General features: G+C 46.0%; 1 protein-coding gene and 1 long non-coding RNA gene across 2 annotated transcripts; both read right to left on the bottom strand.

Annotated features, from left to right (window-relative positions):
• Positions 1-8,206: 8,206 nt before the first annotated feature.
• Positions 8,207-11,792, bottom strand: LOC135907466 (uncharacterized). The gene is made up of 3 exons (XR_010566007.1): positions 11,343-11,792; positions 10,683-10,791; positions 8,207-10,565 (listed from the first exon to the last, which is right to left on the bottom strand). It is a non-coding gene; the product is annotated as an uncharacterized lncRNA (long non-coding RNA).
• Positions 11,793-27,370: 15,578 nt separating this feature from the next.
• Positions 27,371-125,546, bottom strand: Flo1 (flotillin-1). Its single transcript, XM_065439113.2, has 11 exons — positions 125,287-125,546; positions 120,334-120,409; positions 119,419-119,509; positions 115,613-115,756; positions 107,031-107,150; positions 103,671-103,766; positions 95,710-95,829; positions 83,199-83,459; positions 75,140-75,277; positions 55,732-55,938; positions 27,371-33,582 (listed from the first exon to the last, which is right to left on the bottom strand). The coding sequence occupies exons 1-11, from the start codon at positions 125,333-125,335 to the stop codon at positions 33,553-33,555; spliced, it is 1,332 nt and encodes a 443-aa protein (XP_065295185.1). The 5' UTR covers positions 125,336-125,546; the 3' UTR covers positions 27,371-33,552.
• Between the last annotated feature and the right edge of the window lie 18,633 nt (positions 125,547-144,179).

Raw genomic sequence — 144,179 nt, 5'->3', positions numbered from 1 at the left:
CTGAGAATTCGATCTCACCATGCAAATATCTCCTTGGCATTGGCTTTGAAGCTGAGGTCACGGGAAAGCTGACCCAGCCCTTCAACCGGCCAACAGAGTGATTGCGAGAGCAACTTTGTGGACGGTGTCGGCAGCAGAGATCTAGGTCATTCCGATTAATGCTTCACGTCCGACCGACCTCTGGGAGGTGCAGGCCAGTGGCGATGAACCACAGCGCGCAATATTCCTTCCTCTGCGTGGAATGGCCACTCGTACGCTTGCACCTGAGTCCCCTACATTTGATAGCGTAGCCTGCAAAAGGTTTACTTAGAAAGCCAGCAAGGGTGGTGCAACTCATTATCCGCGTCACTTCTTCGAACGCGTATCGCGCTTCCAGCCATGGTCGACACCGAAAGAGGAACGCCTAGCAGACGACGAAGGCAAGTAATAGCCTCCGAAGCAACCAACGCACGCGCGCGCGACGCCCGCGTGTCTCCGGGGTCGCGCGACCGGCGCGCGCGGCCAGGGTCACAAGCTAAAGCCAAGCCACAGCAACGGAACCCAAAGCGGACTACCCCTTCGCCGGTTCCTACGACCGGTTCGCTTTGAAGATGATTGACAGATGCGTGACGTATTCGAAAATTGCGATACCGCCCCGCTGCCTCTGACGACCTGTGACGTAATAAAAATTTTGGCCAATCAGGTGAGGCCAAAGGAACGGTTCCCCCAACCGAACCGTTATAAGATTCGGCCCCAGAATAGCGCCCTCGATTGTAGATTTTATGACTCCTAGGCCTAACACGGCTAAGCTTGGCTGGTGAAGGCACGTAAAGTTGGTTTGCTCAAAACTAAGCGCAACTAATTGTTTGCTGCTTACAGAATAACATCTAAATTGTAATTAAACGCGAATACACGCAAGTCAAAATTACTATTCCATCATAAAATGGTATATTTTATTTCATTATTTCTAATAGCTTTTCTTTGACGCCGTAGTGGCGGTGTCAGCGCAAGACGCTATCCGCAAACGCAGAGCCCTATTCTAAAACTCTTCACTCGTGCGTGCCCCAACGCCAACACCCGCAAAGCTCTTTTGGGCCCCAAACTATTGGGGCTACATAATTTTCTTTCCTAGCGTCATGCTGTAGATAGGCGGCGTCTGTGGAAAAAATGACGTGTTACTTTTAGAAAACAGTGTTAAAAATAGCAGTTCACCTGGCTAAAACTACAGTTGGTACCTGCCGACAATAGTTGCGGGCGCACTAAAGCAAGTAAAACCATTAAAAAATTTGAAGGACGCTTAAGCTTTGTCTTTAAAAGTGGAACGTGATAGCATTCAAAGACAGGTCTTTGAATGCTTTGAAAAAACAGTAAGGGGCCCCTTACTGTTTGTCATGCTTCCCGGCAAATCCGCAACTTATGTAACCGACACGTTCACCGGGAAACGCTTACGGTGAACGCCATGCACGAAGGCAAGCTTTCTGGTTGAAATGCGGCCCCTTGCGTGGGTTGATCTCCCGTTATTGTTTCGCACTTTTAATATTTTAGTCTGAGAAGAGCTAACATAAAAGATATGCGCTGTCAGTATTTTTTTCCGATCGCAATTTTTTGTGGGCTGCGCCCTTCTAAAAATTCCAGGTAATAACTTTGTAAAGGATGAAAGACGAAGTGTGAGCAACTTTGGTGGTAGAAGAATGGTTGGATGTGCGTGGTTCGGAATTTGGTTCATAATTGTTTTTGTCAAAGCGACGCCCGACGCTGAGTGCCGGATTTTCTGCGACACGGGGCCCTTCAAGCTTTCGCGTTAACATTTTACTGCACAGACTTTCTGTTAGAAAAACTGGGTGTCGGCTAGCGTTCGCGCAACGAACGCGCGCTCGCTGGCAGTCGACGCACTTGACAACCACAGTAAAATTGAAAACGTCATGTTGTTTAACCTATGCGTCAAATAAGTATACGTAGCAAAAAAGGTGTAAATATAAATTTGCAGTTGAAATAAAATACCATTATAAGAGCGTACGCGTGCAATCGGTCTCAGCACCCTCAGCAAAATTGCGTTGAATATGCCGCGAAGCGCGTCTCCATCCCTATCCAGTTCGCTCGCAGCGCCTTCGCAAAATTTTTCCACACGCGGTGCCTCAGCGCGAGAGGGCTGTTCGTGCCACTGGGTTCTTATGCAGTTGACGACTGTCTGTAACCGTGGTCTACCACAGGGGTTCTATTCTGGGGCTCTATTCTGGACACGCATGGCGGCTGCACGGCCGCCATTATCCGCCATGTTTACTCTCTGATTGGCTGTCGAGAGGTCACGTGTTTTGAAATTTGTGCCGGGAAGCGGAAGTTTTGCGAAATGTCATTTTGCGTTTTCATCAAGATGACGAAACGTGACGTGGAGCTGCAAATTTTATGGACTAATACATTTTTTTGGTCCTTGGCAGATATATTGTGATGTTAGTGCTTCAAAAAGAATGTGAGCGGTAGCGTGCAGAAGCCAATGCAATGCATCTGCAATTGCGCGAATATGTGGTGGCGATTCAAGATATGCGCCATGCCAGCTTGCTGATTGGCTGAAGGAATATCTCGTGAGGAGCGTCACAGGAAGGGCTGTTTCGTAATCGTCATTTTGACGATGCGTGACGTTGTACTGGGCCGCCATTGCTGAGATTTTCCGCCATAATTTTTGCTGCGACGAGCCGCGCGAATTATGCTAATGAGCAGCCATATGCAATGGCAGCCGAGAGGAATGCGTATCGCCACATTTTCCCCGTCGTTTGGCGCCACGAAAATCTTTTGTTCATAACGCGTGCTCATAGTATTTGCATCGCTCTCTGGTGGTGTTGGCATTTGTGTCTGGGGCCATCGTTTTTTAAAAGAACGCGTTTATACGAAATAATATTGGTTGAATATAGCCAACTTTCAGCAATGTTGTCCACTTTTCACTGCTGCATTTGTATTGTAATCGAGATTAACGCCTTTTTGCACAATCAGACGTTATGACAACGGCCTCTTTCTAATTTATAAAAAGAAATGTACGCAAGGCGGCGCCTTGAAGTTTCCTCCCGCGGTGCGAGTAACCAGCGAAATGAACAAGAGATGGCAGCGCCGGCGCTTGCGTCGCGCTAGTGGTTATCTCTGGCGCCCGCAACGCTATCGGTGATATTCGGCCGTTTCTCAGCTAGCCGAGTCGGGCTGAGTCACTTGCGTTTCACGAAATAGCGATAACGTGGCCTAGAACGTGCGCGCATCACCACTGGTAGGTCGCGTATGTTGTCTCAAGCAAGAAAACAAGCGCGTTGGCGCCAACATGCGATGACTCATTGCATTTTCCGGGGACACGCATCCTAGCTATTGAAGCAGACGACGGCTTGTACGCAGCAGACGACGGAAGCGCGAAGCGTTTTCGACGGAACAATCATACGCTTTGAGATAGCTGCTTTATTTTTACTGCGGAGGAAAACTGTTTTGCTTTACCGATAACGCTGCATTCAGTGCCTTCATTTCAGTTTCTTAGGCGAAACGTCAAGTTGGCGTCACGTTACGTAAGCACAACTGGGCCACCAGCGCCATTTTGTTTGCGTCGCGCCTACGTCATGCACCGAAGAAAATGGCGGAATGTCCAGAATAGCGCCCCAGAACACCTATGGTCTACGCTCTACGCAAATCATCAAAATAAAAACTTACAAGATCACAAATCGTAATAATATTCGCTGTTGCGTCTGTCGCAATAAGGTCACATTGATAACGTTTTCTGTACCGTAACATTTAATTGAAGTAGTTCTTGCAGAATAATGACGTGTGGGTACGTTTTATAGGGTAGGGGCCTCTAGAGTTAAAATGCAGATCTTAAATGTTATGCTTTTGCTGGTTGAACGCGCCCGATGTAATTTTGGGAGCAGGAAAAATGTTATAGTCGTTGGACGCCATCTGTATCGCTAGTATTATTCTGCCACGTGACAAAAACGCAACTGGCAACGCTGCCGCTGCAGGCGCTGCCACAGAACATACAAACTTAGAAAAAGGAAACTGTACCTTCTACAGTGCAACGAAAATAAGCATAGAGTTTTATATCAGTCTAATAATATTGATTTCAAAATTCTATAATAATAAGCGTAGCGGTGGCGTCGTAAACTAAATTATGCGATCGAGAGATGGCGCTGGCAAAATCAAAACTAATATCATCATCATTACGTAGTGAGCAATATGGCCTCTACAGTAGTGGCTGGTGAGCATGCTGGTCGGGTTTGTTGCGCTGCTCGCGCTGCTCACTCGCTGGTTTGGGGCGTTTTGCTACCGCTTTCCGAGCGGTGTTCGTGTGTACAATACCATAAGATGACTACCGATACCTTTAATTTATCGCCAGGTGACCGAGAGGCCTTAAAGGGCCCCTGAAACGGTTCGGACAAATTTTGTAGACGCGTAGGGTACAGCTTAAGTAGAACATTCGCACCACAATTTAAGTGAAGCGTTACGTATTAATGGAGCTACAAGCGATTAGAAGTTACCCTCCTCCCCAGCCATGCTTTTCCTCCTCAACTCGTTCGCCGAGCGAGCGGGGCTAAGCTCCGCCTTCACTGGTCCTGCGTCATGATGCGACGTCACATCGTCCACTTCCGGTTGTTTTGAAGCCCGCCCCCGCCCGCGCGAAACCTTTCCGCTAGCCGCTTGGCTGTCGACCCCAAGCGAGAGCTATCGAAGCAGCATGCGTTGCGAGCATTCTGTCGTAGCGCCGAACGTGTCTGGTATTCCGTTAGCCACAGGCAAGCTGGTCATATCGGCAAATGACTGGAGGCATAAACTCAAGCTGATGAAGGAACTTTGGCGCAGACGTACGTGAGCGGCCTGATCGGTCTGCACGGTCCAGACACTTGTTGGCGCAGCGCTTAACCAGCCAAACAAAGCGCTAATATTGCTCTAACCAAGTGTAAAACATTTTAAACATTTATAAAAACAATGTGTTGATGATTACACTCCTGCGAAAAATACGCACCAGCAGCAAAAAAGAATACGCTTCGTTGCTGCTACTGTGTATGGTTGAGCTCTATGCCACCAGGTGGCTGCACCGTGCAGACCATTCACCTTTGCCCTTCTGCTCATCTCGGCTCATCCCGTTACGGCACAGTCAAGCGGCCAGACCCTGTCCCCTTGCGCTTACGTTTGCCCTAATACGGGGCTCGCGAAACGCTAGTGCGTTTGTAATCTTCCGGTGTAAAGTGACGGCCACAAACGTGCAAATCCTGGCGCCGATCGGACAGCGGCAGTCCGATGCGCAGCAGCCAGTTCGCTCGTACGCTGCCCTGCAGAGGGACACGATGTCGCAGCTTGACATATTGCCAGTCGCTACGTTTGCAGTCCACAAGGCAACAAAGTCGAATCATAGTACTCGCGAAAAGACTGAGACCAACTCTGACCGCGGAGCTCTCGTCAAAATGGAGTACGTTGTAACACAAGCAGATGACACTTGCTGTGTGCCGGAAGTGCTTAAGTGTACTGAAAAATTGTTCTTGTGCATTCTCTCTCTGCTACTTTCTCTTTACAAAACAAATTAACTAACATTCTAACTATTACGAAGATCATTTGTTTACCATAAAGTTGGAAAAATTATCGATCATGCGCCCTGGTCAGCCAATCGGATAGCTCGTCCCACTGACGTCATATGGGTGATTTGGGTCATATGGGTAGGGGCGGCTTAAAATTCCGCCGAGCAGTGCGCTGCGATCGGCAGCGATGTGCATTTTTAAAACCTTATAATAAATTACGCACTTTACGCAGAGCACTTAGATGTGTCAATTAATGAACAGAAGGACCTACTCTAACGACTCAGTATGTTTGTAGAAAATCGTCAAAAGCGTTTCAGGGTCACTTTAACTGGCAAAAAAAGAAAAAAAACTGGCTGTGGCTTAGCTAAGGTTAAGCCCAGGATGCGAAGCATACTAGCCTTTATTTTAACGCGACAGCGTTAAGGAGCTCCTGTCGCAGAAAAGCCGGTGTCGTCGGCGTCGGCTCAGGCGTGCGGCGCTTGCTCAGGCGCACATTTCGTTGTCGCGCCGAACGCTGCGTTGCTCGACGCTCACCGCGTCCGATGCGGGGCGCGTAGTCGCTGCGCCGTAGCAAAGCCACCTAGAAACAGTCTCTGTAGCCCGCCGCAACCTTCGCTTCTCATTCCAACGAGCAGCTCTGTCTCCAGGAGGTATCTCACCTCGTGAGTGTCTAGCAGAGGCAAGCGCAGCTGCTTATATACCGCCGCGACGCCTCGAGCGACGGCGCGAGTTGGAGCCCCGTTTCTCCTCTGTCGTGACGTCATGGTGTCACGTGGTCAGCCTTGAAGGCGACGGCGCGAGTTGGAGCCCCGTTTCTCCTCTGTCGTGACGTCACGGTGTCACGTGGTATTGAAGGCGACACCGTCGCGCCTGAGGAGCTGGGTTGAGCTCTAGAAATATGCTTCGCATAAAAACAAGTCATACAAGTAAGCTTGCATTGTTTATTGTCAATCGTGAATGAAGCAGTACATGCCCACAACTTTCGCACAGGTCAGGTGGAGCTAAGGCTGTCAATCACTGAGTTTGCAACATACAGAAACACAAATAGTAATCTATTTAACGGAATTAAAAACTGAAATCGAGCGAAGTTTTCTCATCGTGTTAGGCGTGCCGCTAAAGCAAGGACAACGATATTGTGCTGGGCTGCACTCGTACTTGTGTTACATAAGGGCCGTTTACAGTCCGACGTAACGCCCGCGCGCGCACGCTACGTCACGTCAGCGAAAACGACACCTCTATTGGCGGCGAGGAGTTACGGAGTCGCCCTCTATCGGAAGCGCCTCTATGCCGTAGTATGAGGGATCACGTGACGCGCTCCTCATAGGTTTTGCTGTCAGCGCCCACTGAAAACACCACGCGCGAGCTCACCCGGACATTTCTGTAAGTACTTTCGAAACGAGAGAGGTTTCTTACTGTCTAAATAATAATCTTGGGCAAGCTGAAAGCACACAATCGTTTACAGCCGCTATCTCTTTACCAAATACGTACAGTGAACGCCACTGCGCGCGGTCGCCGCGATGGAGTCTCCCGAACCGGCTTCTTGCGTGAAAGGTAGATAAACGCCGAGAGCAAACTATGTGAAATAGGTTCTTATAGTGTTTGTATAACTAAATGGAGCGTAATAGAATGAAGCCTCAATGCAGCGATCGCGCAGATTCGCAGCGACCGACTGCGCGTCTGCATGCTTGTCCGCGCACTGTTTCGTTTTCTCCGCGCGCGCGTTTTCGCACCGTGCCATGAGCTTTAGGCCGCAGAGTATGAGCATTTGACAGTATACAGGCAACCATTGTTGCGTGGGCGCTATCAGAGCTGTTCAAAAATAATTTCATTGTAGAGACTTCGACGCCTACGGGGACTGTGATGTGCCGTCGCGACGATGCAATCTTTTTTTTTCTTCTAAATTCTTTGACCTTTCAATACTATTTCTCGAGTTGCGTCGCACTGTATGTTTATCGGCGTTCTCAGCGTGCAGTTTCCCGCTGCCCCTTTTTTGTAATCCAGTGCATTAATTCATAACACAAACATGACCATATGCCATGCTTTCTTTAAATGTGCTTCTCACCGCTGCCTTTCCACTCCACTGAACTTGGCAGTATCTATAGTATCGACAAGTTCATAGACCAAACCGTCATGACATTAGTCGGGCAGCGGACTAAGGCGAGCGTCTCAGTGCGCGTTTTGAGAACATCGCAGACCAGGCGCCGTAGCAGAAATCTTCCTCGCGTCTGTGCTTGCTGCATACCCGAGTTGTAGCCGATGACTGCCGGTTTTATGTTTCGCGAGCCAAGCTTCACACAGCTTCTTGTCCTGCGGCTACGTGTGAATAAGGCCGACACCGGCCTCCGTCACGTGCGTCCGGCCCTGCGGCACCGAGCAGAAGCCTACCATGTTGCGCGCCTTCAAAGGCAGCCACTACCTATTGTAGTGCTTTCAAGCGTTGTAAAGGAGACACTCGAAGCGGGAAAATTTCCCCACTAAATGAAAACCGCAGCGTACGAGGGAATTTAAACTCGTTTTCAGCTCGCTTCGGCGCGCCCGAAGCAGCCGACGCGGCCGCTATGTCCACGTGATCCCTCCTAGCACGTCACGCCGACGGTGGCGCCAGCTTTTCCAGTGGTGGAGCTCGAGGCCAATAGTCGGGCGCCCCAGCGCAGCTAACGTAACCGGCGGCTTCCAACGCGCCCGGCGCCGATATGGCTCCGGAGCCATTCGCGCGTCGAAGTCGGCGGAACTCTCGCACCACAATGCATTGCGCGCGAAGAAAAAGGCGCCAACCGCGCCAACACAACTCCGCAGACGGCTTTTGCGGACGGCGCGCGACTTGGCGAACCTTCTGCGCATGCTCCGAAGATAGCAGCCTACGGCGAGAGGGGATGGCATCTCGGCTGGCGCAGCGTGACTGACCGCGAACAACGCTCGCCCGCGCGCCGATAACGTCGGACTATAAACGGGCCTATACAGTGCTGTTTGACGTGTTTCATACTATACGTATGTTGTCTGCCTTCTACGACTTCAGCTAGATTAAAAAAAGAAACGTAAGAAGTGCTCGGCAAAGATGTATTGCCAGTAAGGTAAGCTCGAGCTGTAATGTCGCATTGTTTTCATAACACATTGGAGATAGGCACGAAGTGTAGAGGGGGAAAAAACGTTATGCTAAATTTTAAATCACATATTGTGTGTTCTTGATATTTCTGCTGGACATTTAGTGCTCTGTTGCAGCCGTAAAGGCTTTGACACAAGTGGAGTACTCGTAGGAAGGCGAGGAACGTTATGGAGACAATGCCTACAAGGACCTCTGCAAATATTGTGTATAAAACAAGGACACTAAATAAACGTATAAGTATGCCCAACTAATGCTCACGGATTCTTGTAAAATGTAATTTACAGTTTCATGTTGAAAAAACATCTCGGGTGGCATGTTCAAACAATGCAAAAAGGTTACGAGGAGATGAACACTTCAGTTGAGTAACAGAGGTGAGCAAGGGAAGCCTGCAGCCTGTAGCCAATGTTTCAACAATCAATCATATTTGTGAGAACCGTGACGAAGATAAGTTCCCATGCTCGTCCATTGTTGATTGGCTGAATTTTAAGCCCAACTTCGAGTGTATTTCAAAAGCTTTTTGTGAACGCACTGTCCTCACGTATGTCATCTGCTGTTTGAAGAGAAAGAAAAATTGATTTTTTTGGTTTGTCATGTTTGAGAAGTGTGGAGTAGGCCAGTTGTGTGAAGTTGCCTGTTCTAGCCATCTCTTACGGTGCAGGGCTAGCCTAGTTACTGATTTCATGCGAAGTGTACATGAGCCTTTTGTAGTTAGCAAATGAAAAGTGCAATTTTGCACTGATTTTGTCATGTCCTATAAATATATTGGTGTACACACTACAAATAATTTAAATTGGACCAATATGGAGTATGTCATTAACAATGCTATTCACCTGCTCGGGTACTTACAGTGCAACTTTTCCAAAGCACAGTCTACTTTAAAACTACACCTTTACGAGACGCTAATATGCTCAAAACTTGAATATGCATCTACAATATGGGATCCCAGTTGTGTTAGTCTTACTACTTCACTTGAACTAGTACAACGTAACTCTGCTCTTTCCATTCTTTCTAATTATAACCGTACAGTGAGTATAACCTTAATGAAACTAAGCAGCACTTATTCCCCTAGATAATCGCCGCAGTCACCATGTTTCGCTATTTTATAAGATTTTCCGTCATACAACACTTCACCGCGACTTCATACCGCGACCTCAAGTACATCTCAAACTGCATCGATCATCGCAGTAACGCAGGGATTGATTCTTGCTACACGAAGACTTTCTTTCAATCTTTCATTCCCCGCACATCTCGGGAATGGAACCACCTTCCCTCAAGTATCGTAGCCATCACCGATAACAACCTTTTTTTTGCAAAACATTAGCTAACATTGTATTACCAGAACTCACTGTTCTTGTTCGTTTGTTTTACTCTACTGCGTTGTACCCACTCCGCTCTTTAATGGCGTATGGCCCTGAGCATACTTTAAATAAAAATAGAATAATAAAGTGAAGTGACCGCCAGAGTTTCAGTCAACATGAAGCATCATTTCCTCAAAATTGCACTGAGCGGTATTGAAGGCTTTAAAATTATTTGCAGTTTCATGTAACAAATTAACGCTATGAGGGAGCATGTGATACTTGGTGGTAATGCCCGTCAATCTGATTTGCAAATAGCAGATGACAGAGTTTGTGCATTACCAAGTAGGAGCTAGCTACATGACGAGAAAAAAAACACGGGACTGGGACTCAACTCGTTACTTCTCAGATTGTCATGAAACGCCGTTAAAATCAAGTAAGCTTGTATGTCAAATTTTAGCATTCCTGCTTGGTCCAATATAAAACTGTAGACTGCTGTTTTCCCGATAGCGCTCACAGCCCTCTATCTGGTAAACTTGCAAACATTTCATGGTGAGGCACGTAGTTCAAGAGGACCTGTTGTCATTATGGTGACCGTTCAGCTTCTTGTGGCTTGGCGTGGGCAGCTTGCAAACCAATAATCTCTCTTTTGTCCTTCTTCCTGAAAAGAGAAATCATGAAGCCATGACAAACATGCAAGCAAAAAATGGTAAAACCAAAGCTTGTCCAATTAATGAACAAATCACAGTTCTAGTTGAAGTGTTCAAAAACATACCTTGCGAGGATTCTGGCTCTGTGGCGACACATTCACTGTTGACTTGTACATGCAGAGACAATAGAGTCCAAAGGCGATGATCAAATATGAGCAGCATCTTGGAGGCTGGAGGCAAAAGAAGAAAGCCTCAATTCCTATGGTGGAAGCGTGGGTGAGTTTGTGATTCATGTATGGCTAAGAACAGTGCACAAAACGCTCCATGACAGAAAAGCACACACACACACACAACACTCTCTTGAGGGTGCATTTCCTTCAATGGTGTCATTGTGCGGGCTGTGCTTAGTGAAGCCTCGATTAATTTTTTTGCCAGCTACTAGGTAATAAACACAGTAATTTTAATATGTATCAAATGATATTAATCAAACTGTATCACCGGAAGTACACTTGTACTAATGTGCTGTGAATTTATCACAGTGTATCAATCATGCAGACTAGCCAAAACGATTTATTTTTTACACTGTACTCCGTGTTAGGAATTTTAGCAACGTGGCAAATTAAATAACAAGAGCATTGTTTGAATTGCCTTTGAAGAGCAATAACTTTATTATGATTTTCTACTTTGAAAAAAAGAATTGGCTACAGGAATCTGTTTTATCCGCCTCAAACCCGAAGAAATTTAATGTTGAAAATGCGAAGCAGTATTTTTTTTAACTCACCGGTGCACACACCCAGAGGCTGTACGGTTAATCCGCTTTCTTGAATAGTTTCCAGACAGACTGTGCTCGGTTCCAGCGATGAGTTTTCACGCTAGCTAGTAAACTTTCTTCAAGCAACCCGTCATTACGCGGCCAGAGGCGGCAGATCACTGACAACGGAAGCCGTGCATGTAGCCATTACGCCAGTGAAACGCTGCAGCTGATAAAATTCACCGTCTTTAAATACGTTCGCCTGGTAGCGGCTATCGAATGTCGGACGCACAAACTGGCCGAGATATTACTGCTGTCAAATTAAAACGAACATGCGTGAAGCTGCACAAAGGAAACGACCACTCCGTTTGCAAATATAGCCGCCGTACAATTTGAATCGATAAACGGCATCTTAAATCTATGCCATGAACCAGAAACTCTATGCTATGTCTATGCCAGCCCATAGAGTTTCTCACTACATTACCTAGAGGGAAATCTGGCGCTGCTGCGCTGTGGTATGCATGGGAATGCCAGTATAGTGTGACTTCGGATTGGCATTGTTCTCGGAGAGACAGGACACCTTGAAGACGCGCTTGGCAAGCACCGTTCCGTCTGTCGCAATGATTCATTTTCTACTAAAACAGCACGTCAAACGCTGTTTTGGTTTTATTATTACGCAAAAACATGTTTTCTTTAAAAACTTGTTATGCGTGTACGATTATATGTTACGTAAAAAAATATCAGCGGGCCGCGAAAGTTGGAGGACAGACGACAAGGTTCGCGCTCACATTGAAACAGTTTGTCGTCTGTTCTTGCTTTTCCTCGCTTAGTCATGCATTGTAGGTGAGTAAAGATGTAATGTGCGTGAATGAAAACATGTTATGAAGATTTTACTTTGAGGACGCGTTATTTGTGTAGCCATATCCACGTTTTAGACGAAGCCTCGTGCAACACCAGCCAACACGAGCCTCGCAGACACATATACCGTCATTCCCATGACGGCACGGTGCCCCCTTAAGAAACTCCCATAGATGGTGGCGCCAGATTTCCCTCTAGGTGTTATAGTGAGAAACTCTATGTGCCAGGCTATGCCATGAATTGATGGATGGATGGATGGCGGCTACACCCTTTGTAACGGGCGGCGGCTGGCGCCACCTAGCCTTTTGCTCCCCCTCCTATTTTTTTCCTTTCTTTATATCCTCTTCTCCTGAAACTAGTTTTCACTCCCCTCCTCCCCCCAAAATAACTATCTATAAGAAAGCATATAAAACATTATCTCCCCGATTTATGGTATTATCTCTCCCTTGACTTCCTCCACCAATCCTCTAGCCTCCCCTTCGTTACTGCCACTCTTTTCTCGTCTATTTACCGTCGTTCCCCGGAAAAACCTAATGCCCCTTCCATATCTGCCACTGTTCCCTCTGCCAGAGTCGGGTGAAGGTCTGTGCATCTCAGCACTATATGCTCTGTGGTCTCCTTTTTGGCTCCGCAAGCTGTGCACAAAAGGTCCACATCTTCAAATTTAGCCCTGTATGTTTTCGTTCTCAAAACCCCTGTCCAAGCTTCGAATAATAGCGAGCTGCCCCGCGAGTTATCAAATAAGAGCTCTCTCTTAATCTCCTGTTTTTGTGACCTATACATAGATAGCGCTGGCTTTCCGAGCATTCTTTCTTCCCACATTTTTCTTTCCGTCTCCTTCACCTCCTTTCCCACACTAGAACCACGTTGGACCCCCTCCCTCAGCTGTAGGTATCTATTCCTCAGCTTCCTCGTTCTGAGTGTCCACTTTGTGTTCAAACTTTTCATGTATAGATATTTGTACACTTTTCCTGCCCACCTTTTTTCCTCCAGTGCTGGGAGTCTCTGATCATATTTTAGCTTACTTATTGCCTCTCTACCTTCGAATGACGTCCATCCCATGTCCCCCTGCACTCCCTCATTAGGGGTGTTCCCGTGCGCTCCTAAGGCCAACCTGCCTACACTTCTCTGTCTTGTTTCCATGCATGCCTGAACTTCCGATTTCATGCACAGTACTGAATTTCCGAATGTGAGGCCAGGTACCATAACCCCTTTCCATACGCCCCTAACCACCTCGTACCTATTATAGTTCCATAGTGCCTTGTGTTTCAATACAGCTGAGTTTCTTTTCACTTTTTCAATCATAATTTTTTCCTGTTCTTCCAAGTACTTTTTGCCCTCGTTTAGCCATAAGCCCAAATACTGGTCTTTTTCAACATGATCAATCTTAGTGCTTTGTATTTCCAATGGTTCCCCCCTTTCTTCATTGTATACTATTATCCCAGACTTCTCTATACTGAATTGCAGTCCCAATTTTTCTCCCTCCTCTCCACATATGCTCATTAGTTCCTGTAGCCTTACTCGGGTGTCAGCAAGCAGTACAATATCATCTGCATACATCAGTCCGGCTAGTACTTGAGCTGCCTTCTGCCCTTCCAGCATATAGCTTATGTCGGTTCCTATTGTGCTCTGTTCTAGTCTCTTTTCCATTTGGCTCACGTAAATCATAAAAGCAGGGGCGACAATGGACAGCCCTGCCTGAGACCTCTTCCTATTTTAGCTGGCTTTGTAGTTTCCAGACTGGGATACATAGCGCAAAAAAAGCGCTCGTCCTGTGTTCTGCTTGTCCCTGTGTAATTTTTTTTGCGCTATGTATCCCAGTCTGAATGCATACCACCAACACGCCCAAACGTCTTCCCTGCTAAATTGTAGTTTCCCCCTCCCATGTTATCTCTACCTCATTATCTGTATAAACTTGTTGTAGGAACCCAATCACCTTTCTATCTAGACTATATTCCCTCAACTGGCTCCATAACTTTTCTCGGTTTACATTATCATAGGCTCCTCTAATGTCTAAAAAAGCTATCCATAGCGGTTTCTGCCTGGCTGCCGCAATCTCTATGCACTGTGTTATAACAAATAAATTATATCATCTAGCCTTCTGTTCCTTCTAAATCAATTCTGCAGTTCTCCCAAGATCTCTTCACGTTCTGCCCATTCCTCCATTCTCTTTTTCACCATCTGCATCGCTACTCTGTATATGACTGATGTGACAGTTATTGGCCTGTAGGATTTAATGTTGTACTTGCTTCCCATACCTTTGTAAACTAATATAATTCTGCTTGATTTCCAGTCCTGTGGAACATCTCCCCCTACTACTATTTGTTCAATAAGTTGTCGTAATTTTAATTTACTTTTCTGGCCTAATATGCTTATCAATTTCATAGGTATGCCATCAGGTCCTGTCGCTGTTCCCACGGGGACCTTGTGTTCAATTCTGTCCCATTCCTTACTTGTCATCCCTCTGTTCTCCTCCTCTAATTGTGTCCTGCTGTTGTCATTGTTCTCCATTCGCTACCCACTGGCTCTGCAAATGCTGCCTCTATTGTTAACCTAATATATTCCTGAGCTTCCTGTCCCTCTACATTTGTTCCTTCTGGTGTGGTCAGTGAGTGCTGAACCACCTCTGTCTTCTTACTCTGTTGTTAGAGGCATTTCTGTCTTTTTTTCGTATCTCTAAGAACCACTGTACCCCAACTTTTGCTATCTTGGCTTGAATTAATGCCAATGCTTCTCTTTTCATTGCAAGGTAATCCTCCCATTTTGTCTCCACCTCTTCTGGTGTGGCTCCCCTTTTCTTTGCTGCTCTGTGTTTTCTGCACGCATCTTTGCGTTGCTCTATGGCCTCGTTAACTTCTCGGTCCCACCAGCTTTTCGGTTTATGTTTTCCCTGCTTACTTTCTAGTTTCCTAATCTGTCCCTTCTCTAGCTCTCGTTTAAAAATACCTATTAACTCGTCGTATGTCCATGCCCTTTGCGGTTGCTTGGATACCATGCTTTCAATATTTTTCGCCACTTCTTGTAGCCGCCTGTCGTTCAATTTGCTCATACCTTTCCTTTCTTTAGTATCTACCATTGGTACTGTCCTTCCAAAACTGATTTTGATTCGTTTGTGATCACTCCCCAGGCTTTTTGTACCTTCCTCATCAATTTCCATACATCCCAACCGTTCATACAGCTTGTGGGACATTAGGCAGTAGTCGATTGTCGAGTGCGTGTTATTTCTTTCCCATGTTATCTTCCCGTCGCATTTAATTTCAGTATTAACTATCACAAAATCATGAGACTCACAAAAATCTACTATCATCTGCCCTGTTGCATCTGTCGCCCCGTCAAAGTATTCCAAATGTGCATTCATGTCCCCTAGGATGATTATCTCCCGTTTCATAGCTAACTCCCTGATGTCCTTGGCCATACATTTGAAATGTTTTGCATTCTCCTCTTTCGACTCATTTCCCGTTTTCAGATACACAACTCCCAGGATTGTCTCAACATTCCCTACGGTGCCCTTGAGCCACATGTGCTCACTGCAGCTCTCCCTTACCCTTTCCCAGTCCTGTCCCTTCACTAGTGCCCCAAGGCCTCCTCCTCTGCGTTCTTTCCTTTTTCTGTTGCACCCTACCCAGGTGTATCCTGCAATGCATGGTGGCTCTTCCTCATCTCTTAAATGGGTTTCGGCAACTCCATATACCTGAAAATTTTCCGTTTGTAATTGTTCTTCTATTTCGTCCCACTCAATGCGATTTCTTCCCCCCTGCATGTTGACGAACCCCACATTTACTGCCTTCTTCCCCTTCCTCCTCCGTGCTCCTGACCTGCCCCCCCCCCCTCCCCTGTCCTTTATCTTTTACGTTTTGGCATGCAGGGTCGCCATGCGTGCCAGCAAAAAAGCCTGAGCCCTACGACCCACCCTTGTTCCTACCTGCCATCCCGCTGGTGTAGTGTAGTGAATGCCATCCGGGCCGAAAGGGTTTCCCCCCCCCCCCCCCCGATCATTCTGTTCACCTCCACCACATCACACCTGAGGGCTCGCCCCAACTCCCTAATCATTACATTGGCCGCCACTACCTGTTCTTCAATGAAAGGGCCCTGTCCCCTGACCTCTGGGCCAGTACACAGGGCAATGTGCACCGCCACTACCTCTTGAATCTGTCTGCCCAGATTCGCCCCCTATTCTGCAGGACGTCATTTACCCCAGCGTGCAAAATTACCAGGTTTTTTACCTCTCTGTTTTCATTCAGTTTGTTTTTGGCTCTCTCCGCCATAGAGTTTCCTACAAAAATAATTTTGTAGGAAACTCTATGCTCTCCGCCACAGTAGCCACAGCTTCGAAGGAACGGCACGGACTGCAATCGATACCAGTGGGCTGCTGCTTATCACACGTCAGTGAGGTCTCAAAACCTTTATTCAAGTAATAAAGCACAGGTTTTAATGACATTGGTTTAATAAAAACAATTATTTGCTTATTTTGCAAAAATATGGTATGTTAACTATGTTTGACGGTATATGTACATTTATAGATCCAATATTCCACCGCGTTGAGCGCCTCTAGCAGAAAAAATACAAAGCAATGTATGCGACAATATTACAGTAGCTCCACTTGAGCGCATATGTTGGAACGCGCCGCGGTTTATTTTTCGCCCTCTGTGGCGATCATTCGAACTTGAGAGTGTGCGGGGCCTGCGCTACTTCGCACGTTTTTGGTTTAGGCGCGAATGCTTGTTCGAGCTCTCGCAGGGTCGGCTCGAGGCGTTTCGCATTCGAACGTTCGGCCGCTGCAAGCTTTCGAATATAATGCGCTTGACAGACTGGGGAATTGCGCCTTCTAGTACCTGCGATGTTCGGATCGAAGGTTATTGTGAAATAAGTGGCAAGTTCGTGGCTACAGCAGATATTCTTAATCGCCTGAGTAGAAGACGTATCGAGTGTGTTGATGGCAAGACGTACGAGCTTGTGGGACCGTTCGACCGAGTTTCGGGTATGGAAGGAAACATTCCATCCAGAATACTCGACGCATTTGTGCATGGCGTGCCAGAGAACTGGAGACAAGTCATACGAGGTTGGTCGGAGAAGGAATACATCACAAAGTGCCGGGGTTGCCGTGAAGCCGAATTGACGCCGAAGGACCGAGCCCACCCTCGCCAGCGTTGTCCTTCTGATGAAAGTTTCCAGAAGATGCAGCGTCAAGGTGTGTCCAACTGGCAACAGCACAGACATCAACGAGAGAGCCCTGCTACATTCTCCTCGGTATCTTCGTCAACCAAGCAACAATCGACTCCCAAAAGCAGCGTGGGCATTGCCGGTAGCAACACTTCTCCTGTGCTCCTGAAGAAAGTCAAGATCGTCGTTGAAAGACTACCTGCGGCGGTATTGTTGGAAATAGTGAACGGAGCCAGTGCGGTGGGACCGAGCAGCAGCACGTCTAGTAGTGCGTCGAGATCTGGGACGGAAACAAGAAGCCAATCAAGTTTCAATCAAGTATCACTTTCTGGCAAAGCAAGGAGCAAGGTACAGAAAGAACTTGAACCAACTATGGGCCCACTTTTGAGAAGTCTTTCATGCCCTGCCACGCAGGCCCGTGGTGTACCAGGGGGACGTACTGATGAAGAGTGTACACGGGCACGACCGGCTAGTGCACAGCGAAACTTGCGGAGCACAAAGCAAGATAAGCAGGCTACTCGTGATGCGAATGAACAGATCAAAACAGCATCAACTTGTAAAATGCTAGTGAAGGAGCAGAGCATTTCTGGCAACACAGATAAAACTGCATTCCTAAAACCTGCCAGTGTTACTGCATTGCCTGTAGCCAAACGAGCTTTACCAGTACTAGCAACATGGATGCACAGAAAGGAATATAGTCAAGAACAGAAGAAAGGCACAAAGCAGAAAGAGGAACTGAAATTAGGTGGTGGCCAAAGGTCTTCCAGATGTGAACAAAGGCACTGTGGTTATGATCCAGAGAAGGTAGACGAATGCAAGAGCAGTAGAAGTGTGCAGACCAGGATCGGCTGTAATCCTGCTAGAAAGAGTGAACTCGAGGTTAAAGCAAAGTCACCATGCGTTTTGCCAGCTACGTGCACGTCTAGCATGGACAGTTCTCGCCAGAGTGCTTGTGGCATGGAGCAAACAGGTATGCAGCTCAGAAGTTCTAAACGTGACATGTTATCTGCAAGGCAGCAGAAAGCAACTAAAGGTCTGAGAGAGTGCACTTCCGCTATTATTGGGAAGCAGTATTCATTGCGCACCAATAAGTCAAGCATTACTGAGTTGAGTTCAGCCAGGCAAAAAGTGGACAACAAAAGTTCACTGTCAGAGCACCGGAATGAGGTTGCAGAAGATAGCATTCTCCGTACAGAACATGAATGCAAACACAGTGCAAGTAAATGTGTGCAGACTAGAAGTGGGCACTATTCTCCAAGCAAGAACACTGAATCTAAAGGCAAGCTTGGAGCCAAGTCACTACATGTGTTGCCAGCTAAGCATAAGCTCAACTTGGACATTGTTCAGAGTGCAGCAAGTGGGAAAAAGCAAACAGATGTTCCACACAGAAGCCGTATATCCCATGACAACATGTTTGCAAAGCAGCAGAAAGCAACTGATAGTCTGGGAGAGTGCAGTTCCACCATTAACCAGCAGCGTCCATCACACACTAGGAGTAAAACGGACAGTGCAGAGTCTATACCAGTAAAACAGAAATTGGATGGAAAGAAGTCATCAGGGACCCAAAACAAGCCCGCAAGAAAGAGCAACCGTCACCCTGAAGTGCAGGAAAAACGTCGGTATAGCACAAGGAGTTGTGCACTCGCCACTCCACTCGCTGGCAAATCGCGCATTGATTTGTCAGCTAAGCACAAATTGAACCTGGGAACTTTTCACTGCACTGCAGATGGCAAGCAACGAACAGCTGCTCTACGCAGAAGTAGCACATCGGGCAAAAACACAGTTACAAAGCAGGAGAAAGCAACTGAGAAAGAAGCACCGCGCAGTTCTCCCATAGTCAGAACACGGCGTGCCTCAAGCGCCAAGTTTAACACTGGCAGTGCAGGGTCAGTGTTGGGCAAAGGTGAACAAAAATTGAGTGACAGTTTATCAGGACATCAGAATGAGGTGACAGGACAAAGGGGTGTTTCCTTGAACCGAAGAATAGCATCAACAAGGAAGCGTGCTAGCACATGTTCACCTGGTATGTCTAAGACCAGCTGCAAAACTGATAATTCTAAGTCAGCCTCACGCAAACAGAAATTCAGTACAGGTTCATCGGGACATCAGGATGGCACTGTTAGTCAAAGAAGAGCACCAAAAAGAAAACATTCTCTGGCGTCTTCACCTGAATTGTTGCCCACCAAGAAAACATCCAGAGGTATTTCTCAAACCAATGTTGCAGCAAAGGTTGCATCACGCACTAGGTCTAGTAGGGCTGATACTGGTTCTACAGTAGGCAAGCAGAAGCCAAGTGAGACTTCCACAGGACTTCAAGATGATGTAAGTCAAGAGGATGTTCACTCCAAGAACCAAAGAGAACCACTAATGAAATCTGTAGCCACATCTTCACCTCTAACATTGCCTGAGAAGACAACCACTGGTGATATTTCTGAAGCTAAAGCTGCAAAAAATGATCGTGTCAAAAAGCACAGTAATGACACTGGCAGAAAAAGGAGGAGTTCACGAAAGCAACAAATGTCAGTAAAAGTTCAGGGTACAGGCAGTCATGCAGACTCTCCCAGACAGCACAGTGGTGAAGGTACTAACACTTTCAAAAGTGAAGTACAAGTAGAGCAGACAGCATCTGAAAGTCAGAGGACATCTGAGTTGGGTGTCCCAAGTACATCGAAAATGGGTCGCAGCGAACAAGTTGAGCCTTTAGCAAAACCACAACCATGCAAGCGAGGTCACAGCACAAATGCTCCAAGTCAGGACCTAAAGTCCAAAGCAAGCGAATCCACAGAAGCACTGCTGGCAATAACAGCTAGGAAGGGCACTCTCAAACGCAAGGCGCAAATCAAGAAGCTGACAGATGCACTGGCAGCAAAGGAAGCTTGCGATGACATTTACCAGGCTCAGGCCTCAGCTGCCAACATCCCAGATTACTTTGTCATGTCGGAACAATGGGATGATCTGTCCGATTTCCGGGCATCTAGAATGACAACACCCGTGCCAAATTCCCCTCATCTCAGCCCTGGGAAGAGCCAGTTTTCATTTTCTAGTGTGGGCAGTGCATCGACACCAGAATCGCTCACGCCAGCAGCTGCGATCATGCAGGCACTCCGTAAGCAAGGACATGCTGCCAATATGAAATCCTCAACGCCAAAGTCTAGGTATATGAAAAAAAGTCAGAATGTAAAGGTGGTGGCAAAAGGACTGCGGAATCTGGAGGCCAGGTTAGAGAAAGAAAGGCTGAAAGAAAACTGTGAGGACTCTGATGAAGAAGTGGAGGACACAGACTTCGAAAGTAGTCAAGAGGATGAACAATTTCTTTTTAACTGATATATCTAAATTTTAGATCTTTTGACCATTGCACAGAGGGAGCACTTTTGTGTGAAGTAATTTTGTCATGCTGCTGAGTCATTAATCTTTGCAGCGTCATTTATCTTGTAAATTACCAGCATCAGTGAATAAACCTGGATGAATGGAACTTAAGTGTTGGGCTCACGGAATTTTCATTTGCATATGAAGACTGGTGCAGCAAATGGGGGCGTTTGTTGAGCTTATTGCCTGTTGGGTTCACAGAAACAACAAAAGTGAGCTGAAGAAATGCATTGTTGTGACTGTAACCACAGCAATATTAGTGTGGACTCGCAGTACTAGTGTGAAGGGCAGCAGCTGACTCCAAATTGTCCTTTCTTTAGTGTTAAAATAGGTTTGAGAGTGGATTCTGTTACCTAAGTTACAGCAAATGATTTAATTATGCACTAATTGCTGCCTGAATGTTGATTAGTCACCTCCTTTAGTATCAAACCAACATGTGCAAATGTTAGCAATTCACTTTTATACATTCTGTAAAATAGTTGCAATTATGAAATAGTGTTTCTCACAAAGTAACAGAAGTCTCAAGTTGATGTGCAGTGGACTGCTTACCTTCATAAACTTTTTGAACATGCGAATGGAATGATCTACCATGACCTTGAATTGTTAAGCCTGGAGCTTATTCCATGGTTTTAAGACCTAGCAACATAATGCTCTTCCATACTTCACATGGACTGCATAAATACCGTGAGTGCCTACTTAACATTGTATGTGGTAGGCCTTGGGTGGTCATCAGTGCAAGCACTTCTGCTTTACCAGTGGCTACAACTTATAGTGATTTTTTTATACTTGCTAAAGCTTGCATGTAATCTTGGTGTACCGTACAAACATCATGGCTGCATTGACCGGAATTGACGAGCATTTGTGGGTGGAGTTATGGTATGCATGTGAGTGTCCATGTCGTGGATATGTGTAGCTCATGAATAAAGGTTGGAGAGTGCTTCCTGTCAATGTGCATTGCACTACATTTAATTTTAAGAATGAGATAGGGGTATGAAAATGGCAGCAAAATCATTTGTGCTAGTCTTGTATGGTTGCATCTTGAGCCATATGTTTAGCTGTGATTTGAAAAAAAGGGAATACTAGTGCCATTTGGAGTACTCAAGAACTTATAAATATTTCCGTCACATGTCCAAGCTCAACGGTCACTGAACGATATACCAGTGTTAATGCTTGTGAAGAGCAACTGTTGCTGTGTAACTTACTTGCTGTGATGCGAGTGCTTATGATAGCTCGTGTATAAGTAGAAGCTAAACATTTCAAGAAGCCCACATATGGGCTCACTTTGGCATACTGCTAGGCTACACTTGCAGCAAAACGCTTGTGCTTACCAACTGCCACCACTAGAATTGGTACTAGTCACCATAAGGCAGGATTATGGTTCAGAAGTAGCTGGGGATCAACATCCTGAATTTTGGCCTTTCTGTTATCAATGGCCTGTTGTCAGATGACCATTGTTAATGCAGCTTCCATAAGGCACGGTCAACTCTTATGGGTTATAACTCAAAATTTAAAGTCGCTGTGGTGAAATGCATTTTTCTGTTCTAGACATAGACATTCGGCTAAGCTATAGTACATATGTGTGCACACTGAACAAAAGCTATGTGACTCTTCAGGCATAAAATATACAGAAGAGGTGCAATGATGGGAGCTGTGAGGGTGCTAAGCCGTGTTGCATTGCTTACCCAAGATGAAGCTAAACCAACTCGCCCAAATATCACTTTTGCTAAATCTGGTTGCATGCACAAAGAGAACGCGAAATCTGACTGTGCAATGAAATTACAAAATCTGGTCACAAGAGAGAGCCCGAAGCATGGTTGCCTGATAAGAATGCAAAATATTTGACTGTATAATGGAATTGCATAGTCCCGTTGCACAGTGAGAGGGCTTGAAATCTGATTGTATGTTACAGAGGCAGTGAAGCACCTTTAAACATGGTAAAAAAAATGTTCCCAATCTGTGCACAATGCAAACCAGATATTATTCAGCTGCATGCATCAACGAATCTATAATCTTGCATAATAGATGCTTTCTCTCTCCTACGACTTTTGAGGCCACCACTTTTTTACACCCTAGGTGACATAAACGATGACATTAAAGCAGGCATGACGGCCCATGGATGCTAGCCATTGGGTGATCATTTATGAACATAAATTGCGAGCAGAAGCTCGCACGCATGCACACCCCTCCAGATCTAGGGAATGGTAAAGCAAGATTGCACACTTAAGAGAAACACTGAATCAGCTCAGACTGATAAGTTATTCACTGAAAGCTTCATTTTCATTAATTTTATGGTAAGAGGTTGATTACTAAAAGAGAAAATGAAGGCTGAACGTCCATTTTTAAAAATTTCGCAGCGAAACCCCAGCGGTCATATACCATGATCGGTGCGCAGTCATGGATTTCAAAGCATTTTCTTGTATTAGCACCATGGGGGAGCAGAAGAAAAGCTCATTCTTTCACTCCTTTAGAGTACAGTGCAGTGCATCTTTAATAATAAAAAATTAACTATGCCTGAGCAGATACTGTCAAAATTCATGACATCATGGCAAGCTGGTGCGGGAACTTCAAGGTGGCATCGCCACCTGTCTTTCGTCTTTGTGTCTTTTCTAGCCTTATCAAGCTTCCCCTCATGGTAAGTGGCTTTTAAAGCAAATAGCTTTCTTTGGCTCTTTCAGCCATTTTTGTGGTTGGTCAGTGGTCAAGGGTCAGTGGATGGTTGGTGGTCTCTCTCTTGTTTGCTCACTTGCTCATTTGTTTGGGCTGTTCGCTTACATTGGCAATCATTGTCGATGGTTTCTGCACAATGTTTTTGGATTGTACAAGAGCAATCTACTAATATACAGCTCAACTTATTTCTCCCTTTAGTGTCTTTGGAATGCATCCCAGCCATCCTGTAACCTCTTCTTTGTAGCTTTTCAGCACCTTCGTTAGATGCCAACCTGGAAGTGCTACCATTAGTTCAATACAAAAAGAAGAAAAAAGCGATAGGGAAGGTACTGCTATTGGGCACCACCCTGGCTGACAGGAACTGGTGAGCTGAGGAAAAATGAAGACATTGCACTCTTTATATCTCCATTTATATTGCTTCCTTTTCAAACTTGTCTTCACGGAAATTTTCCTTGAAAAGCATTGCGCTCACTCCAGCGTGTTGCCCAAGTTTCGTGAAAAGCTGTTTCAGGGCTCCTTTAAGAGATCAAATGTGACAAATGTGGAGCTTCAGCTACGCTGTTTAAATGAGCCTGGGACTACTTGAGGGTTTCCGATGCTCAACGTTCACGCTGTGCTTCCCCATGCCAATGCTGTTTGTCATTCAGCTGCAATAGCTTCCAATTTTACCAGTCAAACCTTCCCTCTTACAATCCATACTGGAATATGAGCTTTGCTATGTGCAATTCCATCACCTCAATGAAACCGCTGCAGTACACTGGTTAGAACAGCTGGCTCACAAATTAAAATATGTCTTCAGCACACATATTTGGTGAATTCAAATGTGAATTGGTTTAACAAATGAGTGACTACATACTAGTAAATACAGCATCATGCAATTTTGTAATGTTTTTTTTAACCAGGACAGTTTTTCAAAAGTGTAGACAGACAGACAGACAAAGAACTTTAATATTCAAAAGTGTAGGAAATGTTTAATGTGTTTTTACATTTATGCAATGTTTTCTGAGCATATAATGGTATTGAAACATAGTCTTTTTTTGTAATGCATTTTTTTTTTCGTTACGTAGAGACAAGCAGCTCTATATGCCCATGAAATGTGTTGTATAATGGCTTTGCTAATAAAATTTCTCAAGTCATGCTATGCTACCAGTTAAGGTGCACTGGCATGAGCTCATCTGAAACGACATTCATGGGTGGTCCAGACAAGACAGAAGGTCACAGGAAGATGGAAGCTAGAAGTGATGAGCACAAGTCAAACAAGGAATGTCACTGGAGCCAACATATCAACAAGGGGACTTGTCTTCACCAAGGCAACAACTGCTTTTCTTAGCAGCATCTATGCACATATAGCTTGCTCTCCCCGGCCCTCAATGGGGGAGCAGAATAAGCTGGTGCATAGAGTAAGGTGAGAGAGGCCAAAATGTAAAAAAAAAAAGGAGGGGTGGGGGGAGAAAAAATAAAGGAATGGTGTTTTCTGCTTCTCACCACCCTCTTTCTTTTTCAAGCTTTTGAAACACAGCGTGTTTATTTTATTCTGTCACACTAGCCTTCTCGCAGTGGTTCAGGCAATGACAAAAGCCAACAATAATATGGCTGGAAGAGGATCGTTGAACTGTCTTGGCCCTGGTAGGCCTGGTTGGGGCAATGTTAGCACTATGCTTGCATACAAATGTGCCACGCAACCATACCTACCAACCCATTAATGTTACAATTCATAAAATCCTGCCAACAAGACACTAAGGGGAGAAGGGAGGAGGAATAGAATTAATCTTTAATTAAAGATTGCCCTAAGCAGATCTCTCTTGTGGGATACATGCACACGATATTAATGATGATTTACCTTTAGATGCAGCACAGAAACTGAAGAAAACTATGGACAGCAGAGACTGACACTTAACACGTTGTTTCTAGATCACAATGACTTTTTCATCAACATTGATGTTGCCAATTTCGCCTGTTTCAGGAACTCGCCTGTATACACTTGGTTAAAGCAAGTACCCATCTGGCATCCTTACAGCATTAGAAGACTTCCAATGGAAAGTTGAAGACTGTAGAGTGAAAAAGATTTTTCGTAATTATTGACACAACATCCATAAAATCGTATAACAATCCCTAATTTGTAAACTTTATGAAAAATTCGGAAGATTTGGCAAGTATGCAGAGCAATATATTTCACAGATCACAATGCCAGAGTCATGCACCATTTCTGTTCCATTTGTGGGCCTCCCACCCTATGTGCAGTTCTGATTATCTTGTTTGATATTTTTTAAGTAGTTTTCATCTAATCTGTCTGCTGCATCATGTTTTCGCTAAATTAATATTGCACATAACAGCACAAGCAAAATAGTGTTCCCATTGTAACAAATCACAATGCCAGAGTCGTGCACCATTCCTGTTCCATTTGTGGGCCTCCCATCCCAAGTGCAGTTCTGATTATCTTATTTGATATTTTTTAAGTAGTTTTCATCTAATCTGTCTGCTGCATCATGTTTTCGCTAAATTAATATTGCACATAACAGCACAAGCAAAATAGTGCTCCTATTGTAACAAAATATTTTAAATTTTGCTAAGGGGAATTCACACGGCTGCATCAAAACAATGTTTTTTCTTCTGGTAAACAAATAAGTTTGCTGTACTGCACGAACAGAACATGACGATTGCAGTTACAAAACTGGTAGCACAATAGGGCAAAAGATAAATTGTTATTCAACAAAGTTTTTCAAGTCTACATAATTCCAGGCTTTCACTTTTTTCTCGTTTCCTGGCAAACACTATATGTGGCAAACACTATATGTCACATTACTGTTCTACATTTACTTTAATAAAAAATTCTGGGACAACTGAAGCAGCTACATTACAGACAGTGATCAGCTGTCTCACAGTAGTGACGACACGTGGTGGTTGAACTTTGCACATATGCAGCAATTCATTTATGCATACAAAGTTTGGCACTCTTTGGCCAGAACTGGCCCTTGCACCATTAAAACCCATTACCCAATCACTCCATGCATATACAGTGCCAACATATTCTGTGAGCATCTGTAAAACTTCACTCTATGAACGCGGTGCTTTATGGTGAAGGAAAGCTCTTGTGCTATGGCGTGTGATGGCGAGATTTGCATCAAACTTTTGATTGAATAATGTCATGCAATCTGGCAGGAACTATGAGCCATCGCTGCTTTTAGCCTTCACTTGAACGATGTCATGGCGTAACTATGGCTGTCTTGGCTGCCAGCTGCCAAGTACGCACTCGGTGCATATTTCACTCTCCTTGCAATGAATACACTTGAAAGAAAGAAAAAGTATTAATGTGTCACACTAAGCCAGACAGCCAATTTTAACAGTGGATGGCCCCTGGCCTGATAGGTTGTGGTGCCTTCTTTGAATGCTACCGTCTTGACAACACCTATGTTACCTGCTGTGGACAGGACATGGTGGGATAGTTTTTGGTATGGACTATGGCATTAAAGGGATACTAAAGAGAAAGATGTTCAGTTTTATAACACTTCTAAACTAAAAAAAAATATCCTCTTACTGTGAAAGGAGGTTCAATAAGCCAGAAAGGATAAAAAAATAATAAAGATGGACTGGTAACGCTACCTTGAAGTTTCCACACCAGCTCGCTTTGAGGTCATGAATTTTGATGGTGTTTGGTCGGGCCTATTTAATTTTTTATTGGTAGAGATGCACTATATTGAATTCCAAAACAGCCAAACACTAAACTTAAGAAGTTTACAGAACTTTTACTGTACCATAACAATCAAAATACCAGAAAATAAATTTAAATAAATGAGATCACATTGATGAATTGTTACAATAAAAAGGGGGAAAAGAAAGACACTGGTATTCTGTTACAGTAACAAACCTCTTACTACAAAAACTTAAGAAAACGAGTTTTGGAATACATCAGTCTAAACTGATTTAGCTTCTCTTCAGTGTCCTTTAACAGATGTTTTCTGCCACTAATTGGACTGTGACATATAGCAGAACAGCACATGCTTTTGACAGTCTTTGTAAATATTTTTATTCCTCACAAGACATACAGCACCAGCTGACAAAATAAAACCAAGATGCCAATCCACAGCACACTAGACTAAAGGCTATTGCTACAATGCACATAAAATAACTACCATATGCATAAGCTAACATCTGGACGTTACCAGTGTTTGCACCGTAATAGACTGGCTGCAAACATGCAACAACCAACCCATACAAAGAAAAGGGCACATCTGACAAAACTGGAACAGCATAAAAATACTTCCCCCCCTCCCCCATTTTATCAATAAAGGGGACAGGAGACAAGATAGTCAACAAGTTTACCAATGGTAGTGAGACTATCTTCTACCATTTTTTTTTCCAGAAGGATGGACTTTTTTCTGCTTCAAAAGCAGAGCACACTCACGGCAGACATAAGTGCTGCCGGACAGCTACAAGTGAAAAATGCAGGCTGAATGCACATGAACACACTGCATAATACTTCTAGCAATAAACACTTTTTCCTTCACAGTAGTTCCGAGCATTCAAAACCTCATCACTGGCAGCTGAAACGGATTTGGCATGCTTCCGTGTTGCCACAGGGCTGCCAACTACTTTGACATGTTACGAGGTTGCTGCTCAATGTAAAAACCTCTGTGCAAGTTAGAAAAGCCGTGCAGGAGGACATGTGCCTTTTTTTTTCAATCAGATTAACCCCTTCAGGCACCAATGAATTGTCCACTGAAAATTTAGTTCCATCACAGTTCTTGTACCTTCAGAATCGTGAAAACTATACAGCTGCAGAACAAATGTGGAATTTTTAATTATTCGGAGCGTTTTCTTAAGTTCACAGAATGTGAGAAGTCTATAGGAACATCAAATATTAGAATCTCGGCTATTTCAAGTCTAGTATACTTGGGCAGCACCTGTCCCGACGCTTGAAAATATGCCCGATGCAAAACACTGAAAACAAAGAAGCAAACCCACTACATGAAGACAAACTGGCATGCAAGGAAAAACATCCAGCAGTCTACCTTCCAACTCATTTTACTAAAGCGCTTTTCACTTATTTTTAAAACTTGCAGCACAAGCCCAATCAGAAGTGCTTCAAGGTGTTTGTAATATATATTAAATATAATTTGAATCAGCCCTTCTAATTTTGAGTGACCACTTATGCATGCACAATTGTGCATGTAGAACCTGAAGGGGTTAAAGAGCACCTTTGTAGGCATAAACTGAACACTAGTCCATCTTGGATGAAGTTAGGCAAAGTGAGCAATCAGTGCTAGATCTAAGTACACCAGTGTGCAAAACAGGGGCAGTATTTTTGGTCGTTCACTTTTGGGGATACTTTCACAAGATTTCTCATGACTAGCACCGGATGCATTGGCATCTATGACTACAGCATTCCTGACGCAGTGCCACACATAGTGCCTCAGCATAGTGTCAGGAATGCTGTCATCCACAGACACCGATGCGTTCAGTACTAGCCAAATCCCCCAAAATTATCCCTGAAGATGAACAACCAATATGAGTGCACCAGGCTTGCACATTATGCTTACTGCTACTCCTTTACTACAAAGCCTTACCGAAATTTTGAGCTGTTAAGCCCATCCACCGGATCCCCTGGCATTAGTTCATAGCATCAGTCTGCATTAATCACATACATAGTGTACATTTTGTGATGTACTAGTCTGTACAGCTTAAGTAGCAATGGCAGTGGTAAACAATCTTGTACCACTCAAAGATCCCCTTAGGTGTGCTTCATAGAGCAAATCACGCCCCGTTAATTGGGTTCTAGCAATAACACAGCATTCTTCCCCACAAATGTTTTCAAGTGCTGAACAAGTGTTCTCAGCCTAATTCTCCATGAAACTAGTTTTAAGCATGCACAACAGGCATGCCGCTTGCACAAGTTTCAGAGCGTAACCTCACTGGTTATTTTTAACCAATTTGCACAGGAATCTTTATTATTATCCCAGCATACCCATGGAATGCTGTTTTAGAAATTGCAAAAGGAATTTGATGCACCTACTCTTACAGCTGGGTAGCCGACAGTTGACTGGACTTAGACATATTTTTGTTGTAGCTTTGAACAAACAAGCAAGTCCATACTACACTGAATGCTCGAATTTCCACTACTATAGGGTACATCAGCACATGTTTTTGGGTACCTGTATTCACTGTTCTAAACACCCAGACAAGTTCAGACATTTTAATTTTTCATTGTTTTTGTGTATGCTTTTTATAGCATTACACTTGGCTTTTTCCAGTTTGGCTCCAGATGCTAAAATAGCTTTTTTTATACACGAAGCATACTCCATGAAACATTGTGAAGTACCAGCACACCATGAAAGTATCATGGCCTGCAAGCGTCATGCTGCAGGCCATGAAAATTCCAGCACTGACGGAGCTGCTCAGTTCATGCACAACAAATGTTTGCCCATTTTTGCATTACTCAAATTTGGGTGTACACACCTAGCGATTTGCTTACTCTAAAAAACTGGCTATCAAGTTATTTCTTGCATTAATCACGAAGACCTGATGAATACTGGGAGTAAACTGGATGAATGCGGTACTGATAGCTTTACAGGCATCATATCAGGAAAATGTTTCCCATTCTGTGGCACGGAGTGCAGATTGTTTAGCTACTACTGGTTACCTCCAGTGATGCTAAATCCTACCACCCAGCTGCTAACAGAAGCACACACAAAGGTGAAACTGCAGTTGTTGCCACTGACTTTGCTATACCCACTCACCCCAGATTAGCACGTGACAACATTTCCAGCTAGACAATTCAGAACTCTTACAAGCGCAGCCCACATCTTTTAGACTATCACTGTCATATCGGCATCTGCCATACAGATGCAGGGTCTCAATTTTTAAAAGCTTTCAAAGCAACGAAAGACTTCATAGTAGAAGTGTGAACATTTATATGCACATGTAATAACTCTTCAGGTCTGCGCAGACGTCAGTCAAAACCAAGTTTGAACATAATTGTTAAGCATAACATAATGCAGCATAGCACAGGCATGTAGTAGTCAAATTTCGGATAACATGAATGGAACCTTTATTTAAACATTGCATACAGTGGCTGCACAAAGGTTTCATGGCAAGGATGATTATTTGTAGAGTGGTAAGTGTGCTATGAAACAAGTACTAGTGTTGGCTACATTTATGCACAGCTAAGAAAATTCAACTGAAAGGCTAGAAAAATAGCGCGGAACTGCAAGTTACAAATCTGCTAGGTTTAGTCCTTGTGAGGACATTTCCCAGTGAACGCACTGGACTAAAAGGCCTTTTCCTTTAATGATGCAGAATGTACAACACAAGATGTGCACAGTTCACTGACTGAAGAATGTGGCATCTCAGAAGTGTCACTGTAGCGATACAGGGTGCCAAGAAAAATTTGTGGCAAGCCAAGTTGCAATGTCAGATCAGTTTTACATAGCACTTGGACTTGACTGAAAACATGTTAGCTTATAAATTTTGTAGATGCTGTAAAGAGTTGGCTTCACTAGGCTGTCTTCAAGGAGCTGTGAATTGTATACGTACAGCAAACTGCTGTCACTACTCTTGAAAAGTGGGTGGCAGAAGATTTTTGCATTAAATACACCATCTTAGAACACTGGATGGCACCCATAAAATTGAGCAGGCAAAATGTGTCTGAAGCTGTACATGTGCTGCTAACGCTAAGCTGTTGCAGCAGTTTGGTATACCAAGGATGAAAGAGTCACAATCTTTCTCTTTCACTGCAGCTTTAATTAATTTCAAGCCTGCAGCAAGACCAGTGCAACATGCTACAAGGCATGCAATATTTGTAATGTCTGTTCCAACCTCAATCCTAAATGTGCACTCAAAAAGATTCAGATTGCAATGCTTCTGAAACTTGGCACATTCTAAAACCGAAAACCAAATCTACCATCTTAGATACCAGCAGATTGATTTTGGCAGTAGCTAGCCACTGGAACTATTGCAGGGCATAATAGTTTCAGTGCTACACAGAAGAATGTGTAAAGAAGATTGCTTATTTGCTGTTACACTGAAGCTGCCATATACTAAAATATGTGTCAACTTTCCCCACAATGCATCACTGGGGACACGCAAGCATGTGAACAGTTTTTTTTTTAAAGTACTGGCATTCAGCACTAGAATGTGCCAGGTGAAAGAACAACATTGCAGAGCTAGTTCTTAACACAGGCTGAAATGATTCTAGAAACTTGTTACCAGTGTGTTTGCATGTCATTGGAACACAATCCACTGGCAGGAGATGAAGAGGACGCTTACCATCCTATACATGTGGCAGAGCAAACACTTCACATCAACCACAGTGCAAATGCATATGGCGCAATTAGCATGCATGAAAATGCAACACACACACACCTTTCATACAGAATGAAAGGTCACCTTTTAATGACATTAAAACTTGACATAACATTCTTAGAGTAAGAACAGAAACTGAACACAACATAAAACCTTTATCACAAAAGAAAGAAAAAAAAGGGGGACATGAAGGAAAGTTTTATACACTGAAATACTCTTAAAGGCATTGTTCTAAACGTAACACAAACCACAGATAAGTTGGACAGTCAATTATGGCCTTTTTCTTGCAATGAAGATTTAATCGGCAAATTTTTCACACATCCTCGAAATGTGTGCACTTTCCAACGGCACATAGCAAGTGGCCAGCAGAAATGCTCTCAATGGAGATGCTATAAAATCGCTACACCCCGAGATACATAACGATGAGTGGAGTGGTTGTTAAAGGAATTTCAGTGAGCAGACTTCGTGACGTTGCCTCTCAGGTGTGGGAGCTTCCAATCGGCATGTAATAAAATGGAATTAAAAACAATTTATACCTCGAAGAATGAACAAGCAGGAAAAGCTTTACTTGGTCACATCAGGAACTTGGAAGTATACCGACTGGTGAGCTATCTCATTTTTAATAGCTTTTAGGAAACAATACCTCTGCTTTTAATCTTATTTTAATGGTTTTCTTAGTAAAATGTGACTAAAATATTGACCCTTTGGTGATACATCAGCTACTTCATTAAATTTGCCTGAATCACCTTGAACACATCTCTACAATACACATGAAGAATGAACTGCACAAGCTTCTGCTACATGCTACAAAACGGACGAAAGCTTGGTGGATGACTTAACCAAAATAAAGGGAGAAATATAGAATCTTTTTTTTTTTTTGAGAGAGCAGCGGTGTACAGTATTAATATTACACAAACTGCATGCTTGCAGGACCACGAGTAACATGTACCTGGTGACATGCTATATTATATACAATTCAAGCTGTAGCATGCGGACAACAAGCTACAACTTGCATATGCTTATGGCTAAACCACTTTACTACAAAAAGAACAAAAGATGACACCGTTAAATAAAAAATTTCAAAGCACATATGACTAGGCAGGATAAGCCACAGGTTTTTTGTTTTTAGCAATGAAGGAATAAGACCATGACACATGCCAATGCAGGTTGCCTTTCAGCTCATGACACTGAACATGACCTTAATTTTCAAGCATGCATTTAGATTATGCGTGCTACCATTACTGGCAGCTACATTTAGCTGTGAACAGCTAAGTTTTAATATACAGGGCTTCAAAAAGTTCCACTGCAATAATGCAAGGATTTGCAAGCAAAACTTTTGAAACTCACTTATAGCTATAAAAATAGAACAAAACAATAAACAGATGAAACTGTTTGTTGTAAATAATATAGTTAGCAAAGCTGTAAAACTTTTCTTTTTTCCTAAAAGACACTGTCACTGGACACTTAAAACATTAACATGCAGCCATTCGTTTAAGTTAAGCTGAAGCAATCCAGTTAGCTAAGCCTTTAAACGTAAGTCAACACAAAATTCACAATTACTATTTGCAGACTACCACAAAAAATTCTGCCTTGTAAGATCTTGCCTAAGTGTCTCACAGATGAAAGATATCGCCACACAAATTACTTATTAGGTTTTTCAATGCCAGAACACAAGCTTCCAGGAATGAGAAGGAAAAATAGTTATAAAATAAAACAGTTAAGAAAAGGTGACCTATCTCTCAAAGCATGTGCACAAGAAAACGAGCAGAAACAGGCAAAGTGTGCAACCTCAAGGTACGGCTTAACAGGCTAACATCACAAACTGCACGAGTTGGATTGGCCAGCGCAAAACGGTATTCAATAGCTTTCAGCTGAAGCTGGTGGCATCTCTTCACATGGCAGCTTGGGCAGTCTTGGTGTTCTGAAGCAAACAAAACAGATGCAAGCACCATTAGGAACAGAAGCCAAGGCTCACGTGACTAGTACAATTAGATGAAAAATGGAGGTGTACTTTATCTGATTTTATTTATTATGCAGAGTAATGAGCACATCTGCGTAGTGCCCACAATTTTATGACTAACTATTGTGAAAACTACATCTGAGCAGGTGGGTTGACATAGCATTTGCCAATTGACAGTTTAATCATAGTGAAGACACCTGCAAAAGCTTTGCACAGTACCAAATAAGCACCAACTTAATGACCGCAGTTAGTTACAATAACTGGCATGACCATCACAATGCTCATCCAGGCTATGGCCACTGGTAGGCAAACTAAACAAGTCACTCAGACTTGCTCGCAAAGAAAAAAAAAATGTTTGCCTCGGGCTAGCTCAAACTGAGAATGGGCTCGGAGTGAGCTCCACTAAATAAGTGATCCCGAAGATCAGGCACAGCATGGCTCATTTGGAATCGTAGTCTTGCATGAAATTATGGGCTGGTTTTGGTCTGTGCTCTCCATAGACATCGCCTTGATCGAAAATTTTCTATTGCCATATCTGGTCAATCTGAATGAGAAGCAAGCATGCACAGAGATAACTATGCTGTAGTCGAGCACGGGCTATTTCAAATTTTTTTCGTTGTTTACCAATATAGGAAATGAGACAGGTTGTAAAATAACATTGGCTCTTGTTCTTGCACACCTCAACATTTATTATTACTTGTATAAACCCTCCAGACTAGTTTTAGTTGTGAGATGCTTGGATTTTCTCTATATCGCTAATTTGCAACACCAGGAGTTCGTGCCTTGTTTTGTACTCCCATGGTCAGGCGACAATGGACTGTCTAATAAGTGAACAAATACCACAGATGCATGATATAGCAGCTTTAGCAGATTTAGATTTCGACCATTGACACCTTTTGTCACGATGCTGGCAGCATTATGGATTCTGCTGCAATGCAGCACTTGGTGTGTGGCTGTGTGTTACACTCACGTGCATTGTTTATTTTTGTTTGTGGGTGCGTAGCTTGGAGAAGGGTTTGAACTAATCTCAAGGTGATGTGCTCGTTTCATAAAACGAATCCACAAAATTACACTCTTTTTTCGATGGATCAAGTTGGCTGAGGACATGAATTCCGCAGGAAGGCAATACTGATGACAGGAGTCTCAGCAACAACAGGCACAAGAACTGTGCGTGCAGACTTCAAAACACATCATCTCCAATAATCCACACCACTAGCGAGAACGAGGAAGACAAAAAGTGCAGTCGCTCCGAATGCATGCTTCTTAGCAGTACAAATGATGGACTGGGTGAAGACACCCTGCATTGAGATGTAACGTGCTGCAATGCCAAGGAAGTGCCCGAAGGTGAGAGAGTGAAGGCTCCGGTTGAGCACTTCAGAATTTTCCTATGAAGGAGCATGCTGTATAACAGCTAAGAGACACTGCTCCAAAGCAGAGCACCAGGCTGTTTTCGTCCATGAAAACATTCTTAGTGGCAAAGAGGAAGAGCCTCGCGAAGCCAGTTTCAACTGTGGGTGTCAGAACGAGAGTGCGCACCACTGGCCACTTGTAAATGACATGCTGCAGAAGTCCAAACAACCTAACTGTAAAGAACAGACTGTTTTTAATTGCTCCAAGTCAATGTTAATCTCTGCCTTAAAAAACACAAGTACACATTCTTAAATTTCCACTAGCATTTGAGTCAGCAAGAGTGAAATTATAAATTTTCTCAAGATAAAGCTCAATTTCTTTATGTGCCCCCTGCATAAACTGTCAGCATTTGTCGAAAATGGGCTGGGATTTTGAGAAATACAGCAGTGCTATCAATTTTGCCAGTGTAGTTTTTTATTATAGGGGCAAAAGCCAAATAAACAACGAAGTCTGAAATTTCTTGCTCCCATTTAATAATCTGGCATCAAGGGGCTAAATTTGCAAAATGTTCAGCAAAGTGTGCAATTCACCTCTGTTAATGACTCCCTCATTATTCAAACATCACTTCTGGCGTAGCCCAGGGCAGAGGGGTTGGGCCATTACTACTTCTACTCTATATTAACAACCTTCCACCTTCGCTGTCATCTAGAAGTGGACTATTTATTGATTATTGCACTATATATTGTATGGTATCCCGAGATACTGGCCAGCAATTATAACAATCATACCTTGATGAGATAAGTGCATGACACTCACCCTGGCGAATACCACTTAACCATACTAAAAAAAAAAGATTGTCATTTACTAACCGTGTTTGCCATGGACCACTGCCTTACAAGTACCTAGTACTTCATTTACGATCAGACTTACCATGGCAGTACCACATTAACACAAGCCTAGCTTCCGCTAATCGTTCTTTCAGCCATCTTAAAGGCAACATTAGAGAGCCACCTAGTCACCTATGTAAACTTGCTTACACCACATTAATCTGACCAAAAATTAAATATGCATCTGCCATTTCAGATCCGTATAAACTCGGCATTTTTATCGACATCGAAGCCCTTCAAAATCTTGTCGTTTGCTTCATATATTCAGAACATTCACACTTCAGTAGTGTAACAGCTTTAAAACATTGCACATCATTGTGTCTTTCGCACTGCCACAAACTGCTCGCTCATCACTTTCCCATGATATCATCTGGCAACCAGCAGCCACCTTTCCGCGTTGGGATCATCCTAACAAAGTAAAACGTAATATGCCGCTCTAGACATTACGCAGAATCTTTCATACCATGCATAATAAAGGATTGCAACCAGTTGCCACCACACTGCCACCAAAACTAACAACAGCAAATTCCAAGACCTCATTCATGATGTCCAGGCAACCACCCCTGTTAATTGCTCTACTGATTTGTTTCCACAGTGTGCTTTATTACATAACTATTTTGCTTATCGTTATGTTTACATGAATTTCTTTTTGTATGTATTCACTTCACTGTACTTTATATTTTTGTACTGTACCTTTTCCTTACTTTGTACTTGTATTGTCTATGTTGAACGATTCTCACGTTATACGTTTGATATTGTCCTTGGCTAATATGTTTGTGTGTTTGCATGTTCGATGGTTACATTGCTTTGCCTCTACTACGTTTTTCTTTCCTTTCATGAATTCTATGTATGTCTGCACTGTCAACTTGTAAACTGTTTTAATTGGAATTATACAGTACTGTTAATTTTCTTTACTTGTTCTCCTTTATTGTCCTCCTTTACATGCCGAAACCACAATTTGATTATGAGGCATGCTGTAGCGTGTAGCATGCTGTAACTCCAGGTTAAGTTTGACCACCTGGGGTTCTTTAATGTGCACCCAATGCATGGTACACGGGCGTTTCACCCCCATTGAAATGCGGCCGCCGTGGTCGGGATTTGAGCCTGCACCCTTGGGCTTAACAGTACAATGCCATAGCCACTACACCGTGGCAGGTAAATGAAACATACTGCCAATAAATAGCATGTGAATTTAAAGAACACCTAGCACCACATGGTTAACTGGTGTGGTGAACTGCCTTTATGCAGCAAAGCGTCTGCACAGTTCACTGTATAACTTGGTGCCTTATGTCAATGAAGTCTAGCTTGACTGACAATCCCTTTATTCAGCTCCTCCCTGACATTAGAACTAGGCTTGCCAGTTCGAACGAACCCCATTTGTGGATACACGGACTTGAGACCATGTGGACTCTGCGTCGAATGTAGTCTCATGGAATCAAATTGGAATTGTATGCAAGCAGACTTACTGTTCAGCTTTACTATTCAGTTTTTTTCATATGGTTGTAACTAACAAAACTTTATGCCTCGTATCCCCTTATTCTTTTTACTCATGCTCACGCAAGCTCTGATTCACTGGGACTCACTAAAACTCCTATGTGCCTCTGAGTATGAGCAAGTTTGCTAACATGTGGCTCTGATGCTAATGGCTATGGCTACAAAAGGAACAAATTCCTGTCACTGCATCCTTAGGCTACAATAAATGTATGGTGGCCCTCCATTTGTACCCAAGGCTATGCTATACAGCAGTTGTGCTCTTTACCATGGACATAATACACCAACACAAGAGTTCTTTTAAGACAAGGCTGCATTGCCAACAGCTTCAATAGCCAAGAACAATCTGCATGCAGGTGAAAGAGTTGAGGCGCTAAGTTGAAATGCGATCCAAATGTTCCAATTGAGTAAAAAGCATGGCCGCTTGATGAAAATACACATGCTGCAGCTCAGAGGCTCGCTACCTCACATGGGAAACAGACATAAGAGTTACAGCTGGAGTTTTTATTGGAGGCACACTAGTGGTCAGGAACAGCAGAAGAGAGCATGCACTGTAGGGGTTGGAGGACGGTCTTCGGGATGGAAAACAAAACTGGGCAGGATTTATTCTACATTATGTACAAGGAGGTGAGACGTCAAGTAACAGTCGTACAGTCATTACGGGCCGGCAGCAACTCGGACGCTGCGGCCCGCGGCAAGAAGTTCGAGAGAGGTGACTCAGGGAATCAGGGCCTGTTCCAGAATCTCAGGTCTCTCTGGAAGGCTTCTTATAAACCCTTCGAGCACTGTAAGTCACGTCATGTTTGACCAATGGGAGAGTCCGCTCCGATGACGCCACTTTCAGCCAATGGTAGGCGCCCGTGTCGCGGTGTCACACCTGGCGGCTTTCTGCGGTCTTGCCTCGCAGACTGGCAATGCACTTCTAACGAGGAGAAGGGGAGGGCTGCTCATGCTCCATTGTCGGATGCCCACCTGCTAATCCCGGCGGCGCACGAACTTGTTGGCACGTGAACTTGTTGCCTTAAACTTGTTTGCTCGGCCGCTTCTCTGGAATGCACTTTCCTGCTTCTGCATTCCTCAATTAGCTGTGCTGCCATCCGATGTGGTCTGGGGAACTCGAAGTAATCGCAGGAAACAGCTCCATATCTAACAGCTCGTCCTCGCCCCGGTTGTTCTGAATGGCCGGTGAACTCAATTCGCTGGCCATGAGGAACGCTGAAAGAAGCTGCAGGGTACTGGGGTCGAGCCACGTTTGACAACCCTCGGGATCCTGGGCCCTGGAGAACATACGTCAAACAAACCAAACAACACAGCGCTGCACCACGCGTAAGCGCAGGCTCTTCACCCCTGACTCGCCAGGCTATTACTGAGTCAAAATCAACCCTGATCTTTTAGTTCCCCAATTTTGACAAAACAGTTCCAACCACCCTTCCAAACAGCTATCCATTTCTCCCCGATTGCCCACAAGACCAGACTACTATTGTTGTTGCAAAACAAAAGGGTCGTTGACGATGCAAACAACAAATGAAAACAGCCGAACATAACTTAAGTGGCCTAACTACACGAACAGCATGTTTCCAATCTATCGCAGTGGCGTACTTATCGCACGTATTGGTGCCACTGAAAAATCTGGTCAACCTCACAAGTACGTAATCACAAGCGCACTAGCCTTGTGGTCACTAAACAGAACGCGTACTTGCGTTGTAGGCAAACTTTTCATTTACGCTTACTCACGTTTCTTCCCTGAAAGTCCTACAGGACACGTGACGTAAATGAACAATTAAACTCGCGGGACTTACACACTCCGCAGAACCCTTAAAATGATGCGTCTCTTAATAACTTGTTCCACGCATACTTATCAGAGAAGTCAGAATACGGCTGCCCTCAATACACACTAGCAACCCAGTCATAAATCTGCTTCCTTCCGTCCACACAGGACATGCGCTAATGGAACTAAGAACGTTTCTCAGTGCAAATCATGCACTCACTGAAAATCTATGCACTTAACCTTAGAAAATTCAAAAACACTTAAAAAGAAAGAAGGTTAAATAACACACGCGCTTTACCATAGGCCTTTCGACGATAACCTTGACCTTCAGGTTACTCACACACACACAAAAAAAGCCTATCTACTTATTAATGAGCATCTCGCGAGACTACATGATTACATAAACCTCATCTTTCAAATCTCGGAGCTTTCTCAAACCAAAACATAAACAAAGCTCATACCTTTACATATTGAAAGAAATCTCAGTCTCAAATCGCGAAACCTTTCCGATGCTCAAAATAAAAAACAACACACTTCATTTCTACGGAAGGGCTCTTCGCCTCCCTTTCCAAACGCTTATGTCTGACTCATACTCTGAGCCGTCCTCGCGGTGGTCGCGGCTTGAAAGCTACTCTGGCTGCCGAGAGACAACAAAAGGGCTGACTAACTATCAGCTCCCCCAAGACGTTACGTTCTCCTGCCAATTTGCGTCCTCGCGCCCCGCTTTCAACACAAACTCGATTGACCGCGTCGCTACTCCCCACCTGGTGTCGTCCTGCCACCCTGCGTTTCTTCGAACTGCACGCTGAGCTGTGAAAAGAACTACGGAACGACGAGGAGCTTAACTGCCTCGTGCCCTTTGTCCGCGTCCGTGCAGAACATTCTTCGCGGTCCCCCTTTGACCTGTGGCTCGAACGTTCTGGATGCGTCAACATTGTCCTAGACGACCGCATTTTTTTCCTCGCGCCCTGCCCTTTTGGGTTTCTCGCCATCTTTGGCGGCGCTACATTATTTACCGACTTTCGGTCTTTACCGCGCTTCTTTTTACGGCGCTTTCTCTTTGCACTCGCCTTCATGTCGCCTTCTCGTGCCTCGTGCTGGCCGGTACACATTTCGTCGGCCCGGATCGGTCTCTTACCCGCACAGTCTGAGTGATTCTCACTTATATCAACACTCGCTCTGCCTCGACTGGCGGACAGCTCAACCAACTCTGGCACAATGCAGCAGGCTTTACTCGAGTTAGACAACTCGCACTCTTGCGAACTGCCCTCTGCTACATTGCCCAGCTCACGCTGTGCATCGGCACACAGCCCGTCGGTATCGATCGCTGTCTCACGCGCACAGTCCGAATGATTATTAACTGAATCATCCTTATCTAGGCTATCTAGACTGGCGGAGAGCCGCACCGATCCCTGAACAATGCAGTTGTTCTCTCGTGAGCTACGGAGCTCGCCACCCCGAGAACTATTCTCAACTGCATCATCCAGCTCGCACTTCATTTCTGCACGCACATCTGGCTCTACATGGGTGCTCGCTTCTGTCGCGTCAACAGTACCCTTTTCTTTGCTAGCAACCTCGCTAACATTACCAGCGACGCACACGCTCGGTAACTGTGCCAATTTGTTCGCAGCTGGCCTAGCTGTCTCCACAGTCATCTGTTGGCACAGCACCTCGTCGCTCTCACTGCGGCCTTTAACGGCCTCTGTTGCCACTAAGGCATCGTTAGCAGCTAGCCTTTTCCCTTCACTTATGAATCTGCAGCCAATCTCACAGGCACTACTCTTTTCGTCGGCTTCTGGCGAAAATCCGCTAGACGCTTGCTCATTCTTTCGCTCTGTACTTCCTACAGAATTCTCAGACAGCCGTTGTCTCTGTGCCAATAACTGATCACAATACTGTATCTCTTTGATCAGTGCTGCCTTCTCTCTCTCATACTTTTCCTCTCGCTCAAGCTTACGTTGATTCTCACGTTCGTGTGCCTTCTCACGTTCGTGACGCTGACACCTAAGAGTAAGTTCTTGAAGCTCATGCTTCCGTTCATTCTCGCGTTCTTCACGCTGACGCTCACTCCTAAGCTCACGACGCTCTCGCAAACGTACACGACGCACACGCTCCCGTGGCTCCTGTATCACTTCCCAAGCAAGCTCAATGCTTTTGTCATCGTTGCCACTATCTTCAATCGCCTTTATGATAGCTGGCGTTTTCATCCGTTCGTCCGCCTCAACTCCCAAATCGTCGCACACCAACAACAAGTCCAACCTCGTCAACCTTCTAAGATCCATGGCAGCTGCCCCGACAGGTGGTCAAAACTGTTTTCCTTATTAATTTGTGCAAACACACAATGCAACAAACCCCCGATTCCCAGAACTATCAAAATTGAACACACAACCTTTGAGTCTGGCGAATCATAAGGAAAAAAACCACGCGCTCACTTACGGTTACAGCACCCTGCCATCCGGTTCATTCGTCCGCTGTTGCCGGTTCCTCCGGACTCCCTGGGTCGAAGGCTCGCTCCTTCTTCGCTACTCCCAGTTTCTTCGGACCTCTTTCGACGAAGGCTCTCTCTTCTTCGTTCTGCCCGGTTCCTTATGATCTTTCTCGACGAAGGTTGATCCGTAGCGCTGCCACCAGCTGATGCATTCGGAGGCGATCCTACCGCTGCCAACCAGATGTAGGGGTTGTGGGACGGACTTCGGGGATGAAAACCCACAAACTTGGGAGGGATTTATTCTACATTATGTACAAGGAGGTGAGACGTCAAGTAACAGTCGTACAGTCATTACGGGCCGGCAGCAACTCGGACGCTGCGGCCCGCGGCAAGAAGTTCGAGAGAGGTGACTCAGGGAATCAGGGCCTGTTCCAGAATCTCAGGTCTCTCTGGAAGGCTTCTTATAAACCCTTCGAGCACTGTAAGTCACGTCATGTTTGACCAATGGGAGAGTCCGCTCCGATGACGCCACTTTCAGCCAATGGTAGGCGCCCGTGTCGCGGTGTCACACCTGGCGGCTTTCTGCGGTCTTGCCTCGCAGACTGGCAATGCACTTCTAACGAGGAGAAGGGGAGGGCTGCTCATGCTCCATTGTCGGATGCCCACCTGCTAATCCCGGCGGCGCACGAACTTGTTGGCACGTGAACTTGTTGCCTTAAACTTGTTTGCTCGGCCGCTTCTCTGGAATGCACTTTCCTGCTTCTGCATTCCTCAATTAGCTGTGCTGCCATCCGATGTGGTCTGGGGAACTCGAAGTAATCGCAGGAAACAGCTCCATATCTAACAGCACGGCTCACAGTGCACATGCAGCAAGTCCTAGTTCTAACAATGAACAGTTCTAGTTCTGACAATATGTTCCGACTATGAACCTCTGTATAAGAAGTTTCACAGTGCAGAACTGTGCATCTAGTTGATTTTGATGAGTAGCATGCAGCAAAAAGCATAGAAGTGGATTAACTGGCTAGCTACGCTGGATGAAATTGAATACCTGTTTGCATTCAATTATATATTTAAATAGCAGCAGGAAAAAAAAAAACTGTCGCATTATATACAGCTAAAATCTTGCATCACAGGTAGTGCAATTGAGAAAAAAAATTTTTTTCCCTTTTTAATTTCGAAACCATATATATTGTAGCAAATTTTGGGAGCAAATGTAGAAATGGTGTTGCTCACCGTGTGCTTGAGCATGCAGTTGGTGTACCATTCCGTTAAACTCAACAGAAGAATGCAAAGAAGACTATTTTTGTACATTCAATATTTTCCAAGCATAAAAACATGTTACATCAAAAAGACGTAAGGATGGATAGCTGGACGTGTTGGTTAAGCATGGTATGATGTGAAAGGCACGAAGATCAAAAAGATTGCAAATGACACTAGAGGCTTTGCCTGCTACTTCATCTCGAAACATACCTTATATTTTGCTTATGCTGAATGTCCCCCTCATGCTTTTTAATGCAATTAGCATTTTTTGTTTACTTCAGCTGTTTTGAGCCTGCCTGCCTGCCTGCCTGCCCATCGTTCCGCTGATGGCATTCTCTCTTACACCGTCGTCACTCGATAGTGATTATGCCCCTGTTGTAATACCATCATTGTTATCACATTGTCATGCTGTCCTGGTTGCGCCATCGTCCTCACGCTGGCTTCCTCATCCAACTGTTGTCATGCCTTCACCGAAAAGCCATTGCTGCCGTTGTGTCGTCATACTGTCGTCACCATGCACTCATCATACTATCACCCTGATGCCATTGCAGTCATACTATCTTTGACATCACACTATCGTCATGCCATCATCATCACGCCATCGTCGTCATTATAACTTCGACACCTGACTATTTTTACGCCTCATCATTCTAACTTTGACATACCATCGTTGCCATTCTAACTTCAATATCTGACTTATGATGCCACCTACCTCACACTGTCATTTTACCACCTTCATAATTTCAGTAACACCACCCCACTGCCATCATGCAGTCATTGTTGCACTGCCTTCGTCAATGCATTGACGTCATTGTTTCAGATTTATGTCATTGTATCATAATTATGTTGCTGTTATGCCGTCGTCACTGTGTAGTCAAACAGCTGTTATCATGCATACCTTATCATACCATCGTCGTGTCATCGTCATCCTTCCATCTTTGTCATCCTATTGTCCTGATGTCGTCGTTCTACTATTGCCTCATTTAGGAATTGTCATCTCATTGTCATCGTACTGCATTTGTCATTCCATCTACGTTATTCCATCATCGTCAGTGTGTCAGCGTTTAAAGTGGTAGTCATGCCTTCAAGCTTATGAGTGACCTTTGCAAGCAAATGTTACGGCAAAGTGGGCCAATAATGGAGTAAGTCACATATACTTGAAGATACAAAACTCTCCGAATGACCACTATGAATAATAAATATGATTTCAACAATACTGTGGGCCTTTACAGTGCTCCAATGCTAATTGCACTGTCACAAGCAATCCTTGTGAGACAAGTTTTGCCATTTTTTTTTTCCCTTTTCTGTGCACTCGCTAATAGAAAGCTACACATCCTATTTCCACTTTAGTTGTATATTTCTGTCAGTGCTGCCATATCGCGTTACAAAAGCTATATAAATTTGCAGGAAGTAAAAAAATCTTATTAGCCCTGCTTCTTCCAAAGAAAGGACTGAACAGGGATCTGCGGGACCCACACAGTTGGCACCTGACATGCACGTGGAATTAGCGTGCCTTGTTTGCCAATAATAGAATGGTTTCCTGCACCAAAAGCATCTCAAAACAATGACACCATACAGGATAGGCAGCAGCTGCAATTACAAGGCTTTATAAAAATAGGATCACCTTGAAATGAAAGCTGCTGCAATGTATATGAATAGTACCATTCAACAAAGTGTATTCCATGGTATTAAATTGATAGAACAATATTTCTTGTCTTTTTGCCATCTGGACTGTGTAAGCCTAAAAAGGCATGTTGAAAATGTGGTTAGGGCTTCATATATGCCTCAGTCAGTTACCAGATACCTGAGCTGTTAGAGTATTTACTCCATGTAATGATCGCACTCTCCACTTTTTCAATCAGTGTTTTTTCTTTTCCTCACATAATGATCGCACCCCGAACTTCCTATCATGAAGTATGATACAATTCAGCGTCGACAAAAGTAGGGGACACATGGCACGATTTGGCGTACAATATGGCATCCGATGTGCTTGAACAGCAGCCAGATTTGAGTTTTGCCGTGCTGTAGCGTCATCGGACGTCTGGCGTGCGACAAAAGTAGAAGATACGATTTGGAATTCGATATGGCATCCGACGTGCTGTAGCACCAGGTCGGATACCTGGCGTGCAAAAAGACTAGGAGTCACACGGCACAATTTGATGTCTGACACACCGGAATGAAAGCCTGATCCTAGGTGGCCTGATCAACATCAATTTGATTGTTTGCCACTTGATTGTATTCCTTGTAGACATTGCTAGTATTTGTTGTATCCTACTCACACTTGTGTGTTATGCTAGCTGTATGCACACACGCACACACACAGTCAATGCTGAATAAGTCGAATTCGGATATATTCAGGGCAACGACATAATTTTCGAACATGCCCGATAATTCGGACACCTTCGCAGCACTGCGGCACGTACCCCATACAGTCAATGTATAAGAACGTCTGAAATTTCGGATGCAAAAACCCTTCGCCATCCGATTTTTTTGACTGTTTGCCATGACTGCAGGTCCGAAACAAAGTTGCAGAAGCCACCAGCACCGCCATTTTGATTATCTCGCCACCTCGAACAAGCGCTCTCGCACGCAGATCCGCTGGCAGCTGTAGCCACTTACTGCCGTAGCCACGACGTTCACTGCCAAGATTCTTGCTGCTCGGTGCCGTGTTTTTCATAGAAAAAATTTGCTGCTGTCAGCAATGGCACTGACTGTTTTTGTAATCCTCACCAAGTGCTTCGAACTCGGAAAGTACAATGTGTTGCATAATGCTGGTTCCAGAAAATAATAATAATAATATAATATATGGGGTTTTACGTGCCAAAACCACTTCCTGATTATGAGGCACGCCGTAGTGGGGGACTCCGGAAATTTTGACCACCTGGGGTTCTTTAACGTGCACCTAAATCTAAGTACACGGGTGTTTTCGCATTTCGTCCCCATCGAAATGCGGCCGCCGTGGCCGGGATTCGATCCCGCGACCTCGTGCTCAGCAGCCTAACACCAGGTTCCAGAAAATCAGCTTCGCCTCAACATAGTAGTGTTGCGCCGTGAAGCATACGTGAAGTAGTGTGAAGAAGCATACCAAGAATGGGACGGGGGCAATTGTCACGGGACACAGTATGTATTCCTTAATTATAAACATGTGCACCCGCCATCTCCTGTCCCAATACGAGCACCAATACGTCTGATAAGTGTACTGGCAGGCCTTCAGAGCTATTTCTGTAGTGCCTGTGGCGATTTGAGCCTTTGGGGGCAGTAAAATGCATGCATTCATTTTTTCAGACTGCCCGATTTTTCGGACATTTTTTTCCGCCCCTAGAGAGTCCGAAAAATCGGAAGTTGACTATTGTTTATATCGAACTATTGTAAAATCCACTTGAAAGTCCCATGCAAAAGCACAGCGATTTACTAAGCGTACATGGAACTCGGAGACGCGATCACTTCCCATGTCATCGGAAATATTTAAAGGGACCCTGAAACGCTTTTGACGATTTTCTATAAACATACTGAGTCGTTAGAGTAGGTCCTTCTGATCATTAATTGACACATCTAAGTGCTTCACATAAAGCATGTAATTTATTATAAGGTTCTAAAAATGCACATCGCTGCCGATCGCAGCACACTGCTCGGCGGAATTTTAAGCCGCCCCTACCCATATGAAGGAAATCGCCCATATGACGTCAGTGGGGCGAGCTATCCGATTGGCTACCAGGGCGCGTGATAGATAATTTTTCCAACTTTATGGTAAGCAAATGATGTTCGTAATAGTTGTAATGTTAGCTAATTTGTTTTTATAGAGAGAAAGTAACAAAGAGAATGCACAAGAACAATTTTTCAGTACACTTGAGCACTTCCGGCACAAAGCAAGTGTCGTCTGCTTGTGTTACAACGTGCTCCGTCTTTGACGAGAGCTCCGCCATCAGTGTCGGTCTGTCTTTCCGTGAGCACTATGATTCGACTTTGTTGCGTTGTGGACTGCAAACGTAGCGACTGGCAATACGTCAAGCTGCGACGTGTCCCTCTGCAAGCCAGTAGACAAATGGACTGGCTGCAGCGCATCGGGCTGCCCCTATTTGATCGGCGTCAGGATTTGCGTGATTGCGGCCGTCACTTCAGACCGGAAAATTACTAACGCAATAGCGTTTCACCAGTCCGCTATTAAGGTAAACGCAAGCGTAAGAGGACAGGGTCTGGCCGCTTGACTGCGCCGTAAGGGGATGAGCCGTGAGATGAGCAGAAGGGCAGATGTGAATGGTCTGCACGGTGCAGCCACCTGGTGGCACAGAGCTCAACCATACACAGTAGCAGCAGCAGCGAAGTGTATTCTCAGCTGGCGTGTATTTTTTGCAGGAGTGTAATCATTAACACGTTTTTTATAAATGTTCAAAATGTTTTACACTTGGTTAGAGCAATATTAGCGCTTTGTTAGGCTGGTTAAACACTGCGCCAACAGGTGTCTGGACCGTGCAGACCGATCAGGCCACTCACGTTCGTCTACACTAAAGTTCCTTTATCAGCTTGAGTTTATGCCTCCAGTCATTTGCCGAAATGACCAGCTTGCCTGTGGTAACCGGAATACCAGACACATTCGGCGTTACGACAGAATGTTCGCAACGCATGCTGCTTCGATAGCTCTCGCTTGGGGTCTACGGCCAAGTGGCTAGTGGAGAGGTCTCGCGTGGGCAGGGGCAAGCTCCAAAACAATCGCAAGTGGACGATGTGACGTCGCATCGTGACGCAAGACCAGTGAAGGCGGAGCTTAGCCCCGCTCGCTTGGTGAATGAGTTGAGGAGGAAAAGCATGGCTAGGGAGGAGGGTAACTTCTAATCGCTTGTAGCTCCATTAATACGCAACGCTTCACTTAAATTGTGGTGCGAATGTTCTACTTAAGCTGTCCCTACGCATCTACAAAATTTGCCCGAACCATTTCAGGGGCCCTTTAATGCCGACAAATTTGAAACTGCACCGTTTTGGTAGATGCTGTCAAACAAGAGATTGAATGTGATGGGCAGTATGTGCCATTGAGCCATGGAGGAAAAACAAGCAGTGTGCTCTCAGATTTGCTTGCTGCGCATATGGATGACTTGTGCAAACTACAGCCATTCATTATCGGCAAGAGCAGATCGCCACTGCTTCAACAATGCAAAAGGCCTTCCGGTCCGATACGCATTCCACAAGAAAGCCCGGATGACAACCGATACTTAGTCTGAGTGGCTCCAGGCAGAAGATGCTGAACTGGGGAAACTGCGCCGCTGGGTTGGTCTTGTTGTAGACTAAGGCTTTCCGCAAACATTTTATTATTCACGAGCTGCCAAAACAAAACTGACCCCAACCTCCACTTGGATAGATCTTCACAGTGCAGTTTGAATTTAACAAAACCATCACATGCCACATCCGCTCTTAGAAGAAAAAAAGATGGACGCTTAAGCTTCGCCTTTAAGAGTGGAACGTGATAGCATTGAAAGATCCCCGACTGCTTGTCACGCCTCCCGGCAAACTGGAGCTTATGTAACCGTAATGTTTACTGGGAAACGCTCGCTGCAAACACTATGCACAAAGGCGGGCTTTCTGGTAGAAATGCGGCAGAGGTGAGCGCCATCTGGAGGTATTGCAAGGAACCAACACGCCACTTCGTGGCCGCCGTGGCTGGTCTATGAATGGTGAAACGCTGGAAAAGGGGTTTCTTTGAGTTTTTGCGTAACAGAATTATGTTTTCTCGATAGTCAAATTACAATCTGATGCTACCATGTCTGTGGGTTGTGTGCAGGTCATACTTTGATTTTTATACGTATTTTAGCTTGAGAAATTCAATTAGTTCAGTAGCTTCTTTGCACCACATGGAGGGCTGGGTATAGGTAGTTTGAAAATATTTGTGCCGAAACGACGTCCGACGCTGAACGCCGGCTTTTTTGCAACACGCCCCCCTTAACGCTGTGGAATTAAAACCCCTCCTAAGGTGGCAGTGGTACACAAGAGTCAGCGCCGAGCACAGTTACAGGTGAGTGGGAATAACCTGGGACGTTCTGCAAGCTTAAAGCCATACTTTCGAAATAAATAGTTGTGTGTGTACGCGGTTGGCAGTCACCGACATTGGGGCCAGAGGGGAAGGGCCGACAACGAAAGGACGCAGCGGCTGCAATGCATCGGAGCGCCGAGTGGCATGCAAGGCATGCGCAGACTTTCATAGGCTGGTTGAGAAGCGAGGACAACTGCTTCCAACAGAAAGATGGTTCTGAAACCCAGCAGTCCGACTTGCTTGTTTTTCATAAATGATGACCAGCCATTTAAACGGCATATTGAAACTGACATGCAGCCGGACATGTTCACGCACAATTTGCAGTGCAAGTTCGCTGATAGCAGCACAGGCACTATCCATAGAGGCTAGTTTGACCATCCATTTTGACCTTATCTTGAATAAAACGCACAACAAGCACTTCGATGCGTGCACAGTGCACTGCGGGTCATGTCCAGACGACATAGACATTTAGGGTTAGTGTTGCAAAGCCCATTCAGCAGTGCGAGCGATTTGCAACATTTGCGAGAAAAAAATTTGTTGATGTTTGTGCCAACTTTTGTGCCAAATAAGTTAACATTCAACACGGCCTTGGAAAAGCAAATTTTAAGTTCCTGCTTTTTGCAGTCTCGGGACACTGCCCGAAACATGCGGAAATTCCAGATAAGCTAGGCATATATTAGAGTTCAAATTATCGATACATCAAACTATTTTGCTATCTCCTTCAAGTTCCATATATCTGAGGTAGACTGCATATATTACATTGGAATGTGTTTATTTTGTCCTCTTTCTGTTCTTTCACTCTAGCATAGAAATATATGCCTATATAGTAATGAACCAGACACTCGGCTGTCCGCCGACTGTCTCCAACCACTTCCTTCTCCCATTTTACATTTTCCGGCTTCAGTTTTCCCCAATTTATATATAACTTCTAATGTTTTAGTTTCAAATGTAAACTGTCGGTAGTGCTGTGTGTTACGCTGCCAGGGCCAGAGTGGTGCCATACATATGCCTTTTGCTCATATTTCCTTGCAGAAAATTATCTAGTTGTGTCAACCACATGAAACTAACATAATGAAGCTGAGGAAAGCGTGACTGCAGCGGCTAAAACGGCTGTGCCACATCTGCTGTCATGACTGGGGCTGGCTAATTGGCACCAGGTCTTGTACACATACATAACGTATTTACTCGTGTAATGAACGTGCCCCCAACTTTGCTACTGCGCAGTCCCACAATCGAACGGCCATGCTGTAGTTTTTCAGAGACACTACGATCTGACTCTCACACATGTGTTTAAAAGCAAGCACACTTAATGCCTAACGCGTCCTTTCTGCCAGTGCTGGACCAAAGGCAACTCACAGATTCGAGATAGAAAAAAAAACAACTGGCTCTCTGCAACATACGCAGTTTACACACTTTAAACTGACATAATAGGAGAGCGTGCGGTGGCCGGGCGCGGCGCATGGGAGCAAATGAAGGGGTGGCCGGCACTTGATCAGCACAGTGGTCATAGTCGGGCATAGTGTCAATTTGCGTGTCAGTGGCTTGAATTTCTGCCTGCCTTGTGTGACAAGCATGTCACGCCCCCTCGGGCATAATCTTCGTTGGCACAACAGGCTCGGTGGGCAACATTGGTCACCACACCAAATAAACATCGACGTGCACAGCTGCTTGTGGTCAGTCATCATTCACCACCACCACGCTGTGGAGCGTCACTCTAATGGAGGGTTAGTCGTCGCAAAGGTACACGGCAGGAACATGCCGCAGCAGGCTCGAGTTCCTCTGCAGCCAGGTTCCACGTCGTGGCCGAGGACACGCCAATTTTCGACATGTGGCCACATAGGCCTTGTTCCGTCGTCTGTGCCGGCATACATGCTGATTGTCAAAGTCTCCGGGAACTGCACTTCTATGGAAGCTAAACACAAGGGCCAGCGTGTTGGTCATGGCCGGGAAACTGTTCAAGCGTACTTTACCCGGCGTGTCCATCGAGGCTTCGGGTGTCATGCTGAGCAGCTACTCCGCACAGCTCTTCCAGGTCCAGGGTCAGGCTCAGGTCAGCGTTCACTTTGGCGACAGGGAGGCAATCCTTCCCCTTTACTTAACCAAGGGGTCGTCGCCGACGCTGCTAGGCCAAAACTGGATTCAAGCACTGGGCGTTCATCTGCTGGAGTACCAGGAAGCAGTCTTGCATGTGGTGAAAGAAGTCCTAAGCCTTCTGACTGATTTCAAGCCCCCGTTCAAGCTGGGGGTGGGCATGTTCGCTGGCATGACGGCTGGCATCTATGTACCTGAGGGAGCCCGGCCTTTTTTCAAGCCTCGCCCACTGCCATTCGTCCTGAAGGACGGGGTCACCCAGGAGCTGCAATGGTTACAGCGAGAGGGCATCTGGGTGCCCGTCAAGACATTTGAATGGGCCGCTCCCATTGTACCAGCCCTCAAGCGAGACGGCAGTGTCAAGATCTGCAGGGATTTCAAGGTTACCATCAACCCTGTCGCTACCGTCGAGCCTGCCACCTCAGATTAAAGGTGGCAGGCTCGACCTGCCACCTCAGATTGAAGATCTCTGGTCAGTGTTGTCCAGGGGACAAAATTTCATGAAGCTCGACCTCAGAGACGCTTATCAGCAGCTGGTGCTTCAGGATGCCTCCCGGAAGTATGTCGCAATATCGACAACTTTGGGGCTCTTCCAGTACATGCGCTTACCATTTGGCGTGGTCAGCTCCAGCCATTCTTCAGAGGGAGATGGACAACCTCTTCAGGTGCATGAGGCATGTGGTGGTGTACTTGGATGACATCATGGTTACCAGCACCGATGACGGGGACCACCTGCAGAAACTGCACAACGTCCTGGCACGACTGAAAGATGCCGGTCTCAAGCTCAAGCTGGAAAAGTGCGTTTTCCTGGCCCCCCAGTGTTCAGTACCTAGGACATGTCATTTCCCAGGCAGGCCTGGCCCCAGCCTCCCACAATGTCGATGCGGGAGGACCTAAGCAACCTAAGCCCCACAACAAGAAGGAGCTTCAGAGCTATCTTGGCCTCATCAACTTGTACAGGAGTTCCCTGCTAAACCTGTCAGCACATCTACAGCCACTCTATCTTCTGCTTCGAGGTGGTGAGCAGTGGGTCTGGAAGAAGGAGCAGGACGTGGCCTTCCAGTGCAGCAAGAAGCTAATCACCAAGGCTCCAGTGCTGGTACACTTCAATCCGGCCAAGCCTGTCCTGACTGTAGATGCGTCTCTGTGCGGTGCGGGAGCTTTTCTTGTGCACCGGGACAAGGATGGCCAGGAATGCGTGTCGTTTGCTTCTAGCCAGCTTGATGCTGCAGAACTACGTTACAGTCAGCTGGACAAGGAATGCCTGGCCCTCATGCTTGGGGTCGAGCGCTTTCACCAGTACTTGTGGGGCCAGAAATTGAAGGCGTTCATGGACCACAAGCCATTGATGAGGCTGCTGGGGCCTGACAAGGGGGTTCCTGTGCAGGCGTCACCTAGAGTGGTTCGCTGGGCCTACAGCCACAAGGCCGCTGCGTTTAGCTTGCAGCAGGGCTGCCTACTGTGGGATTCCAGGGTGGTGATCCCACAAAGTCTCTGGTCCAGGGTCCTGCAGTTGCTACATGCCGGTCAGCTTGGTGTGAAAAAGACCAAAATGGTGGCCCGGTCCCAAATTTGGTGGCCTGGCCTGGACCAGGACATCGCTCACATGGAGCAGAGCTGCCAAGTCTGCCAGAAGCATCAGAGGCCTCACGTCATGTGGAGATCACCCCCTGGCTGTTCCCAGAGACCCTGGTCCCGCCTGCATGTGCATTTTGGGGGACCCTTGAAGGGCCATCAATTCCTGGTGGTGGTGGATGCCTTTTCGAAGTGGGTGGAAGTTCTACCTGTCACCACTCCATCAGCAAGTGCGACTATTGCGGCGCTGCGACAGGTCTTTGCTGCCCAGGGGTTGCCGGACATCATCGTGTCCGACAATGGTCCCTCTTTCGCCAGCACAGACTACCTGGCCTGGCTGATGAAGATTGGAATCCGCCACATGATTGTTCCGCTGTACCACCCTGCTTCATACGGTGCAGCTGAGCAGGTGGTGCAGACCATCAAGGACAAGCTCAAGAGCCAGGATGGGGATTTCCGGATGCAGGTTGCCCGGGTATTGTTCCAGTACCGGATCCCGTCTCACGATGTCACTGGCCATGCCGCCCTGTGAGCTCCTGCTGGGCCGCATGGTCAAGACACCCTTGGATGTCTAGCATCCGGACCACGATCCACAGCGCTCCTGAAGCAGCTGGAGCAGAAGCTAGCTGCTGACTGAGGGTGCCATCCCAGGCCTTTGCCGGAGTCTGGAGCTGCGGTCTTCGCCAGGAACTTCTGTACTGGCCCAGCCTGGTCCGCTGGACAGGTGGTATCTCCTACCAGCACATCATTGCTGCTCGTCCGCATGTCGGACAGGACCACATGGCACCGGCACGCCAACCATGTTAGGCCTCGCCTCGGGACCTGGCTTGCACCCTCGACTGCCACTTCAGAAGTCCAGCCCGCAGAGGGACAAACGGCAACACTAATCGCTGCCAGTGAAGCACCGCCCGGCTCGGAGGTGGCAAGCGTTGCCAGTTGTGAGGCGCCTGTTGGGCCGGCGTCAAGTACACCACCACTCTCAACGCCAGCCACTGCAGACCCTCCGGACGGAGCGAGGCTGGCTCAGGCAGCACCCGGCTTTGCCACACCCGGCCCTGCCCGGCCCGTCAATACTGGTGCCCATGGAGGCGAAGTACTCGACCGCGGCGGCCACTGGAATGTTACTCGCCTGGATAAAAGGCGGTGTCGACTTGGCGCCTCAACCGAGCCTCGACCAGGCGTGAGCTCATTTTACACTGAGTCTGGACATATTTTGTTTGTACTGAACAAACAAACTGGTGGTAAGCAGTGTGACAAGCATTCAATGCCCCCTCGGGCATAATCTTCGTTGGCCTGACAGGCTCGATGGGCGACATTGGTCACCGCACCAAATAAACACAGACGAGCACATCTGCTCGTGGTCAGTCATTGTTCACCACCACAACGCTGTGGAAAGTCACTCTAATAGAGGGTAGGGTGCCTTGAGACCCCAACCTCGTTCCCGAGCCCGGGCAGATCGTGACGCCCGGGTTTCGATGTGTGTTATATATGCCTGCTGTGGAACATAGTTTATCTGCTCCCAAAACGGTAACGCTGATAAAACACTGATAAACTTTGACATGCCAATGAGCAGGATGGTCGAGGAAAGACACACAAGCAGCGTCCTTCAACACTTCAGCGCACTTCAACGTGATGCTTGCGATAACGGCAGACGGCTGGAAGCGGTTGTGAGGACGAGCTCGGGCACGATCAGAGATCGCTGGTAAGTGTGAGCGTTCGGTTTCCCCGCGTGCGAGTGGCCTAAGCCGCACCGACTTCGCATGGCTGACGCGTTGGTTCTTTCTTCTATGGTGGAACCACAATGTAGATGAAGCGGTCAGCGACCTGAACGGCAGGTCTGGTGGTTCCGACGCAGGTGAAGTTACGGTTTGCAAATGGTATTCATGTATTTTTACTGCAAAGTTATTCTATGCATGTTCCAAATCATTACAGTCTTACTTTTCAATTTTTACCGTTTCGAAAATGTCTCCATGAAATCCACCCGGCATAATGAACATACCCTGAACTTTGCTTCAGTACATAGGGAAAAAAGTGCGTTCATTATGCGAGTATACGTGGTAAATACCCAAAAATGTGGATAAGGGAAACTGTTGCTGTAGCTCAATTGGTAGAGCATCGTGGCACACATAATGTGGAAGATGTGGGTTCTATTCCCAACAGATGGAAAGTTTTTTTGTCCCCTTTCATTTCCCTTCACTTGATTTCTGCACTTCAATTACAAGAAATAATTTCCCCTTGCTTCCCTTGGCTTCATATGAAGGTTGTGATTAAGAAAAATCAAGCCCCTTCAGTTCCCCTTCTCACTAGTTGTTTATTGTATATTGTTGTCTATGCATGTTATATATTTCGGAAGATTAATCACACATAAATATTAGCTTGCAGCTTATTTTGTCTCTGGCCGAAAAAAATCTAAGGGGGAGGGAGTATCTTTTATTGCCTGCTCCTAACCTAAATTTATAAGTTGAATTCCTCACTTACACGTGCACAATGTTCACTGTGAATCTTAACATTGAACCATGCAAGGAGCCTTTCAGAGAGCAATAATTGGCATTCGAAATGTCAGAAGGCCTAGTTCTTTGTTCAGCGCCAAATGAGGAACACAGGACTTGAAAGAAACAAGCATATGCACCAACTTCCGACAGTTATTTGAAAAATAATGTGAACTTAAATAGAACTGTGTGGCTTTACACAACCCTGTGTGACATGATTGGCAAAAAGCAACCAAAAAACACCAAACCTGAAAAACAAACATGCATGTGCACATGGTTGGCATACTGCAGTCAACAAAACATCAGTAATGTTTTTTTTTTCTTGCGGGAGATATAAGGCAACAACGGCCAAAGATGCTTCAAACAATATGGCTTTGTGCTGCATCCATGATTTCTCTGGATGTATGATAACTAGCTAGGATGCTACGCTGTTAAAAAATGGGGTGATGATTACAGTTTCCTGTAGTGTATATATATATATCTTGTGTGCCTCTTCAATCCCTTGGTTTAGTGCTAAACAAAGAAATGCATCACAATCAACGCACCTAAACATTCATATTACTAAATAGGCAGGACAAATGGAGGGAACAGAAAGTGCTGTTCCTTCAATTTGTCCTTTCCCACAAGCTGTTACTCTAGCTGTAATATGTACCAAACAGCCTAAGTTAGCAAGGGCCTCTTTAACGCAAACAAATTTGCCAGAATAATAGGTAAATATAAGCATGAATCACGAACGGAGATGTGAGACTCACCCATGCAGCTGCAGACGAAATATTTCGGTCCTTGCCACAGACCGAGCCCACATTGACCCCTGTCAATTGGTGAACCATGCTGGTTGTCTTGGCTATGATGTCAATCACCTCGCCCGTCAGCTTGCCAGCTCCAACCTCGCCTTTACCCGAGGACACCATAACTATGCGTTTGCACTGGGAGATGGGCGCTGCAACCTCTGCTGCCACCTGCCACACAAGCATTGGAGAGATTAAGAAGCTATCGGGCACAGTTGTGCTTCAGTTGAAAAACAATGATACAGGTGCTCATAGAACTCTCCTTAACGTAAAAGCGACACTACACACACATGGGAATTTTTTTGATAGAGCAGCTGCAATTTTTGTTCATGTGTGTGCTGCAGCTTTGGTGAAAAAAAAAATTATTGGGTTTTGCATGCCAAAACCACTTTCTGATTATGAGGCACGCCATAGTGGAGGACTCCGGAAATTGCGACCACCTGGGGTTCTTTAACGTGCACCTAAATATAAGTACACGGGTGTTTTCGCATTTTGCCCCCATCGAAACGCGGCTGCCACGGCTGGGATTCGATCCCGCGACCTTGTGCTCAGCAGCCCAACACCATAGCCACAGAGCAATCACGGTGGGTAGCTTTGATGAAAGCTGGTTACTCCTCCAACATACGCAACTTAATACAGCATTTCCTTATTCTGCTTTCACATGTGTGGTGGTTCCAACTCTTGAAATGCACAAACAAGCTCACTAGTTTGCTATCACACCACAGTTTCATACCAATAATACTAGAGGCACATCTCGCACTGGTGTTTGTATGGGCCACAATATGGCTGCTAAGCCAGCATAGAAGTGTTGGCCAACATATCGACCTGTTATCTGTCCAGCCATTGCCTGTCTGGCTTCGAATAATACTGTGATTTCTTTGAAGTTAATCCATCATTATAAATTACTTTATGACAATAATTAGTGTTCATCATAATTTCTACCATGAGACTAGTTAGAAGAGACAAAGAATTGTTTACAACATTAAAACTGATTACCTATGACGAATGCTAGTGGCCAAATACCTACTTAGCAACCCAGATGCTGAAGTGTAGAGATAATTGCCAAGCAGGCAATTGGGTAACGCTGAGTTCTGAACATGACAACTAACTGCTATCAAGAAATGTAAGGCTAGCATACAATCCAACTACTAATAATAAAGAGCTGCGCTGTGCTTTCTAAATGAAGCTGTGCCAAACTGCAGCAATAATGAAGCTTAAGATTTCCCTTTAATGATTTTATTGTGAAAGTATGGGTACCACAGTTACTACATGAGTAGCAAGGTTGCTTTCAAGAGCCATACCATGAAAAAGCACAACAGAAGACACCCTGCAATGAGAACTGAAAAGGATGCCACAACCAGCAGACCGATTTCCAACACTAGTGCCTTTGCCAGCACATTCAAAAACAATTGGGAGGTTTAACATTTAGTTCAGCTATCAAGTATCTATGCTCTCATTTGCAGTGAAACCTTGTCTACTTGTGCCTGAAAGGAGCACTGAAAAGCTCTGTACAAAGCGCTGCCACAGTTCAACAGAAAATGAGGAAGCAATCAGAATGCACAATTAAGAAAACCACAGAAACCAGGCCCACAGATACACCCATCATGCATGGAGTTTAGCCTTCTTAAAAGCAATAGCTCATCAAATACAAGCACAATTTCCTCTAGCATTAAGCATGCACAAGTACTAAATACACTTGCCAGCTGATTTTAAAGGGGCCCTGAAGAACCCATCGGGCTAGTTAATTTCAACTAGCTAGCCTCGATCACAAAATTTAAGGACAAACCACACGCACGCTTGCCAGTGTGCGCTCACTCCTGGCCGCTCCTGGTCAGATGCCTTGGCAGACTTCGTAATGAGCCTCAAAATGTGCAAACTGGAAGTGGCTACTATGTGTCTGTCAAGATGGTGCAGGACAAAGCCATTCTGCACCACGTAGCACATCCAGAAAGCAGCATATGAGTGAGCATATGAGCTCACTGAGCGCACTGCGGCTCACTGAGGACAGCCACATTTGGTGTGTTGTAAGCACTCGTAAGCACCAAAATCTGAAATACAGTGGCATTTACGTTGTGGGCTCACAGTACGTCTCCGCGCACGGCGTCGCCAAGTGGCCCCCGAGAAGTGGAGCCTCATGACGCGGCACGACGGCGCACGGCGATAGACCCACCGCAGGTTCGAGCACCGAGCCGAAAGACCTGGACGGCTCTGGCCGTACGCATGGGTGCTCTCCCAGGAACACACGGCGTCCAGGACAGTTAAGGCGTTTATTGATCACCAATGGCCAACATGTACCAGACTGCACCCAAACACACGGAGTACACTCGGCGCCCGCGGTTCCCGATGGCGAGGAAGGCGGGTTACACGCCGCGTCGAACAATGGTTTACGCGCGCGGGCCGAAATGCGTTCGCAAACGCTACCTAGCGCTTCCCGTCACCGACAATGGTCTGCGACGGTTCGGACACGGAAAATGTGATGCACTGAGCGCCTGCGACTACCGCAAGGGCGGAACGCAAAGCCACTCAGCAAGTCACACTTACGCAAGCTGACAAAGCACGTGAACGTCCCCAGGCCGGGGCGTTGGGGACACAAATAGCTGGTCGCTCACGTACCTTGCAGCTTGCCTCTCGTGACCGGCGCTCGTCCCTCTCGCAGCACGACTCCTCCGCGCACGGCGATCGTCCCCAGTCGGGGCTTCTTCCCTACATCACGCCCCACGACCCAATCGCAGGGCCGCGTAGCATGACGTCGCGGGACGCGGCCGCGGCGCCCGGGGAAAACGGCGCGCGGGTCGAGGGGCAGGCATTTGGGAGAGGTTTTCCTCGCAATGGCGAATAAGTTCGGAGCCTTAGGCACAGCAACGACTGCGCCCCGGTAGACCGAAGGAACTCCCACATCCCTCTCCCCTTAAATGTCCCTACCAGCTGAGAAATAAGCCGGCGGCATGTAACACAAAGGAAAAGTCCCCTGTATCAGCCAGCACTAGATATTGCAAGGACGGCCTCCGTTCCAGCCCTTAAACACATATTAAAGAAAACGAGAACGATACAACCAGGGCAAATACACTAATAGCACAATTATTTAACACGTACAACAAACCCAGTGAAAATCGTGTACAACCATATAACTCAAAGGGAAAACTGTACAACACACTGCTCCAGAATACCCCCAGAATACCACCCCCCAGAATAAACGTACTGTCTGCTACACGAACACAGAAACATACACACACACGCACAGAGACACACGCTCACAAACAAACATTTAAAAAAGTTAAAGAACCCAAAGTACAAAATAAAACGGCAAGACGTCCCCGGAGCCTCAGCGCTCAGTCCCGAACGTCTTATACCAAAGCCGTCGCGGGCACTTGGTCGGCGGCCACCACGTTCGGATTCGTTTGTTTCGGCGCATTAATCCGTCGCTCTCTGTGGGCCACCTCTTCATCGCCTGGAGCTCCCTGCCGAACGAGCGCTGCGAATCCGGGGTCCTCCCGCATCTTCTGCCGGCACAATTGGGCCAGCTCGCCGTCTGTCAGCGCCGTCGCCGCGCCAAAAGGCACCGGGGGATCTCCCGCCGCACTCTTCTTCCTCTCCTCCGGGTGCATCCGGCCGGTGTAGTGGCTATGGTGAATAACAAGGGTCCCGCACTTCCCGCAGGTAGCAGCACCAGCAGGGAGGGGCAGGTGGGCGCCGTCCGCGGCTGCCTCCGTTAGAGTGAGCGTGTGCCCCTTAAAAGGATAGGGCACGGGGTGCTGGCACCTCTCCACTCTGCGCTGCGCGGGCCATGCCTTCACCGACACGTACCAGAGGGGTGCCGATACACCCTCCTGGCACGTCCAGGTGGCCACACTCCGTGTTTTCGGACTGGTCTCCGTAGCTGTGGCAGGCGGGACAGTCGTTGGAGCAGGGAGTATCCTTGCGGCTGGAGCGCCTGGCTGTGCAACCAAGCGCCGGCGTCGGCTGCGGCGGCGGCTCGAAGGGGCGACAAGGGCAGACGGCTTGCCCATCTTGAGCGCGAGTGCGCTGCAACTCCAAGCTACCGACGAAGGCAACTGTCGAGAGAGAATGACAGCGGGAAGACAGTTCCGGGCACCGGCAGCAGCAGTGCCAGCAGGAGTAGTAAATGCTGACGCCAGTCGTTTTCAAGAAGGAGCGAGCAGAGATGGGGGGGCACAGGATGGAGGGTCGCGAAGCCAGCTGGACGTGGTTTTCGTCCCCTTTTGCACGCGCACACACGAGGCACCTGCGACACGTGCCCTTAGGGCTTGCAACGGATTCGGGCGCAGGCAACACCAATGTCTGAGGCGTCCAATGTCTCAAACCTCACCCTCATCTGACGCTCCCATGGTCGCACGCCCCCCGCTTTCCGGGCACTTACGCGGCGAGTCTCAAAGACGAGACAACAAAAGAATGAGGGCACCAAGCGCCCCTCTACAGCTACGTACAATGGCGATGCGGGGTAAGAAGCGGGGCACTTTGAAAACAAGGCTATGCACACGGGGAAGGCTAAACCTATTATTCAAGCAAGAAGAAATACAAGCACTGAACAAACGGGCAAACTTTTTGACATCTAGTTAGGGCGGGCTGGAACCGTGGCGCGCTGGCCTCTATGCGGGAAATCTCGAGAGAAAAGAAACACTCGCTCGCAGAGGCAGAAAGCAAGAGTAACGCGTTTCTTTTACCAGAAAGGTCTGGCAACGCGAGGGCGAATTCACAATGGTGGTCGTCGCCTGAGGGGGTATCGATGCGACGGCCGAAAGCGGTCGGCAACACCGGACGTGCTCTGTTCCCCGGAACACCCGAGATCGCTGGGCTCCGGCGCCGGCTCGACTGGCCTGCAATGGTAGGCTTTCAAGTCGGCAATGTGAACGCGGCCCCTGGTTCTCCCCGTCTGAGGATCCGTCAGCTCATACACAAGTGGTGAAAGTCGTTTCTCCACTCGGTAAGGCCCCAGCCATTTAGGAGCCAACGCTGCGGAAAACCCTTTGCTGGCGTCACTAAGAGCGTGGTTGCGTTTAAGCACCAAGTCACCGACCTGAAAGCAGACGTAGCGATGACTCTTGTCATACTGAGCTTTCTGCTGGGCTCGGGCGGCTCCCAAGCTGTCCCTTGCTCTAGAGAAAGCGCGGGCAAGCCGGGAGCGAAGCTGCGCTGCGTACGAGGAAAGGTCCCCTGGCGCATTCTCAACCCCTGCTCGGCGCTGCGTAACAATGGTTAGCGGATTCGCCAGTTCACGACCAAAAATGAGGAAAGCGGGGGAGAAACTTGTTGAGCGGTTTTGCACCGTCCGGATGGCGAACGCGAGTTCGTTCACGTGGTCTGCCCAATCCTTCTGGCTCCTGGCAAAGGCCGTGAGCATCGACTTCACAGTACGATTAAAGCGTTCCGTGAGGTTGGCCTGGGGGTGGTAGGGCGATGTGAGGCGATGCTCGATCTGAAGGGATGTACACGTCTCACGAAACACCCGAGAAGTGAAGTAAGACGCATTGTCAGTAATCAAACGCTCCGGAAATCCAAAGCGTGTGAAAACTTCCATTAGCTTATCCAACACTGCCCGAGCCGTCACCTTGCGGAGCGGAAATAGCTCCACCCACTTTGTAAAGTGATCGACCACTACCAAAAGGTGCTGAAAGCCCTGTTTACTCTTTGGAAAAGGCCCAATTAAGTCGCAGGCAGCAAACTGCCAAGGCCGCTGACTGTCAATCGGCTTCATTAAACCCGGCGGACGGCCACCGCGAGATTTCACCGTCTGACAGACGTGACAAGTCCGGCAATAACGGAAAACGTCGCGCTTCATACCGGGCCAGGTGACAGTGTGGCTGAGTCTTGCAAAGACCTTAGAGCCACTGAGGTGTCCAGCCAGCGGTTCATCATGAGCGTAGTGCAAAAGTGCGCGCCTCAGACTTTTAGGTATCACCACCTTAAACGGGTTAATTGATTCATCCTCGGTAGCGATATATCTAAGCACGAGCCCATCGTGGTCCAGCAGGTAGGAATCTTCGGAAGTACCAGCAATAAAAGCTGGCCCGGGTACTTCTGCGCTCGTTGCAACACCAGCAACGTTACGGCGCTCCGTTTCCGCTACTCTACCAGCAATTTCCTTGCAAAATGAATCCTCCTGCTGGGCCTTTAGGAGCTCTTCTCGGCTGAAAATAATCGCGGTCCCTCCAGAGTGAGAGCCGGTTCCATTACTTCCTTTTGGAGATACCGCAAAGGCCTCGTTCTCCGGTGTCGTGGTACGCGGCTGTCTTTCTGCGGCTAACTCCTTCTGCACCCGTGCGAGAACATCATGCGCGGTGACATCGTGTTCATTAAAGGCACAGTCATGAACGGTTAAGTTACCACCATTGCCGGTCGATCTATTCACAACGCTCCCCTTTGGCTCGTTTACAACTATTTCCCCCACTGATGGAGAACTCTCGTCACCGCCCGGCTGTACAACGCCGAAAACCTCTTTTACCGCAGTCTCCTCTATAGGTGGGGACCCGAAGACGGTCTCCCTCTCTTCCTCGGCCACTTCACCGCTCGCACAGGCGGGCGTGTCGGCGGCTTCCGTCTTTCGCCGCTCGCCTCCGGCATCAGCCGGGTGGGGAAGCGGCGCACGCGAAAGCGCGTCTGCGACGACGTTCGTGCTCCCCTTTCGGTACTGCACCGAAATGTCGTAGTGCTGTATTAGAAGTGCCCAACGTGCCAGCCGACCCGCAGGTTCTCGAAGCCTCATGAGCCAGCTGAGCGCGCTGTGATCCGTCTGCACGACGAATTTCGTGCCGTCTAAATAGACGTCAAATCTCCTCAGTGCAAACACAATCGCTAAGCACTCTTTTTCCGTCACGGAGTAGTAGTTCTCCGCAGGGAGCAGCGCCCGACTAGCAAAAGCCAGAGGGTGCAGGACACCATCGAATTCCTGAAGGAGGACCGCCCCCAATCCCAAATCGCTCGCGTCCGTCTGAACGACGAATTTCTTGGTCAGGTCAGGCAATCTGAGGCGAGCTGTCTCGGCGATGGCTCGGGACAAGCCGCGGAATGCCTGCTCCTGCTCCGGTTCCCAATGCCACTCCACAGACTTCCCCAACAACTTTGTCAGCGGTGCCTGGAGTTTCGCACAAGATGGAATAAATGACCGGTAGAAATTGGCCATTCCGAGGAAGCGGCGGAGGCCGCGTACATCTTTGGGGGCGGGAAAATCCAGGAGAGCCCGGAGCTTCTCCGAATTCGGCTCAATGGAGCCTCCTCCTAGGGTGAACCCCAGCAAGTGGACTCGAGTTTGCGCCACTTGTGCCTTTGCCGGATTTAGTGTCATGCCCGCTGACCTGATCCTCCCAAGTATGTCCCCAACGTGACGTATGTGCTCCTCAAACGTTTCGGAATAGATCACGATGTCGTCGAGGTAGCACATGGCATGGGACCATTTGGCATTGCCCAGAACCCGATCCATTAGCCTCTGAAATGTGGCTGGGGCGTTGCACAGACCAAACGGCATTCGCTCAAATTGAAACAGCCCACGATGGCACGTGAAGGCGGTCTTTGCTCTGTCCTCGGGTTCCACCTCTACTTGCAAGTAGCCCTTAGCAGCGTCCAGAGTTGTGAAATACTTCGCTGAACCTAGGCTGCCCACAATTGACTCGATGGTTGGCAACGGATAGGCATCTTTACGGGTAAGTGCGTTCAGTCGACGGTAATCAACGCAAAGGCGGAAACTACCATCCTTTTTTGGAACCAGGACGACAGGAGATGCCCAGGGGCTATCGGAACGCTTGATGACACCGGTCGCCAGCATTTCGTTAAGCACACCATCGATAGCCTGTCTCTTGGACAGGCTAACCGGCCTGGGGTTGCACTTCAAAGGACGCGTATCCCCAGTCTCGATCCTGTGGCGTACAAGGTCAGTGCAACCTGGGTCTTCTGTGAACAGGTCGTCATAGCTGAACAGAACTTCGGACATGTCAGATTTTTGTTTGAGCTCCAGCCCTACCGCACGGGCGATCAAAGGGTGGAACAAGCCACCTCGCGCAGGCACGTCTATCTGAGCGGTAGTGCGCGCAGAATACTGCGCCAGAAAGGGCTCAACCCTCTTATCTAGCGCGTCGTGCGGGCCCGCCACTCGCTCCGCGGCGACACATGCCGGAGGGTCAGCGAAAAGCCTCAAAGGGGACAACGGTCCCACCCTATAGCCTCCATTCGCAATGTCTACCACTATACGGGTCTTACGAAGAAAGTCACGACCCAGAATCACGGGAACACTCAAGCCAGGCAAATGAATGAAGCGATGGCGCCTCGTTCGACCATCCCAACGAACAGACAGCCTCGTTGCCCCGCCTGCAGGAACGGAGCCGCTGGCTAGGTTAAAAATTGCTCGGCATTCGCGCAAGCGAACAAAGCGCTGCTGCAAGAGGGTCAAAACGTCGTCGCCAAACAAAGAGGCACTGGCCCCTGTGTCGAGGAGCGCGGAAAATTCGCGACCAGCAATAGTGACAGTGACGAATGGCGCGAATGCATCCGCGGGAAAGCCCGCACGACACACGGAGGGAGCGACAATCACTTCGGTCGGACGTGCGTTCACGCCCGACCCCCATCCCCGTTTCCCTGCCGGAGGGTGCGTCTGGGGCAGTAACGAGCAATGTGGCCCAGCTCACTGCACTCAAAACAGCGGGCTCCGCCGCGCGCATTCTGCGGTTGAAAGCACTCTGCCCCGGTCGTCGTCCTCCGCCCGCTGCGCTGCCCTCAGGCCGTTCGGGACATGCGTCTTCCGCTGGGCGCGCGCTGCTGCGGATTGCTTGGCGTATTTGAGGGGGCGGATTGGGCCTTTGCTCCGCACTGGCCGCGCTCCGCGCGTATGCATTAGGATCCAAGGCGCGTTCGCTGATTCCCCAAGCTTGCCGGTTTTCAAAGCCCACCGCAAAGGTGGAATGCGCGGGTGATTGCTGTTGGCGTGAACGGAAAAGAGTTCCCGTCCATGCACAGCGCGGCTCTAGCGCCTCGCTTGCGGGCGGTGGAGGGCGGTAGGCACGCATGGCCAGCAGGTCGCCTTGTATACGCTTGGCCTCGGCGGCCATGTCCTCCAGATCACGGAACCGACTTCCGCGCAGGTAGGCCGCAAAGGTTGGGTGAGCCTGCCTTATCACCCTTTCGACTCTCTCGTCGCTGGAGGCCGTCGGCTCCGCCATCTGGAACAGCTCCTCCATCGCTCGCACATACTCGAGGAGTGATTCGTCCGGGGCTTGTGTCCGCAACTCGAGCTCGCGCCGCATTCTACGATAGTAGTCGACAGGCAAAAATTCGTGGCGGAGAGCCGCCTTGAAATCTTCGAGCGTCGTTGCGCGGTGGCCGGAAAGCCTGTACCACTGTGCTGCTCGCTCTGTAAGAGCAACGGGCACAACACGAGCCAGCATTTCGCGGTCATCAAGCCCCACAGCTGCCTGATAGTGCGCCAAACTGTCAAGGAAGTCTGTGACACTAACCGCATCCGCGTACCCGCGATATGTGGCCCCAGCCTGTCCAAATCCCGCCTGCAGACGCTCCTGATGAGACGAGCGCGCCGGACGCGAGGGCGTTGCTTGGCGAAGCCACGCGACTAATTGAGTCCCTTTCGAGTGCCCTCCGGACTTCCTTGGAGTCGCCAAGGCACTTGCGGCCGGTGGTTAAGCTGGCAGTGCCCACAGCTGCAAGGTACGTGAGCGACCAGCTATTTGTGTCCCCAACGCCCCGGCCTGGGGACGTTCACGTGCTTTGTCAGCTTGCGTAAGTGTGACTTGCTGAGTGGCTTTGCGTTCCGCCCTTGCGGTAGTCGCAGGCGCTCAGTGCATCACATTTTCCGTGTCCGAACCGTCGCAGACCCTTGTCGGTGACGGGAAGCGCTAGGTCCAGGTCTTTCGGCTCGGTGCTCGAACCTGCGGTGGGTCTATCGCCGTGCGCCGTCGTGCCGCGTCGTGAGGCTCCACTTCTCGGGGGCCACTTGGCGACGCCGTGCGCGGAGACGTACTGTGAGCCCACATTTTGGCGCCCAACGTGGGGCGGTAACTGCCTTTGCATTGCTGCGGTGCGTAACGAGCCGAAAGACCTGGACGGCTCTGGCCGTACGCATGGGCGTTCTCCCAGGAACACACGGCGTCCAGGACAGTTAAGGCGTTTATTGATCACCAATGGCCAACATGTGCCAGACTGCACCCAAACACACGGAGTACACTCGGCGCCCGTGGTTCCCGATGGCGAGGAAGGCGGGTTACACGCCGCGTCGAACAATGGTTTACGCGCGCGGGCCGAAATGCGTTCGCAAACGCTACCTAGCGCTTCCCGTCACCGACAATGGTCTGCGACGGTTCGGACACGGAAAATGTGATGCACTGAGCGCCTGCGACTACCGCAAGGGCGGAACGCAAAGCCACTCAGCAAGTCACACTTACGCAAGCTGACAAAGCACGTGAACGTCCCCAGGCCGGGGCGTTGGGGACACAAATAGCTGGTCGCTCACGTACCTTGCAGCTTGCCTCTCGTGACCGGCGCTCGTCCCTCTCGCAGCACGACTCCCCCGCGCACGGCGATCGTCCCCAGTCGGGGCTTCTTCCCTACGTCACGCCCCACGACCCAATCGCAGGGCCGCGTAGCATGACGTCGCGGGACGCGGCCGCGGCGCCCGGGGAAAACGGCGCGCGGGTCGAGGGGCAGGCATTTGGGAGAGGTTTTCCTCGCAATGGCGAATAAGTTCGGAGCCTTAGGCACAGCAACGACTGCGCCCCGGTAGACCGAAGGAACTCCCACAACGTGAACATCAAAAATTAAATTTAACATGCATGCCATGGTGACGTTCAGTAGGTGGAGCATTGTGGGCACACCCCACTCTGCTATAGCCTTTGCAGTGCAAATCATTGAAGGAGTGGAAGCACTGTGAACGGTGTCTTTGATTGCCAATAACTCCACTTGTGCTGAATGCATTGAACTTCTTGCGACAAAGTATTTCTGAAATGCTCTAATTTAATTTCAAATGCATTCATCAACCTCGATAAAAATTGGTTCAGGGCCCCTCCCCTTTAAGACCTACTTGATTAATGTGACATCCCTGCGGCACCGGCATCTATGCAATAGAGCCAATACATGGCAGCAACAGAAATTTTGAGTGCCACAGATGTGTCCCTCAATTTTTCAGATTGATCCGCAAGCAGAATGCCACAAACATGACGGCCGCAAACAAAGTTGCTATTTGGGCTATCGCTTGTAAAAAGTCTCAGTTTTCTTGTCGAGGCGATTCCTTGGCTTCGGGAGTGTTGTATAACCACTGCATTCCATAAACTCGACGCGAAACTGCAACATGCTGTAACTTTGATCACTAATTTCAGATGAGGTGGCACTGTTTAGGCCTAGCAGGTAGGGTTGGCGAGTGGCAATACATTGCAGGAAGCTTGCCCTCTATATGTTTGTACCCATAGACTACTTCGGAGGCCAGGCATGAGATCACACGCACGGGCTGGACCGGCAACTGTGCGATGATGATGAATAGTGTTTTGTGATGCAAGGGCCAAGTATAACCAAAGAGCGCCAGGCTAATGGCAATGGGTTCAAAGTGAAGCTATAAATTATTAGCAATGGATATGACAGGGCTGTAAAGGGGCCTAAAAGACTGTCGCTGTAAAGTGCGTAAGAGATACATGTAATAAAACTATGACAATGACTATGAAACGTGCCAAGGATGCGAAAAATAGATTGTTAAAGAATTACAATGTGCTAAAATTGGTCACAGGCTAAAAATTCCAAAAAGCACTACTGCCGTACACAGCCTTTGAAGCGCAAGGACCTGAAGGCGTATGCAAGGACTACTGTCACAGCTGCATCCTCTGGATAGAGGATGTGCTACGAAACTATTGGGCTATTAACATGCAAGACCACATCATTCAAGAAATGTAGGACAGCTTTGGTAGTAAAAAGGGGTTCTTTACCAAGAAACATATCGGGATGGAAAGGGAGACAATAACAGTATGCTGGAGGAAAATGTTTTCTTCTTTCTCTTTCGGCTTCCCGACGCTCCATGAGGCCGTGGAGGACGGTCAGCCTCTCAAATCTACCACAGGTTGGAGGTTCATTGCCAGTCAACAGAAAATTGTGAGTACCATATGTGTATCCTATTCTGAGTCAATAGAATAGGACATCAGTTCTTCGTGTTTTTGTAATGGAGGGCCAGGAACCCAACTTTGGCTTAATCAAGTGGAGCTTATTTGTTTCAATGTTCCACAAGCGTTGCCAGTGGCTGCATAGCTTCGTTGGCAAAAAAGGCTCAAAAGGCAGCTTTAGCTCAGGTGCTAATATCTAAATACATGTAAAAGGAGAATTTGTTCTTCTCGGCAACCACTGCACCAAATTTAACGAGCTTTGTTGCATTTAAAACAAAAACTTCAAATCTAGTGACTGTTGGTTTCCAATTTTAATTTCATATTGTCAATTTTTTATAAAACATTGACGAAAACCGAAAATTCAGGAAACGAAACTATGACATTTACAACTCTAGCTCAGCAAGCAAATATGATATCACAATTCTGTGAATTGGAACTGATAGTACATTTAAAGCGGACAAAATTGGTATGTTACACATGAGTCTAAAAAATATTGAGTAATGTAGAAATACAGCTTTTGCAGAACCCTTGTACATAACGTAACAAATTCATGCAAGATATAAATTGACATATCGAATTTGTCCGCTTTGAATGATCTAATAATTTATAAACTTCGTGCAACTATTTCTTTCAGACTATCGACTTTTTGAAAATCTTTTTCGTAAAATTTATAGCCTAAATCGAAATTCCGCTTCCAACAGTCACTAGAATTTAAGTTTCTCTCTAAAATACAACAAACTTCAATGAAATCAGTCCAGGGGTTATCTCAGGAAAGCGTTTTTGCATTTTACATCATTTGAATAGGCCGTGTCGGAGTTGGGTCCGAGCTAAAGCTTCTCTTAAGATCTGTGGTAGGAATGCATGCGGTAGGATTAATAGCTTGCAATGCAATTAATGTGGCCATCTGGTCTGTTACATTATTACCCTTCATGCATCTATGGCCAAGAACCCAGCATATTGTCACATGTCTACGAGATGAATAAATATTGCACAAGTAAGAGTAAAGCTCAATGAAAGCAGGATTTCTCTGTTTTCTTAAGGATATTAGTGCTTTTACCACACTTAACGAGCCCATGAAGATTATTGCTTTCTCTAGTCTTAATTTCTTAATGCGTTTAACCGCAGACAGTACCGCATAGGCTTCTGCAGTAAAGATACTTGTATGGGGGTTCAATACACCTGATTCAGGGAAAGATGGACGAGCAGCTGCGTAAGACACTCCAGCATGCGACTGATGAATGGGTGTAGAATTCAGAACAAGAGTACTTCGATTAACGTTCTAAGAAATTCATAGCGATTTCAAGCTCAGGGGCTTTGTGACCTCAACAAAGGATACGTCACATTCTATCACCTGCCAGTCCCAGGGTGGCAATAGCTTAGGTGGAGGCAATAGGAGACGTTCGAGAATTGGGACATCCATTTCTTCGCTAAGTTCTCTCACATGCAGTGAGAAAGGTAGTGCCATAGAGGGTCTATTACGAAAAATTGTAGCACGCATCAAGTCATTAACGGTTGTAAAACATGGATGCTCCTTATTAAAGTGTACTTTGAGAAAATATGTGAAGCTGATGTATATTCTCTGAAAATGGAGTGACCACTCATTCGACTATGTATAGACTTTTGACGAGGCTTGTTCTAAATGCGCCAGTGGCCAGGCGGATACCCAGATGGTGGACAGAGTCTTGATTGATGATGTTTATTCGTGGCGGGGGGTGGATAGAGTCTAACATCTTTAGCGTGCTCGGTGCAGCAGAGTGATATACCACGGCACCATAGTCCAATCGTGATCAAATTAGGCTCCTGTAAAGATTCAATAAACATTTCCTGTCACTACCCCATGTTATGTGGGATAAGATTTTAAGTAAGTTTATTGTTTTTAGACATTTTGCTTTAAGACATTTTATGTGTGGAATGAAAGTAAGCCTGGAGTCAAGTATAACACCTAGAAATTTGTGCTCTTTGTTGACAGGTATTTGTTGTCCACACAGCTCTACAAAAGGATCTGGAACCAGGCCTCTCTTTCTTGTAACGAGAACACAAGAACTTTTTGTGGGGGTGGACCTTAAATTCATTTTTGTCTGCCCATTTGGACACCTTGTTTAGGCCCTGCTGTACCTGTCTCTCACACACAGTAAGGTTGCAGGATTTGAAACCTATTTCTAAGTCATCTATGTAGACGGTATAAAAAATAGCTGGTGGTAATGATGTACAAGGTGTGTTCATCTTAACGACAAAGAGCGTGGAACTGTGTACGTCAACCTGGGGTACCCCAGTTTCCTGTATGAATGTACACGACAGTGCATTACCAATTTTCACCCGAAATGTATGGTTGTGTAAGTAGCTTTCTGCAAGGTTTAACATAATGCTGCGGATGCCCAGTGCCGACAAATCGCGCAAGATTCCGTACCGCCAGGTTGTATCGTACGCCTTTTCCATGTCAAGAAACACTGACAAAAAGGATTGTTTATATGAAAGCATCGCGAATGTTTGCTTCGATGTGTATGAGATGGTCTGTTGCAGGTCGCCCTTCCCTAAAGCCACATTGAAATGGGTCAAGCATTTAGCTGGACTCTAGGAAATGTACGAGACAGCGATTGGATCAGTTTCTCAAAAAGCTTACGAAGGCAGCTTTATGACATGGATTATAATACGTCAGTTCTTTCTTATTTAAAGGGAAGCTGAAAGGTTTTCCAGAAAAAATGAGTGAACATCTGTACATAATGGTTTTCAACCCTCAGAATTCGAATATCGTATCGAAATTGAGCGAAAGAAAGCCCAAATATATTTTATTTCGACGAAAAGTGCAGCAGCGGACACGCCCAGCTCGCGCGACTCGTTTCCGCCAGTCATTGGTCGGTGCGCCTCATGACGTCAACTCTGCCGCTGCCGACCGCTGCCGCTACACATGAAGCGCGGTGCCAGGTAGTTTTGGTGCTGTTTTTCTGAGACAGTAATGGAAAATTTAGAGAGACTGCGTTTTTCCGAGGAGTTCGGCGTTACTCCCTACATGTACGAGCCGAATGTGAAGAGCCGGCCTCTCGAAGAAGCAAACGATGCTGGTGCGAGCAGTGCTTTCGACGCGAACGAAAGCAAAGTCTTGGGATCTCCTCGTGTTGGAAATGCTCTTTGGTGAGTACGTTTTTTGCAAAGCGATCTAGTGATCTCGCTGATCTTTCGCCGATCTAGTGAGCTAGTTTCCGGTCGAACAACTGTAGTGTTGTGTTCCTGCATGCCTCCTCGTGGAACGTAAGCGGGGATGCGATCATCGGCATTTGTGCGCTGTCCAAAGCTGTCGGCAATCTACAAAGACGGTTTAAACGCGTGAAAAGCTTCTCGGTTCATGCAGTACGTGTAGTGACCTTCATCTGTTGACTACTACTCACGTTGACTACCGCGCACGTTGACTACCGCGCACGTTGACTACCGCGCACGTTGACTACCGCGCACGTTGACTACCGCGCACGTTGACTACCGCGCACGTTGACTACCGCGCACGTTGACTACCGCGCACGTTGACTACCACGCACGTTGACTACCATGCACGTTGACTACCACTCTACATACACGCAGACGCACCAACAAAGGAATGCAGGGTCGATCGAAGCAGATTACGATGGCACGCACGCAGAAACAAGCGCGGTCAGGCACGGTCGCAGACGCTGCGAAGGAACGAAGCAGAGTTGACGTCACAACACCGCGGTTTCCGGTCTCCGCTCCGCTCGCTCACTCAAAGGGGGGCGGAGCTACAGCGCAATTTCAACCGACGATTACGTCGCTCCTAATTGAAAACAAAACCCCAAATTTTACCTACATGGTTTAAAAGGTTCCCGCATCCGTATATGAGCGTCCTATTGAATTCGACAGACTCTTCAGCTTCCCTTTGAGAGGCCCGCACCAGAGGTTAAAAGAAAATTTTCAGTAAGTCGACCTTTGGCGTCGCATCGCGAGTCTTCCCATATCACGTCATGAGCATTAACATCTCCTACAAGAATGTAAGGTTTGGGAAGCTGATAAATGAGGTTATAGAAGTCCGTTTTTTCGAGATGACGGTTCGGGAGTATACAGAGGGAACATACAGTGACCAATCTATTAAAAAGAAGAGCCTGAACTGATACTGCCTCAAGGGGCATCTGAAGGGTGACATGCTGGCAAGCCACAAACTTATCTGCTACTATGGCTACACCCCTGGAAGCATTAGCCTCATCACGTCTTTTTGGAAGATGCTGTGATTATGAAAAAAAATTTGTGTTGATAGGTTTCAGTAGTGTCTCTTGAATACACAGCAACTTTGGATTGTGTATGTAGTAATTCTATAATGTCGTCGAGGTTATGAATGAGCCCTCTACCACTCCATTGTAGTATTTGTCTCCATTATGATATACGTGTTTTGTGTGTTAAAAGCTGCGTGTTTAAGAGACCAAGATTAGCTCATGGGCCTTTTCCAGGCGGCATGACGCAAGCTTTGTCTTTCTTGGAGTGATCGCGAGAATCTCGCCGCTCCTTAGGCGCTGGTGGTGCCGTGTGGCTGGTGGTTGTGTCATCGCCTCTTGAGAGGCGCTAGACACATGCTCTTGCAAGCGCTGTGTTTGACACGAAGGCCTCATCTTGGTAGACAAGACCCTCGAGGCCACTGGCCTGGAGGTTGATGATCCCTTCTACTGAGGCAGTGGAGCAGTGCTAGCTGCAGCCGCCAGGGGGGGAGGGGGGATGGCATCACTGCCGCCTCACTGCGTGTGGGTTGGACAGCCGCCAGGGGCTGTTATGGCGCTGCCCCCTGACGCGCCACGGCAAAGCTTTTCTTGGGCAGGTATGAAACCTGCCTGCGTGCCTCCTTGAATGATATAGTACAGTCGAACCTCGATATATCGAACAGCGCGGTGATCGCAAAATAGTTCGATATAGCAAGAATTCGATATATAAAATCACGTAGAAAACACGTCAAAAACTAGCACAAATCAATCAATGAACCAATCGTGGCGCAATAGATACTCGCATGAAGCTTCAAACAAAGTATTTATTTCGTTCGCTGAAAGTACTGAAGCAGCGTAGCCTGCTTCATATTGGCAACCGCGTGCTTGACCACGGCGTCCTCAACATAGTCCAAACGGTCCACAAGAGACGGTCCAGTGCCTTCTATTGCGCCGCAGTAGCGGCGTACAACGGCCAAAGCAGCCACAGCCTCAGTTGCAGTCGGGAGCGGGGCAACATCAGCGCTTGCTGGATCAGCCTAGGCAGCGTCTTCATTTGGCCACTCAGCAGTCACTTCTGCCGCGATCTCCACGTCTGTTGACTCCGCCACTGTTCCGGTGCTGTCGTCACCGCCAACGAAGTCCTCAATGCACATGCTGTGTGGCTCAGCACCGACAAAGCACTGCAACTGGCTCCACGGCCGGTCTCTAGGGGAGCGCGCGCTCCCCTCGAGACCGGCCGTGGCTGGCTCCAAGCCGCCGCGTGTGTACGCCGCTACGTTCAAATGGCGCCCTCGGCGCAACCGATGTGAGAGCTGTCGTACGCAGCAGTCTGGAACACCCATCGCGCCGCCGCTATCTTCAAGAGTGTTGCGGGAAAGCTCGCCTCCTGTCAACAGAGCGCACTTGGTCTGGGGCGGCGGAGTTCGATATATCCATTTTACATCCAGCCCCATTCGAAATAAATTAAAAATGCATGCGATTTTCCACGTGATATAGAAAGTGTTCGATATACGCAATAATTCGATATATCCGTGTTCGATATATCGAGGTTTGACTGTATTCTCTTTTACTTTCAGCGTTACTATTTCTTTTTCTTTCTTCCACAATGGACAGGACTGCAAGTATGCGGTGTGCTCCCCATCAGAGTTCACACAGTGTAGTGAGTTTTGACATGATTCAGGGAGGCGTTCGTGAGCACTGCATTTTGCACAAGTCTGACTGGCTCGGCAGTTCTGTGAACTGCGGCCGAATCACTGGCACTTAAAGCATCGTAGAGGATTTGGGATGTACTGTATGACTGATTTTCACATACCCTGTCCCGATAGTGTCGGGCAGGTTGCTTGAGCCAAATGTAAGTATTAGGTGCTTGGTATCAATTTCTTTTCTGTCACGCCTCATTTTATTTCTTTTGACAGTGATCACGTTCCGATCATCCGAACCCTCTAGAAGTTCAGCTTCAGACAATTCTAACATGTCAGCATCGGAGACAATGCCGCGGGAAGTATTCATGGTATGCTGTGAAATGGCTGTTACTGGAACACCCAAAAGATACAAGTTTCCGCAGTTTTTCACATTGTTTCTGATCGCGGAGCTCTAGAAGAACATCACCACTTGCCATTTTCGATGCTTTGTAACTGGGACTGAAAACTGTCAGATTTCAAGACGACGAAGGGCGAGATCATTCTCTCCGTCTTTTCAGGTTTGTCAGAGTGGATTAGGTGAAAGCGGGGAAAGCTCTGTGTACGATTACAAAAACAAAGATATTTTCGATGCGCCCTCGTTTCTGAGGGCGATTAGAAAGCAGAGGAAAAGAAGTTTCCATGAAAACAAACATTCGGCAACAGTGCCAATCGCCCACCACAGAGCCCAACGAGGGGACGCAGCAAAGCTTGCATACAAATCTGCACAACGCCAGTCGTACGCCATCACTATAACCAAATATGTGGACCCAAAGTTGTTGGATAGCCACACAGGGTTAACCCTTGCCACCAAGGAGAAAGGAAGTAAATCGAAGAGAGAAGATGACAGGAAAGGCCGAAAAGTGAGAGAGAAAGACAAAGATTTGAGGAGAAAGATAGGAAAAGGCGACTGCCAGTTTCCTCCAGGTGGGTCAGTCTGGAAGTGCCGTCTATGTGAAGCAGAGGTCAAAGAGGCGCGTTGCCTTAAAGGCCTTAAAGGGACAACTGTGTGCATCAAGTGGTGTTCGAATCTGGGGGTGATCAGCTGGCAACAACAGTGAACTACTAAGTTACGTCTACTTACAAGACGGAACAGCATAGCTCATGTGCAGACAAAGCTCCAAATTAAATTTACGCAACACAGCCTATATTGACAGCTTTGCTGAACTGAGCCGTGCTTGCAAGCTTAATCTACGCTTTGCAACAACACATGACGCACAATTGGCTGTGCGACAAGTGAATTCAAAATATACCCATGGCCTTGACCACCACAAAATTTTAGCCAGATATTTTGTAAGAGACAACACAGGGAAAAAAAGAAACATTTTCTGCAGTACTGGCATCGTATAGAAATTTTACCACTGAAATTCATTTCTAAAATTCATGGCATGACTGTTGCACTGACCTTTGGCAGTGTGTCCAGCATCATGTCGAGGATTGCAGCCTCCTTGTACTCTCGGAATGCATCCGCCTTCTTGATGAGCTGCTCTGCTTCAGCCCGTGCCTTGCTCTCAATGGCAAATGCCTCAGCCTCGCCCTTCAGCTGCAGCAGCAAAATAAAAACAAGAAAGCTGTCGCATGAGCAAGGAAGGTTATATAAATGCATCAGAATGCATCCTATACATCCAGCTGTTGGCATAATAACTCCATTGCTTTCTGCTATAAAAGCATTCAGGTTCACTCGGAAAGCAAGCAATGGCAGGTAGGCAGGAAGCAATGCCCTTTTGTATGCTCAGAAATTTAAAGGGGTAAAAAAAGAAACAGGTAAGCCGGACTGAGCACACATTTTAAGTCTAAATTTGAATTTGAAATAGCCACCTTGAAGCCCCCCCACCCAAGGCGACCATCAAAAATATTTTGGTATGGCTTTTGGAGTGGATGGCACATCCATACCCACAAGTCCAAAACCACAATGGATGCCTTGCTCAGCAATGCAATTCTTTCACTTGCGTGATAAAATCAGAACAAACCAAACACCTGCAGAAATGCGCAGGTAAAAATGAAATGACGCCTGGCAACCGTGACATTTCCAGCTCCTGCCGAGTGCTTCCAGTGCTTGGAATACAGTCATGGCCTTTGAGATTGGCTCCTGTTACACTGAGGGAGAGCCACTGCTGAGGTTGTCATTTCATTTCATCACCAGTAAGCATTGCCAGACTGCTTTACAGTTCAACTGGGACAAAAAATATTCAAATAAAATTTTTATACCACACAGAATCTGTTTAAAATGTTTCCAGTTTGCTGTGGGAGGTACACAGTTCAGCATTAACTGCATAATTCAAACTAAAAAATTTGGTGTCATGGCCCCTTTAACTGCTTCAAAGGGTCAGAGTAACAGTGGTGGGCACAGGGTACTGCAGCTCTGTACTATAGTCAAACCTCGATGTAATGAACACAGATATAAAGAATGACTGGTTATAATGAAGTTAATAAGATGTTTTTTGCAGATTTCCATGTGCAATAAATATGCTTATAACGAATTTTAGATATAATGAAGGCATTTTCATTTGTGATGTGACTGTTACAATGGCATTTGGCTGTAAGCAGAGTCGCTGGCCACACAATTTTTAAGCATGCTATTTTGTAACACAAGATGCTGCAATAACTTCAGATGGCAATGGTGTGTTGTGCAAACCACACCCACATTTGTGATGCATACAGCACTTTACCTGTGCCCTTCTGTAGAAAGGCACCAGTGACCTTTAGCTTGTGTTGTATCACAGTGCTCTGTCTAGAATACAACAAATTGTTATGGACTAATGGGACCAAGATGCCTTGCCGCGCCTTTTGTGTGTGTGTGTGTCCCGTGAAGGCTTCCCGGCAGTGAACAGCACGCCGCACTCTCATGCATGGATGTTATCAGCATGATCGTGTTCCCCACAAGTTGTAGACGTTCATTCACACACACTGCAGTGAATTTTCGGTTCATCTTTCTCTGGTGGTGTTCATCTGCACGTATCTCTCATATACATGAGGCAATATCTACTTCTACAGTAAGCGAAGGTGCTGCAGCTATCCCATGTTCGCTCCGTCTCTCCGTCATATGCTTGGGTGGCAGCTCGAAACATATGTGTTCCAACTGCATGTCGCTGATGTTAAGAATGCGCTGGTTGAGTAATAGGCACACATTAGGTTATTGCTCTCAGGATCGTAATCAACATTCATTTTCGCGTGACACATTTTGCTGGTCTAAGGCGGCGTGTATTTTTATATGCCAGCCACATCCCCAGCTTCTTGGAGATCAAAAGAGACGCACCATCAGCCGAAACAAACTTTCTGAAATCAAAGCCCAAACAGGTCAGCATGAAATTTTATGCACAGAAGACGTACCCGATATCCTGCTTTTTCATGTCTTGTCAAGTAATGACAACTCCAACTCACCAATGTCGCCGGTGGGCAATGTGATCGCTGTGAACCGGGATCCTCGAGCTATCGTTTTCGAGGATGCAATCACGTGCGATTTTGAGTCTTGGCATCGGACCCGTTAGAGGCCATCTGTTGCGCTGTGCAAAGTGCAGTTGGCCTGCTGTGCGTCCTGTGCCGAGTCGAGTGAAATCTTGCAAAAGTGATCGTATTCCCATATGCAACTATATATATTTTCAAGCTGGCAACACATAAATGGGCCGACTACGCCGAGTGCGCGCCGGCCTCGCCGGCCGTTGACATGCTGGTAGCATGTTTACATTTTAATTCCACGGCCAGCTGCCTCGGCGTTTGATTTTGCAAACTTCGGGCAGCTTCTGGTTGCCTTTGAATTCCAGCTTACATGACTTCCTATCGGGACTGGAACTAGCTGGCTGCTGTCTGGCTGCCAGCAGGCTGCCAGAACTCCAAAAATCGAAGAGGCCCACTTTTATACTTCATTTCTTTTCATCTAAAGATTTGAATTTGGCTCCTTACACCAAGCCTGATGGGCTGTACGCTTATTTAATTGCGAGTTTTTCAAAAAACATGAATTCGAAAAAAAAGAATTGCATTTGTTCTTCACACACTCCTAATAACACAAGCAGAATAGCCAATCATAAGGGAAGTGCTGGTGATACTTATTACAGTAGGTTAAAGGGAAAACGAAGTGAAGCAAGCATACTTGCCTTGCTCAGATAGCTTTGTTACATTGGAGGCTTAATTGCACTTCCTGGACGAGAACCCGTCCAAAGTAATGACAGAAAGTATGTCATCTTTTGCGCTGAACATGTCTATGCACCTAGGACACAGTGCTATAATGTGAGGCTTGCCACATTGACATGATGGTGCCTGGCTCCTGTTTCTGCAACAGCGAGCCCATGGACTACAATGACTGCACTATCGTGGAAGCTAAGTGAATGAAGAGGAAACACGCAGAAGAACTAAAGACCAAAGTGAGCAGGACCCCGCTGGACCGCCTACAACAATTTGCATGATTGCCAATGTGCCTCTTGACATCTCAAAGAATTTAAATTCTGTATACAGACAGAATCTCAACACCCATCGGCACGGCGCGTGCATACACGAGCTCTCCGACTGAAGACAACGACCAGATCTGTCTGGAATAGATCCTGTTTTTACTTGTAGTGCTGGCGTGAGTCAGGGTCTGGGCAACACTTCAATGGCAACGAGGATGGGATTCTACTCCGGCATAACCTTCTGCTGAAGACAGACAACACCCAGGCATGGCATCTCGCCCACCAGTTTTCGATGGAACTGTGGGAAGCTGGGGTACCCTACCACATATGCCTGGAAGCATATTTTGAAGGACATGAAGTAACAGATCCCGCGAGGCGCTGCACCTTGCTGATATCTTAGCTGAGCGACAGCTTCATGTGTGTTCTGCAAGGACATCATCCTATTACCTCGGTCAACAGCTTAAACTATGACGATGCGACTTCTTTGGAAGATCACTACAACCACAGGCTAATGAAATTGCGACCAGTTACGCATTTTTTATGTGGAAGCAAAATGAAGGAGAGAGTGTCCGAGACGGAATCGCTGAACTCAGGAGGCTTGCCGAAAGCTGCAACTTCGGTAGCATGATAAATCATATGTTACGAGACCACATTGTTTACAGTATCCGGGACGACAACGCACGGTTTTCTTTGTTGACGTGTCACAAGCTGCCTTTGGAAAAGGCTGAAGAGTTTGCCAGGGCTTCCAAGAAGGTGTGAGAAGACGTCCGAGACAGGCAGGAGAATAGCATGGGGAACGGAAGCAACATCGTTAATGTCCTGCATCCACAGCAGTGCTGGAAGCCAGGAACACCAATCAGCAAAGTGGAAAGCAGTCACCCTCTGTGCAAACAATGCCACGGGCTGCACAATCCCAACCGGTGTCAACATCGAAGCACCAAATGCCGACAGTGCGGCCGGAAAGGACACCTGGCTAGGGTGTGTCACAGGGTCCGTTTCCGGATGTCAGGTACATACGCTGTGGATGAAGGTGGCAGCCAGAGTGAAGGAGAATTTATGGTTGCCCTGGTAGCGCACCGCACGGCTGACAGAGCCATGTCGTGGCCTCTCAAACAAGGTTTGACGTGGGGAAAGTGGAGGCTGAGCATCATCATCAACACTGGCTCGCCAGTGAGTGTGGTACTCGGGAGTCAGGGGCGTAGCCCTGGAGGGGGGGGGGGGGGGGGGGCCTTATGGGAATGTGAAAAAAAAAATTTTCCCCCACACCAAAGCATCCATGTTTCTAAGTGCTTACTTCCCAGATCCAGTCAGGAGTCGGGTCTCAGCACCACCTACCCTGTTTCCTCCCAGAACACACATTTGGTCCTGACAGTATAACTGCACTGGACAGAGATGGCTGCCTGGTACAGTGACTACCATTGTTGGTGGACGCACGATCACGGTCGACACAGAAGGCGGAGAACAGTGGCGACAATTAGATCAAGGTGAGCCTTCGAAAAGTTCAGCAGGAGACCGCCATAACACAACAAAGGGAGAGTGAAATGGAGAACAGTGACGGAGGTTCACAACCTGATCAACTATAGACAGATGAAGTCTGCGAGCAAAGTTACATATGGTCGAGTACAGGCCAAGCTGCAAGTACTGAGGAAGACCCGAGCCTACCCAGACGATCAACTCGGAAAAGAAAACCCCCGGACAGATTTTAGGAGAAGGAAGTGCCGTATCGCACCCACTGCGGAACTGTGCATATGCGCATCGGCATGGTGCGTGCATCCATGAGCTCTCTGATGAAGACGACGAGCTATGTCTGGAATAAACTGTCCTGGCATGAGTCGGGGTTCAACACCAGGAACAACAGAGAAAGTAGCGATACAGGCCACCATAGAAAAAAATGAAAGCCATGTGCATACTAGGACACATAAAAGTGCAATTGTTCATTGAGCAGGGTGGTCACAATAGGGCAGGTGTCATTTCCAATGTTGTGATAACATCCAAGATGAGTTTTAAAGAATTCTGTCTTCAACAGTGAAGATCATCAATTTTCATAGCTTAGACCACTCTACATGCATCAAGCTTCTCCACGGAGACACTACCTGATCATGTCAAAGTGGGCTATGCGAGACACTCGGCACGTCCTTATGTGCCTCAGCCACTGCAATGTTGCATGTCTTAACCTTTTTTACTTCCGCCTGTTTGGCACTCCACAGTGCCTGGTGTTCGACACATTTTCGTATTTTGTTGAGTGTGCTCTGCATTGCAAGAATATTGCTCTATAATCTGCTGCATCACTTTTACAAAATGTTTCGATTTACCTTGTTTACGAAACACTTCGGCATCAGATTCAGCAAAAGAAACTGGAAAGTGAGCATAAAAAAGTTTAAAATATGCAGGAATGTGGGGTGCAGGTTTGCATTTTTTTCACTCAGAACGCCTCCTGCCCTTCTGAATTTGGCTCTCGAAAACTAAGCCCACCATGGAATGGTTCCACTTCAGTTTTCGGGGACATGTGCTGAAAAAGATGAGCCTACTCAGAAGCCTGCATGCTTTTTTTCGATCCCGGTACTCTGGTTGCAACAGCTACAACAACTAGAGCAGAGTCTGGCGAGCAGGAAGCTTTCCATTGTTATATAAACAACCCCTGCTGAAAGTGTAGAAAAATATGTACATCTAATTTGCGAAACCCAAAACAACTAGAAAATAGCCTCCAATGTGCTGTTAGCTATGAAAAATGGCCAGAAACAGCCACTCTTTGAGAGGCCGGCGAATAGCCGGTCATTCCAACTTTGGTCTTTGGCCTACAGCACTGCATGCCTTCAAGCAATGCAGAACCAACTTAAAAGATAGGGAAGAGGGGGCAGGACGACGACATTTACAGCCCTTACTTGCCCTTACTCTCAGGGGTTAGAACGTGATGCTGCAGTTAATTAAAGGGACACCAAAGAAAAATAATTTGAGCTGTATACAGTTGACATTCATCAATTTGACAATGACGAAACTGACGAAAGTGATCGAATTGGGCGCCGAATTGAACAAAACACAGAAAAAAGCTAAAAACACCACAGGTTTACTTGACAGTTTAGCAAAGCAGCACAGCAGAATTTAGCAGAGTAGGTTAACACTGTCTCCCCTTATTTTTTCCAATAATTTTAACCTAGCACCACATATCCTAAAAGTTATTTGGCAGTGTTTGTCTGATACTAACACGTCCCAAATCAAATGCGCCCACTTTACATGTTTACAAAGCAGAAAACTAGCATAGAAACGATATTAAAGTCTTTTTTTTCAAGAAAATGGGCAAGGGTCTAATGTATGTTGGATAGCAGCAGCTGGTTTTTCTAAATTCAGCTTCACCTCACGTTTTAAAGTGAGCTTTGCTGCAATACATTAGTGTTAAGCCCCTGCCACACTAGAGGAAGAACGCATGTGGCAGAACCTTTTTCAAACCACGGGAGTGATTGGTCCTGGATCAATTTTTCAAGGCTTGCCACGTGCCATAGATGAAGACCAATGAGAACACCCCCTTCAGTGACAAGTATGTGGGAAACATATCTCATGCAGACTTGCCCGACAACTCGATTCACGCTATCGTCTGCTTGCATCAGCTCTTGTTCCCACTTGTTTTCAATAGCTTGGTCTGGTCTGATCTGTGCCTTTTTTTGTTGTCATGCTCTGCGATTGTTTTTACAACAATGAGTCTAAACAGAGATGTCCCGATGGATAAGTTTTTGGAGACAGTGCGCCATATCTGATTCTGTACAAGGACCCCTAATACAAGGACGTGAAGGCGACACCCAGTACCTCATTCTTGTTTTTCAATGCGGCGACGTCACAGCAGAGGGAAGCACACCGACGTAATTATGATCACAGAGGCAACGGCACGTTATCATCTAGCCTAACTCGCGTTAAGGGCCAAAGAATGTAAACACAGTGCTGATCTGTCAGCAGACAAAGAAAGAGCACATAGCATCTTGCACATACATGCAGAGTAAAAGAGGAGGTGAAATTTTCATGTTGGCACACGACTGCCATAGCGGCACACACTGCCACTTGGTGTGGCAGCACTGCCGCAGCAGCGTTTTACCATTGGTGGCATGCCGCACACATTCTTCCTCCGATGTGGCTGGGGCTTTATGTGGTAAAGCATACAAATGTCGCGAAGGCAGCTTTGCTTTTGTATCCGATTGGATTGTGCAGGCAATTTTCAGCCCAATTTTCTTGAAAAGAAAAGGCAAATATTAGAATTGAGTAAATACTGTAATCAGACATTGTGAGCTATGGTTATTGCTTGAAGCTCTTTCTAGGGAAGGCCGAAAATAGGTGTTTTTGACAGAAGATTTTGACACTTGTTCAACGCATTCACTCTCCCCCAAGCTTCAACAAGACGGACACTGCCAATAAAGGGGTTACTAGGGGGGTCACCGCAGGGGTCAGGCACATGTGTGCTGACTGGTCAAGTACAAATTATCCAGTGAAGGCAAACTTTAGGAGCAGAAGAACAAAAGTTCAGGCCTTTAGAAATGTATGTATGCCAGTCGGGACTTTCAGTTGGAATCCAATTAACCAAAAACCAAACTAACCGGTGTCAAATAAACTGAAGTTTACTGTAATAGTAAATCAATCTTTTACAATACCAAAAGAGCCATTGCAAGGGGAGGCTTGGTATGCCAGAAGAGATGCAAGAACGAAAGTGGTGATGCGGCCTTCATGACAATGCACCAGCTAAGGCTTAGTTAATTTTCATCGAATAAAGATGGACCACATTGTATTGTATTAAGAGCTAAAGACTCAGTTTAGCAAGTTTGAACACCTGTGCTGAGTTAAAACAGCCCAATTATGAAAAAAAGAAAAGTACACTTTGAACTTTGCAACATGACAGTGATGTACTGATGTTCCAATTTGAGTACAATATTAAAAAATGAAAGTGACCATTTTTCTTATCTAATAATCATTCTATTACTGTGAAATTCACAAATATAGAGCTTTTAAAGAATATGTCACTCTAAACCAATTCAGTATTTTTATTTAGTGGCCCTTTAAAAATACTTGCATTGGTAAAAACATGGTGGTCAAAACGACACTCACTCGGATAGCCTCTGCTTCAGCTTCAGCCTCCATAATGACGCGGTTACGGTTGGCCTCCGCCATCTTCTCGAGTCTGTATTTCTCAGCCTCAGCAGGTCGGCGCACAGTGGCCTCGAGCTCTTTCTCACGTCTCATGATCTCCTGCTCTTGCACCTGGATTTCTTGGGAACGCTCAATCACCTGCACCTGCATTTGCTCCTCCTTGATGCGCTGCCGTGTCTTGGCCGCTTGCAAGCTGTATGCCAGGTCACTGTCTGCCTTCTGCATGTCGGAAAAAAACAAAACAATCAAGTTCTTTTGTCACATTCTCTTCACCTATCATTACCACAAATAGACAGTCAATTTTATGCTTAGTGTATTCACTCAACTTCTCTTGCAAAATAGGATTTAGTGACTATTGTATTCAAGTGCACTTGTAGGAGGAAAGTGCACACAAAGAAACGGTAAGTTTGCTACTGTGCCGACACAAACCTTATACTTATCAGTATAGCACTTCTGAACCTACACAGCAAGTCGCAACTAAGGATTGCGTAACAAGTGGCCCTCAAAAGTAACTTACTCATTCACAAGCCACTGGCATGCATTGACAGTCTATTGCTACAAAATGGTTAGCTCCCCAAGCATACTGTGATGCTTTATGCTAAACGAATGGAATTTGCATCAAGAAATTGCACTATCTTGACACTCAACTTACTGATGGAACTTTCAATGTAGTTAGAGACCTTGTTTTACTTTTGTGCCTCTCACTTCAAGCGGTATTTTGTCTGGGGCTCAACAAGTGAATTCAGTACAAAAATATGTATAATTAGTAGCAATTTAATAAGATGCTAATGGTCACAGCAAAGATTTAGTAATATAATATGAACACAGAGTTTAAGAAATATTTTTAACAGTGTAATTCAAGTTTTTTCATTAAAAAGTGTACAAACTTATTTTTAATTCAGCAAATTCTTGCACATTATATCAGAATTCGAAAAAAATTTTGCCTGTGCAGTTTACCATTTTTTATGTTCAACCTAAGCATAAAAACAGATCAAATCAAAGTGCTCCTTCAGCACACTCGTATGGTTTGAGCACAATTATCCGAACAGATGATAGCTAAAGGAATTAAAAGCATTGAAGAATATGTTCAAGTACGAAAATTCAAATGCACAGAGAGAACATAGCTCAACAGCACAGCCCGTCTTAAGCCTGTTTCACATGCAAGCAATTTCACCTCAGAAACGGCATGGTGGCCGTGGTGGGAACTGACCTCTTCACCCATAACCAGTTTTTCAAGCGGCGTACGCCGCTGTGATAGAAACTGAAATGTTTAGAAGAAATTCTAGAGCGACGACCAATGTCTAGAAAAAATTCCGGAGCGAAGACCAATGACTGAGCATCCGCAAGCAGTGATGCAAGGAGCACATGACAGCAGCAGTGTCAGCATGTAGAGGATCTCGCGCGCTTGAGCTGGCAATGCTTTTTTAGCAGACAACCAGTGACGAACAAACTCATTGAAGCTTGTATTTGCGTGCTAAATAAACTGTGCGTGGTTGTGCTTTCATTATCTGCTTTTTTTTTGTGTGTGGTGGGACCCCTATGGACACGGATACAGGGGAAAAACTGGCAGTCCATGTTTCTTGTTCGTGGCACACACAGCTGTTTTTCTTCTTTCACTGTATAGGTGTAGGGGCTTAAAGTTTGGTTTTGTGCTTTTTCGGTTAAAGCCAACTTCAGATATACTAGAACCAAGAGGCTGCGGCCCTTCTGCTCAAATGCCTTGAGAAGAAAAGGGGACAAGCGTTCGGTTAAAAGCTGATAATGCATAGTCGCAAGGCTGTTTGCATGTCTGTCGCCTGGAAAGCACCCGGAATGCTTGGCGGCACTGGTGAACAAAAGCCGCTAGCAAACCCGTTTTGTACTCTTTTTACGCCATATTTTGATGTCATCCCCTTGCGACTGTTCAAGATGAAGGTGATTTGGGAGAGGCTTTAGAACAAGAACTGAAACTGAAGTTAATGGTAATTACGACAGTTTGTTTTTGCACAAACAAGTGAAGAACTGAGATCAGTCTTGGAGAACAAAGAAATATGCATCTTACATGTGCTGAAACATGGATAAGTGAAGCTTCAGCACCGCTTCTGGGGACCATGGAAACCTACTGCTAATGGGTGCTTTCGGCAAGTGGCATTCACCGCTAGCAGCGGGCGTTGCATGAAGAGGGAGCATGTGAAACGAAGCTACGTCTGCTCACTGCAGTGCCGCTCAGGGGCAGCAACTGCCACCGTGAAGTAGCTTGCATGTGAAACAGGCTTCAGGCAGTATTGGTACAAACAGCTATGTAGGTAAATAGCACCTGTTTGATTCAGAGCCCTACCTACATGTAATGGCATCACACATGGCAGGTTGTGTTTTGCACCATAGGTGCAAGATATTTGTGTGTGACAGGGCTCTTAAGTACTGTGAAAGTCATGTCAATACTGTTGATGGAGTGCAGACACATACTTTTGAAGCATTAAAAACTGTACCACACATTTCTTGCATGTAAAAAAGGATGACACTAGGTAAGTACGAAGAATGAGAAATATGATATACAGTCGACTCCCGATAATTCGAAGCCGCTTAATTGGAATTTTCGGTTAATTAGAAGTGAAGTGCTGGTCCCGTCAGTTTTGCATGTAATCCTATAGAAGAAATCGCTCGATAATTCGAAGTCCTCATCCAGTAATATTGTTTAATTGGAAGTTAATTTTCAGCCGGGATCCTCGAGGTGACCGTCATTCTTTGGTAGAATGTGCAATTTTTCAAGTGTTGCAACAGTTCCGTGCTCCACGTTGGTGTCATCGCCACCGCAGCCGCCCGCAACGCCATCCTTCTTGGAGCGGCGCGATTATTCATTGCTACGGCTGCCGTGGCCTCCACGATCAACTCCGGCGGGAGGCGAAGCGGCTCCCGCGCGTGGCCGGAGCTGATCGCGGAGGCCACGCGGGTGCCATAGGTGCACGCAGCGCTGCATACTGGCAGTGGCGAGATTGTGCGAGATTAGTCTTGCAGCGTGAGCAGCGTATGTCGAGGCGTGTGTTGGTCGAGCGCCTTTGTGCGGGAAGCTCGTAGGCTAGGTTGTTCCACGGGCGATTCGGAATTGACTGTACCTAGTCGTGCAGTTTATAGCCATGGCAAACCGTGGCTCTTATCGCACGCTCGACCTGGCAACGAAAGTTGAGGTTTTGAAGGAAGTTGAGAAGGGAGGTGCCGCCAAACAAGACATAGCGCGGAAGTACGGGATCAAGCCGAACACGCTCTCAAACTACATCAAGAACAAGCGCACAATAATGCATGCATTTGTGAACGACAAGTTCAAGACTTCTCGGAAGCGAATGCGCACCGGCGCTTACCCAGAGTTGGAGAGGGCTCTGCTGGTTTGGATTAAGGAGGCCAGGAGCAACAAACTTCCTCTCAGCGGAGACATCGTTGCGATAAAAGCCCGAACGCTTGCAGCAATGTTGGGGATCGACGACTTCGTTTCGTCAGATGGATCGCTGACGCGCTTTAAGGATCACCATGACCTGGTTTTCAAGAGCGTGTGTGGTGAAAAGGCGTCCGTTAACCAGGAAACATGCGCCACATGGAAGGACGGAAAGCTGCGTGAATATCTCGCCGAATACAGACCGGAAAACATCTTCAATGCAGATGAACTGCACTCTTCTATCGGCTTCTACCAGAGAAGACCCTGACATTCAAGGACGACGACTGTGCTGGGGGCAAACGCAGCAAGGAGAGAGTGTCGGTGCTGATCGCGGCAAACATGACTGGCACGGAACGATGTCGGTTACTTGTGATCAGGAAAGCCGCGAAGCCGAGATGTTTTAAAGGCGTGAAGACACTGCCTGTGGACTATAAGGCGAACAAAAGAGCGTGGATGACTGCCGAAATCTTCAAGAGCTGGATAAGCAAATTGGACCGCAAGTTTGCTGCTTCGAACCGCAAGGTGTTCCTTGTCGATCACTACAGTGCTCCTGTGAATGTGCCAGCCTTGAGTGCAATACGCCTCGCATTTTTGCCTGCAAACACAATGGCTGTTTTGCAGCCAATGGACCAAGGCATCATCAAGAATGTTAAAGTCCTGTACAGGCGGCACCTCCTCGAGCGCATGATTTTGTGTATGGATAGCTCCACAAAGTACGAGGTGAGCCTGCTTAGTGCCATCCAGATGTTGGCGCGAGCATGGGATCGTGTGAAGCAAGAAACAATCGCAAACTGCTTCAGGGCTTGCGGTTTTGTGGCAGCTTCTTCGGAGGATGCCTCTGAAATTTCAGCGGAGGAAGCGTCAACAAGCGAGCTTGACGGCACTGATTTTGGTGATGCTCTCGGGGACGTCAATTTTGAAGATTACGTCGCTGTAGACAAGGCGGTCGAAACGTGCGGTGCGCTGACGGATAGCGAAATTGTAGAGATTATTCGGCCCCAGGAAGCGACCCAGGAAAGCGACGATGATGTTGAAGGTGAGCCGCAACCTAAGGCTGCCGATGTAGCTGCGGGCCTTGCTCTCGCGGAGTGCTTCTTTGCCGCTGAAGGTAACGCGGAAGAAGCGTTCCGCCACATCTACAGCCTGCAGAACTTGCTTTCACCAGCGTGATTCGGCAAGAAGCAAAGCAAGATGACCGACAATTTTTCTTAGAGAAAGTACTCGATTTTGCCACAAATAAAGTGCTGTTTTTTGTGTTTTGTGCTTAATTGGAAGTTCGTTTAATTCGAAGTTTTTTGCGGTCCCCGTGAACTTCATATTAACGGGAGTCGACTGTACAAATTTTATACTAAAGTTAGTCTTGAAACACCGGACGTAACATCGACACTAGTGTGATGTGAAAAAAAAAAGAAAGGCTGTTTGCTTCATCGTTTGAAGATATGACAACTCTTAAAGTTAACTTCGCTTTCCACACATTGCGAAATAGAATCATTAAAATTTTTGGACTACATAATTAAGTCTTCTTGTCGCTTGTCAAAGACAACATTCTTAACTTTTTCTAAACTGTTGCTTACACATACATAGTCCCTATAAAAATTAATCTTATGCTTTACTATCTATGTACTAGTACAATGACTTCCCTCACACAGTAGAACATTGGGACCCCTTAGCCAGGAACATTCCCTCGCTTCCTTTAATAAAGTTTTTAACTGTAGTTGCTAGCTAGTAGTCTTGATCCGTGTAATTTTTTTTTCATATGTGCTATGCATTGGAACCTCATAACGAAACAGGACGTAACGAAGTAGATCCCCTTGAACTCCCCATAGAAATCCATTATCCTCATTTTAAAGGGGTATTGAAAAAAAAAAAAAAAACTTGAAACAACTGGTAAATTACACTGCTGCAAGCTCATAGGGATTATCTATAAAGTAACCATAGCACATACAGCTTAAAGCACATTTTAATCTAATACGGAAGTTCGTGAGAGCGACGACTTGGAAAGAGCAGCACCTATCGATGCAGTTATCAGCAAAGGTCCTATTTGTAAAAAATTTTACATCAGGAGTTTCGACGATTGATTTCGGTGATGTGCAACATCATTGGCTTGTTGTGCCATTTGGAAGACAGTTCAGCATTGTTTGCATTAGGTTTCTTGCAGTGACCACACACAAAGCGTACATACGTGCACACATGAACCGTACATCCAAACTTCTTACCGTTTACAGATTAACAAGTTGCTGGTGCCATGGCAACATAGGCAAAAGTGGTGGTGACATCCTGTGACGATTCGTCTAACTACAGTGAAATCCCAATAATTCAAACTCTCTTAATTCAACTTCATAGATAATTCTAACTGCTCCGTTGCTTCTGGCAAATTCCTATGTATTTGAATAGAGAAACTCTCGCGAATTTGAACTACGAAAACCATGCAATGGTACTCTTTCTCCCATACCCTGCTTTTCGCATTCGATGTGCTCTTAGCTATCATAATGTCACGTTCTATAAAAATGACGAGGAAAGAGCCGAGACAGAATGAGAGTAAGAGCAGCACACGCCTTCCGTTCCTATCAGGACTTTAAAGGAGCAGAAAAGAGCCCCCAGCTTGCACTTGATTACGTTACAGCACGCCTCACCAATGCCTCTTCCGTCCTACTCCTAGCGCTTGCTTGATCACGTTATCTCGAACATTCGGCATGCAGGAGTACAGCGTACATCAAGCAACCATCATTCTCTGCTAGCCTTCGCATGTTTTCCCTTAGACCCACGGAAAACGGCGCGCAAGGCACAATCTTATCGCACTTAGACTTCATACGAAACCTTCTTCCCACACATGTCATGCACTGATGGAGGAAAGATAACATCTTTTTAATGTGAGCCCAGTGAAAGTTCAGGTATTGGGTGCTGTACCACACAATTATCAGCCGCTATACTTAAAGCGGATTTCCTTAGTTCAAACTTCAGTTTATTAAAATAAATTTCTGTCCCTTGGAGTTCGAATTGACAAGATTCTACTGTACAATGTATTTGAATAATTTGTTCTTGTGGTAGTGTTAATTGTCAAAAGCAACTACATAAAAGTATGGTATGCCTATGATTATGGGCGATTCAATGAGATAAGATGTGCATGTCCACTTGATATTTTTATTTTGTCTGGTTTTTTATGTGTCATCTAGGAATATTCGAACTGCACAGAACTGAAAATTTCATTCCCGAAAAGGGTTCCCAGCAAGCCAAAAAAATGCGAAGGGGGCAGCGCGAGCATCCCTATTGCCTACCGCAATATTTTTCGACAATATAACAACTGCCCAAAGTTCAACTGCCCAATATAATAACTGCCCAAAGTTTGGACACCTTGCGACCTCTCGTCTGATTTTTCGGACACTCCTTAAGCCAACTCGATCAAGAGCACCATGCACCGACTCTGACCGGTGCATGGTTCGACTTGCTGAATGACATTTTTGTTTTGAACGGAGCCTCCTTGCTGCCCCACGAAGTGGCACTCCTGCAAATCCCCGCTCATCATCATCGTTTCTGCCTGGTTCGTAGCTACAGCAGTTCCAGTCTCAGCTTAGTAAGCCATGTAAAGGCAAACCAGCAGCTGATTTGTTTCTTTCTTCGTGCACGATGCTGCGAGAAGGCCACGTTTTTCGTTTGTGCAACTGGTGTCAGCGTGACGGCGTGGTGATGTTTGCTTTGTGTGCTGTGTCAAGGTTGCGGTGATGCCACGCGGCATATGAAAACATCGCATCAAGTGTCTAATGACGCCAACAGTGCTCGCGCAGACTGCGCTGGGGAATGCCGGCACGTGAGTGCCGGGACGCCTAGGATTTGTTGCCTCCTGATGTGCTCCCTACTGATGCCAAAAATGTTCTGCCGAGACCTGCGCAGTGGTTGCTGCATTGCGATTCTGGACACCGTCTCATTTGACAGTTTCACAGGTGCTGATACTGCTGTACTGACATGCGCAGAACTCGACGATGGCGAGATCATCAGGTTTCCGCTGCACCGCCGGACGATGACTCCGAGTCGGAAGACGACGCACTGTGTGTTACGCTGCCGTTGCATGCGGAGCATGTACAAGCAATGACTGTGCTTTCAGCCACCTATAGTGACCGTACGACCCTCTCCGAGATTCAGGCTTACCGTATTTGATTGCGCGTAAAAGGAACAGCGTGCAATGGCACATTCACGATTTCTTCAAACCTACTGCCGAGCCCGAATAAGCACGTGGAAATAAAGGATTTCCTTTTTTTTGCTTAATCTGCTTTTTCGGACACCTGTTTATTCGGACATTTCTGCAGTCCACGTGAGGTCCGAATACAGTAAAACCTCGTTAAACCGTACCCGCTTAAACAGTAGTTTCGGTTTAAAAGTAGTAAAGTCAATTCCCCGACTCAGCGGCCATTGAACATAATGTATTTTGTATCCGCATAAACCGTACCAGCTTATTGCGTACGCATCGGTTAAAACGTAGTGTTTCCACTTTTCGTCGCGCGAACACGGCGGTGCGTCGTCTCCATCGGGCGGCCCGGCAGAACAACAAGCCTCAGAGATCGGTACAACGGCCTCCAAGCGCCCTGTGCGTTTGCACGTGAAGCCGCATCAACATCAACATCATTTCGACGCCGCATGGACGCCGTGCCGGAGAGCGTTGTGGCGTCGTGCAAGCGAGGACTCGGGTCATGCCGAAGCTAGGATAAAAAAAGACGCCGGGTGCTCAGCATAGAAGAAAAATTAGACATCGTCCGTGCTACCGAACGTGACACGAAGAAGTCGGCGCTGGCCCGCGATATGGATCTGCTGTTGACTATAGTGTGTGGCATTTGGAATGTGAAGTTGCTCGGCAGCGCTGCTGCGACCGCGAAGAGATGTCGGCTACGAGGTTCGACTTTTCACCATCGCTGCCGCTGTTGTTTCCGAAGTGTCAACTAGCGACAGTGATGAGGACGACACGGAAAGCGACAGCACAGGCTATTCAGGCCCGACAGTGGCAGAAGCTGCGCGTTACGTCAGCCTCACGAATGCGATCGTCGCAAGGAGAACAGGGGCGCGATAACGTAACTATTCCAAACGAAAAGTTTTCCGAACTCCGGCACCCGGCAATGAAAAAGGCGCCCCGGGACTTATGCAGCACTACTGCGCGCGTGCACGGAGAATACGTAACGCCAACGAGGAAAATGCCGTACGAGTGTTTGCCGAGAGGAGGGGGGCTGGCTGAGAAGCTGGCACGCAGCTTCAGTAAGTTTGAGGCCGCTGTCGTCGTGCTAGGCCGCCGCGATATCAAATGAAAATAACATTTATGTCCCGCGAAGTGCATAAATACTGCATGTTTTTCCCCTTTCATCGCACTCTCTCTGAGTTACGTTTTCGACAGGTAAGTGGGCGATCTCATGCTATTTCGCTTAAACAGTACTACCGTTTAGTACTGTTTGATCCGCACCGATGGCACCGGCTGTTGGAATCTCAGCGATGTCACCAGCTGTTGGAACCTCAGTGCTGACACCCGGTATTGCAATCGGACCGCTGGCGCCCGTTGTTGCAAATGGGTCGCAAGCCCCAAGGGTAGCGTTGGCCTGGCGGCCTGGGGCACACTGGAAGCATCCGAAGGTCCCAGCAAAGCATGGGGCGACTGCTAACAGAACAACTTGTTTATTCTAGCATCGCAAAGAGCGGGCGGTCAGGTCGACCGAAGTAGAGAGACGGGAGAGCACGTTACTCAACAGAAGAAAACGGAGCCTCTCTCCTGGCGTCCGGGGGCAGCTGCTCTTATACTCTCGGAGTTGAGAGCAAGAGGGAAGGTCATGGGACGACACCACGTGACAGCGGCGACGGACGGACTGATAGACACGTTGGGACAAGGAGGTGACGCATCAGCCGGGCCGGCGCCGGACAGACCTCCTCGCTTCACACTGGGGGAGCTCCTCTCCCCGGCTGCCGCGCTTTGACAAGCGTGGGCACACACACACACACGCACACACAAAGACACGTGGCACTGAACATGCCGGGACGCGCTCGGCGGGGCGCGCTCGCGGCCGCTCCGAACGGGCCAAAATGTCCGCCGCTTGGAACGAAGCTCCGGCGTACGTTGCATCCGCGCTGGCTTTACCGCGCGTCGTAGGCGAAACGTAACAGTACGTACTTTTTCCGAGCTCCGGCCGACTACGGTTTAACGAGGTTTCACTGTAAACGGTCGGCGACTGTAGTAGACTTATTATAGGGAGACATATACCAGAATTTTTTCAGATTATTCCTAATAAGTGAGGGCAAGTCTCGCGAATAATATTTCTTCTTGGCTGCGCCTAATGCTTTACAGTAAATTTGTAAGCAATCCTCGCACTATTTCCTAGTTGCCTTTCCTTTTTTTTATGTTAGCAATGGTGCAGCAAGCCATTTTAAAAATAGCTGTGCCACTCAAGTATACACCCGCAAGGCTACTGGGCATGGGAACAATGCCTGTGACGGCGCGGGTAGACTCCTTAAGCACCAAGCTCTCCTGCACAACCCCAGGTCTGGGAGCACCGCTTTCATTAAATCGGCACATGAGAAGGTCTCCCAACTTGTCGGCAACCCCAAGAATGTGGCCCTGCTTCACGCGCCTGCTGCAGACATTGAGGAGCATCGTTAGCAGGAGTCAGTGGAGTGGAGTCAGTGCTGCGTGTGCCGGGAATTCAGTCATGGCATGTGTGAATATGTGCCCATGATCAGTGAAGCAGACATGAACTGTCTGTTGTGAGAACTGCTGCTAGCCAGCTGACGGTGATTAAACCCTTTTGAATACTAACTGCAAAGGACAGGCACTAAATTTGTTCAAGCATGACAACTAGTGTCAAGCTTATCCTCTCTTGGGTCTGCCCTTGCCACAATAAAAAAGCTAGGTAAGCCTTCCTTCATTTGTGGCAACTGTTGCCTTTTCTTTTTTTGAAAGAGTAAATGTTAACAAAACAAAATGAGTCATCGCGGCACTAAGCCAGCATGCTCAACAAAGCCGACGCCAAAATGCGATCGCTCTACAAAATTTGAGCAAGAACGGTGCAGCAGTGTGCGCAAAATCTTTTTTTGAACACGCGCACACACACACACACACACACACACACACACACACACACACAAGCGCGTGCACATGTGTGTATGTGTGAGTGTGTGCGTGCGTGCGTGCATGAGTGTGTGCGTGCATGAGTGAGTGTGTGCGTGCATGAGTGAGTGTGTGTGCATGAGTGAGTGTGTGTGCATGAGTGTGCACGCGCATGAGTGTGCACGCGCATGAGTGTGCACGCGCATGAGTGAGTGTGTGTGCCCGCGCATGAGTGAGTGTGCGCGCGTGAGTATGTGTGTGTGTGTGTGCGCGTGCGTGCACGCGTATGTGTGTGTGCGCGTGCGAGTGAGTGAGTGCGTGCGTGCGCGAGTGAGTGCGCACGCGAATGTGTGCGTGCACGCGCGAGCGAGAGTGCGTGAGTGCTGCGCGTGCGTAAGTGAGTGCTGCGCGCATGTGTATGTATATGCCATATTTTGTGAATAAAGCACTCATGTCGCACTCATGTTCTGCCCGACATAAGTGGACTTATCCAAATGGTTTTCAAAAATTGGAACTGCCTTTCATTTTATTTGTTGAATTGAGTTTTTGGGAAAAACTTGTTTAACTATTTTTCTTCGGCTCTTATGTTTAATGTAGGAAGATAATTTATGTATATGTTGCGAAGACATTTTATGTTTGACACTTATTTCAAGTTTCTGTGTGAAATAGAAAATGTGCCAAAATGCATCAAAGTTATAAAATCTTTCTGATTTGGGCCATGTTCGGAATTTTAACATTTTTTTCATTTATGGACAGCATACAAAACGCATGGAACTAATTTACTGTGAAGTGTATTAAAATGAGTAGAAGAGGTTTTTGACGCAATGTTCTTAGTTTGCATTTAATTCAGCTGTGAAATTGGAAAATATTGTGGTAAGCAATGGCAGGACGCTCGCGCTGCCACCTTGAAATATTTTTTTGGCTTGCTGGGAACGCTTTTCAGGAATAAAAACTTGAGTTCCCTGGAATTTGAATATTCCTACATGACATAAAAAGATCAGACAAAACAAAGAAATCAAGTGAATATGCATATTTGATCTGTCGTGGAATCACCCTGATGTGATTACATACCAACCCCTTATGCCAGCAGTTAGGATATGCAAATTTCAGCATTAGTTTTGTGTGCTCTCTGGTTAGGCACTGCATCACCAGATGTCGCTACCACCGTTGTGCCTGCTGTACACTGCTTTGGTTACCCAGCAAACCACAAATAGCAAGAAGTTTTTGGACATGCTAAATCTAATGCCGAGATCATGCTGCATCATAAACTTCTGTCCAATCAAGCATTAAAATGGTGCAGCAATGCACAGGTTTGTCACCAGACTAGCAGACAGAACAGGAACACAGATGGCATGGTAGATTGTGCGCTAGTGTGAGTCATAGGTCTGCACACTCACATGATCACCAAAATCGAAACCACGACTGGTCATGAGATACGAGCATATAACTAAACAATCGTCATATGCTGAATTAAATGCGTTTCTTTAGCCTGATCACTGGGTCAATAGCTGCTCATCGAGCACAAAAAAACAGAGCCCAATGAATTTTGTGTCAGTACTTCTTTACCAAGTAAAATTGCTCTACCAATGGATATAACGAACCATATTTGTGTCAAACCAAAAATATAGACCATTGCACACCGAGCATATCAAGGACAATGAGTCTCATGAGAAAGTTCACCAGCTTATGCAAAAGGCACTGCACTAAATGCCATCTGACATGCACAAGTGGCATCAGTGCACTGAGACTAACTATTTGAAGCTAATGTGCTCAGATCTCAGCTGGTGTTCTAGGGCACTTAAAATGTGGGCATCAAACCAGGCTCAGACTAATGTCTTAGCAACAAAAAACAGCTGCTCCTTGACAGGTGAAGTGTAATCGTGGTATATAAAAATGCAACATTTAGAGGGCTTGATGGCTACCATGCTTTGTGTATGGTGCAATGGTATGTCATTGCACCAGAAATACGCTAGATAACAAACATCACTAACCTTGGTGTTAACCTCCATGTCATAAGCTGCTTTCTTGAGTTCAAAGTCACGTTGAGCCTTGGCTATCTCAGTGTCATTGAGATAGCGTGACGCCATGCGCTCTTCCTCAGCCAGGGCTTCCTAAGAAATAAGGGAACTGGAGTTACTGTTTGCACTAACATGCTGTACATACAGTACCTGTCTACTGTTAAACCACACAACAATCTACGTCAATTATAACAGTCACATTAAAAATATAAATTTTTTCACTGTCACGATGCAAAAATAAGTTGCATATAACAACACAATTTTGATCCAATACAAAAATGATCAAATTCTCACTTCGATGCAACTGGTTTTCAGAGCAAATTGGCAACAACTAAATACCTCTAGGCAAATTATATTATGGATTGCAGTCTAAAATAACACCCTGCAGTGTGCCTGATTTAGTGTTCACTTTCATGCAGTCTAAATGGCTGCTGTCTGCTTTTGTGACATGACCAAAGGCAAGGTACATTTTCACTGAGCTGAATCTGTCCTCCAAACCAAGAATAAATTTTGAAATTTAGTACTTTGAATAATGCATAATGCATCTTTCCATTTATTTGCTGTTTGAACGTTTAGTTTAAGGCTTAATTCTTAATACTTTTAAACTATGCAGCAGCTCCTATGTTGGAGCAATGTTTCTGCATTCTACCGGGATACCCCATACATAGGATTGAGATGCATGAAACATGGGCTCTGCATTAAATTTCTTGCTCTTCAGTCAGCATTGTGAGGCATCAAACTCAATGTGTCAGATACATAAATATGATACATTCAGCATTACAAGGTTAATGCTTAGTTCAGGTACAGTGCAATCCATTTCATAGTAATGGCTTATAACAATATTGTTCATGACAGTCAGCTACTTCAGCAACATCAATTTTTGCAATAGATAGGCAGAAAGCAAACCTAACAAGAATTTATTTACACCGCATGGACTACAACAAATTTTCAGTTTACATTTTTTTTCTCTTGGTAAATGGGTTTCAGATAAGATAAAACTGAAATTCTGCTAAACAAGCCATGCTGATGTGGGCTATATTATTAGTGTAGGCTACCCTAACTAAGGGAGGGAAGCACAGCGGCAGAGCAGACAATGCATGAACTTATTTCCCAGTGCATGTGTGCATGTCTGTACAACAGCCTACTACCGTAAAATACTGAGAGATGCCCAACCCCCGAAGGATAACCCACTTCTGACTAAGCTCCTGGTTTAAAGTAACTGATAATTACCCACCTAAAAGTTACGCACAACACTAAAAGTTAGCCCACCTCATATTTTCACTCATTTTCTTTCGAATTTAGATGGGCTATCTCTCAGGATTTTACGGTAAGTGAGAACCGGTGGCACTCTTTTGAAACACGGTACCTGCTGCTGCGTGGCACCACTGATCTAGTACAATCTGCGAGCAGAAATTGCCAACTAAGCACACATTGCCAACTATCACTGATCATCTTCCCATACTTTTAACTTTCGCTGCAAAACTACCTCACTATAACACTGCCATTTTACTTCTAGCTTAAATCAGGACAACTTCAAGAATACAATTCATGATACTGACTGGACTTCCATTGGGAACTTGCGTGATCCTCAAAGAGCACTAGAGAATTTCTGCTCCTTGTTTCTTAAAGCTGTGTATGCAAATACTAAAACTGTAAATGCAAGAAAATATTTAAATTTCCGCATAATTCCTGGTTAACAAAAGGTTTGTTAACTAGTATGCGAAAGGAAGATAATCGATATAGAAAAACTAAAAATACAGCCATGCAATGTGTGTCTAAAACTTGGGTATAAAAATATAGTAATCTGTTGAATAACCTAAAAGAATGTAAGAGACTTTATCATGAAAAACAAGGAAAACAAGGGAAAGGCGGGAGATGGAAATTCAAGACAAGCAAACCGAGAACAAGGTGAAAGCAGGAGCCAGCATTTCGACAAGTGGTCTTTTCTTCAAGGCAACATATGCCTATATGACATATGTTGCATATATAGCATATGTCGCACAAATCGTTAACAACGCTAATCACTAAGCTGAACAACGAATTGACCAAAGTTATTCAATGATGTTTTTTAAACAACCAAATTTTGAACCCGCTTAAAACTCAGTTCACGATTTTTAAAACATCTCAAAGAATTCTCCCTTATCTACCGCAAGTATCCATAGGCCATCGTTTAATCCCAGCGGCTGATTGTGTAATTTTCCTTGGCATAAAATTAGATCCTACCTTGGAGTTTAATAATAATATTGCTTATGTTAAGCAAAAAACTACTTTTGGTATAAGAGCTCTCATTAAATCTTGTTAATTTTTTTCTGTTCACGCCTTATTGTCTTTATACTTTGCATTCATGCATAGATCACATATGGCATTACTTCGAGGAGAAATACAAATAACTGTCACCTTTTGTCCATACAGCACATTCAGAATCACGCCATTTGCATTATTACCAACCGTTATTTTTACTCTAATGCTGCTCTGCTCCTTCAAGCTAACTTCATTCCTCCTATATCAGGCTTGTTTAAATTTCATTTGCTTATCACAATTTAAATTACTTTACAGCTTGCGTTCCAATTCATAGACTAGGTTGTTCACAAATACCAATAGCACTAGGTTTGCCCATAATCTCAACTTTCTATTAGGTACCTAAACGCAACACGAACTATGGCAAAATGACTTCCTCCTTCTCGGCGATTAAATTGTGGAATGACTTACCCCATGCCCTTACACCAAGATTATTGCATGCATTCAAATATGAACTTAAAATTTCATTTTGTATAACTAGTTGTCGTGATTAATTTACTTTGTATATAAATTGTGTACTTCATCTGGTAAATAGGTTTATACAATTTAGATTGGTAATGTACGAAATTTTTTATTTTACATGTATGGCTCCTTGTATAAAATCGAATGTGTTCCTTTTCACCACTTCGCTCACTTTTTATTTACATATAGATTGCATAATTTTACACTGCTGTATTAATTAATCATTTTGTACCAATCTTGTTAACCAAGGGTCCCGCTGCAGTCTGAATTTGGGACCCTCGCCTGTGTACTACTAACAACCAACTATATATCTTGAATGAATAATAAAGTGAAACTGAATTCATACTTTGCTGGGACACCTGCTATATGCATTTGTGTGAGCGCCTTTTCATGTCCATGCCATTTCTGGTTGTGCACGCAGTGAATGATTGCAGCGCTTAGCTTGCAGAGTCAACACAGTGACTGCAGGCAACAGATTGGCACTGTGTTTTGATTATTACAGTAAAACCTCATTAACCCTTCGAGGGTCGATTTTTTTCGCCATATGCGACTGCCAAGGGTCGATCTTTTTATTGCAGATTTCAATTCTTCTTAGGGACTTATTTCGAAAAAAATTTACCGTGATTTTTCTAGATTGACCGTAAAGTGAGACAAAATTTTTGTGTTGGTATATATGCACTCTTCATTCATGAATAACAATAAAAAAGGAAATAAACTTCTCAGAATTAAAAACGTTATGCATTGTTATGCACATAGTTCAAGGCTTTGAAAATCCACACACGAGAATATTTTGAAAGCCTCAAATGTTCCTGCTCTTACACAATTACGTACGCTCATAGTGTAATCGAACTGCATAGGTGCGTGCACTCAAGAAAATTGGTTGTGTGCCCATCAAAAAAAGCAACACGTGTGACAAACTTCTGCTAATCTTCATCTTATCGCCAATCAGCTAGGGCAATCAGTTTTCGCCAGTCCTAAAAAAAAGAATAGAAACGGAAACGCATGCACGGTGGCATTCTTCCTATGTGCACCCCTGTGAGCACTAAATGAGCGAGAAATAAGCGGTCGCTTTTTTGAGCGATTAGGAACAAGATAGCCATCAGTTTCATAAGCGCAAAAAGCCAAAACCACCAGTGAAACAAAATCCAAACGGCTGCCCACCTGCGCGCGCGCCAATGCGTGAGCGGTAGTATATAGATGCACGGGAGCAAACTAGCGCTAAAACAAACGATGCAACGAAAACTGTGAGAGGTAGGCACGCGAAAAAAATTCACTGTATTCCCACATAGTGGCAGCACATGACAGAAAAGAAAAGGTTAAGAAATTGGCGTGCTTTTTAAACGTACAGACGGCGCCGTAAATATACGGCATTGACTATTTTCGGACTTGTTTGCAGCACCGTATATTTACGTCATTGACCGTCAGAGGGTTAATACGTACCTGCTTAGTAAGTAATACAGGCTTAAATATAGTCATAATGAATCCTGCACCCTGCCACCATTGAACTTAACATATTGGCTTACCACTTAAGACAAAGTCGCTCCCCGCATGCCAAACGTTAGTGAGTAGTAATTTATTATACAGAGCGTACAAGTGTGGAATTGGCGAAATGCTTGTGCAGACTATGGATAATGAAATTGCGGTGCACAGACCTTCACCACCGATAGTGAGATCAAAACATGGTGGCCATGACGTGCTTCCTGCTCTGGTAGGTTCTGGTGCTTCCACGTCGTCCCCAATGACAACGTGCAAATCGATGATGGCCCTTCCGTTTCCGACGCGGCACATGCGTTGACCATCGTGACCACGTTCGCAAAGAAATGGGGCCTCAGAGAAACTGGCTTGTGACCTTATTGAGTATGAAGATGCCATCTTTGTTGCAAGGTTTCCATGTCCTCGAGCGAACATCAGATTTTTTACTGCTTGCTTGCAAATAAAACATATCTGAGTGTGTTTGAGTGAGAATTAAGACAGTTATTTTATGTTCGGTAAGTCTATGCTGCTCATCTGCCATTGTCGGTTAATTAGCGCGAGTTTACTTTCACCACAATCATATTACATTGCTTTGACAGAAGTATATCGCTTAGTGCATATCCAATCCACATACTCCGCCAACTACGTTTTAATGAGGTTTCACTGTAAAATCCTGCAATATGCTTCCAATTCCACTAATGCACTATATATATCAAATGCACTGTCGAGAACTCAAGTGATACTTTACAGCGATAGGGCTGGCAACAATAGGCCATAATGTATTCTGTAAGATTTGATCAAGTTGACTGTCCATTTTGCATGAAACTTGAGGAGAGAGTTTCTCCTTTTGCCTGTGTCATGTTCACTAGTTCAGTTCCAGCCAATCAGCAGCAGCTGAAATTGACAGTCGACGAGGTGGACTCTTACAGAATATGCACACTCCCAGGTGCACCTGTCAACTTCTCTGCTGAGCCCGCCACTCTGCTTTTCATGCATATCTGATTAATAATTATAAATTCTAGGGTTTTAGACACCAAAACCATGATCAGGCAGGCCATAGCAGAGGGCTCCATATTAATTTCGACCATATGGGGTTCTTCAATGTGAACCCAATGAACGGCAAAAAGGAGTTTTTGCATTTCACTCCATGAAAATGCGACCACTGTGGCCTGCATTTGATCCCGTGCCCTCAGGCTTAGCAGCGCAACACCAAAGCCACTACGCAATTACAACGGGTTCTGATGCTTATTCACATAGGCATCATTGTACCCATGTGGAAGCAGCAATCATTGGTACACCTGTCTCTGTACATTTCGAAAAGGCAGATCTCTTGTGACACATTGCAGTGTCAGCCACACTGCAAGGTGATAGCACAGTAAGCTTTTACAGTGATTCCACAGGCTAATAACCTCCTGGAGGTCAAACCCATATTGTCGATGCAACAAGTGATATTGCAAAACTACGTCAACCACAGCACAGGTGGGGCATGATTAACTGTTATCAAAATGTCACCAGATTCCAGTGGAGCGTGAATAGTCTTCGCTCTAAGAGTGCGGATTTTAGAAGACTGGTGGCTCAGCTCTCCTTTCCAGTGTTATGTATTACAGAGGCCAGTGTAGACAACACTTTTAGACTAGCTAACTACGTTTGTTTATACATCCTCTCGATCTTCAGGACTGAGCAGAGCGATCTATGTTCGAAGAGACCTGCCCTCAGCATTATTAAGTGCCGCAGCATCAGACATCCCAGAATACATAGCATGTGAAGTTCGGTTTGGCCGAGTAAATGTCACAATAGTCAGTGTTTATCTACAACCTTCTACAAATATTCCACTTTCCACATTGACGAGACTCTTTTAGAAATACATACATAGAATATCACTTAAAGTGGATTGCACTGTACAATATTCATTTGGGGTAACCAGATTTACAGGTTGTGAATATTGCAAGTTGACAGCATTGTACAGACCTTTTACCCAAAAAGTTGGTACAGTTGAATATTCGAGTACCACAAAAATTCCATTGTTATAACCAATAACTGTTATAACCTGGTTGCATGAAAAAAAATCGAAATAGGAGGATGGAAGAGCTGATGTGAGAAAAACTATAATGGCGGGGATGCTGATGCCCCTCCCCATCCACCGTCTATTTCCTTCATCTGGCTGCCGATTGTGTTCACTCGTTTAACTGCTTCCTGGGTGCTCCGATCGCGCGTAACAAGCTGCGGCTGTCGGTGTCAAAGAATGCCACTGTTATAGCTGCAAAGAGGTGACACGATTGTAACTGCAAAGAGGTGACATGGGTGGCAAGCGATATGCGAGCACCGCTAAGGCGGTGCTTTGGTGGCCCTGAAAGGGGCCTTTTAAAAATCGCGAGAAGGCTGCTGCGGCAGCCTGTCAGCATGAGAAATCCATAAGAAACACTGAGGAGAGATCGCCACAAGCATCTCACCACATACTTCTCACTGGCTTGCACGAGAAAGGCCTATGTTCATCAGCCTTGCACGCTATATGCGATGCTTGCCGACATCCTTCTCCAAGGCATCCAAGTGCTCCACATAGTGAAGTGGAAGGTTCCTCGCAAAAACAAAGCCCCGGAGGGACTGAACCATCTGTCGAGCCTCCTATGAGGACAACGTTGAGGCAGCCTGCCCAACCATGTCATCGCTGCCATTGTCGCCGTCGCTATCTGATGTAAGCACATTCTCAACAGTCATCTCATCAATTACAAGCACTTAGTTTCCAAATCTATAGCCGCGCCCTTTCTTTTCACTGGCAACGTCATGCATTGCCGATGCTCAGCAGGTGGATCAGCCATCTTCCGTTTTGGCAGAGAGTCAAGCGAGGCTGAGAAACCACGTGGCCAGGAATTAAGCTGTTCGCAGAACTGCACTGAATGAGGAGACAAGTGGTTTTTGAGGGAAGGAGGAAAGGCTAGCACTATCTTCTGCAACCTTTGTGGGAGCATGGCTCAGCGGCAGCAGGGAGACGGCGGGGGGAGTACAGGATGAATGAGGAGCCAGTGAGCAACATGCGAGCAATCTGCTTGGTGGCGCAGTTGGTGCGGTCCATTCGTATTTCGGAGGGTGGGGCGGTGTAGAGCTATGGGTACAGCCCATTCGTGTTCCGAGGGGTGGAAGGGCAAAGGAACACAGCTGCGCGGATATGGCTGAAAAATGAGTGCGCGGCGGCTCTTGGAGCAGCGGCCCGTCGTGCAGCAGCTCGAATTTCTCGTTTTTTTTCTTTTCAAGGATTTCGCATTTCACTACCTTTCAGCTTGGACACTCAGCAGCCAGACTTCATCGTTATAATCGATAATGCCACATCGGGACCTAGTAGCACGTGGGTTATTTCCCCATGGAAAACATACAAAAGTTGACAGTGCAGCAGCTTCTCATTTTTACAACCGATATATTGTTAAAACCGGCATCGTTATAAGTGGGTTTGACTGTACATGTGAATTATTGCCTGTGGGAGAAAAATCCATTTGGAAGACATGAACAGATGCTCCGATTTTCATAGAAGGCGTGACAAGCAGTACTTATCTTTATATTGATGTGCACTGCAATTTTGAACACAGCTGAAATACCCTGCATACACTTTAAAGCTCATGTCCTTGAAGTATGCTAATCCTACATTTCACATGCCTGTTGAAAAAGTAAACATAGCAGGGTCACTCTACATACAAGCCATAGGAGATCACCTTGATCTGAGAGTCCCTCTGTGCTTCGGCTTCTCCAATGCGGGCGTCTCGCTTGACCTCTGCCGTTCTGGCCATACCCAGTGCCCTCAAATAGCCCTGAAAGAAAAAGGAGAGAGAGAGAGAGAGAGAAGAAAAAGAAGAAGCGACAAGTACAGAGCTATTAAGAGCGTACACTATTAATAAATGCGCGAGCGTTTTCCATGATCACCATGTTGAACTATAGAGGAAATGTCAGCTTGGCAATATGTATCCTGTGTATGCCTTGTGCAAGTAGGTAGAGTAAAGCAGCTTGAGCTGGAATGTTTCGGTATTTGCTTTTGTGAAACACTGTAGGACTGCATGCCAAATGTGTACAAATGTGCATAAACAGTGTGTTTATAAGCATGCATGACCAGAAGAAATTGGGTAAGCCACATGAATAAAGTAGATTTTTGTGGAAGGGTTGCTCTTCCTGAATTTTGGCCCGGGTTTTTAGGGGCATGATTACTACACGAGTGAAAAGTTACCAATTGGGTATCTGCATTGAAAAACATATGTGCTTTCCCACTGTGTCATGACCATGACAAGCATATACATGACCACTGACTTCTCTATCCTGATTGCTGGTACATACCATATTTACTCTACTCTAGTGCACCCTCGATTGTAACGCGCACCTGTTTTCTGCGACCAGAAAAAGGAAAAAATATACTCTCGATTGTAATGCGCACCCGTTTGCCGTGACATAAAAAAAGAAAAAAGTCCTTTACAGTACTGCGCACCTCATTCTTTCATACAGAAATACAACTTTCTCTCATTTGGAAAAAGATTTACGCCCAATGCACTAAAGTTGCGATAAATAAAAAAAGTCGCAGTTTCGCCTGAAAGGCGAAGCATCGATTACGATAGCAAATTAGTAGACAGCTATACAAAAAGTAAGGATAGTAGTTTTATTGGCCGCATAAACTTTTAAACATTCACTGACCAGCTAAATTAACAAGCATGGTGTCACATGCACACAAGCAAACGTGAACACGTCTCGCTCAATGACCGAGGAAACTATCAAAACGCTGGAGCGAGGAAATGTAGCAGCAGGAGCGAGGGAATTCATCTTTGTGTGGCCTCCCGCTCCAACATGAACTAAGTGACGAGAACACAGCGTGGTGCGCCTAGATGCGCAGACTCTTGTCTTTATTGCAGATCACTTTCAAAGATAGGGGCTACGCCGTACGTAACAACCACCAGTGCAGAACGCCTCTCCTGTTTGCGTCAGTCCCGCACGCAAGTTTCGGGAACTCCAAACTTGCCCGTGATGTGGCCCGATTTCCGTTCGCCTCCGCGCAAGTGATCGCTTTCCTTTTAATTGCGGCATCATGATGAACTCGGCATGTTTTTGCAGTCGGCACTTCCATGCTGATAGAGCAAATGCAGAAAACAGGAAGACGGACAGTGCACTAACCTAAGCCGAAGGAAGCATTGCCTAAGCACATGTACTGCAGCACATGGAGGAAGCTACGGCAGCTAGGCTTGAAGTGCGTACGAAGCGGCCATTTTGAAATGCCGATGGCGATGTGGTAATGCAGATTTATGGTTGCACTAGATTTTAACGAGCACACAATTTTTAGGCCCGTTTTATCAGAAAAATGTGTGTTAGATTGGAGTAAATAGTAAATACGCTAAGCCTTTCACAGTTCACCCCAGAAACGCACAGTTCAAAGGTGAAGCCTGATGTGCCGCACACTGATGTCCCATTGTGCCACGCTGTGTGCGATGAAAAAAACTTGTCATGTGAAATGTGAATTAAATGTTACAGTTCATACTAGCTGCATACATTTCAGGAGGCATAGGAGTGACGAAAGCTTACAGCACAAATTTATGCAATGGAATGCAGCAAATTTTGGGTAAATAGTGCACGTGCAATCAGGGTGGCATGCACCATCAGGCACTGCTGATGAAAAATTCCATGGGGTGTCATGCTGCACAAAGATATTAACACAGTTTTAAAGTACAACAGGACAAGCCGCAGGCGCGCCAGGATGTGAATCTCATGTCAATGCTTTTCATTTGGCAAGTTTTCCACTAAGTATCCAGTGTAAAAGCAACAAGACTGAACAGGATCCTCATCTGCTGTGTGATGTGCTTTTATGCATGATAGAATGTGTAAGGACTACTGGAAGAGGACGTACAAAGAAACAGATACACAGAGACAGCACTGTCTCTGTATCTGTTTCTATGTCCTCATTCAGTCGCGCTTACACATTCTATCATGGATTCAAACCAACTAGCCCACCAACGTGTTTTAATTAAGTGCTTTTATGTACCACACAGATACTATGTAGAGATAGTGTGATAGTGCAACATTCACCACAGCCTGCAGCTGGCAAGGTGCACACTCAGGAAGGAGGCAGTCGCCCATTAATGAATGCTTTCCTCAATACATCATAAATATTTAAAAAGAAATTAGAGGTGCGGGCGTGGTCTTCACACAATATAATATATGGTACATGAATATTCCATAGATTATTTTACAAGCACTATGCTTAACTATTTCCTTGATTGCACAGGACAGCAAGAACCAAAGTTATCCAGAGAAAAGATGGCACAAACTGCATCATGAGAATGCATCATGCACATTTCATGAGCGTAAATCACAATGGGATCAATCCAAGCCTAAGCCTTCCATCCAATTGGCCAACCTTGTCTGCAAACACAGCACTGATCTCATTTTATCAGTGCACTTAACACACTGTATGACCACTAAATGGCAACAGTGGTTGAGCACATTATCAGCTGGCTGCACTAAGTTCACTTCATGAAGTCAATGCCAGTGGCTCAAAGCAAACCTGAAGTTGTGGAGAACCCAATGCATGGCCAGAACACTATACTCGCAGACAACTTTCTGTGGCTATAAAGGGAAAGCTACGGAGGGAGGCGCACTGAAGTGATAGCACTTCTGAAAAAGAGTCAAGTGTTTTTGTCCACATTAGTCTAGGATGGGGAAGGGAAAATAAACACCTCATTAGCAACAATTAAATAAGACATAACACACTACTGAATGTAAAAGTTTACTTATTTTGCGGCTTTACCTTTCAGCGCCTAGGCAAACACTAAACTGTCACATGTGGAAGCTTCACCGTCTGTTCCGAGCAACCAAAAGCACTGTCGAATGCTGGCAGACTACTTGGTGCGGTAACATATGTGCAAAAGCTCTGCCCGCATAGCTTTCCCTTCATAGACACAGAAAGCTGTCTGCGAGTATACCACATTTCCGACAGCTTATTTAAACAAATGTTCTCACAAATCATTGTTAAGCAAAGTAACAGTGTTTCTAGCTCTGCAACGGTCCCACACATTTTTTAAAACTAAAGAAATTTTGCATACCTCGTCATCGCTGATGTCCTTGATGGTGTAGGATACCACCGTGATGCCCATGTTGACGAGGTCGGATGAGGCCACCTCAAACACCTGCTTGGAGAACTTCTTGCGGTCTTTGTAGATCTCCTGAGGTTAAGAATGACAAGCTTGTAAAAGCTCACTCACAACTGTAAAGCATCTGATTGCTAGTTGAATAGCTATAATAGCTGAGGAGATGATTTGCCTGCTGACATTGCAAATTACCCACTACTTATCAATGTCCAGAGACTACACTTTACACAGTTGGAACAGGTGTATTTCTAAACTGTAGTTCAAACTGTCAGAATTTACTGTGCTAGGCTAGGTTAGGAGTACTCTTTAACGTGTATGTGATACGTAATCATGAGGGAGGCTACCAATACTTCCAATTAATTTCCACAGTGTGGCCAGGCAATGCAAACAGTCCAGATATTTTATTCAATAGGTGTCATAGTGCAAAGCAGTGGATTCATTGGCAAGAATAGGTGTCAGTGCAGTTCAAATGCAACAAGCCAGTTTTCTCTACAAGCAAAATACTCCCACGCTACCATCTATAGAAAACTCCCAACATTCACTCGGCTCCATGCACAGCCGAGTGCATGGAGCCGAGACAGCCAACAGCTACAGCTTAATAAGCAGCTTACCGCTACTTGCTCCACTAGGCGAACTAATGATTCATCTTTTGAAGGTTCTCTAAAAGAACCTTCAGGCTTGTGGAGTACTAACATGAAAATTGTTTAGCCGTTTCTGATTCAAAAAGAAGCTACTGACAGAGTAGCCATGGTATAGGACCACCAGTCCACAGCAATCACGTGTTACTACAGCACAAACCACGCGCACCACTGCGAGTCCCTGTGGTAAATACAGCTTGCGATCATGAGGTATGACTGATCACTTATGCATACGACATCGAATGCAGCACTTAAACAGGAGTACTAGTGGCCTCAGGTCACAATGCCCGACAAAGCCAGGCGAGTCAAATGAGGTAAATAATTTTTCAGGTGGCTTAAATGCAGTGAGCCACTCTGAAACCAATTTTTCCATTTAGCCTCACTCCATGTCTTTTTGCATTTCATACTGGATAAGAATTGATATAGAAGGAGTCCCTGTGAAAGCTCTTGCCAGTCTGCTAATTTGGCAGGCAGGTCAGAGCCAACCTTCTAACAAGACATTAGCCATGCAGCATTATTTCTGTAAATGCACCCCTTTTACATTTCAAGCACATTCAAAGTGCCTTTACAGTTATCCATTAATACAGCGCCAAAGAGCACGTCATACACACAAAATAGACTTACAATAGTCTATTTCCACAGTTAAGTTTTATAAGCATTAAACAGACTACTTTATTATAATGCATCCAATCAGAGTCTCGCACTTTTATTGGGGAATCCTACTAGAATGGAATGACTATCCATGATAAACATTTGTGGTTTACGTTCAATGTTGAAACGATAAGCCTAATAGGGCTAGGTGTCAGTTGAAATTTTACGCATGTTTAGTCGCCAACCTTTAGTCAACGCAGCATTCGTTACTCTGATATACAAAAACGAAGCAAAAACAGCAAATTAAATCTACAGATTTTATTTTATAAGGCGTAGAAGGCCTTAAACAGCTTACTCAATTTTTCTTGCTAGCATTTCAAGATTGCATATTCCACCTTATAGTCAGCTATTGCTAAAGGGGCCCAGAACCACTTTTTATCGAAGTTGAGAAATGCACCTGAAGTTAAAATAGACTATTTCAGAGATACTTTGCCACAGAAAGTAATTCAATGCATTCAGCAAAAGCGGAGTTATTGGCAATAAAAAATGCTGTTTCGCCGTGCATCTGGTCATTCAATGCCTTGCAGTGCAAAGGCAACGGCGGAGCTGGGTGTGCCCACAATGCCCTGCCTACTCAAAGTCACTGTGGCACGCAGTTTATATTTGATTTTGGAGGTTCACGGAGGCGCCACTACTTCCGATTTTAGCACCTACTGTTAGCGGAATCGGAAGCCAAGGCTGGTAACTTAGGGGAAGGAGATGGCGGCCGCGAAGGAAGGCAGTCGTCACGCTGTTGTGAACTCTTTCTTTTATTTATCTATTAAAGAGCGTCCTTCTTTAAAAACCTGTGTGTCTGCGAAGAAATTCCGAACACTACGATGTGCCAAACTCAGGGGCTATTCCTCAATTTCCAGTGGAGTTCACAATGTGTCATCCCTTTGCTATGTTACAGTGTATAGATAGCTATTCATGGCTTTCCAACACCGAGTGGCAAGTAGCACATTTCCTTTCACGCTTATCTCTATGGCAAGCACATTTTGAGGGTAAAAGAAAACACTATGTTTTCTCGTAACAAGCTTCGACCATGATGGTGACACCTCGAAGGTGTGCAACTCGGGCAGCATATGACCTGTTTCAGTCGTACAGTAATCCCTCGTTATAACAAAATCGCTTGGCTCGAAATATCACTTTGTTTGAAATTTCTTCCACTCCCAACTCAAACGCATGCATTTTAGGCCGCATTACTCAAAGCGGCTGACATCCGAGCATTGAAGCGCCCGACATCGGAGGCGGCGAAGGCATCACCGCCTCCGAGTGGCAGCGACCCTTTTGTGCATGCAATGTCAAATTATTATTGCCGATGAATTAGTCTCCTGCAGGCACTGAACACACCAAAAAAGTATCAAACCCACAACCAATGACCGCCTGCTAATAGGTACCAAGCGAGTGCTCCCAGCTATTTACAGCAGAGTGAACAGAAGCTGTCAAATTCCACGGTGCATCACACCCAAAACGTTAACCTCAGTAGCAATCACGTCGTTGGTGTCCCCTGTGATAGAATCCACACGAAAATAAAGTTTTCCCGACGCTTTGCGATGCCAGAAAACAGCAGTCTCTTGGATGCCGAAAAGTGGCCAAAAGACCGCAGGCAGACTTTTTCCGTAGAATTTCACGGGGTTCGCTCAATGAACAGTTTTACCGTTCTAAAGAGCGCTTCTGGCACTGAAACGTGCCGAAACGCACTAAAGAGGTGTCCCTCCGATTGTAGGTGCCATGTTCGACGCGAGGAGCTATGTTAAATCTGGAAGATGACTTTGGGGAAGCTGGTCTAGAAATTTGCTCGTCGCTCACCATAATCAACCTGCATCGCAATAAAACAGCGCCCCTAGCTTCATTGTACTTCTGACGGTGAAAAAATGGACCAATAACTTGCCGAAAACGCGAAAAATCCGAGCATCACCAGTGGCGAGTCGGGCTGTCAGCATGGCGGGCAAACGCAAGCTAGCGTTTCCCTGGCAATTTTCTCGAGCCGGTCAGGCTCGATTCCCATCATCTGACTTTAGACAAAGTCTAAATGCGTGGTAGGGTCATTGAATTTTGTTTTGAGACATTTGTCAATGGCATGGACGTGACGGCGTGCGAACACCGACACTTTAACTGTGGAATTAGCACGGTGTCGTCAACAACGGTGCACCGAAAAACTTGTTTTGTAAACTTCACGGCTGCACACCTCGAGAAAAAATTGTCCAGTGATCATGCAAAGCCCCTACTACAAAAGCATTCAGTTTTCATTATTGTGCTGCATACCCACAATGAGCAGCTAATGGTTTTTTGAGCACAACAAACACAATCTCAGACTCGAGCCACTGCATTTGCTGTGCTTTTCTGTGCGATACTCTCGTAGTCTTCCGTGACCTCCGCACCCCTCTCCCCCTATAAAAGCGGCCACTGCCTTCCCCTCCTCTTGCCTTCATGTGAGCTCCTCACTGCCACTTTCGACGTCGCTGCTTCTTCAAAGCTAACCTCTTCCCGTCTGCCCTCCTGAGCACAATCTTCCACCAACGGGTGCCCTTCCACGGTTCCTGTCTCTTGGTCTCCACAACTCCGATCGCCTTTCTTCTGTTACAAGTGAAGCTGATGCCAAGCCCGCCACTGTAACCATCACCATCACCAGTGCACACTGACGAGGAAAGCGAGATGCCCTGACGACATATTGAAGCTTCTGCCTTCTGTGTCACCCACTGCGTTCAGTCACTTTGGCGCCGATGGCGCATGCATTTGGATTCGTGCTGCAGGCCATGTGATTGTGTGTTATTCAGAGTACTTCGTTGGGCGTGCCTCGCGTGTGCTTTTGTGGTCTACAGTGATAAATGGCTCCATCATGGGCGAAAGTGTGACTTTGGGGCAGAAAGTACTGCTGATAAAAGAAGTGGAAAAGGTGGCCGGCGGAAAACTGATATCACAAAGGAAGTCAGCATACCTCTGTTTATTTTATCAACTGTATTGAAAAACAAGGAATCTGTGCTGGATGACTTTGAAAAGACCTCGGCAAAGAGAAAGAAGAATCGCGATTCGAAATACCCCAAAGTGGAAGGTGCACTTCTACAGTGGCTGAAGAATGCCAGGAGTGCATATTTCCCCGTACATGGACCTGCACTTAGTGCAAAAACAGAAGCTCTCACCCTCCAAATGGGCCATAAAGATTTCAAGTGCAGCAATGGCTGGCTTGAGCGGTTCGAGAAACAACCTGATGTGACCTCAAAGTCGATCGTTGGCGAAAGCGCAGCCGTGGACCTCACACTGTAGACGTATGACGCCAACATTGGCTTCAAGCTCTACTTGAAAAGTATGAAGACAAAGACATCTACAACCTAGATGAGGCTGCATTTTTCTACAAGATGCTACCGAATCGCATGTTCACTACTGCTGGCGTATCCTCATCAGGTGGAAAACAGAGTTAGGAGCGTGTCACGGTGTTGTTTGGTGTGAACGGAACAGGCGAGGACAAGCTCCCCTTGTTGATACTGGGGAAGGTGGAGAAGCCACGGTGCTTCTGAAATGCAACTATTCCCCAGGAATGCATCTACAGAGGTAACAAGCGAGCATAGATGACTGCTACTATTTTTGAAGACTACATGCACCTTCTGGATAGAAGGTTCGACGCAAAGAATCTGCAAGTGCTTTTCATAATTGTCTGAGCAACGGGAAGATCGACAACCTCAAGGTGATTGCTATGTAATTTTTGCCTGCAAACAATCTCGATACAGGGCATAATTGAGTCCACTCGGAAGCTGTACCACAAGGCTCTTTTGCAGCGCATACTCACAGCATATGACGCCAGCAAGAGGTACAACAATGATTTGCCTGGTACGATCCATTTGCTGAACTTTCCATGGAAAGAACTCACACCTTCGAAGGTCGCCAACTGCTTTGCACATGCCAGCTTTTCTCACACCGTCGTCAGTGACCTTGGACGATGACCGGACTTGCAGCGATCTGTACAAGGCTGTTCATAAAATTGCTCGCGAAGAGGTAGAAGGCGACTTAGAGACATTCACGTTGGCTGATGCTGCTGCTCCCGTAGTTGCCCCAGCGACAGATGCAGAGATAATTGGCACTGTTGGTGGCCCCGACAAGAATGAAGAGTTGGCGGACGAAGAGCCACATAAAGTGCCAAGTATGGTGCAGACGCAGGAGTACCTATGCCTGCTGCAAAATAAGGTTGAATGCATGGGTGGCGACCGCTGCCTTGTGCAATGCTTCGTCAAATTAGAGCAGGGATTGCTTGTGCCCGGTAAGAACTTGAAACAGCCAAAGCTCACTGCCTTTTTTGCATCTGAATAAAGTTTTGCTTCACTGATACATTTTATTTTGACTTCCTCGCAATTGTGGCACAAAGAAAGCTCGACTGCTTTAGCTTTTCTCTAGTGTGGTCGCTTATATCAAATGACCCCTTATAACAAATTTTTTCGACATCCCGCTGACTTCGTAACCAGGGATTACTGTATGTTGGCACATGGGGAGGCTTGCCATACACTTGGAGCCACGTCACCCACAGAGACCACTCTGAGCACGCGACTGTCCTCGGCAGGGAGCAGTGAGCTCAGCGAGTGGGCTCATCACAACACCCTGTGGTGGCCGAGGTATCTACGTTGCACGGCAGAACCAACTACATGCAACTGTAGTGAGTTTGCTATGTGGATGGCAGGGCTGGAGTGCACACTTGCACTCATGTGCTTCAGTCTGACCGTGCTACGAGGTAAGGACTGCTTTGCCCTGCACCAGCTTGACGGATAGATAGTAGCCACACCCAAATTGTGTGTTTAGAAGCACTGTCAATAGCTCAATACGAAGCAATGTCTGTCAAGGCGTCTTGATAGGAACTGCTAGAAGCGAGCTTGTGCTGGAAGCGTACGTGCGGTCTGACCTTAAGTTTCTCATTGTTTGAAGCTAGCCGAGTGTTCAAAACTGACTTAAATTAGCGAGACCCGATGGCTACAACACTGATAAGTAGTGTGGCCAAAGTTTAGTTCCTATGCGACGGCCAAGCATGAGCAGACGATAGTCTGCTTCTACCGGAAGTACGCAATTCTCAAAATTCAAAACACGGGATTGTTGCTTACTTCAGCTTGTTTATTAAACTGCGTCAATAGGTATACAGTTGAACCTCGCAATAAAAACAGTGGGAAACAAGAAAAAAAAATTCGCTTTCGCAAGAATTTTGTTGTGAAAAGAGACAGCACAGAGGTAATGTATCGCAGAACAAAACTTTACCGCCAAAATTCAATTAGCTTACTTTGGCAAGCTTTGCTCGAGGGTATAGAACCGCAATGCCGACAGTACAAAGTGCGCCACATGCATCGATCAGCAGTTGCAGCGCTGCCGTGGAGCAGTATTCTCAGTCAATTGCTTTTGGAGATACGATTACTTTTGCGAGATTTTGTGTAACTTGGCACCGGACGCAGAGCAACAGCGCATGCAGCATTTCTCTAGCGCACGCTGTTGCCCGTCGGCGCCGAACGCGTGTACACGAAGGCAAACGATCGCGATTACAGCCGCTTACAGCAAATATACTGTCCGGCGCCGAATCCGTACTCGATGCCTGTCGGGTGGCACCAAAACCAGCGTTCTTGACACAAGGGATGCGTATTCCTGGATGATCGCTCAATCACGGCCCGTTGCGTGGCACTTCACACTGCAATCTTAAACACCATAAACAATTCCATGTCGGTAGGATGTGGTTTTCCGTGATTTTGCTGTATTTTTCTCATCGAGGCACATATTACGCAGTGCACTGCCATGACTAGCGATCGTTGTTCAAAACGCACGTTCATTTTGTGTTCAGTTTCGCCTCATGCAATTGACCTAGGCCACGCTGAGTCGTCAGCTGCAGAGAAGGCAAACTGATGAACGCGCATTTCGAACAACAATCTACGATCTCGCCTAGTAGGTATGCAAAACAGTCTTCACACATCGGTAGCAACATGCGTACCGCTTCAAACGGGCGATCAACAGACAATATGCCGGCCAGGATGTGTTTCCAGCACACGTAATCGCTTCCGGCGCTTGGTTGTTTTTGTAAACAAAAATGGCGCTGTCCATGCAAGTGTAATGTGGTGACAGTTTATGCAATTTTAGAGCAAAACAATGCATTTGAGCACATTTTGGAGCCTGCTAGCCTTATGCGAGTAGGTAATGTGCGGGGTTACGCTCCGGCAAATTTCGTTGAGATTGCAGTACAATGACATTTCGTTGCCAAGAGGTACGAAATGCATTGAATCCTATGGGTGTTTGCCGGGGATACGTTGCGGGATTTCATTATCGTGGGTTTCGACTGTACAGAGTAACAGTAGAAAGAGGACTGATCCAAATGCCTTTTTTGATTGATGTCAGCTATTGGCCAATAGCAGCTGTGTATGGGAATCTGCTATATGACGAAACCAAGAAGCTGGAAAAGATTAAGGAGAAGGCTTCTGTTGAAAAGAGCGAGAAAAAGGTGACTTCATGCTCCACTTGTGAGCCCCACGCACGGAGCATGAGTGAAATATTCAGCTGAGATACTAACAGCAGCGTTATGCTATCCGAAGAATGTGTTTATATTACAATTTCTTCTAAGGAGATAGAAATTGGATGCCCTGTTACCATACTGCCAGGAGGTGAGTGTAACTGCTAACACACTGCACCTCTACATCGAGTAGTGTCCTCAAGCGACCTTCCTTCCCCTCCTTTTTACATACCAGAGCCAAGGGATGTCGGGTTCACGTGACAAGCCATGCCTTTTTTCTTCCGTTTTTACTGCGTGGCACATCTCCGGTGGCGGCACTGCACACTCCTTATTGGACAATTTACTGAAGTAACAAGTCACGGTAAGCAACGTTGCTAGGACTGCAGTTTAAGTCCTGGCGTTTGTGCGTGTTACCTTGTCTCTCTGGCCGAGAGCGGAAATTATCGGAGAGGGAGGATGCATGAAGATTGGTTTAAAATTTCAGCTGTTTCTGCAGTGCGAAGCACTGCAATACTTTGCAGACAGTCGTCAGTTGTGAAGTATGTGCTGCGCTTGTCTGTTGGTTAGGTTGGGACACATTGCTCTAGAAAGGGTTAAACTGGCCAAACCTGGCGAGGGGCCCTTGGCTCTTTAAGGGAAGCACGAACAATTTTCGAAGGCCACACTTTATTAGCCGATGGGACTCAATCAAATGACCCACATCTTATCACTAAACCAATCAATAAAATAGATTCCCAGCCCTAGTGCCACAGCCCCACGAAACTTGCTGCTGCCCTATGGAGTGGGAAGAAAGAAACACGCACCTCAACACTCATGGTGCCCATGATGGCACGCTGGTGCCCCTCAAGGGTCTCGCGTGCAATGTGCATCACCTCTTCATCTTTCTTTCCCAGAAACTGCTCACATGCAGCTCGCAGCATCTCCACATTTTGGCCTTGGATCTTTACCTGGTCCAGCAAGAAAGGAATTGGAGTAAGTGCGAAAAAAGCCATGGACTAACTCGAATTTAAACAAGCACATTCCTCTACATTTGTTACTTCCATGTACCTAAAAGAAAACAACAGCGACCCTTAATCAAAAAGTACTGCTATGACACACTTTGTAAAACAATTCCAACACCTTTCATGCTTAGGAGTATTTTCAGTGAAAGGTAGGAATAATGACAGCCTCTAGACGTTATAAATGGGAAAGCAGTAAGAGAGAAATGGAGAATGGGAAAATGTACGGCCACACACAGGTCCTTTCATCCGCATCTTTTGCACTGCTTCACCATTCCTAATGTCAAACCAACTAGTCTTAGCATCCAACCTAGCCTTCAGAAACTGCTGAACGAAACTCAAATGGTAGAGCCTATTCATAAAAATGTGAAGGCCAGTCAGCTGTTGCCAGAAATGGCTGACTGGCTTTAAAGTATTGCAGAATAGCTATTTTATGCACTGATGTAGACACCATGTCTTGCTTTTTTCGCTTTAGTAGGTTGCTGTAAACTTGAGAATTATACTATATAGCCCCTAATTTTTCAAGCATGCAACAAATAATATCTTTTAATGCAACCAGTTCAATATGCACACCAAATGCGGTGCAGCTTTGAATGTTGATCAGAAGGCTGGTTACATAGCGAAAATTGGAGGGGGATGGTGTATGGTATCACTAGTCACTTATGCATGCCAGTCAACCCAGTATAGTGGCTGAAGGCCTCACAAGGACATGCCACTAAAAGCAGGCTGTGCACTTCAAACCACCCCTTCTTTATTCCACCCTTCTCTGCACTTGGAAAAGGGTTAAATGTCCGCCTGGTCCTGTGCAGTTTATTTAGGAAAACAGGGGCCCCTATCCCCTTTTCTCTGCTCCTATAATGCCTAGGGCTAAGTGCACTCTACTTTCAGGAATGTGGTCAGCGGTGTGCAGTACCACAAGCACACTATGTCCAGTGTCTATGATGTAACCATCCTCCAGCATCACTCACTGCCTTCAAATTTCCTAAATACCGAGTTTCGAAAATAGGCCCAACAAAGCTGTTCTAGAATTCTTTTAGCTAAGGGACTGAACTCTCATCTGTAGTGCTCATCCTGTCTGTGATGCAACATGCTTCTATCTCCCTTTTTCCCTCCTATTCAAGGTGTAGATTTCAGGAGCTAGCTGCAAGCATGCTTCTCTATACCTGTGCGGTTTGTATGCTTCCATGAAAATAATACATCTGAAACTACACCGCACTCGGTAAGCGTTTCAAACTGGTTGCATTAAAAGACCACATAAGTATTTGCTGCACTCTTAAGGAATGGAGGCTTCGTACTACAATTACTGCCATCAACACCTATCAATAAAGGAAAAAAAAAATACACCAAGGACAACAAATTGTCAGTACTTCTTTAAACTTTCAGTTTGCAACATATACATATTAACATCAATATCATCATCATCAGCAGCAGCAGCAGCAGCAGCAGCCTGTTTTATGTCCACTGCAGGACGAAGGCCTCTCCCTGCGATCTCCAATTATCCCTGTCCTGTGCTGACCGATTCCAACTAGCGTCCGCAAATTTCCTAATTTAATCGCACCCCCTAGTCTTCTGCCGTCCACTACAGCGTTTCCCTTCACTTGGTACCCATTCTGTAACCCTAATGGTCCAACAGTTATCTAACCGGCGCATTACATGAACTGCCTAGCTCTGTTTTTTTTCTTCTCTTGATGTCAATTATAATATCTATACCCATTTGCTCTCTGATCCAAACCACACTCTTTCTGTCTCTTAACGTTATGCCTAGCAATCTTTGTTCTATCGCTCTTTGCGCGGTCCTTAACTTGTTCTCAAGCTTCTTTGTCAGTCTCCAAGTCTCTGCCCGATATGTCAGCACCGGTAAAATGCACTAATTGTATACTTTCCTTTTCAGTTATAGCGGTAAGCTCCCAGTCAGGAGCTTGCGATGTCTGCCTTATGCAATCCAACCCATTTTTATTCTTCTATGAATTTCTTTCTCATGATCAGGGTTCCCTGTGATTAGTTGGCCTTGGTAAACATACTCCTTCACAGACTCTAGAGGCTGACTTGCGATCTTGAACTCTTGTTCCCTTGCCCGGTTTACGCGAAATTACTGTGAAATTATGCCAACCGAACTTGTCAAAAGAGCCTCCCTGATGGCTGCGTGAGGTTGGATGGGTGCAATTGGCATGGGCTACTGTTCCACAAGATGCCGTGGTGCAATCGTTTGCCAAATGTGAAATTTTGCTGGACGACGACGCGCTGTGGGACTGTAGCAATGATGACAATGGCAGCACTAGTGAAGACGAGTAGTCCAGTGACCATGTCAGCTACTAATAAATTTTCTTCATTGAATGCGCCCTCGGGTGTGCTCTTTTTTTTTCCTGTCACGCGATATGGAGGATCAATTTACAATCGTGTAAATATGGTAATAAGCACCGATAAGGTTTGATAAGGGTTTATACTGGTCGGATCAAGTTTCCTGACATCAATAATAACACTGGGCTACGTGGAGATGAGCAAGTGGTACAATGCTTACACACACTTAAACTCCCAGAGAAGTTCCTGTGTGACTATGTCAGAGAAACAAGTTAACATTCCAGCTATTACGAACACAGTTATTCACCATAAAATTGGCAAAATTATCGATGCTGCGACTTGAGTAGTCAATCTGATAGCTCGCCCAATTAACATAAATTGGGATAACTGTCAATTGGGAGAGGGTGGCTGAAAACACATGAGAGACTGCGATTGGTAGCGATGCACATTTTTAAAACCTTATAATAAATTACACGCTTTATGCGGAGCTTTTAAATGTGTCAATTATCAGAAGGACCCACCCTAATGACTCCGTATGTTTTTACAATATCGTCAGAATTGTTTCAGGGTTCCTTTAAGGCACCTATCCCATCAGTGAGGTCTTCCTTGTGGTCCCTAAATTCCACTCCAACCTCTTCCTAATGTGCTTTACCAACTGGCCCAAAAAACACTCAAAGTTTTAACGAGCTTGCTGCAGCAAAGAACCTCAATGTATGAGCATTTGTTAAAAATTGATTTTACTACAGCAGCTTTTAGTAGTAAACATTAACATATGTAGAAGAATAACACTGATTTGAAGGTTACAGAATGTGTGTTCCATAAGATGCCTGCAACACCTGTACAAAAGCAAAGTAACATCATATTTCCTTGAAATGATGCATACATTATGTAAATAGTATATTACATCTGTAGATTTATGAACTGCAAACTATGAAGACATTTTACAAGAAACAGAAAGGCTGGAACGTTTAGTGAACATAGAAAGAATATGTTTTTACTGATATCCATTTAGAGCTTCATAATACAATAAACGCCACATCTACCAAAAAGATTAGATGTGCCTTGTGTAACTTGGATACAAAGTTAATAAGCTACTTATACACAGGTTCCCTCTTTGCAGAAAAATAAAGGGCAGCCAGTTAGTGTTGCCCTTTGCTTTTTGTATGTAAGGTATACAAATGACGCTATCTGCAAGTAGGTCTATGTATAAACAGCCACCACATTTTCACAACAGTGTACGGTGGAAACTGGGTTGACTTGACCACATACATCTATGATCAGGCAGGAGTTGAAAAAGCAAAAAGGCTACTAACCTGAGCTATGCCTGTGACTGATATAGGAACACCCTGCTGTGTGTAGACCTTGGGGCTCTCAATGGTCAACGTCATGGTGTTCAGGCTGATTCTACAAGGATCAGGAAGAACCACTCAATGTGTTGTAGAAATAGACATGCAGAAAGAAAGTAGCATGGTGCTGTAGATGGAGCTGTAAAGCACGGTCAAAAGTTAAGAGGATGAGGGATCTCAGAAAAAGCAAAATATTTCCAGAGTGTGGGCATGCAGTTTGGATTTCAAATGTGCAATGTGTACTAATAAATACAACATAGTGTTGTACTGTTTTACTGGCTCCAAGCTAAAACTGGTCTGACATTTTACGTCTGGTGAACTCGTACCCTGTTAACTTTTGAGCCTGCCGGCACATAAGAACGAACATGCCCTTCAGCTTACACAAAGTACAATGGAATTGTCAGCGCAATTCAACCCAAATAACAAAAGTGAAGTGAGGGTTTATGCCAGCATCTGCCAGCATGCCAAAGTAGTCAAGGCAGGTGCAGCTAGGCATGGGACAGTTTAAATTTACTCAAGTTTACTCAAAAATATCACAATTTATGTGCAGTCTGTTTATTGCAAACTAATTTCAAAAGAAGAAGCAGAGCAATAATTTTATTGTTAATTGAAATGCAGCACATTTGAAGTCATACCCAGTGAACACAAAATATTTAAAAAGAGTGGCATGATATTTCTTATGCTAAAGGATTAATACTATGGCAACAAGCTCTTGAACATTTCAAAACAAGAAAATAAGTAGTCAAAAGAATGAGTGGGGCAAGGAAGAGCCCCCCACCTCAACAGCGAGCTGCCAAACACTCTGCAAAAAAAGAATCCAAGCAATACGCACAAACATCCCTCAAAGCCTGACATCTGCGCACTGTCCCATCCATCACTCACTTTTGCACTCTCTGGATTATGGGCCAGACGAAGACCCTGCCCCCAGGAACCAACAGCGGGTGGGCATGGCAGCACCCTGTTGGGAGGTATGAGCAGAGCAGACGTGACCTTGTCAAAATATTCCACAACCAAAAAATAGATGCCAAGAACAAGAAAAAACACTCAATCAAAAAGGTTAACAGGAAAGGTGACTTGTCAACTAAGTTTGCAGAACCAAAGTCTGCTATATTTGTTAAGCACAGCCACCAAAGCTCATATTTCACTGAGGTACAAACTTTAGTCATACCTAGCAGAGATGTTTAGTGAAGGAATACAAGAAGAATATGCAAATTTTTTAGCTAATATCTAGAAAGATTCCACAGCTACCTTAATTCTACATGGGAAAAGTAGAAGAACATTGATCAAGAAAGGGGTCAGGAAAGGAGACAATATATCCAATGCTATTCACTGCATGTTTAGACAAAGTATTCAAGTTGTTAGACTGGGAAGGATTAGGGGCACGGATCAATGGGGAACATCTCAGTGACCTGCCGTTTTCAGATGACAATTGTCCTGTTTAGCGATGATTGAGCTGACTTGCAGCAAATGAATGAGGACCATAGCAAACAAAGTTTTAGGGTAGGTATAAAAATTAATATGCAGAAGGCTAAGGTTACGTTCATAGCCTGGCAAGAAAACAAGTACATGAATGTGTGACCATGAATGTATTGGTGACTGGTAGTCAGTCCCTACAACATGTGCAAAAGTATGTTTAGGCCAATCGGTCACAGAGGACTCTGATCATGAGTAGGAAATTATCAGAATAAAAATGGGTTGGTGCGCACATAGTAAGCCCTTACCATGTCATGACTGGCAGCTTACTGCTATCTTTAAAATAAATGTGTATAATCATTGCATTTTACCAGTACTAACATATGGGGTAGAAACTTTGATTAACAATGAAGCTTGAGAAGTTAAAGACTGCTCAAGGAATAACAGAAAAAAAAATAAAAATAAAGGTCAAGCGCAACAATAAAAAATGAAATTTTGGGGTATTAGGTGCCAAAACCATGATTTGGTTATGAGGCATGCCATAGTGGGGGGAAATCTGGATTAGTTACGACCTCCTCGGGTTCGTTAACATACACCTAAGGCATGGTACATGAGAGCTTTTGCATTTCACTCCCATCGAAATGCGGCCACCATGGCCAGGATTTAAGTGCACTCAGTTTTGGCAGCACAATGCCAAGGTGCAGGAATACAGTGGTTTTGATTAGAGAGTGAATAGGTGCAGCGGATACTCTGGCGGTTATTAAGACGAAGAAATGGAGTTGGGCATGCTATGAATGTGTATGGTAGATAACCAATGGTTTATTAGAGGAACAGAATGGATGCCAAGACAAAGAAAGTGGAGCTGGGGATGGCAGATAATTAGGTGGTGTGACGAAATCAAAAAATTTGCAGGCATAAGATTACGTCGGCTGGCCCAAAATTGGGGTAATTGGAGGTAGCTGGGAGAGGCTTTCATCCTGCAGTGGACATAAACAGGCTGATGAGGAGTAGGAAGGTATGCCATCTGTTAGGTTCTAAGATTAACTCTCAGCCAACTTAATTTGAATGCAAGGCATCTGCCATAAAAAAGTTTAGATAAATACATGGCGACATTGTACAAGTGCATGTACTAAAAGTTCATAGGTACAGTCAGAAGGGAGCTGTTGAGGTCACGGCACTCCTCTCTTACTGCACTTTAGACACCCTTGTAAAAACATTTCTGAAGACTGAGCCACAGCAACAGATTTCGCACATCACTTGTCTGCTGGTAGGCAAGAAAAATGGTTTCAGTACTTCAGATTACAACTTACAAATACAATATTACTCTTCTACAATACCAGAGAAGAAAGAATAGCTGGGCACAGTCTGATTCAGTCCAATGCCAAAGTTTTAATTTCTCTAACCATGTTCCACACCAAAATTTACAATCAGATTAACCATCAGAACAAATGAATGGTCATGATGTGTAAGACAGCCTTTACAAGTCAAAAAAAAAAAAAAATCAATTATGGAGCTTTACATGCCAAAGCCCATGAATTATGAGGCTGGTTGTAGTGGGGGGCTCAATTTCAACTACCTGGGGTTCTCAAACGTGCCCAATGCATTGTACACAAGTGGTTTTGCATTCCGCCTTCAGTGGAAAGCAGCCGCCATGGTCAGGATTAAACACATAGCCTCATGCTCAGCAGCCCAATGCCATAGCCACTGGGCTACTGCATTCATAAGTCTAACGAACAATCAAAGTATTAACTAATTTGACATTATGTGACATAAGCGGCTTTTCTAGGAGGGGAGTGCAAAGTACTGGGTGTTTCATAACTACAGCCAACATCAAGCTTTTTTCTGGGCTCAATGAAAACCTGTAAACTAAGAAAAAAAATTATACCACTATGCACTTGAAACATTCCCAAGCATATTCTAACGATACATACTGGCTGCAGAGTGAAGGGCTGCTGCATTGTGCCACCCAGAAAGTTTGCATCAACAATTAAAAATTATGGGGTTTTATGTGCCAAAACCACTTTCTGATTATGCGGCACGCCGTAGTGGAGGACTCCGGAAATTTTGACCGCCTGGGGTTCTTTAACGTGCACCTAAATCTAAGCACACGGGTGTTTTCGCATTTCTCCCCCATCGAAATGCGGCCGCCGTGGCCGGGATTCGATCCCACAACCTCGTGTTCAGCAGCCCAACACCACAACCACTGAGCAACCACCGCGGGTAGCATCAACAATTGAATGCGCCCACAGCTGCAAATACGCAATGGGCTAGAAATGAGTGAACGGTGAGAATGCTGCCTTGTTGCAACACATGGGCTTTGATCACTGAAAACATATTTGGGAGTGCCTTAATGCAGGCCATGGTGGTGCGGATTCAGGTACACAAGCACACAGTGCTGCCATTTTACACACTATGTACTGTTTCTTCAGAGCTCAGAAAAAAAAAAAACACACGCACAAGTTCATTGGTTGTTTGATTGGCTCACTGACGAATTCACATGCAATTGTGAGAAAACGATGGATTAATAAATCATGGTAACCTAGCTGGTACAAGGAGCTGCAATTTAACATATAATTGTTCATGATATGGGATAGAGATAGGTACTGTACCAAAACGAACGGCGCATGGGGGCAGAACTAAAACCAGCTTAACTGGTATCCCAGGACGATTAAATAAAAAGAAACAAAAATATATAAAATGTAAAAAGAAAGAAAAAGAAAGCAAGTGGTTTTGTACTGATTTTAGCTAGAGATGGTTGTAAGCATCTTATTGCGGTGACAATTTGGCAGCTTCTAGTTATGCATATCGGGCTCAGCATTTTTTTCCATTTTCCTTTTAAGTTCAGCATTTCTTTGGTGTATAGCCAAAGATCGAACTTTCAGTTTATTGTGGTGACCGAGTTGTTAAATGTGTATTTTTCACAACTCTTGGCAAAACAGCATAGCATTTTCTCTTGCTATCATTTACACAAAACCTTGCCCACGTAATAAAAAAAAATTCTTGGCATTTTCAGCTCGGGTGATACGCAACATCACCTTGTTAAAGCAGGGTTGCTGCAGTGGAAAACAGTGAAAATATGACATGGGTTGAATGTGGTGCTGTCATGAAGCATACATACCAGCCATGCAATTAATGCAACTCGCCAAATTTTCTTGAAAAGTGACAACAAACATTGCGATGTAGAGGGACGGCGACTACAGCAGGGGGTACACTTGCTGTACGCATTTACTAAGCAGAACACAATCAAGATCAATAATCACTTTTACTTGCCATGACAGAATGAAACCAATTCACATATTACACTGACCGCAAGCAATGTATAATTAATTAAATTAAAATTAAATTATGGGGGTTTTACGTGCCAAAACCACTTTCCGATTATGAGGCACGCCGTAGTTGAGGACTCCGGAAATTTCGACCACCTGGGGTTTTTTAACGTGCACCTAAATTTAAGTACCACGGGTGTTTTCGCATTTCGCCCCCATCGAAATGCGGCCGCCGTGGTCGGGATTCGATCCCGCGACCTCGTGCTCAGCAGCCTAACACCATAGCTACTGAGCAACCACGGCGGGTAAGCAATGTATAAATAACAAACCTAGTTTGTTTGCTGTACTATACGATTTATTGGTAACTGAACACAATGACACCAACAAAGTACCTAGTACAAATTTCTTTCTCTCCTGTGCCTAAACGTCCTCTAACACTATCTTTCTCAACTGTACGCGAACTTTCGTATTTGCATTACGCGTGCACTTTTTTTTCGTGTTTTTCGGTTTCACACAAGATGCTGAGCCGTACGTACCCGAGGAACCGTGCGCCTCGAATACGTTATTTACAGCATCTTACGTGCTATCTTGATAGGGCGTGTCGGTATAAAATAAACCCATCACGTCAACCACTCGCTGGGTACAGTTGCAGTCCGCGGTACGCCGTAGCGCGAGCAATTGAGACTACACTTTGCAATTAGCAAGCATGAAAAACTGCAGCTTCTTGAGAACATCGGAGACGTTACTATGATCGCGCTACAAGCCACGCAGACAACCACCACAACGTAGTCTATGCAGCACCATATAGGTATCGTCAGAGCAAAAGTTTTTGCAGCATATCAGCCACGCGCCGCGACTTCAAGGCGAGATTGCACGCTCGTAAAGAAATAAACAGCATGAGCCGTCTTTTCCTTCCTTTTTTACGACAAGTGTTTCGGTTAGTTCTTTCCCTGTTTGTGCGCCAACCATCTTTCAACGCACTAATTACAAATAGGTTTAAGCCCGACGCTTCATTGCGGTTGCCTTTGCGACGATTTAAAAACCCTGCAATGACAAACTGGGCTGAAACCCTAGGCCTATTGTTGATGTTTTGCGGGAAATAGCTTGCGAAGGGGCGGGGCATCGGAGCTAGGCAGCGGCCAAACAGAAAACTTACCGGACACGACCAGAGCCTCGTTGGGCCCACAAGCGACGAAACCGACCATGGCGAGCGTCTAGCGTTTATCAGCGGGAAAAAGGTAGCTGACGACAGAGCATAGCAATTAGGACGCCCGATTCTCTCTCGCTCGTCCCTACGGCTGTACAGTACCGCCGCACTTCACTCCGCACCGGCGCGCGCACTCTGGCAGACTCCGCTTCTTCGCTCGCGCAAGATAGACCTCGCAACAGCAACGACGCCAAAGTGAAAAATCGTTGACCGGAACAGGGTTGCCAAACGGCACCGCTATTGTCACTCAATTTGGGTCATTTTAGCGGTCAAACAGAACAACAGCGCTGGACGCACAAGCTTCGGACTTAGTGAATTGTTCTTGTTTAGTTTCCAGTAGAGCGATGTATTTGCAATAGCATACAATCCTCTACCTGTGCGGCGAATCGCAACAAATTTGTGTGCTTGTGTACTGCTCGCGGATGACGTCAGGAGAGTGCGTCATGCAAAAAGGCATGCAAAGAGGCACGGCTACTGGATAAAGAAAGGTGCTTTTTTATCTAGCGGCCGTAAAAGAGGTTTTTACTACTACACTCTACTGAAATGGAAGTGGCTGTCCGAAAGTGAAGCCGGTCGCCGCCATCTTGCAAGAGGCAAAACGCCCGAGCCGGCGCATCCGCGGTAGCACGGTGCATTCGTCCTGCTTATTGCTGGTACGCTGTCGGAATAGTGTGGCACAGATTGTGACATGCTCTCCGATGATATTACATCTTAGTATGTCATGGCTGCACCACAGATGAACGGGTGGATGGATGTTATGAGGGTCCCCTTTGGAACGGGGCTGTGGGTTGCGCCACCAAGCTCTTGCCATTATACTGCTTAACGTCCTACCTAGGTCTTAAAAAAAAAAAAAACCCACACACACACACACACTATGAACTCCCACAACCGAATTTTGTGATCCCCTATTGCGAACTTTGCTTTTGTACGTCTAAGTTTTTTGTCGTTTCCCTACTTTTCTTCCACCAAACTTCCAATCGCCTCTCACTAATCTCTATTGCGGACACGTTTACTTTTACACTGCTCTCGCTGAACCCAAGGGCTTCAAGGAGGCCAGTGGTGCCTAAATGGACTGCTGGGCAGACGTCTTCACATTCTAATAAAACATGCTCCATCGTTTCCTGGACGACCAACGCAGTCTCGTCGCCCGGGCCAAGGAGGCAGCCCAAGCCAGAGGGTTCTTGGAAAAAGGAATCCTCCCACCTAGGGTGAACCGGGTTCTGACTCGGATTAACGTTTCAGAAAATAAAAGTTTAGTTCTCTCTCTCCATCGTTTCCCTAGCTTTACCGCGGCAAGCACATGCTTCTTCCTTCTTATGCGTGTTCTAAGGCATCCCGATCTCGCTTCGAAAAGTAATGAGCTTCCTTTTGAGTTATCATAAATTGTTTCTTTCCTGATTTCGTTTTTTTTTTTCCCTCTTAAGTACCAGTCACGTAAGGTAGACGCCCCTAGATAACTTTTCGGCGGTAACAGGCTCTCGTTTATACTCACGACCGGACGTTGTTCGTACGTTTGCTTCAGTTGGGAACAGTTAGGAAAGTGCTCATACGTGCACGTATGAAATTTACGCGTAAAGTACTCACTGGCACGTGGCTGCGTGTGGTATTATGTAGCGCAGCTGGCTCTGGTTGTAACGTGCGGTGCGCGTTCTCCATGACCTTCTCTATTTGGTTTGTACGCATCGTGCCATGCCTGTGTTTGTATTAGGGAAACGAGTGACCGAGACGCTTGCACAAGACGCGTGCTCGATTTGTGACAAAAAAGAAAGAGTTGCAAGTGCAGCGCTCATCCAGCCAGAATTATCTGGTAAATAAAGTGAATTGAAATCTAGTCCAGTTCTTTCCATTGTGCCTTCTCTGCATGCATGTCTCATAAGGCTTCCTGTTTATTCGCAAATACGTACCAACTCACGCCGCAAAACATTATGTTGTATTATGGCATGAACAGACGAGCGGTTGTACTGAACTCCAATTACAAGATTGCAGAGGGCTATATAATGTTTCGCATACACCACATAACTCAGAAATGCGATGGAGCACATTGTGTAGAGCGGCAACACTGCTTTAAATATTTATTATATTAAAATCAATTGACACAGAGCTTAAGAGGAAGCTTTAGCCGGGGTGCTCCTATCTAAATACATGTAAAAGGTGAATTGGTTTTTCTGGGTAACCACCGCACCACATTTGGCGAGGCTTGCTGCATTTTAAAAGCAAAACTTAAAATCTAGTGACAGTTGGCTTCGAATTTTCGACATAGGCCGTCAATTTTTTATTAAAAAGTTCAAAAAATCGAAAATTTTCAGAAGGTTACAACACTGTAATTCAGTAATGAAAAATGATATCAGAATTCTGTGGATTGCATCTAATAATACATCTAAAGCGGACAAAATTGATATGTTAACATGAATCTAAAAAATAATTTGCAATATAGAAATACAGCTTTTGCAGAACCATTGCACACAACGTAACAAATTCACGTACGATATAAAATGACACATCGAATTTGTACGCTTTCAATGATCGAATGGATGCCGTTTACAGAACCGCGATATCTGTTCTTGATGCAAAGCTATTAATTTGTAAACTTCGTGCTTCTATTTTATTTTTCAAACTTTCACATTTTTGAAAATCTTATTAACAAAATTCAGGCCCTAAGTCGAAATTCCCCATACAACAGTCACTAGAATTCAACTTTCTCTCTCAAATGCAACAAATTTAATTGAAATCGCTCCAGGGGCCATCTCAGAAAAAGGTTTTTGCGTCTTGCATGTATCTGAATAAACCGCCTCGGAGTTAGGCCAAGCTAAAGCCTTCTCCTAAGTTCCAAACTGAGGTTGTAGTGAACCAACATTCATTTTGAAAAGTTCAAGTGTCACTGAAAAGTGTTTTCTGCTGTTTCTATGCTGTTGTATGCATTGGTGAATGACATGGTTATGTTGTCTGTATACTTCCAAATGGGGGCAGTGCAATGCGTATGTTATGTTCTCTACGCGATGAATGAGTGACATTAATTTCTTTAGGTACATATAAATTATAAGAGAACATCCACATCAAAGTTCGATATATAAATATCACGTGTTTTAATATGCTAAATGCATCTTTTGCAGTGCATTTCTGAAGAAACCCAGCTTGGCAGTTTTGTATCAAAATTAAAGAGCTCTTAATAGAGTATTGCAAATAAAATATGGTATGCAATGGCGTGAGTGCCTTTTTTTGTAACTACCGGGAGCAGATAAAAATTGCGAAATTCAGTTTCTCCACATTGTCCACAGTCATATATTATCACTCACTAAAGACACAACAAGCCTGCGGCATGAGCCGGATGCAGAATTTCTTTTTTGACAAGCAACACGCAATTTCGACATGGACGCTGGAGACGCGCCCTCTTTTGACTCTGGCAATATGGCCGCCACGGCTTCACTATAGGCTCGCGTCGGTGGCTGCGGGCATAGAGCTTCATACCCTATGGCTGCAGTGACGCTAGATTGCGACGAGGATACGGTGTTCCTGGATAGGGACACGAGATCTCATATCACGGTGGCATCGATACCAAAGAATATGCACCCAACATACCATGCCGGCAAAAGACGAGCACAAGCTGTAACCGTGCGGAATCGTTCTGGAAAAGGTTCGGCCGCTAGTAGAGAGACTCACACGCTAGCAGACACTCAAAAACAACGTATCATAACGGCCACAGTTGTAACTCGGTCCACGTGTGCGGCCGAAGCGACTGCAATAGCCATGGCCGTTGCAGACGCGGAACACAGAAACGAGTGGGCAGTGTTATGATTGGGGGTTCAATCCCATCGCTCGTGATCCGTTGTCAAGATTGGAGTCGGGCATGAATTAGAAGGTAGCTGGCCCATGCCGTCGTCCAACTTATCCACGCTGAGGACGTTGATGAAGGGAAGGACTGCTTCTCATCGATAACGAGGAATATGGGTTTATTTACAGTATTTATATCAGTCTAACATGACTGTTTGAGAAAGTACATCAGTCTAACATGACTGCTTGAGAGAGAGTGTCCTGAGCAGCCGCACAACAGCAGTTTACAAACACTCGGTCCTCCCCCGATACCCAGGTGACGGAAACGGCCGTCCAAGCACCGTAGGTGAGTTGACCAGGCAGGCACCGTAGGGGAGACGAGGCACCGTAGGGGATACGAGGCACCATAGGGGAGACGACCCGGCACCGCAGGGGCATTTATTCCCCGAGCTGCAGCGCGCCCGACGGCCGCCCATTGTCTGGCGTCTTGGTCGGCGCGTGGGAAGGGGTGTCAGTAGACGTTCCCGCGGCTCAGTAACAATAGTTGGTCCGCCGAGCCCGTTTAGTCATGATGGCGACCTCGTCAAACTCGGCTCCAGCGACGGAGAGTCGAGCACGCACGTATTGTTGTTCACACACAGTCGGCTTCGTCGCGCCGTGGCTAGAAGTGTGTGGCGAAGCTCCAGGAAAGTTGCCGCCACAGTCACAACTGGCCGGCAAAACTTGCACTGCAGCTGGCCGTTCTTAACAGCAGTCGTACTCGCAGACGCTGAGAACACCGATAAACATACAGTGAGACGCAACTCGAGAAATAATATTGAAACGTCCAAGCATTTAGAAGAAAAAAAAGATTGAATCGTCGCGACGGCACATCACAGTCCCCTTAGGCGTCGAAGTATCTACAATGAAATTATTTTTGAACAGCTCTGATAGCACCCACGCAACAATGATTGCTTATATACTGTCAAATGCTCATATTCTGCGACCTATAGCTCTGACACGGAGCGAAAACGCGCACGCGGCGAAAGCGAAACATTGTGCGCGGACATGCATGCAGACGCACAGTCGGTCGCTGCGAGCCCATGCGATCGCTGGATTGAGGCTTTATTTTGTTGTGCCCCATTTGGCTATACAGACAGCCCACTATGAGAACATATTTCACATAGCTTACTCTCAGCGTTTGCCTACCTTTCACGCAAGAAGCCGGTTCGGTAGACTCCATCGCGGCGACCACGCGCAGTGGCGTTCACTGTACGTATTCGGTAAAGAGATAGCCTCTGTTAACGGTTCTGTGTTTTCAGTTTGCCCAAGATTATTATTTAGATAGTAAAAAACTTCTCTTGTTTAGAAAGTACTTACAGAAATGTTCGGGAAAGCTCCCGCGTGGTGTTTTCAGTGACCGCTGACAGCAAAACCTATGAGGAGAGCGCCGCGTGATCCCTCCTACTACGCCAGCGAGGCGCTTCCGATAGATGGCGACTTCGTAACTCCTCGTCGCCAATATGGCGCGCGAGATTGAGCTGCGATCGTCAGCTCCCTTGCGACCGGTCGCGAAATGCGCAGTTGCTGCCGGACATGCTGCCGGAGCACGACGGATGGATGGATGGATGTTATGAGCGCCCCCTTTGGAACGGGGCGGTGGGTTGCGCCACCAAGCTCTTGCTATTATACAGCATAATGTCTTACCTAGGTTAACAAAAGAAGAAAAAGAAAGAAAAAAAGACACTATAATCTACCCCACCCAAATTTTCTGATCCCCTATTTCGAACTGTGCTTTTCTACGTCTCCGTTTTTTGTCGTTTCCCTACTTTTCTTCCACCAATCCTCCAATCGTCTCTTACTGATGCCTATTGCGGACATGTTTACTTTTCCACTGCTCTCGCTGAACCCAAGTGCTTCAAGGAGGCCAGTGGCACCTAAATCGACCGCTGGGTAGACGTCTTCACATTCTAATAAAACATGCTCCATAGCAGGCACGTACCCAGGGGGGGGGCCCGGGGGGGCCCGGGCCCCCCCCGAAATCAAGTGGCATACCCCCCCCCCCCCCCCCTCCCCACCCACGCCACCACTCCTCACACATTCCTAAAGCGCCGCCAGATCAACGTTGAGACTTGGCAGCTGTTCATCGGTCAGCATTATGCTGCCTTTTTCACCCGTTTTGGATGGCGGTAGTTATCGACATCTCTTGTAATGTGAAGGACAGTTTTCTCATAGATTCCGCACCCGTGCGATTAACTCGAGATGCGTTCAGTTGTCACCATCTATTCAACCGTCACGCGCATAGCTGTTGCTTTTGTTAGTTCAGCCTTCTTTGTTTAGGCTGATTCTGGGACCAGGAGAGGGATGCGGCTGTTACTCAGCTGGTCTGTACTCTCATGGAACGAGTTGCAGCCGGAGAAAACGCCAATTGCGTTTAACTTTTCCCTTTGCTTCATTATTTCCTTGAGTTACGGCTCGCCTCGACGCTGGCAGATGCCCGGAACCATATACACGTGATATGGGTTAGATAAGGTGGGAAATAAAATAATGTGAAAGAGCGTCCATCATGAAACCCTGCCATAACCTTTAAACGCATAAGCAAGATGACTGTCGCCTGTTACCTTGTCTGTTTTTCCCTAATTGTATAGCACTTTTCGTGCAAAATTGGCAACTGGAAACAAAAATCGCAAGGAGTTGAGAAATTAAGCGATCTACTAAGGGAGAGAGCTAAGGCAACAACCAAACTGCAAGCAAAAGCGAATAATAAAAAGGTTAACCGTTGTTTATGAGAATATGTATGGATCAACATCTTTTTATTTAAAAAGGAAGTAGAGAAAACGCCGCCGGAAGTGGAGAACAATTACTTGTTTTGAATGACGCTTCTACAGTTATTGGTAGAACCGCCTCACGTAGCCACTTCTCTGCTGTGCTTATGTGGGTGTTTTTCTAACCTTTCGCGGTGAGCGCAGTACGTCTAGAATCGCAGTCCTGCGCTCTACGCGGTTGTATGGGACCGGCGGCCGTGCAGCGTTACGCAATTCGCGGAATTGTCAAAACTGATGAACAAGGCGAAAATAACTGATATTCGAAACTATAACATGAGAAAGACTGAAGAAGCCGTAAAAAAATGAACGCAGCCTGAAATCAGTAAAAAAGAAACCTGGCATAGGACAAATCATGATGTATGCACTAAAAGATAAGGAGGATAATATCATCAGCAATCTCGAAGATATAGTAAAAGCAGCGGAAAAATTCTAAGCTGACCTGTATACAGTACCCAGAGGAGTCACGATACCTCACTTAGAAACAGTAATGAACAGGATACAGAAACTCTCCTATATATAGCGATGAGGTCAGAAGGGCCCTGCAAGACATGAAACGAGGAAGAGCAGGAGGAGAAGGTGGAATAACAGTCGATTTAATCAAAAGATGGAGGAGGCATAATGCTTGGAAAACTGGCGGCTATTTATACGAAGTGTCTGTCGACTGCAAGGGTCCCATAAAACTGGAAGAATGCAGACAATATACTATTCCACAAAAAAGGGGACGTTAAGTAATTGAAAAATTATAGGACCATTAGCTTGCTCCCAGTATTATATAAAATATTTACCAAAATAATATCCAATAGAATAAGGGCAACACTGGATTTTGTCAATCAAGGTAACAGGCTGGCTTCAGGAAGATATACTTTACAATGGATCACATCCATGTCATCAATCAGTTTATCGCAAAATCTGCAGAGTACAATAAGCCTCTCTATGTGGCTTATATAGATTACGAAAATGCATTTGATTCAGTAGAGATACCAGCAGTCATAGAGGCACTATGTAGTTAAGGAGTAGAGAATGCTTACGTAAAAAGCTTGGAAAGTATTGCTACATGCGTGTGGTATTTGTTTGTTTGAACGATGCGCGTGGGCGCCATCACTCCAGAAAAGAGGAGGAAGAACGAACTGGGCTCGCGCTGTGAATCTAACCGGTCAGCGCTGCAACCGTTGTTGTAAATATAATCTTTAAATAGTTTCTCGTCTTACTGACTCGTCCTTCGCGTAAGAATATCTACAGAGGTTCTACAGCTACCTTAATTCTACACAAGAAAAGCAGGGAGATACCTATAGAGAAAGGGGTCAGACAGGGAGACACAGTTTTTCCAAAGCTATTCAGTGCGTGCTTAGAAAAATTCAACCTATTAAACTGGGAAGGCTTAGGAGTAAAGATCGACGGCAAATATCTCAGCAACCTTCGGTTTGCCGATTACATTGTTCTATTCAACAACAATGCAGACGAGTTACAACAAATGATTGGAGACCTTAACAGAGAGAATGTAAGAGTGGGGTTGAATATTAATATGCAGAAGATGAAGATAATGATAAATAGCCGGGCAAAGGAACAAGAGATCAGGATCGCCAGTCGGCCACTAGAGACTGTGAAGGAGAACATTTACCTAGGTCAATTAATCACAGGGAAGCCTGATCATCAGAAGGAAATTCACAGAATAATAAAAATAGGTTGGATCGCATACGGCAGACATTGCCAGCTCCTGACTGGAAACTTACCATTATTATTGAAAAGTAAGGTGTGCAATCAGTGCATTTTGCCAGTGCTGACATATGGGGCAGAGACTTGAGAGCAAGTTAAGGACAGCGCAAAGAGCGATCGAACGAAGATTGCTAGGCACAACGTTAAGAGAGAGAAATATAGCGGTTTGGATCAGAGAGATAACGGGTATAGACGATATTCTAATTGACATCAAGAGAAAAAAATGTAGCTGGGCAGGTCATGTAATGCGCCGGTTAGAGAACCGTTGGACCATTAGGGTTACAGAATGGGTTCCAAGAGAACGGGAAACGCAATCGAGGACGACAAAACACTAGGAATCGGTTGGCGCAGGACAGGGGTAATTGGAGATCGCAGGGAGAGGCCTTCGTCCTGCACTGCACATCAAACATGATGATGATGATGATGATGATGGAGGTGGTGGGCCCCTCCCGAAAAAAAATCCTGGGTACGTGCCTGCTCCATAGTCTCCCTAGCTTTACCGCATGCAAGCACATGCTTTTTCTTCCGTCTTATATCTCGCTTTATAGGTGCGTGTTCTAAGGAATGCCGAACTCGCTTCGAAAAGTAATGAGCTTCCCTTTGAGTTATCAGAAATTGTTTCTTTCCTGATTTCGCTTTTTCCTCCTGCTTGAAAAAAGAAAAGAAACCTGCTTGGATTTCCTTTCTTGAAAACGCTGCGCTCGTTACTTTCCTGTCGGGAATGCTATGTCATGCTGATAACGCGCATGCCGTTCGTTACTGGAAAGTACCGGGCTCGCCGCGTTAAAGAAAGGAAATGCGGACAAGACAGATGGGGATTATCGTTGTGTGGCAAATATACACCCCAAAGGGTATAAATTTCTCTTACACTCTTAAACTCTTAGAAAAATTTACGCCCTTTGGGGCGTATCTTGTCCCACAACGATAATCGTCATCCGTGCTACGTAGTCTCTACGTAGACGTAGGCGTCGAAGTCTCTACAATGAAATTATATTTGAACCGCTCTGATAGCGCCCACGCAACAATGGTTGCTTGTATACTGTCAAATGCTCATATTCTGCGGCTTAAATCTCATGGTACGGTGCGAAAACGCGCGCGCGGAGAAAGCGAAACAGTGCGCGGACAAGCATGCAGACGCGCAGTCGGTCGCTGCGAATCTGCGCGATCGCTGCATTGAGGTTTCGTTCTATTACGCTCCATTAAGTTATACAAACACTATAAGAACATATTTCACATAGTTTGCTCTCAGCGTTTACCTAACTTTCACGCAAGAAGCCGGTTCGGGAGACTCCATCGCGGCGACCGCGCGCATTGGCGTTCACTGTGCGTATTCGGTAGATAGCGTCTGTAAACGATTGTGTGCTTTCAGTTTGCCCAAGATTATAATTTAGACAGTCAAAAATTTATTTCGTTTCGAAAGTACTTATAGAAATGTCCAGGAGAGCTCGCGCGTAGTGTTTTCAGTGAGCGCTGACAGCAAAACCTATGAGGAGCGCGCCGCGTGGTCCCTCATACTACGCCAGAGAGGCGCTTCCGATAGATGGCGACTCCGTAACTCCTCGCCGCCAATACCACCGCGACGCCGCGAGCGACGGCGCGAGTTGGAGCCCCGTTTCTCCTCTGTCGTGACGTCAGGGTGTCACGTGGTCAGCCTTGAAGGCGACGCCGCGAGTTGGAGCCCCGTTTCTCCTCTGTCGTGACGTCACGGTGTCACGTGGTATTGAAGGTGACACCGCCGCGCCTGAGGAGCTGGGTTGAGCTCTAGTAATATGCTTCGCATAATATGTATGGATTAACATCTTTTTATTTAAAGAGGAAGTAGGCAGAAAAAAGGAAGTGGAGAACAGTTCCGTGTGTTCTGAATGACGCTTCTACAGTTATCATTCGAGCCGCCTAACGTAGCCACTTCTCTGCTGTGTTATGTAGGTGTTTTTCTAACCTTCCGCGGTGTGCGTAGTACGTCTAGAATCGTAGTGTCCTGTGCCCTATGCGGTTGTAGGGGACTGGCAGCCACGCATCGTTACGTAACTTCCCAAATAACAATACGAGTCGGTTGTGGCACTTGGTAGAGCAGTAAACGAGGGATCCAAAAGACAATTAAAGTAAATTATGGGGTTTCACGTGCCAAAACCACTTTCTGATTATGAGGCACGTCGTAGTGGAGGAGTCCTGAAATTTCGACCACCTGGGGTTCTTTAACGTGTATTTAAATCTAAGTACAGGGGTGTTTTCGCATTTTGCCCCCATCGAAATGTGGCCGCCATGGGCGGGATTTGATCCCGCGACCTCGTGCTCAGCAGCCCAACACCATTGCCACTGAGCAACCACAGCGGGTTGGATCCAAAAGAACTGTGATTGTTTCGCAAATATATATTTCTCTATGATTCTTCCAAAGCTAATAAAAAAAGCGCTACTATAGTCGGATACAAATTAAGTCTGCAGTGAAGCCCCGCCCACGCCCTCATAACCGCCAGCCATTGTTCCTCCGCGAGGCTGCAAATAATTCGTACTTCAAACTTTTCCTGTTACCCAAGTAAGGCGGCAACCACAAAAATAAAATTATTAGCGCGTAGTTTTATACCTTGTTCCTCGCCTATCAAAGTGAAATGGCGAAAGCCAAATTTATTATTGAACTGAAATGACATGCTTGCTCCGCTGCAACTATTTATTGTCAAGTTTCACTTCAGTTGGCAGTGAAGTGAGTCAAACGGGTTCAGCAGTGAAATGAACGGCACCCCAGACTTTTGAAGAATGAAATGCTTACAGTCCATACACTTCGTCCATGTCTGTTGCACACGTACCCCATTGCTTCCGCCGATGAAAAGACTTGGAGAATAACAGACGCGCCGGAGATATCAAGTACTACGCCATATTGAAAAGGCTGCATGGCGACGATTTTGTTTGCTTCTGTGATTGGCTGAAGAAGTAACACAACTTACCGCGGTTTGTGCGCCTTGGTTGGCAACTGCTGTTTGTTTAAGTTGTATTCTACTAAAGTAATCTTTATTTTACACTGTGGCTTCTTTATTTGTCCTTGGCAGTGTTCTTCCTGCGCTTCTTTCCTGCGCAAGTCCATTTGACGTAGTTCCTTGTTTGCCAAGTAAAGGAGAGGTGTATCGCACAGGCGTATATACCTGTAACATACACCTTATTTTATTTCTCTTTTGTGGGCTTACGCGTTTTTATGGCGAATGGTGGACGTTATTCACATTTGTACTAGTAAAGATACCCACCCCCCTCATTTGCATAGAAGTTATGTTGGGTTACCCCCCCCCCCCTCCCTCCCTCCCCGAGAAAAAATCCTGGGCACGTGCCTCGCCACTTGTATATAAAAGGACGCGCGCGTTAACTTGTCTCCATTCGCGTGTTGCAAAATGGATGCAGGAGCACCTTCCTCGGCGCCTACGAAATCACGTGGTCGACCGCGAAAGTACACCTCGGAAGAAGCACAGGCCCAGTGCAACGCGGCTCGGTGTAGTAAACGGCAAGAAGACACTTTGCGCGGGGAACTACTTTGGGAAACTACACTAGGAAACAAAAGTGAATCATAATAATTTCCCCAATGTAGTCCCCCGATGTGTTCCCTTTCGTGCTTTCGCAGTAGTCCCCCGAGGCGTCGCGCACTCCCCATTTTTTTGTGTTCTGGTTAATCTGTCTGCCATTCTCTTTTCTTTATTTTCTCTCTCTTCACCATTGCATTATGTCCTGTTTCGTAATACACATTAGTTTCAAAGCAGAAGCATTCTGTAGCGAGAGCTGTTACGTGCACTTCCAGTTGTGCTCGTGGCGTCACCACCGCCAAAGGCAGTGTACAATAATTGCCTGATATATTATCATTATTATCATCAGTTAGACAACGATGGTCATAGTAATAAATAAATAAATAAATAAATAAATAAATAAATAAATAAATAAATAAATGTCCGAGGGCACTTAAGCACTTGTGAGTTGTGACTTTTAAATGCGAAAGCATTTATGTCCAATTGAACGGTGCTGAGCGGTCCTTCGAGTTTTGTGCTGCGAGTAATGCACCATAGCGGTACGTGCTGCCCGAGCCAGCGAGCAGCAGCAGCCTGCGGTGCCAACGCCGCATGCCACCGACGCCCCGCGCGTCGAGAGACCGAGGAAGCGGCAGCGGCCACCAAGGCCTGCAGGTGCGCGCAACAGCTAGTGGGGGTGAGAGGAGAGAGAGGGAACCGCGCACCGGCTTTCGAGAGCGAGACGGCGGCATCCACACCGCGGGCGTCACGCTACTGCCTCGCCTACGACAACACGCCTCGTCCCGCGTCGTCACGTTGCCGTATCTGCTCTGTCGAGGCGCGCTGGTGACGTGGCGTCGCAGCCTATGGGGAGTTAGGTGCCGTTTCGTTGCTACAGGTGCTGGCCTTTTCGCTCAATGGGCCATTTGATGGCATCAAAATAAATACCACACTCGAAGAAAGACAAGCAGTTCAGGTGATATAAAGCCTCCATGAAGCCTATTGATCTGGAAAATTACAATTCCATAGGCACCGACAATCGAATCACTGCATTGGTAAAATTTGAGGCGCTAAGAGCAGCAACGCCTCGCGATGTGGTCGTTGCGGTGCATGCTGTGGTGTACGGGGCAGACATTAACTAATACCGAAGACTCAGAAATCAAGAAACGCTGAAGGCACGAAGGAAAACGACGGAAGAAAAAGAAGCAGCACAAGAGCGGTAGTTCTCTGGGAGTTACACATACGTATTCTATAGTTGCATAGGTTCACAGCTGAGGGCAAGAAAATGGACTGAAAGGAAGTCCAGGAGATTATGATGCTGCCCCAGAAGCCATGGGCGAAGTTTTCTTGTACCGTTACGATTATTTTCTGCAACAGTTAGTGAGCGAAGCACAGAGTGCCTTTACTTTTGCTACATACAGAACATTTGCGATAGATGCCGCTTTTACTGCTTTGAATGCGAGCGAAATGGTTGACAATTTGTTGGGATAGCTCCTCCGCAAACTGTTTCAAAATCTGCAGTCGAACTTACACGAATGTTGGAACTCATATAAACAGCCATGCCCTTTCAGTTTTGTGCTGTTGAATTGGTGCAAGGTGTCCTCTAAATCCTCAACAAGCGCGTAGTTTCTGCATCTACCCACTTTAATCTAAGTAAAGCTGTAATTATGCTTTTTTTTTCTTTTCGCAGAAAGCAGACATTGAAATGAAAGGGTTGAAGAAGGCTACTGCGCTCGACATATCATTTGACACCAGTCTTTGATCTTCTGAAGCCCAAAGCTCCTCCCATACAAAAGCTCATTTATGCTCCTACTATATGCAAGTCCATCTCGTTTACAACGGTCAAATTTGGGCGGCGGAAATGTAGTGAAATTCCTAGACATTGCCCTTTCTTTTGTTCTGGTGAGAGGGGTGGCGGGGGAGGGAGAGCGAGCGGAGAGCGGAGGGAAACAATATTTTTTCTTTCATATAGAAAAGAAAAAAATGTAGACATTATTTTGTTTACGACTTTGCGCATTTACATAAGTAGCTGCGTTTACTAACCTACGGTGAACAACGCGGCGCATTGCGGTCCCGATTAATTGCTCAATTGTTTAAAATTAAAAAACCAAAATTCTAGGGTTTTACGTGCCAAAACCACGATCTAATTATGTCGTAGTGGGGGACTATGGATGAATTTCGACAACTTGTGGTTATTTAAAATGTACCCAATGTACGGTACACGATATTTTTTTATTTTTTTTTTTTGCATTTTGGTCTCATTGAAATGCAGCCGCCGCGCCCGGGATTTGATCACGCGACCTGGTGCTTAGCAGCGCAATGGCAAAGCCACTATGCAATCTCGGCGGGTGTATGTTCCCGGCGTTTTTAATTTGATCATGTTGCGTCTACATTTAAAACACAGTAGGGAAGCTTTGTGCCAGAGCTTCCATATAGGATCATTAAATGATAAAATACATGTTTCACTCCTTTTTGATGACCTGCTACCCCATTTGACATCTTTCTTCGCTTAACAACTGTCGGGATGCAACTCGAAATCATGGCTAGCTTTGCGGTCGGTCAATAACCTTTCTGCTTTTCATCATACGACGCCTATCATTATTATTTGATCCCACACAGGAAACGATGCGGCCTGCAATCCGAAGCAGGACCCTCTTCGGTGCAGAAGAATCCCTTGTCAAACCTACGGCATAGGACGTTGTCGTCATGCTCGCTTCCATAATTCGCAGTGAAAGAAAGGCTAGCTCTGAGAGATTTGAAAGCCTCCTCTCCCCTGGCACACGGCCGCGCCTGGCTGGTGTTTCTGCTGCTCTGCAAAGATGTTTCGTTACAGGATGTGCTTATTTTTTACTTGCCTTCTTTCTGCTTGCGCAAGTCATTTGTGTTTTGTGGGAACTACGCGGTGTTTTTTTTCTGTTTCTTTTTGGAGCTAGCGAGGCTAGGATGTGTTTTTCTTATCTTCCGAGGATCTTAACGCTGGTGCACTTTGTGACCCTGCTGCTCACAGTGACAAAGCAAAAGGTGGCCACTCTCGAAAAGCTATGGTCCTTCGCTGTTTTTTTAGAAGTGTAGGGTTGATTATTTTGTTTTTTATGTGTGTGTGTGCGCGCGTTTTACGACTTACTTAGGTTTGCGCTGTCAGCTCCTAACAACTCTTCGTCACTTTTTGTCGGAAAATGCTGCCCTTCTCCTCTCAGAGCCTTCTCTTCTCTACATTGCTTTTTGTTTTTGCAGGCGACGTTGCGCGCTCTCCGCGTGTGGAAAGCAGACTGAACGGCATTAGACAAGTACTAATAAAAACGCTAACAGCCGAACGGAACTCAGTGTGAGCGGGCTCACGGACTCTGCTGCACGGGCCATGGCCAGACAGGATAATAGTTAAAAAAATGAAAAGTTGGAAAGGCGAAAGCTGGCGCGTCTGATCAAGGTTGCGCCACCAATGTGCCCCTCCCGCGCTTACGAAACAACAACGTTGAAGAAAAGAAGCTGAAGCTCTGCAGTAGAAGTATTTCGTCTATTTTGCGTACAATAAAGTTTTTAACAACATCAACGTACAACCAATAGTCTTACTGCGCACCAATGCTTTGCAGTCGCGCTTCCGTTCGGTCGTCCGCTGCTGGGCCATATTGCCAGCACGTCGCACTTTCCTTTCCAAATGAGGGTGACGTTCCTTTGCCTTCCAGGGCGTGCAGGGGAAGGTCACAGTAAACAGAAACAATAAGTCACATTCGACTAAAGATGTACCTTTTTCGCCTGGAGAAAAGCATATAATGAAACCGATGACTCCGATGTACCGACGTATGAGATGGCGTGGGCTTTTTCATCAGATTAGTAGCGATGTAGAAGCTACTTCAGAAATACCATATTTAATGACGTAAAACAAACGACCAATAGGTTTTTCACTTGATTGAAACATCTTAATAATTAAAGCTTCAAAAATAATCGTATATCTTAAGCTCTACACACCTCAACAACCCAAACGAGTGCTTGGCACACGCCACCAGTGGCTTGTTTAGCATAAACCATCAGTCTTCCTTAGTCCTTTTCGTTAGCGCGCACTTGACGCCCGCCCATTTCTCGCGAGTTTCTGCCTTCGACAATGGCAAGGCACGAGGGTAGTAGTAAACAAAAAAGAAATAACAGTCCAGAACATCCACAAACACAGTTTTTTTTTCTGACTTGAAACATGCGGCATGCACACTGGAAAGAAAACACTCCAAGCACATCTTCAGCCGAGACAGATGGCTTCTGAGAACTTCTGCCCTTCAGCTATATATCACTCAGACTGTGGCAACAGCCCGCTAAACAGCAGACCACCCGTGCCAACAAACACAAATTTCACCGAGGTGGAGGCGACGCGGGAGGAACCTTTTCGAGACGCAAACCCTCCCCGTCAGTCTCTGCCATATGCAGCCTCATAAACGGCTCACTCTGGCCACACTTGGGCCCGTCTGCACTGCGCAGACCTTTCTCCCATTTTTCTCGCGCCCCCACCCCGATGCACTTGCATACCTTCTCTTCTCCGGAAGCGGCGCGCTCCTTGCACCCATTTGTTCGTATCGCGGCGGTGACATGGCACAAGCGAGGACGTTCTGGAGGCGAGGCGGGCGATCGCGCTCCCTCCACACACACACACACACACACACACACACACACACACACACACACACACACACACACACACACACACACACACATATATATATATATATATATATATATATATATATATATATATATATATATAAAGTAATGAACATTGTTCCCCATCTTAGTATCGTCTGTTCGCCATTTCAGACGTGTGTACTTCGCTTTTTATTTAGCGCGCGGAGCCATTTAAGTGCATCGTGCGGTTTACGAGGCAGTATATTGTCAATAAAGCTTATTGAAAGCGTTTTACTTCATTGGAGTTTTGATATATTGAGAAGCCGAGCGTTTTGAGTGCTAGAAACACTCTATGGAAAAATCATGAGCCATTCCACTCTGTGAAGGGGATTGAACAGCGAAGCTGTTTAGCGCACGACACGAAGGTGACACATAATTTTGAACAAAGGTACGAACTCATTTATTGTCTCGACGAGTGGTCATCGTGACGAAAGGTACGCACACTCATTTACTGTCTTGATCGGTGCTCATCATTTCACTCGCAACTGCGATCACATTCTTTGATAATGTCAAATCGATGCACGTACGCCGCTGGGCGGTGGGTTGAGCATGACCGGTGTGGCATCGCAATGCATGGATATGTCTGCAATGCAAAACGCGTAAACCGCTCCCTTTTCGGTACCGACACATCCACAAGGAAATCACCGACAACGAAAACGGGGGTAGTGTCATCGCAGCTAATTCACGTAAAGTGAGTAGCCATATGAACCTCACGGGACTATGAGTCATTGCATTTTTTGCTTGATTACAGGGCTATGAGCCATTGCTCACGGGGGTATGAGCCATTGATGATGACGCAAAAACACGACAGAAAGAAGACACCACAACGATGGACTAGCAACTGACATATATTTGAAAACACGGATCAATCATCGAACATCAAACCGCCGACGCATGCGCAATGCTCTTAGCAAGGTACACGTTCTTTAAATTGATGAACACACCATTTTGCCCTAACTACCAGATATTTAAATTCAGCCGTCTAGAAAAGCTATCTCTTTATCGCTCAAAGAGATAGAACGAACATTGATGCATTTTCCTTCCTTTTGTATACTGATATAAAATGCTTCAAGTACTTCTATTTCGGTTTTTGTCCTGTCCCTGCCAAGAATAGTCACATTTTCAAAAAGTGGTGCACAGTCACGCTGACGACAGTGACGACAATGAAAAGCCAGGTGACCAGCTGCTTGAGAATTGGTCAACGCGCAATGCTCGCGCATCCGATCCTGGACGCATCGGCCTATTTGGCCTATGTAGGCCTTACCACACTTCAACGTGATTTTGTTGACAACATGTGTCGCACACTTAACGCATTTGCTCACATGCTTGGTTTTGCAGTTGATGATGACAGTTTTAGACATGCTGTTCTGTATGTTAAAAATTATGGGGTTTTACGCGCCAAAACCACTTTCTGATTATGAGGCACGCCGTAGTGGAGGGCTCCGAAAATTTCGACCACCTGGGGTTCTTTAACGTGCACCTAAATCTAAGTACACCGGTGTTTTCGCCCCCATCGAAATACGGCCGCCATGGCCGGGATTCGATCCCGCGACCTCATGCTTGGCAGCCCGACACCATAGCCACTGAGCAACCACGGCGGGTTGTTCTGCATGTTGCATGCGTGATTAGAAACAATTTAATCACTGTTCGCTTCCCTTTTCGACCACCTGGGGTTCTTTAACGTGCACCTAAATTGAAGTACTCGAGTGTCGTTGGATTTCGCCCGCATCTAAACGCACATAATCCGGTAATCAAATACGCGACCTCGCGCTTAGCAACACAACGCCATAGCCAATAAGCCCGCTTGGCGGGTCCCCATAATTTGTTCACTCGAGCAGAAAAACGCGCGCACACTCGCATCAAAGCCCCAAAGCTGCGAAAAAGTTCACATGGACGCCAACGCAGCGCATCGTTTCCGGCCCAGCTCGTCTTTCAGCGTCGACAGCGATTTGTTTACCAACTATATGCCAGCGTGAACGCCGGCGTATAGTTGTGGCATGGCGAGGTCCTATGATCTCCGAAATGATTCGTGAGGAGATTTCTGTTAATTGGCCACAGCCAAAGCACAATGCACATTTACGCAGCGAGTGGCATCATTGTTGGAGACACCAAAAGTTGGCTTTCAAAAAAAAAAAAAAAAAGGGCAGAGGCTGATTTGTAACGCTGTGGCTTGGAGACCAGTGCAATGTTATAACTTTGCTGCAGCGCTTTGTTGGCCAATTTATTTTTAGCAGTAGATGCAAATTCTGCTCTGCTTACAAGCGCGAAAAACGAACGACATGCGTCGAAGGTGCCAACGCTTTCCCGCCACAATAACCGGAAGGACATTGCTGTAAAGTGAGCAGAACGAAAACGTCAAGCATCTCAGGCACCGGATTCACAGAAATTTTCGTGAGAAGAAACCATGCGATAT

Source organism: Dermacentor albipictus, chromosome 1 (genome assembly GCF_038994185.2).
Source record: "Dermacentor albipictus isolate Rhodes 1998 colony chromosome 1, USDA_Dalb.pri_finalv2, whole genome shotgun sequence".
Classification (NCBI taxonomy): domain Eukaryota; kingdom Metazoa; phylum Arthropoda; class Arachnida; order Ixodida; family Ixodidae; genus Dermacentor; species Dermacentor albipictus.
This window is presented reverse-complemented; position numbering and strand designations above follow the sequence as displayed.

Coding starts and splice junctions, on each gene's coding strand:
- Flo1 (XM_065439113.2), bottom strand. CDS start 125,335: ATGGTCGGTTTCGTCGCTTGTGGGCCCAACGAGGCTCTGGTCGTGTCC. Junction 103,767..107,030: donor AGGACATCAGCGATGACGAG/GTATGCAAAATT, acceptor TTTTTCTTTCAG/GGCTATTTGAGGGCACTGGG. Junction 83,460..95,709: donor ACATGGAGGTTAACACCAAG/GTTAGTGATGTT, acceptor TCCGACATGCAG/AAGGCAGACAGTGACCTGGC.